Raw genomic sequence first — 144179 nt, 5'->3', positions numbered from 1 at the left:
TGGTGCTGGGTGTTGTGGGAGAGGGCAAATGGATGAGTCATCTACCACCAGTCTGGGGTCATCTGATCAGTTTGCTTCAAGGCCTGGCACAGGGCCGGACACTCGCTTTACTGCAGGTCTCTTTGTATGACCACTCTTTGGATAAGTAGCAATGTTGCTAATTTAGCTACAGACAAGTAAATTATCATTTCTGCATATCTTCAGGGTAATGATAAACATCTGATGGAGATTACGGTTCTTGCCCTCTCTGGGGCCTCTGTCCCTCCTCTCGGAGCCCTGGCGGCCCCCAGACCTGAAGATGTTGAGATGATGGAGAAGCAGAGATGTAGACTTCAGAAAAGATGGAGTCTTCTGCGCTGTACAGGTACTTATATCACCAGTAGAATATCACCAGAAATGTGTATTTTAAGATACAGTACTGTGCAAAAGTCTTGGTTACGATTAGATTTGAGATTTTGATGATAAGCAATGGTATAGTAATCATATATTTCTCTCTTTATTTGAATACAACCAGAAAATTTGTATGCAGAGTCGAGAATTTAGTGTGAGCTCATCTTACAAGCAGGAACCTGCAATCTTTCTTAAACCTAAATAAAATGAAATCTTAATCTCTTATTCGAATCTAATGACTTCAGTATCTTAAAAGAGTTCAACATTTGTTTAATGCAGACATAGAAAGGTCAATACTGACTTTTACCTGAAGAAGACATTTTCTTCTGAAATTTGTGGGACCACTCTACTTTTTTTGAAAATAGGCTCATTTTCCAGCTCCCCTAGAGTTAAACAGTTGATTTTTAGCATTTTGGAATCCATTCAGGCGTATTCAAAGTCTGGCAATACCATTTTTAGCATAGCTTAGCATAATCCATTGAATCTGATTAGACCATTAGCATCGCGCTTAAGAATGACCAAAATGTTTTAATATTTTTCCTTTTTAAAACGTGACACTTCTGTAGTTACATCATGTACTGAGACAGACGGAAAATTAAAAGTTGTGATTTTCCAGGCCGATATGGCTAGGAACTATACTCTCTATACTCCCCTGCCATTGAAAGTTACCAAAGGGACTACTTTCAGGCGCTGCGTGATATCATTGCACCTGCTGAACTCATGGTATGGCAGCAAAGTCCTTGATTATTACGCCGGAATGAGAGAATAGTTCCTAGTTTTAAATAGGAAAAATATTGGAACTCTTTTGTCATTTTTGAGCGCGATGCTAATGGTCTAATCAGATTCAATGGATTATGCTAAGCTATGCTAAACGTGATACCGCCAGACCCAGAGATCGGCTGAATGGATTCTAAAACGGAAAAAATCAAGTGTTTAACTCTAGGGGAGCTGGAAAATGAGCATATTTTTAAATAAAACGGAGTGTTCCTTTAATAGAAATAAAAATAACTATGCTAAAACAACATTTGCTGGTGGTGGCCCAAGACTTAAGCACAATGTTGTAAACTGTGTATATACTAGGGTTGTGACGAGACACTTACTCACCGAGACGAGACTTTTACACTTTTTAAGAAATCCTTGATAAAATTTATGAATTGGAATGTTTTAAGTAATCTAGGACTATTTTGGTAATTAATATTGAAGGAATTTAATAATTTTTGGTACCAAAAATGAACGTAAGTTAGCAAGAAACTTTTAAATAATGATGAAGATGCAATAATAATTGGTTCAAATAATGTATAAAATTATGTAAATACATGGTTTTATTAAACAAAACGTTTATATACAATCATGAAAAAAGTGGTAACTTTTAGTTTTTCTACTATTTATAGGTATATGTTCAAGTAAAATGAGTATTTTTGTTTCATTCTGTCAACGTCCAACAATATTTCTGCCAAATTCTTAATAAAAATAATGTTTTTATTTGCATTTATTTACTAAATATTGAAATGGGGAAACATGGTCAAAATAACAAAAAAATAATATAAAGTCTTGTGTGTTTGTTTGTGCAGTTTCAGAAAGCTGATGGAAACCTCTGGGAACTCTCTTTCTTATGGCATCTCTCTGTTTTAATGTTGTTGGAAATTATGTATTTTATATACATTTTCACTTTTGGTATTAAAGCTTAATCTAACATTGCTGGGTGTTTGTTTTTTATTGTGTGTTGGTTGTTGGGTGGTGGTCATGTCTGTGCATTTCTTTTCTAGAAGTATAAGGGTGTGTCTCAAGATACGACTGTCCAGTATATTTAGAAAAGAGTCATACTTCCTTTTATTTTTACAGCTGTATGACACTATGTAATTGCCTGCTTTCTTACCACCACACCCTACAGAAGGTTGAATGGTCAGTTTTGTATTTATTAATTTTTTATGGATTGTTGTTATTATATTACTGTACGACAAATATTTTTTATAAAATAATTGTAATGAATGCATTAAAATGACATATTTAGCATTTCTCTTTTCAAAATATGTTTGTATTTAAAAAAAAGTTTGTATTTAATACCTACTCTTGAATAGGGTGTGTGTGTGATTTTAATTTATTTGGTGAATGTGTGGGGATGTGGTAGGTTTGGTCATGTTTATCTGGTGTAAACTCAAATAGCAGATGCTTGCTCTCTCATAGATGTCTGTGACAGTCATAGTTTTGTCTGCCAGGGGGCGCGTGACGGCTCACAAATACAAATAATCCATTAGGTTTCATTCATTACCTTTACCTACGGGTTTTCTATATTGGCTACATTAAAAATACGTGTCGCTAAAATATTTGATGTCATAATTATTTTGACATGATAAACTAATTGAAAACCGCGTCAGCAATCTGTTTAGCCAGTCATAATGATTGTAATTTTTTCATTTCAACAGTCATGTATTTAACCTGAGGCAAATAATCTGAGACACAGTTAAAACGAGACAATGAATAAAATAATAAATAATTAAAAATATGAAATAGCACACTATTTTGTAAGTTAATGTCGACTTCCGCATTTTAAGCCACGCCCACTTTAGAACGCTCCATTCATACTGACGGTGATTCTATGTAATTCTTCCATTTCTGTGAGTGAAGCCGCAGCACGATGGCCACGAATCCAACAAGAGCATCAGGACAACCGGGCAAAATAAAGAAAGACGAGTCGCTACTTGGAAAACTTGGAGGAACGTTAGTTCGGAAAAAGAAGATCAAAGAAGGTAATTTCTCCTGATATAGAAAATAATATAAAAGACGACCGTATGACATCATGTCATGTTTGATTATTTTTATATCGCTGTCCATGGTGCTGCACTGGATCAATATATAATAGATTTATTGAAAGTCCGTCTTATATGTGAGATATCGAAAACATTTATAACATTTATGTAAATATAAATACACATCTATAAAGTGAGCTTCATAACGGTCGTGACTACCTAGCATCATATAGTATAACTTAATGAGCTGACGGGACAGAAATAGACACGTGAGGCACTCGAGGAATTTATTCAGATAAGACTAAAACAGATTTTCCATTCTGTGTGGTAGCTGTTTGTCCCTTAGCAAAGTTTTAAGGGTCTGTACTTGTTATCCTGTGCTATTTTAGATGAAACTCACCCCTTCTCCAGTCTTCATCTGTGTAAACAGCTGTTCATTTACAAGTGTGTGGTGTGTGTGTGTGTGTGTCATTCCATTCTTTTGTGTCTGTTAGAGGAACAGAGACATGGGCTTGGTTTTAGTTGTTCTGTACTGTTATAAACTTTAGACGGTGACACCGGAGTGGCTTTTGTTGACCCTGTTGTTTTCAAGCAAACTCCTATTTAAGTTTTTACATTACTTGGTGCTGCAGAATTTTTTTTTCTCTCTCTTTGACACCTGAAGAAATAAGACACTTTCAGACAATTATAATTAAAAGCACATACAGTTATATTAAGCCCCCAGTCTTGTTATTATTTAACCCTAACCAGTGACAGAACTGGATTTTTTATGGGGTGGCCAATAATCCATAATAGAAAACAATGTGTACTACCATGTAACAAAAAAGCATGAATCTCATTGATGGCTGATTAGGCCTACTTCACATTATCACACATTAGATAAATATTCCTAACTGCATGCATTACTACACTCTAAAATAAATGGTGCTAATAGCACTAAAAGCTTGTAATCATAGGGGAACCATTTTTAGTGCTATACAGCACCTGTATAGCACCTATGAATAACCATAGGGGGTGATATAGCACCACTTATGGTTCTACAGAGACCTACACTTCTACACAGGTGCTATATGGTAGTTAAAATGGTTCCCTATATGATTAGGAGCCAGTGAACTCCTTTTAGTGCTATTTAGCACCATTTGTCTTTAGAGTGTAGATATAAACATAATGTAAGGGTGAATTTTAAATCTTTCCTCTGATTTAATGTCTGTAGATGAAGCAAAATATCTAATGTTGTTGTATATTTATGCATTTGCATTACCATTTACATAACTGCAGTAACTTTTGTAAAAATTGTTCAGAAAATCTAATCACAATGGACCATGATAAACCTTACCCTGCTGCTGAAAATATAAAACAATATAAACCATTGAAGAAATTCTAATGGTTTCCATTAAAATACCATAAGGAAGCATTAACTTTTACCATTTAAACCACTACAAAATGTATTGTGTAGTGTGTTTTGGGACATATTCCAGTAGGATTTAATGGTCCCACCAACACAACCCAACACATACCAGTAGAGACGCACAGAGGCCATTATATTTTCCATTACAACCAATTCCCATTAAAACCATTTAATCCAATAGAATTTCTCTGATGGTTTCTATTGTTTTTTTAGCAGGGTAAGCTTACTTCAAATAGCAGAGCTCAACACAAATGTTTGTTTGTTTTTTGGCAAAAAGTTATTCAAGTAAATATGGATTTACATTTTTTACGAAGTTACAGAAGTTAGTCAGTCAGGAGCAGTGAGTGATTTTCTTTTCTTTTGTTTTTTAATTAAGACAGAGACTTCAAGATGATAGGCGTATGATAGGCTTTGTTTGTTTAATACATACAGTAACCAATTGTTTGCTATGGTGAACACTTAGCACATTTGTCCGTAAATAGATGCCAACATTAACTCATTTAAGCTCTTGTACGCTCGCTATCGGTGGAATGCTCATTCCGGAATGCTCAGGAGTCCGGTCCAACTTAGCGGCGTTCATACATTAGCCTAAAGATCACTTAAAGACGCCGTTGGGTTCGTTTTAAAAACCAGTGCAAGCAGAAAAAGAACAGGCTAATCTTAGACTCAGTCCACAGAAAGACATTTAGCCTACTATAGCAGACACTTACAGCCTACGCTGAAATCATGTAGTATTAGCAATGTACGTTGGTATTCTCTTAATATTTGTTTTGAACAATGTGATGCGCTGCCGCCCGTAGAAATAAACGGGGATTAACGGGAAATTAATTAATGGAGGAAGTGAAAGTAAGGCATTAAGTTTGGGGTGTCCCGATATATGTCAGGTGGGTCAAATGCCACCACGGAAATCCCTCTGTCTCCGCAATTGACCCTAACCCTAATGCAGGGCTATTCAAATTTTACCCTGGAGGGCCGGAGGCACTGCATAGTTTAGCTCCAACCCTGATCAAACACACCTGAGCAAGCTAATCAAGGTCTTCATGATCACTAGAAAATCACAGGTGGTTCAGTTTGATTAGGGTTTGAGCTAAACTATGCAGTGCTCCGGCCCTACAGGGTAAGATTTGAATAGCCCTGCCTTAATGTATCTACAGTACAGTACATACTCAGAAATAAAGTTTGTAATCGTATTGGGAGGTAGCCTGTGATGACACTGTTTTCAAAAACACCAAAGCTCAAAATTTATCACATGACTAGACAGAGCAGACATTCTCATTTACAAAGATACATGGATTGTAAAAATCCATTGAGGATTTAATTATGATATTTTTAATAATAGAAATCAGAGCGAAAAGTTAAATGTCAATGGAAGGTGTGTGACCGAAAATGCTGCTTATTCACATGTTTTTGCTTATAACTTTCTCATTTTATCAAATATTTGCATGAAATTTTAACAGAAGGTAGAATTTGTTAGTTCTTTCAAATTAAATCATGAACATTCACTCTTTTAGTCGGAATGGGCATCGGACCCATGGTAACCATGGTGTTTAGAACGATGCCTGCAGTGGACGTTCTGACAGGACGTTCACTGTAGTCTATTACCAGAAACGTAATATTCAGATTTCCGCTATTTATTTAAATACATTCTTCTCCATAGATGTAAATTACCATGTTTCAGTACAAAGATAAAATATATATATTTTTGTCCACCTACCCTAGTGTCCAGAGTTTAGTTGAAGCACACCGACCGGTTGAAAGATACACACATTTTTAAACAGTTGCTGTGAACTAAAAACACCTCCGGGTTGAAAGCATAGACTGTAAAAAAAAATGGACGACACAACGTCGCCTGCCACCATTGTAATGATTTGAAGCCAAAAATGTCCGACTATGGTCGCCGCCATGTTACGTATTAAAACGTCAGTTTGGAGCCAAGGCATGCGCAGAAGGAATCGTCCGTGGAGCCAGAGGCAGAGCCGCGGTATCAAACTTCTGCCCAAACGCCCGCGCGACCAATTCAACCACGCCAATCATAACGTCACGACCCGTTTCTATTGCATCAAATTACAAGCTAAAATGAAACTTACCACAGTAATGAACATTGGAACATATATCAGCGTGATAACAACTACTTGAAAGGACCAAAACCATCTTTCGGAAACTTTTATTGGAACTGTAAATAATTTTTTCATTCGTTTGAATGGAGAGGGGGGGTTTTATGACTTGTACTGCAGCCGGCCATCAGGGGGCGATCAAAGAGCCAGAGGCTTCACTTTTCAAGGCTTATGAAGCACACCCCGGTTGAAAGCTCAAAATATCAAACGCTTCCGGTGGTCAGACTTGACGTATTTATTGTCGTATTTAGTGAAAACATACTACAACCATGCGACGAGGACTGGTTATTGCATGAGACCCATTGTAAAAGTCCTGCGGGGCGGAAACAGATTTTATGTCTAGTGCTACGTACACACCAAATGTGGGGCATCGCGTTACTCGCTCTAGATTACTTGCGGGATTTAACTTTGTGCAAATTTTTCACTTGAGTTGAATATTTTCTACTTGGGAGAAGGCGCGTTTAAGGCTAATAGCGCGTGTTTTCGTTGCAAACACACCGCTCATATCGCGTCATTTGCATCGCCCCACACGAGGACACGTCTGATCACGTCTTTGCGTTGACTTTGTATGTAATCTGGGGTGGTGATGGCGCAGTGAATAAGACACTCGCCTTTGGTGTGAGAGACCCGGGTTCGAATCCACTGTGACACACCATGTGTCCCTGAGCAAGACACTTAACCCCTAGTTGCTCCAGAGGCGTGCAACCTCTGACATATATAGCAATTGTAAGTCGCTTTGGATAAAAGCGTCAGCTAAATGAATAAGTAAGAATAAGTAAGTAATCTACTCGCGCAAAACGTTGAACTCGCATCTGGTGTGAACCCACAGTAAGAATTTTGACGCGCGTGCCTGCGATGTCCGATCAGAATCCGAAAAGTATGCATGTAAATGCGTTAACCGTAGTATTTTCTCAATTGGATGCAAAAGTTCCACGCACATGCGTGGAATAACTGCTTAAGTTTTCATCTTATATTTACCACTTATTTACGTATCACATGATTGTCATTGTCACAGAAATATGCGATAGCAAGCCAATGGCAACACGCATTGTTAAGGTAATGGGGTCACTGTAAATTCTGTGGCGTTCATGTGTAGGTCTACTTAAGTAACATTAGGTAAAGCAATACAATAGCGTCATGTCTTTCAAAAAGTGTTTTTTTCTTTGACTAAATCTAAAAACGTCTTAAGAACAACTTTCTCCAACTCAACTTTGACTTTGTACATTTATCCAGAGATAAAGCGTGAACACGACGAGATATGCTGTGCGCCGCGTTGCCAAGTCCTCTGCTTTTTTGCAAACTTCAGATTTGGACTACTGTTTAAACTGTTTCAGCAAGTTGATTTTTTTCTGCGGGATAAAGATGAAAGGGTTCCATTCATTAATTATTGGTATTTGGGCTGTAAATAGTCATTGGGATGCTTAAGGGCTCGTTTTGAATGTCTTTTTTAATATGCAAGTCTGGCAACCCTGTGCGTTTGTGCAGACGTTTGGTTCGGATTATATCGAGAAAAAAAATGACATTTTTTAATCAGATTGCAATGTTGCAAAACATGTAAACTGTATTGTCATAACATGCAAACGGATTAAATTCAGTAGGACTGACAACATTTTGTGCATGTAAACACAGCTGTATCAGACACTTGTAGTTTAGGAATAAACAAATCATGTATGAATATGATATTTTGACAATGACATTACTAATGGTAAACAGTTTTCTGTGTCCAGAGTAAATCATCATACAGTAAAAAGATGAATGCACATTTAAAATGTACCCTGAAATTGACATATGGGCTAGTTTATATATATATATATATATATATATATATATATATATATATATATATATATATATATATATATATATATATATATATATATATATATATATATATATCCAGATTTAGAAGGTGTCCATCATCAGAATTTTTATATATATATATATATATATATATATATATATATATATATATATATATTGGCTTCAAGGGCTTTTTAAAAATTCTGATGATGGACACCTTCTAAATCTGGATTTTGTGAGAATCACCCATATGTTTTGGGTGAATTGGTCCATGTAGCTTTGGTCTGTTTTATTAGTGAAGAATGAGGTCAGTCAGAGGACATTTATTGGCTCTGTATAAAGAGCAGTTTATTTTCTGCCGGAGCCTGCGACAGTTATCATTACTGACAGCTCAACCACAACTTTATCATTCATGTTCTGCAAAAGCCATATCAGAAAATACCCAGAAATATTAAAAGGAAGTGTGTGTGTGCGTGTGTGTCAGGATGTTGGGCCGGCACATGTTGATGTCTGTGTGTGAGATACTGAATAATTACTTATTGCTTACTTAAACTTGTTGAGTGTCGCACGTTCACCAAGACTTAAACTTCTCAAGAGAACCGACTCAAGTAAGTCTGACATTTGTTTTTGAAGTTAAGCATCAATGTTGTGCGCTGTGTTGTGTCAGTGTGCATTGAAATAGTTTTGACTACATGTCATATCAGAAAGCATTTATTTATTATCTAGAACGTGCAACAATATGCCAGTACACTGGACATTATTCACAAATATTTTTCCATAAATATTTCAAATATGTGACCCTGTCTGTGAAATCAGGCTAAAGTCTGATAATCTAATGATGAGATTAGCAGCATAATTTTTTTATTTCACAATCTTTAGTAAGATGATTGTAGAAAACAGTAAAGTTCAATGACTTTAGTAACTTTAGTAATCGTATTTAATAGATTAATTTGACTCCATAATGTATTGCTCTTATGAAACAAGACAACCGTAAAATGATTAAAGAGGCCAATTTTTAATAAGTAGTCATAATTTATTACGAATAATAATCTAAATAAACAATCAGTCCAGTTGTTTGACTTTTTCTGTAACAAAACTGAGAATAAACCGAATCAAATGTTAAATGGGATCAGTGGGAGACCGTGTTTAACTTCCTATAATGTGACATCTAAACTAAGTGTTACTCATCCCGCGTCTCTCATTTCTCACTCCAGTATCTCAGAGCTCCCAGAAATAAACGTGGTTATATATAAGATCAGTCTCATTCTCTCTGACCGGACCGAGTCTGTATTTTTATCTGCTTTGTAATAAATAACTTTCCCCAGGCGCACTGCAGTACACCCACTGTTGAGCTCACACCAAACACAGCACAACCGTATTGATTTCTGGTGAAGGGTTTTGTCTGATGTCATGTTGCGGTTGTGCTTTTTTATTTTAAACCTCAGTGCCTGACTGGCAGCTTTTTACTCGTTTCTGAGAATAAGCCATGCAAAGCTTTTATATTTTCACGAGAAAGACAAATGAACTGCATAAATCACACAAAACTGTTTTAAAGGGACATTACACTTTTTTTGAAAATATGCTCATTTCCCATATGCTCCTCTAGAGTTAAGCATTTGATTTTTACCATTTTGAAATCCATTCAGCTGATCTCCGGGTCTGGTTACTTTTAAAAGCAGGGGACTATTTTCGGGCAGTGCGTAATATCACTACGCCTGCTGCAGCCATGTTAAATCAGCAAAGTCTTTGATTATTACGCCAGAATGAGAGTATAGTTCCTAACCATATCTGCCTAAAAAAATCACAACTTTTAATTTTCTGTGGGTCTTAGACTTAGTACACGATGTACTACAGAAGAGTCAAGTTTTAAATAGGAAAAATATTGAAACTTTTTGGTTATTTTTTTGCGCAATGCTAATGGTCTAATCAGATTCAATGGATTGTGCTAAGCTATGGTAAAAGTGCTAGCGCCAGAACCGGAGATCAGCTGAATGGATTCCAAAATGGTAAAAATAAAAAGTTTAACTTTAGGAGAGCTGGAAAATGAGAATATTTCGAAACAAAGTGGAATGTCCCTTAAAAAAACATTTATATTGTATACATTTATTTAGATTTAATGTAAATATGTATATATTTATAGATGTATGTGTGTATTAATGTATACATTATAATTACACACACAAATATATTATGCAAACACAAACTTTTATTTTGTATGCGATTTATCTTTTGACAGCCCTACCATAGCACAAAGAAATATATAAAAAAATATTCACATATATAGTATTATTTTATTCCTAACATGCAAGTGAATGGTGCCCCTGATCTGCATTGTTACAAACATTCTTCAAAATATCTGTCGAACAGATGTAAGATTTGTGCATATAAAGAAAATTAATATAAAGATTTCTTATGTTAATGAAAATGTGCATATCAAATCCATCATGGCAGAAGCTTAATATTTAAAATAACATGATTTAAAACTTACTGTAGGCTGGCAGTTGTCTTAAGTCTTTGGACTTTTTTAGTCTCGGGGGTGTTTTGTTCACTTTAAATAGAATGTAAAATATGTAATTTAAGTGTAGGAGTAGCATATTTTGAGTCTTGCCGTTTAGGCTATTTTTGTGCTGATTTTGTTACGCAGACCTGGAAACCTGGTTAAATTGGATGTTGTTATTGTCCAGTCGTACCTGTTGTCTCTGATCAAGTAGATCAGTAGTGTCACGGAGCCGGATCTTGATCCTCTGGTCTCAGTGAAACAGGAGCAGTGAGGGTGGGGGGTTTAAAAGAGACAGAAATAACACGTGATGACGCCTAGGGGTCGATGCTGTAGCCGCACTGGCGGCCCCTCATAAACACACACACACGACTGTAAGACTCAACGCAGATACGATACTGGGATCCAGTACTGTTTGACTGGACATGGCTGGACTGCTGTGTGGAACGAAGAAACGAAAACAAGGTAGAGTTTATAGCAGCACACATACAGCACATGTTTTATATGGTTTCTGTTCATTTTTATTGCATTTCTTTTTTAGCAAATACATATGTAGTATTTAAATCATAAGAATTGATGTACAATTGTACAAAGTATATGTAATATATATTAAAGTTTTTATGGTGTAGCTCTTTATAGTGTAGGTTTCCTATAGACTTGGTCTGTACTTTTTACATGGACTCAACTGTAATTGTGAGATACACGAGTCCCTAAGGAGAAGTGCCAATTATGATAAACAGCAGGGCTGTTATCGCACAGGAAATGCAGATTGAGCGCCAGATGCCTGCAGACGCATACTGTAATACTGCGCAGATCTGCAGGGTGGATGAAAAACTGTGAATGTTAAAGTGTCCCTCTGGACCAGAAATGTTTGTCTCAGCTAAATAAGGACTGATTATGGTTGTGCTAAGCATGGAGTGACTGAGCTGATTTCTCTTAGTCCCCTTTTTCAGGGTTTGAAGACTTTAAACTCAAATGAGAGATATAAAAATGTTTTATTCTACATGAGCCAATTGTGATGGCTGTCATATTGGATCACATGACCAGCCGAAAAACTATCGCTAAAACACTTGCTTGTGCAAGTGGTATTTATTTCTACAAACTTGAAATGTGTCGCATTGCGTGCATTTGGCAAATGCTTTCATCCAAAGTGACTTACAGTGCATTCAAGATATACATTTTATATGTGTATATTCCCTTGCAATCAAACCCATGGCTTTTGCGTTGCTAACGCAATGCTCTACCTATTGAGCTACGATCCAGGTTTGGATTAAACCACTACTCACAACTCTCATCTTTACTGATGAGAATAACTGATCATGTGTGACTGTTCTAAGATCAGCATGTTTCACACCAGGTTTCAATATATACAGAGTAAAACATCAAGTCATTTTGCATTAATGTATGAATGCAATCTATTTTTATATTTGCATATATGTCTGTTAGTTTGGGTGTGGTAAAGTGAGAACTTTATCTGATGTAATCAGTTCTGCTTAGATGTGAACCCTGGTGTCTGTGTTTCTGTTTGGAAGGAAGTGAAATTTCAGATCATCAGATCATTGGTCTAATTATAAATTAACTTATTATGGTGGAGAGAGAGAAAGAGAGAGAGAGAGAGAGAGAGAGAGAGACCAGACATGATGGTATTGATTTAGCAATAACACAGAGTCATGTGAAATTAGCTGTTCTGTCAATTACAAATCTTTAATTATTTTGATCAGGTTGAGGATGTAGTGGGGAAAATAAGTATTTGATACATCAGCATTTTATCAGTAAGGGGATTTCTAAGTGGGCTATTGACACAAAATGTCCACCAGATGTAGACATCAAGCCAAATATTGAATTCATACATCAGAACATTTAAGTATACAAGTTGGGTCATAATAAATAAAGTGAAATGACACAGGGAATAAGTATTGAACACATGAAGAGAATAAGGTGCAAAATGGCATAGAAGGCCAGGAGATCACCTGAAATCTGTCAGTATTGAGAGAGAAACCCTGCGCCTATCAGTACTAATTGATATCAGCTGTTTTAGTCCTAATTGATGGCATATAAGGCTTCTAATTACCCAGGATGCTACTTTGTAGGTTTGAGCAAAAATGTGCCATTTTTGGGTGTGTCCTTTAAAATGCAAATGAGCTGATGAAATGCAAACACTGATCACCATAATGGTATTTGTTGAAATTAAAACTCAGTTGTGCTGTCAATTATTTTTTCTCTCTCTGTACTAAATGGCAGTGCCGTGGTTGGATAGCGTTGATTAAGGGGCGGTATTATTATAGTAGGATCCTTTTCTGACATCACAAGGGGAGCCAAATTTCAGTGACCTATTTTTCCACATACTTGCAGATAATGGTTAAAGTTACTGGGTTGATCTTTTTCACATTTTCTAGGTTGATAAAAGCACTGGGGACACAATTATAGAACTTAAACATGGAAAAAGTCAGATTTGCATGATATGTCTCCTTTAAAGCTTTAATGTCTCTTTTAGAGGGCAGTTGCTAGCAAGTTGCCATGGGACTTCAGACTTTTCTGTTGACTTTAAAGCAACACTATGTAGTTTTTTTTTTACCTTTAAGTAATGTCTTTAAAATTATTTCAGTGATAGAACAACTTTTAACTGGACAAATTGTACTGTTGCTGCAACCTGAGCAGCCTCCTAGCTGCTACAAGCACACTCTGAAAGTTGCGGTGGAGGGTAGGAAACACAGCTCCGCCCCTCCCCCTGCCTGCAGAAGAGTGTCTGATACCAGGCACTGTTGCACTTTTCAACCACATGGGGGAGCTGCAAGTAAATTTTACATGGAAACTACATAGTGTTGCTTTAAAGGGATAGTGCACCCAAAAATGAAAATTCCGTCATCATTTACCTAATCTCGTGTTGTTACAAACCTGTATGAGTTTTTTATGTTTTTTTTATAGAAAAAACAAAAGCAGATATTTTGATAAATGATGGAAAGCACACAGCTGCCGTAACCATTGACTTCCATAGTAGGAAAACAAATTTTATGGAAGTATTGTGATAATGTAGATATTATATTTATCAAAATATCTTATTTTTTGTTCATCAGAAAAATTAAATTCAAACAGCTTTAAAACAACATGATGACAGAATTTTTATTAAACGGCATCATGCATAAAGATCTTAAAAACAATGCAGCATGGGCACAATTCCCAACAAAGATACATCCACAGAGTATGTCCTTATCAGGGAACTTGTTTTTAAATGTGTTTGATAAAGTTGAAAGAGCTTTCGGAAGCTTGGTAATGACGTTGATGTCAAGAGACCCTGGTGTAGTTTGCTTGTAGCTAAGATTAGCTTTAAAAACGCATTTAGACTTCAAAATTCATAAAAGTTGTATTTATCTGTGAATATTATCTTGTTGGACAAAACATGTAAGTGTCTTAAACTTTTGTTAAACACAGAGCTTATTTTTTGCTATAATCCAAAAGTCTATGGGAAAATGAATAGGCTTTTAGGTGAAGGAACCAGTGTCCTACTATCTTCCGTGTAGGCTTACAAAAATGCATCATCTCTGCGTGCACTATATGGGGTGGTTTCCCAGACAGGGTTTATCCTAGTCCCAGACTAAAATGCGTGTTTGAGCTGCCTTAATTTAAAAACAACTTGCACTGAGATATCTTAACATGTATCAGTGCCATTGTTTAGTCACCAGAATTGTTTTTTGTAAGGTTTGTTTGTAAAAAACTACTTAAATGTCCTAATATATCTAAGGCCTAGTCCTGGATTAATCTAAACCTTGTCCAGGAAACCGCCCCTATAGGTTTTGTAGTAAAATCAGTTTTGCTATAATATTGTTTCTGTTGTTTGTCTCTTTAGTGAGTGATCTTCAGGAAGAGGGCAAGAATGCTATCAATGCTCCTCTCCTTCATGCCGGTTATGAGATTCTCCCAGAGGACACACTGCTTGGTAACATATCGATTCCTCTCAAATCATCCATTAAAAATCTAATTTATGATCTTTATCCTCCTTACCACTAGATGTCAGCGCTCAGGTCTTGTTCATTTTTCAGTTATTTGTCTTAAGGGCCGGTCACATTAAACTTTTCATTACATTGACTTCCATTCATACGCATGGAAATTAGTCAGCTAAAAAAATGCAAGCTTGTGCGATGATAGGTTTGTTTGAGATGCGTCTTGTCTCACCTGAAATTTATATGAGAGCAGGCGGCTGCAGTGAGGGGAGGAGCGAAAATCCAGAAAGTCCAGTCGACCACAACGTAGAAAAGGCTAATTAGTAAATGGTGCGATGTATACATTTTACTGTGCGTTCACACCAGACGCAGAAGAGGTGGCAAAAATGTGCTATTCGCTTGTAGTTAGACCCTTGAACATTTAGAATTTACTCGCTTCATTCGTGCCTGAAAGTCACGTGTGAAATTCTAGTAATTCGAGACATTCACGGGTAAATTCACCTCATGGGAAGGGCTTCTGCCAGGCCGGCAGATCCAACCTTACACCCACTATTTTCTAAGCAAATGTTCAAATAGGCACTATGTTTACTAATCGACTGCAGATTTTAATATTTCCATATATTCTCGCCTAAACTAATCTTAAACTTTGTGTCCTGATAATACTGAGAAACGGCTATTCTGTCGATTTACTTATTAGGACATTGCGTACATATATAGCTCAAATTGAGTAAACTTACCAGATTGTTCAACCTCCTCAGCGTGTCTTTTCCCATCATGCTTTTCATCAATGCAGTCTGAGGACAGCAACTAGTCCCGACTGCGGTTTTGACAAGCCCACCTACCTGTCGCAAGTTTTTGGGCACACGTTAGCATAACATCAGAGAATGTATGACGTATCTCGGACACTTTTCTAGCCAGCCTGCATGGCCCTGTCCCAAGTGGCGCACTTCATACTTATGGACATACTCAGAGTCCACACTTTGATGACATCATGTAGTACAGACCTTAGGGACCCTTGACGTGAGTCCACTAGTGCGCATCAGAGTTCGAGCATCATGCTGGAAATAGGAAAAGAAGTGGCCCATCAGTGTGAAATCCTCCCTTCCGTTGCCTGATTCGTCTGATTGCTCTTCCGCAAGGAAGGTTTGGTAAAGTGCGTGAAATTTGCTACAGTGCAGGCTTTGCCAAAGACCACATCAAGGGTTCAAAGGGGGCGCTGATGAGCACACTTCATTGCGTAAAAATGACAGATGGGAAACCTTATGGACTCATAGACTAATGCTGAGTTCAGACTGCATGAACTAGTCGGGTCACAGATCTTTTCACACTGCGTGACTATCTGGGGTAGTGTTCAGGTGCTGCCGTTTTCAGACTGGATGATGGATTGGCGACGGGGTTTCACACTGCATGACTTTACCATAGGAAGAATCACCGACAACTTTGTCCCGGTCCGCAAACTACGTCTCAAAACCAAACGCATGCAAGAAGTGACATGAAGGAAACTACACGAGGTCACGCGTGCGAGACCGGAGTTCTCACATGACACTGGGATTAATAATTAAAAATGGTAGCAAGCAAGAAGCTTGCCATACATATCGCATGTGCGCTCAATTGCAGCAGAAAGAAGAAAAAGAAATAAAGATTATGAAGGAGGAAATGGTTGGGGAGACTCCTCCCCGAACTTCCAGCTGCCCTATATGTTGCTCTCTCATTGGCTGTAGGTCATTGCCGATTTTTTTTTTAGTCAAAACACATTTCACACGGCATGATTTGGAATCGCCGACAAGTTCAGATATCTAGCATGCCAGATATCTCACGGGTGTCGGCCACTCGTCGGCGATTCTCTCAGATTGCGTCCTTGATAATTCACACTGTGTGATTGTTAATCGCATATGCAAGCAGCGATTTGCCTGTGATTTTGCCCATTTGTCGGCGATTTCTCAAAACCCTTCGGCGTGTCAAAATCAGGGCTAAAATTGTGCAGTCTGAACTCGGCATAAACGAGCACATGCAATTTAAGGCCATGAGACAGAAAGTCCACATGAAGTGCCCCATTGGGACAGGGCCCATCTTGCAGCGATCACCTGTGATCGATTCTGCACAGAATAAGTTCATCTCAACCGATCCTGATATTTCGCAGGTCGCTGCGTAATAAAGTTCAAGTCTGGTGAACTGCGAATTCGTATTACATGGAGCGTACAAAATGACCAGTAAAAAAACGGTATGTCACTGCGTGACCTTTCTCTCTACTTAAAAGCACAAATGGATCAAGCCAAAGATCTGCTTTCAGGTAAAGGGGCATTTACTACAAAAGGCCGTAGTTCACTGAAATATATGAATGCAATATTTCCCAGCTTGTGAGTGAACTATGGCTTTGTGTAGTAAATTCTGCTCCATCTGAAAGCAGGTGATGGTGATTTACTACTAATCACAGAACTGGCTTTACTGAAGAGATGTGCTTCACAATCCCATGCGATTCATTGTGCAGCCCTACATCAAACCCACACATATCATTGCCAACGTTTCTCAATATGTGCTCATATTCACAAAAAGACCAAAGTATGCAATCAAATGTCAATATTATATTAATTCAAACATTTCTGGTTAAGTTTTTATAAGACAAAATGATTGTCTGCATCAACTTTATACAGTACCACTGCCTGTTATCGGTTGTTTCTCTTGTGTCTACTAAAATAATTTAAGGGATTAAACATCTGAGACAAGTGAGACGAGATTAGTACAACTGAGAATAGCATTGAGTCTGAGCTATTTTTTGCAAGCAAACATTGTTTCTCCAGGGAGTCTCAGAGTAAATCTTTGGTTGTGTGTCTTGTGTTGGGTTACTTCTCATTTCCTTACGTCTCTTACTAACTTGGTCTCTGAGTCAGAACTGAACAAATTTATCAACACCCTAGAGGGTGACAGAGAATAATCCAACATGATCATCATTAAACAAAGTCTGTATGTATGGACATATATTGTTTCTGTGTTTAAGAATAATTTTTCCTTATCTTCTCTATTTGTAAAGAGGAAAATGCAGAGAGAATAATTTTGGATCCCAATTCCAAAGAGGACATCAACTTTAAAGATCTGCAGAAGGTAATAAACTAATCAGATTTCTTTTGATTGTAAATCTGAGGATTATTTTGGCACATACTAACATCTCACAATAAGGAGCAGATTGTAAGTGATTAATAAAGACTGCTACAGTAAATTTTGTCAGTGTTTGGTGCCCTCTATAGCTCGGTCTGTGCTATTACTGCAGGTAAATGGAGTTTAAAGGGATAGTTTACCCAAAATTATGTAATCGTTTACTCACTCTCATGTTGTTACAAACCCATATACAGTTTTTCGTTCTGATGAACACGAAGGAAGATATTTTGAGGAATGTTTGTAAACAAACCATTTGTGGACCCCATTGACTTCCATAGTAGGAAAAAAGAATACTATTTTTATTGGTAGACTGAGTAATTTAAAGCTAAAGTAGCTTTAATTCACTTAAACCATATTAAAAACCATGAAGCAGTACTCTCTCTCTAATCTCAAAGCATGCAGTACCCTTGTTTGCCACTAGGTGTCCCCAAGCACAATGGCGAAGCTCCTATGATACTCAAGTACATTTTTTTTAAGTATCTATAAGTGTTTTTCTTTGAGAAAATTTTACTTCACTACATTAAAAAGAATAGTATCATACTTTTTATTCCACTACATTTCATTACATTTAATTTACTGTAATACCTAATTACATAAAAAAGTCTAGTGTTTTTTTTTTTTACTTTTACTTAAAGGGGTCATATAATGTTGCTAGAAATTACACATTTTTGTGTATTTGGAGTAATTCAATGTGTTTATACGTTCCGAAAAGGCCAGCTATCCAGTGTGTTGTGATTGGCCAAAGACCTCAAGCCCCTTACCATATTTAAAATATTAGCTCCCAAAGTACAGCGTCTCCACAACATGGTGGCAGTGGCAACAGCGAGAATAAAACAATCCATCCAGAAAAGCGTGATGTTTTTTGTGATTGTTGCGTGCAAAAGTCCTTGATCTTGCTGCACATTTTCTTAATAAATTTGATGTAATATGCGGGATATTTATGCAATTTTATGCGATGAAATTGCGGGAACTTGCAAAAACTGTGAACTTGCAAAAACTGTTTGCAGCTTTTGATTGATGTTTACGTTGCGTAATTACGTCACTTCCTAACATTTCCATGGCAACAGGGGACATGGCTGCACATGTTTTAAGTAAATGCAAAATTTTTCAACTTTCTGCTAAGATATGACTTTTTGCTAGCCTGGCTCCGCCCTCCTACGTGCTTCCGCTTAATTTTTATTTCGCTTCAGTACTGCGTCTGGGAGTGCTCTGTAGAGTTTCATTTTCTCCTGCAAAAATCTGAAGGTCCAATCAGCGAACAGAGGGGGGTGGTTAAGAACGATGACGTTGACGTCGTGCGTCAGTTTGAGTTGTAGTTCAGTAATGGTAGCGGAAAAAGACGTGAGAAAAGCTATTCGGGCCGTTGTTGCAAAACTGGCGAATATACAGAAGTTAAAGCCGGAGCAAGAACCAGGTTTGCTAAGTTTTGTCGTTCTGATTATTCTGACTTTTTGTTTCCGGTTTCAGTGCATGATATACGTCACGACCACATGTTAGCGATCGCCTATGGCAGATCCTGAGTGACTCTGGGCAGATCCAATAGTTTTAAACTTCAACAGAGAACCCTCCTTAACGGAAGTAACGCTTTGCAATGGAGCGTGGCCAGACTCTCTGTACAAACAAAATGAATGTACGAGAGTCTGGTTGGACCAGGCTAACTTTTTGCTTTAAAACTATGCATCCCCACTTATTTTGCTAGCAGAAATCTGCAATTTATTCGGCGAAAGTGCGGCGTATTTAAAAAATGTGGCCCGCATAAATATGCAGAGTTTGGCTGATTATGCATTGAATCATGCGATCGCATAATCAAGTTTTTCTGGAGGGATTGATAAAATGTACTCTTTTCTTTGCGTATACATGGGTGGTGTTGTGCAAATGTAGGGTTGTGTTTGAAGGAGGCATTTTAATATTTATTATTTTGTTTTGGGGTTTGAGACTTTAATCTTTGCGACTTTACGGATCTTCTATATGCACAAACAGCTTTTAACATCCCAAAGACAAAAGAAAACATGAAATTGCGCCATACTGTATGATAATTGCATCAATTACATTTTTAAAGGTGCAGTGTGTAACTTTTAGAAGAATCTCTTGACAGAAATGCAATATAATATATTATCAGTGGTGTATAAAGACCTTACATAATAAACTGTATTTTATTACCTTAGAATGAGCCGTTTTTATCCACATACTCCTTACATGGAAGTCGCCATTTTGCACCGCTATTTTTCTACAGTAGCCCTAAACGGACAAACCTTTTTACAGAGCACATTTCATCACCATGTTCTCTCATATGACAACATGTTTGTCTTGTGTCAGGCATTGTAGCTTCTCTCTGTGTTTCAAAAGGGAGGATGAGCCTAGGTTGCAATGCGCAATTTCCTCCGCTAAATGCTGCTAAAATCTACACACTGCACCTTTAAGTAAAAGTTAGAAAGTACAAGATTTTTATGTTCTCAAGTATTAAATGTAAAACAAACTTGTATTTATGAAGTAAGTAGTATAATATTATTCTTTGAAAAAAATACTTCATTACTGTCGACCTCTGCTAATAAATACCTTAATTATGACTAATCGTATTAATAACAAACCTCATATTCTGTGATAAATCTTCCTCTCAGGTTCTCATTGATTGGATCAACAGTGAATTAGAGGAAGAAAGGATCATTGTGAAGGATCTTGAGGAAGATCTGTATGATGGACAGGTGTTACAAAAACTATTTGGTAAGACAAGAAACTTTTCATTTAGATAAACGAAAGGTTTTTAGTGTGACCCTATGCGTGTGTATTTGTATGTGTGTGTGCGTGATCCTATTAAGCCTTTTGTGTTCTCCTCTAGAGAAGCTGTCGGGTAATAAACTAAACGTTGCTGAAGTGACTCAGTCCGAGATCGGACAGAAGCAGAAACTTCAGACGGTTCTTGAAGCTGTAAATGGAGTTCTCAGACCGCTGGAGTGGAACACGGAGTGGAGCGTCGACTGTGAGCATCAAACACCTTTCAGATCTCTTTTATCAACAATACCATCAACCCAGACTGTGTGCTTCGGTAGAAACCCATCAAGGAATAAGGAAACATGTCTTGTTATATTTCTTCAGCCATTCATTCTAAGAATCTGGTGTCCATCATGTATCTGCTGCTGGCACTGGCCATCTACTACACAGCTCCCATCCGCATACCTGAGCATGTGTCCGTCCAGGTGATTGTGGTGAAGGTAAGAGTGCTTTATTAAACCGAAATTAGATGTTGAATGTTACATATAAATGTTTACAGATTCATGTTATGTCTTTTTGTAGAAAAAAGAGGGAATCCTGCAGACGTCTCATGTCACCAAACAACTCACAACGTCCAGTACAGAGTAAGTCCTGTTAATAGTACAGACCACTCCACTAGATGGCGACATTGACTAGTGGAATTAAAAATGGTTAGGAACTGCACTAAATTATTTTGGCTGCATCAGATGACACTGAATCTTTGTCTTCTCTGTTTTGACAGAATGATGGTCGGAAGGACAGGTATGATTTATTTTTTACACCTGCAGTGACTCCATATATCTTGTCAATAAATAATGTTAAAAACCACTTAACTGGGTTTGCAGTCTTTTAGTTTATGTAATGTAAATGTCTCTAAATTAAAACTACTTTTTATTGTTGTTGATTTGCAGAGCGGGATGCATTTGACACGTTACTGGATCATGCACCTGACAAACTGAATGTAGTAAAAACGGTAAGATGTGATTCCAGATTCACAACTAAGATTAAAGGGGTGAATTATATTGAATGTTCTGCGGTTTATTCCTGCAGTCACTGATCACATTTGTGAATAAACATTTGAACAAACTCAATCTGGAGGTGACTGAACTGGAATCACAGGTATGAACAACACCTGTACAGTGCGCCATATGAGATCTGTACAGTGCGCCATATCACTACTTTACAGTATTCTAATCAGCATCATGAGCACAGTGTTGTTATTTCTTAACTGTGTGTGTTTGTGTACAGTTTGCAGATGGAGTTTATCTGGTGTTGTTAATGGGATTGTTGGAGAATTACTTTGTGCCGCTGTTTAACTTCTACCTTACGCCAGAAAGCTTTGAACAAAAGGTGAGTGGCATGAGGTCTGTTGAGGTCTGATGTGTACTGATGTGATCTGATGTATACTGTTGTGATCTGATGAGGTCTGATGTATACTGTTGTGGGCTGATGTGATCAGATGAGGTCTGATGTGATCTGATGAGGTCTTGTGTGATCTGTTGTGATCTGATGAGTTCTGATGTATACTGTTGTGGTCTGATGTATACTGTTGTGGATCCAAGGAGGTCTGATGTGATCTGATGAGGTCTGATGTATACTGTTGTGATCTGATGTGATCCAATAAGGTCTGATGTGATCTGATGAGGTCTGATGTGATATATTGAGGTCTAATGTATACTGGTGTGATCTGATGAGGTCTTGTGTGATCTGATGAGGTCTGATGTATACTGTTGTAATCTGATGAGTTCTGATGTATACTGTTGTGGTCTGATGTGATTCAATGAGGTCTGATGTGATCTGATGAGGTCTTGTGTGATCTGATTAGGTCTGATGTGATCTGATGACGTCGGATGTGTATTGCTGTGATCTGATTAGGTCTGATGTGATCTGATGAGGTCTGATGTGTACTGTTGTGATCTGATGAGTTTGGGTGTATACTGTTGCGGTCTGATGTAATCCAAGGAGGTCTGATGTGATCTGATGAGGTCTTGTGTGATCTGATGTGTTCTGATGAGGTCTGATGTATACTGTTGTGTTCTAATGAGTTCTGATGTACACTGTTGTGGTCTGATGTGATCTGATGAGGTCTTGTGTGATCTGAAGAGGTCTGATGTGTATTGCTGTGGTCTGATGTGGTGTGATGAGGTCTGATGTGTACTGATGAGGTCTTATGTGTACTGTTTTGATATATTGAGGTCTGTTGTGATCTGATTAGGTCTGTTGTATACTGTTGTGGTCTGATGTGATCTGATGAGGTCGGATGTGTATTGCTGTGATCTGATTAGGTCTGATGTGATCTGATGAGGTCTGATGTGTACTGTTGTGATCTGATGAGTTTGGGTGTATACTGTTGCGGTCTGATGTAATCCAAGGAGGTCTGATGTGATCTGATGAGGTCTTGTGTGATCTGATGTGTTCTGATGAAGTCTGATGTATACTGTTGTGTTCTGATGAGTTCTGATGTATACTGTTGTGGTCTGATGTGATCTGATGAGGTCTTGTGTGATCTGAAGAGGTCTGATGTGTATTGCTGTGGTCTGATGTGGTGTGATGAGGTCTGATGTGTACTGATGAGGTCTTATGTGTACTGTTGTGATATATTGAGGTCTGTTGTGATCTGATTAGGTCTGTTGCAGTGGTGTAGTCTACGTGATACGCAGGTATACGCCGTATACCCACTAGAAATGGTCAAGGATTTCCGTATACCCACTAAAAATAGCGCGAGGATGCGTAACAGCATGGTTTTGTGTCATATTTTTAAACTTTTAGTCATAATGTAGATGTGATGCACTGATCATTAGCATGCTACACTTGCCACTTTAGCGGGTTGAAATACATATTAGGCTATATACTTCCTGCCGAACTGCGCGATCCGATCGGCGTATGAATTTCTATGAAATCAAATGACTATAGTGACGCGAAAGTGACTGGGGAGCAGACTGGTGTGACGCCACAGGGAAGTGACAGCAAAGCACCGCGAGAGAGACTCCAGTTATCACATGGAGAAATCTGCTTTGAATCGCTCTCGCGGTACTTTGACATCACCAAGAGGTCTGCTTAGCGCCAAATGAAGTCGAACCTGCAGTGTAGCTGCTCACGCGACACTGAGAAGTGAACGAGTGAAGCAGTGCTGCAACATAAAATCCATAGAGCTTAAAACGCACATGTGAGTACAACATTTAAATCATCAGTCCCGTTTATTACTTTATCTGGAGGTAAGGCTCCAAATGCAATAAAATAAGCCCGTGATAATATCCTGATGGTTTTTAGCTGCCTTCAGTTCCTCTGCATGTTTGCTTGTGCTTAACATTGTTAAACTTTCCTTCTCTGTTTTCATTTATATATCTGCGTTCAAGATGTATATGATCTTAAACTTCTGTGAGGAAATTCATGTCTGCGTTGATGTTCAGTTTAGACTTGCAAATTTTAGGCTACAGGAGGGTCTTGTAATAATAATTAAGTATAAGCCTATTTTCATTTTTAGACAATGCTTATATTATATGCAAAAAAATAAGCTTTAATATCAATGACTATGCAAATTATAGTTAATTCATGGTCATCATAAATGTGTATTAATTAAAAACATATAGTTGTAAGATAATATCTATTGAAAGAGTGAATATTTTTTTCTCCTTCAATGCATGTGTTTGCCACGGATTGAAGATTGTAAACAGTTTATTTAATTTTAATTAACAGTTAAGTAACTTTTGTTCCTGAGTTAGATGTTGATTAACTCTAAACCAGTCTAAAAATCAGTCCAGTTTCCCAAGCTGTAAACCCATTGGCTGTTAAAGTCTTTTTTTTTTCTTATAATAAACTGACATGTTGATAACACATTCAGTTTATGTGTTTATGAGTACACTTTCAGAATGCTCTTAGTTACATGAATATCTTTACTGTATGCTTCTGTGAGTGTGGTGGTGCTTATGAGGTGTCGCGCTAGGACGAGTGAGCATAAGGATGAGAGGGAAAAATCACAGTATACTCACTACAAAAATCTAGACTACACCACTGGTCTGTTGTATACTGTTGTGGTCTGATGTGTACTAATGTGATCTACAGTATTGATGTCTGCTGCGATCTGAAGAAGTCTGATGTGTACTGATGTAATCTGTTGATGTCTGTGTGGTCTTATGAGGTCTGATGTGTATTGCTGTGGTCTGATGTGTACTGATGTGGTCTGATGTAATGTGAGGGCTATTGGGTTCTGGGCTATAACATGTATAATGTGGTCAGATGATTTGTTCTGTTGTATATAAGGTGAAATAAAGTCTTATAAAGTCTTATAAGCTCCACTGAAATCTAATGTGGTCTGATGAAGTTTGATGTGCTCTGAGAAAGTCAAAAGGAGTCTTAATATGGAGTCTGAGTCTTTTGTATACCAGTAATTCCTATGGGGTTAAACTCTTGACTGTTATCACTCTTGTTTACAATTACTAGTTTTTTTTTTTTTTTTTTTTTGCTAAAAAAGTTAATTATGGATAAAACTTTAAAAATGCGAGAGAGATTCAAGGAATTCTGTGTTTCTGTTTTACAGGTCCATAACGTGACGTTTGCTTTTGAGCTCATGCAGGACGGTGGATTACAGAAACCCAAAGCAAGACCAGAAGGTACCAGACAAATCAAAAAAAGAACCTACTAGTGTTGTGCCGATAGACGATAGTATCGTGTATCGACGATCGTCCGACATATCGCCAATGGCAGGCTTTCATGGCGATAGTCATGACGATAGTTGGCGAATGGTTGTTATTATTATCATCATCATAGTTTTGCATGAGGGTTTGTGCTTCACTTTACGGTAAGAGCTTGTAGAGAGAGAGTTCCTTCTTGCACGCAGATGGACTTAATGCGCGCGTCTCGGACTCGTTCTAGCACCTAAATCCAGCGCGTGGATGAGCAGCTACGCTTCCCTCTGTCTCACATGCACGCGCTCTCGCTTCTGTCCGAAGTCTAAACATAAACTAAAGTAGTAATCCTTATGTATTTGTGCGGTTTAATGCGTTTCATGAGAGCTGAGGCAAACTATTCCTTTTGTTTAAAATATAACCTGCTGCATATTGGCGCCACTCTCGCGTACGTGCAGAGAGCTGCGCTCTGTCTGAACTTGAAGTCAGATAACGTTAGTAATCCTGTTTATGATATGCTTTTCAAGGAGTTTTAGCAATACATCCCTCGTGTTTAAAATATGATCGTGTTCCGCTGGACCAGTGTGTTTAAAAAGGCACCTCTGAGAGCACCACTGCTTGACACGTGTAACCTTCTGCAACAGCACTAAACAAATGCATTTAATATTTTTTATGTGCGCTGCGTGTGTCTGCGCAGGTGCATGTTTTTACAGTCATTAAATAATCGTGTTAAAAAATCAGGATTATGATTTTTCCCATAATTGAGCAGCTATCTCTGACATTTCCTTGCACTAGAGAGGTTGTTAGCGCGCAGAGGGTTAAAACCAGCGCGTGTCCTGTTCTCGCTCTCTGGCACGCAAAGAGCGTCTGGCTTTAATGACGCGCTCAGATTAATGCCATTAGTTTTAAGAAAGATGCATTCATGACGGTGTTGCTCTTGATCTTTTTTCCACCAATCAAGTCTTGTCATAAATGAACAAATAAATAAATGAGTAAACTACTGCCCCGCCCCCCGATACTATCGTGTATCGCCGATCTCACAGGCTGACGATAGGACGATCTCAAAATGGGGCATATCGCCCAACACTAGAACCTACACATTCTAATATTTCAACATATCATCTTATGGGGCAGTTTCCAGGACAAGGTTTATATTAATCCAGGACTAGGCCTTAGTTTTATAAGGACATGTTAGTAGTTTTTACAAACAATCCCTACAAAAAAAATACTGGTACAATATCCAAACAGTATCCTGAAACAAAACAAATGGTACTGATGTATGTTAAGATATGTCAGTACAAGGTGTTTATAAATTTTAGTCTGTGACTGGGATAAGCCCTGTCCAGGAAACCGCGGCCGCCCCCATAATCTGTCAATCTTACAACCACAGCAGAGACCTCTTGAAATTGCAACTGTACAGCATTACCCAGATTATACACTAGAGGGTGGTGCTGTATAACAGTATTTCTAATATACTGTACATTACACTTTACTGTACATCCAATCCACTATAAATCTTGTATTCCCTTAAAAATAATATTTAAAGATATGTATTTATCTGTCTATTCTAACAGTGATTGTTTGATCTTCTCTGTGTTTTGTAGATGTGGTGAACTTGAACCTAAAGTCCACACTCAGGGTTCTTTACAATCTGTTCACAAACTACAAGAACTCAGATTAACAATAATAGACTTTATATTAAGCAATCTAAGAAATCTTGTCTTTTGCCTCAGTGTCATCTGCGCTTACACACATCCCGACTGCTTTTTGTATGTAGGAATGAAATATTTTGTATAAACTGGCTTTTTATTCCCAAACTCGAATGTATTTATCTGTAACAACGTGGCTTATTTATGAATGTAATTTTTGCTTGTTTGACTTGCACAAATAAGACCTTTTGTTGCTTTAAACAATATACAGAAATAACTGTCCTGAATTATTTCAACACCTGTTGATTATGTTCAAACTGTGCGTTCACACCAGACGCGGTAGAGGCAGCAAGCGCAGGTGATTTACATGTTAAGTCAATGCAAAGACACGATTAGGCATCCTGCGGCGCGAAGATTTTTTCGCATGTTGAAAAATCTGAAGTTCGCTGGATTTCAGTGCCACGTTAACCAATCAGGACCTTGCTGTAGTAGGGACGTGATTACAAGAAGTGAACGTGAATGTCTGGAATGACTAGAATTCCAAGTGCGGCTTTTACAAGCGAATGAAGCGAGTAAACTCAAAATGTTCAAGTGTCCAACTATACGCGATTAGCGTGTTTTTGCCGCCTCTACCGCGGCTGGTGTGAATGCACCATTATAAATGCTGTAATTATTATTGCAAATAAATGTTGCACATTTGACTGAATTCTTTAAATAGTTAATCGTTTGTCTATTAAAATGACTGAATGTGGTTTTTGATCGAGCGTTGCGGCCTCACGCCTTCAGAAACAGAATTATTCATGCTGTAAAACCCCAATCCACATAAATATTTTACCCATGCCTGCTTATATTCCAGATGCTGGATTTATGAATTAATTTGTGGGTTGTTTCTTTATGATATAATCACATACTGTATATATTTAGAGGCATTTGATAAAACAAACATCAATATGTCTATTGCTTATCTTAGGTATTATTAAGCCATGTCATACTCTGTGCTACACTTTTTGGGAAAAGTGAGCTGTTACTTTTCTAATTGATCAGATTTTTATCAGACAGGTGACAAAGCCGTAAACAAAAGCTTAGATAAAAAGATCCAAATCTAAGTACCAGAACATTTTGGGCGTACCCACCAGGTGTGCCACACATCTTGTAAAGCAAAGCCAAAGCATTCACCTCTGGTGGCTGGCTGCAGGTCATCATAATCCTCCGCCCAAGCCAAAACGTCTCGATCGCCCTCCAGTGACTGGTCCCAGTATAGGTCATAAACCCAGCCTCCCCCATGGTATTCAATGGGACTTGAGAGCAACTAAACCATTTAATTAGTGATGCACCGATGTATCGGCCGCCGATATTTATCGGCCGATTTTAGATGAATTTGAAACCATCGGCATATCGGCAATAGCACGAGAAAGGCCGATACCGATTGTTTATTAATTAAATGCATAAAGAAATTCATTATATGTAAAAAAAAATTGAGTTAATGTTGTTAATAAAATTAATTCTGAATAGCAAAAACCACCTTTGAAGGTTGTCATGCTGTCTTATTATATTTGTTTTAGCTTAATTTGTGCCTCTCTTATTATGTTGGTCAGTTGAATGTTAATTAGATCCAATCCATGTTCAGTAACAATTATTTGATGCAGAAATAAACTAGCTAATAGACCAACTGTATAGTATTGTATACAAGTGTTTAATATCGGTATCGGCATCGGTATCGGCCAGAAGTTGTCTGTTTAAATCGGTATCGGCATCGGCCCAAAAAAATCCTATCGGTGCATCCCTACATTTAATCACACTTCAATTATCTTTTTCGGAAGCTGGTTTCTGTCATTTATTGTAGTTTTTATCACGCTGATGTAAATACAAATGTTTGTTTTTAAAATACGTTTGTTTTTAGTTAGTTATTTAATGTTATAAAAAGAGTGGTGTCACGTCATGATTGACAGCTGTGATATGCGCATTCTGCGAGGGCGGGGCCTTGATTTCGCAGCTTTACTTCCTGCTCACTACTGCGCAGGACTGGTCGCGAAAACACTACTGCGCAGACTCAAGACCCAACATGTCAGCGCCGTATTGGGACACTGGCGGCTTCACTTTTCACCAATGGAAGAGAGCAAACGGGCGTCATCCATCTTTTTTACAGTCTGTGCCTTTGCCCTCTCTATGTAAACGAATGAGTCAAACTTAAAAATCTAATTACACTTCAAATAAATGGTGTCGTTTATTTTAGTTATTTCTTATCCTGTTGATGTACATTTAAGTAGTAGGGCCCTATCTTGCACCCAGCGCAATTGACTTTGTCAGTGACACATGTATCATTCGTATTTTGCACCGGCACACAGCGGGTTTTTCCCTCCACAGACGCACGTCGGCAAACTAGGGAATGAACTTGCGCTCCCTGGGCGGTTCAGCGCAAAAAAGAGGCGTGTTGCGGCACAAACCATCCCTGATGCTATTTTGCCGTTTCAAAAAACAATTGCGCCTCTGACCAAAAAAAACTAGTCTAAAGTCTGTGGCGCGTTGCGCGTGGTTCATTATGCTATTTAAGGGGGCATGCTTGACCATAATGTATAGCGTGCACAACGCGCACACACTTTGCTTATCTAATCTACACAGATGCAGTTATTTTTGCAAATCATAAATTGTTACAATAAAAAATATTAACACATGAGATAAGGGAAATCATTGTGGTGAGCATTGTGGTGATAGTTTTTATTTATTTTGTGTGGCTGCGTTAAAAAATTCTCATGCAAATAACGATTAAAATATTTTCATAAGTTTGTTGTGTGGCTGTATTACGTTTATTTTATGTAAATAATAATTAAAATGTTTTCATAAGAAACCTTAATGTATATGAACTTGATTTGTAAGAGTACTTTGGGGTTGGACTGCTTGCGTTTCTTGGGTCCGATTTCAAAGCCCCCAAACCCTTTCAGCTGTGAGGGTGGACGCAGCGATGTCCTCTGCTGGCGTCAGGTCATGTGTAGAGGCAGATCCACCTCCCGTTACACGGCGTGCCCGATTTATGCTGGCAAGCTTGGGATTCCCCCGTGCGCTTTGTGCTTCGCACTTGCGTTTCAGATCGTTAAAATAGGGCCCTTAGTTTTTCTAATAAGCTTGATTTAAGTTGGTGTTTGCGAGTTTGTGGGTCTGTGATTGAGTCAAACTGGAAAATGGGCAATGCCTTTATACTGAGGCTTCACCTCACGATCATTACTGCGCATGCTCTGCTCCAAATGACATCATCGGCGCAAGATTGTACAGGTAGGGTTCTGGCTAGATGGGATAAAGCTATGGACTAAATCATGTGAAATGTTGGGTTTAGGGGTAGGATTAGGATGAAAACAGCACTCATCCTGAAAGATTACACAAGATTTTGGCTGGATCCCTTCTAGCCTCAACCAGATTTAAGGATTAGCGGCCATTTTGAAATATTTTGTATTCATTTTTTTTCAATGGAAGCCTTTGAAGACACATCGTCCATCTGTTTACAATCTATGGTAAAAACGTAGGTACCACAAAGCGAACAGTCAGAATTTTATAGAAACAGCTTAGCAACACACAATCAACAATCTAGTACACTTAAGCAAAGTCATATCTACTCCCTAGCAACCACATGTAATATCCTAGCAACCACATACCAATACTTCAGGAACCTTATTGGCGTAGTCATACCTAATACCTTGCATGGGCAAACATCACTCGTATGCGTTTACAAAATCTAAAAAGCGTAATTTTTTGGTAATGTCTGATCGCTTAGGGTGAACTAAATTTAAACAAATATAAATGGAGATGGGAGTCTAAATCAAAATAATGCCATTGATTTAAAGAACGTTCTTATCAGTTGTGCATTAAAATTTGTTATATGTTCCGTAGGGAAATCCATTGGGATGGTAACCATGGTAACCACCCAGCCCAAATTACCCCTGGTTGGTGTTCGTTTGATCATAAAAGAAGAAAGGGATGAATTCACACCCTTATAACTTATAAACCTGAATTTTTTTTAAGGCACAAAAGTTTGTTTACCAATAAGGATCTTTGTTTCATCCTTTATCCTCTTTCTTTTTATCGGACCTCTCTGTGCTCAATTAGAAGGTCTCGTATGCGTTTGATGACGTTTGTGACAGAACATACAAAACCTTATGTATACGGTATGGTAAAAGAGGAAGCGATGCGTAACCGCGCTTCTGCAACTTCCTGACTGGTTTTGACGCAGGCCTCACCCATAGCTGACTTCTTGTTTTCATTTGATACAGTTGTTCTATTCAGCTGGATAGATTGGTGACGGGACACTTTTGTCCACAGTCTACTGACACTTTACTGAGGAACAGAAGGATTTTTGCAGACATTTGGTGGAAGTCGTGGTACAACTGCGTGAGTTCACTTTTAACACACAATCATGACAGGAAACCCAGAGGAAAAGGCTCTCGCTTAGATGTGTTGCTTTAATAGTTGAGACGTCTTGGTTTTGTGTCATCCACTGACTCAATGTCTCTCCATCTGTCTGTCTCAATTTAAATGTAAGTTTGGTTTATTGTCTCTGTATGTCCGTCCATCTGTCTCTCTGTCTGTCCCAATTTTAATTTAAATGTGCTTTATTGCCTTTGCCTCTGTCTGTTTGTCTGCCTCTGTCTATCTGCGTGTATCTGTCTCTCTCTTTTTCTCTGTCTGTCTCTCTGTTTTGTTTTTGTTGTCAGTTTTGGTTGTCACCCTGTGTTATGTCACTGTGTGCTGGCGTGTGTGATGCAAGAAGGCAGAGATCTCGGCGCTCTGCGTGCTCTCAGTTTAATGTGAGATCAGTGCAGGCGTCTGCTGTGTGCTGTGGATTTTCTCTGTCCTTGTGTTTTGACGTTTGAAGTCGACTTCGCCGTGCTGCACTTCATCACAGCCATAAAAATGTCCATTTAAAAACAAGACCCCGTGATGAATCGAGTCTTTGAAATCCCCTCCGGACACAAACACTGAGAACCAAACAGCAAATGTTTTGCTGAGTAAAACGATCTTTAAAGTTCACCTTTTGACAAAAGCAATGTTTTGAAACAGTATAAAGCATGGCCGACGGTAGAGATGATCGCACTAAAACCGAGAGAGGACTGACCATACAGCCGACTTTTTTGAATGATCCCAAACTCATCAACCTTAAAGAGGTGAGATACACAACTACAGATGTTTTGGGGTGGGTAGTGTTTGATGCTGAAGAGCAAACCAGCTAACATATCAACAAAAATATCTCAGCAGCATCATTGCTGATTGGATGGCTCTGAATTTCTGTCTCACTGTGCATCAGGTTTTTGTGGAGTGGATCAATAGTACTCTTAAAGTGGAACACATTGTGGTGAGATCATTGGAGGAAGACCTGTATGATGGGCTTGTCCTTTATCACCTGTTACGTAAGAATCACCTGTCCGAACTAAAAAAAAGACAAAGAGAGTTAGATGTGTTATTGTGTGAATCTTATTTATGAGCAAAACGAATCAAGAAAATAAGTAGGGCTGGGTACCGAACGTCGATACTTTTATGGTATTGAATGAAAAACTTCGATACTTTGGGTATCGAAAAATGATTTATCTTTCGATGACAAATTTCGATTCCAAAAGCGGCTGTGTCTGTGAGCGGCTGTGTCTGTGAGCCTGTACTTGCGTGTAAGGACCTAAAGCACCGGCGATTGGCTGTCCACCACCACGTGACGGGGAGGATTTCTGAAAATACTCGCAGTCCACCTCGCAGTCACCCAACACAAGTGTAAAAAGGATACATTATGAGAAGAAAGTCTTTGTTGACAGTCTTACCAATAGAGTTAGCGCAAGCATGGACGTGTTGTCTCCGTGAAAGGCGCGTCAACCAAAACGGCGCTTCTCCTAAAGTGACGAGGGGTTTCAATTTAAAGCACGCGGACAGCCTGTGTCTCTGCTTGATTTACTCGCCCATGGTTCCGCATGGCAAGGCTTTGCGCGCGCGTCTCCCACAACAGTCTCGACAAGGTGTTTAAACTTGACCCACGCGCGCAGCTTGTGTCTCTCAATGCTTATGAAATACTCGCGCCTGTCTCTCCGCATCGCAAAGCCTTCATGCCCTCGTCTCACAAAATGGACGATGCGTTTAAACCTATTTTTTACAGTCTATGGTTTAAACTTGACGCACATGCGCAGCCCAAATCCTGGCTCGTTATTTTAAACAAACTAAAATTCCATTTAACTGGTTTGCTAATTTCACTTGAATGAAATGACATTGAACGCATTTTCTAATCATTTTAAAAATCCCAAATGTATTTAATATTTTGATAATTATGAAGTTGAGTATTGTTTACAAAAAACAAACATGCATACAAATCTTCCCAGTAAAACTCAGTCACCCATTTAAATATTTTTACTTTTTGTCAAAGTTGAAGCTATAATGAACCCACAAATACTGTTAAGTACTATTCGGACGGGATTAGTTTTACATAGGGAGGTGGGGTAAAGCAAGTTTTTATCAGAGCTTCTCAGTGATTTTAGTCCAGTCCGAATGCTCTATGTCAGTAATCATTACGGACAATGTCAGTAAAGATTACGGCGTCTTTTACCTTTTGTAAAAAGGTCCGGAGAAATTACCTCAGGTAATACTAATCCAGTGCGAATAGACCAGCTGTAAATATCCACGTAAATCGCGTCATTTCCTTTCAATTTGCGGGTTTCTTTTAAATATAGAAGCGCTTAAAGAAGCATTTACTTGCGTTCTAGATGGGAAACAAGTCAGTGGCAGGTCAGTTTCTGAATAACACGACACAAACTTTAAAAAAAAAAAGTCAAATTCACTTCTCAGATTCGCGGAACTGTTTACGAAACTGACGTTCTCCCCAAACTGAAATTAATCACAGTGTTTCGCGTTTTCCTTGTCTGTTTCATGTTGTTTGCACATCTGATATTAAGAGGCAAGGTAACGTGTACGTGAAGACGAGAGTTGACGCGCTGAGCAAACGAGTTACCCCTCCCACTTCTGAATGTTTTACTGAGAATTCTAATCCCGTCCGAATTGACCATTAATATTACCGACGTCCTGTGGTAAAATTACATTACGCCATCTACCCCTGTAAAACTAATCCCGTCCGAATAGGGCTTTAGTCCAAGCTAAATACCATTTTACATTTCATAAAATAAAGCAGTGTTAATTATATTCTTAATTTCTTTATTTTTGTTTCCTTATTTTCATAAAAACAACTGATAAGTGTGTCTGCTGGCGCACCCCTATCCAAAAAGCACAACCAGTTTTAATAATGTTACCCTGAGTGAGAAGTGTTACCAGAATTTGTTTTAATTAAGGTGAAAAATAAAAGTTGTGTGTTTAATGTATTTTTGTTAATGTTTCAATAGATTTTAAAACATGGTATCGGAAAAAGGATCGTTAGGAACCGGCATCGAAACGGAGGTATCGAAAATGGCACCGGATCGAAAGATTTTAAACAATACCCAGCCCTAAAAATAAGTCTTAATTTTTAGACCAAAAATATCAAATCTTAATTTAAGAATTTTTAGATATGTCTACTGAAAACAAGACAAAAATACTAAGAATATTTTTTCTTGAAAATATTTTTTTGCAGTGTACTTGAAATACAAAAAAATTAAACAAAAAAAAAATCTGCAAATGGGGTGAGCAAATTTCTCTTACATTTTCTTGAATTTAGTGTTTATGAAAAATGTTCAAGATTTTTTTGCTTACCCCATTGGCAGATTTTTTTTGCTTGTTTTATGCACAAAATCACTTAAATTTGATATTTTTGGTCTAAAGTCTAGACTTATTTTCTTGGGTCCTTTTGCTCATCAAGAAAATACATCTTAATTTAAGAATTTTTAGATATTTTTACTGAAAACAAAACAAAAATACTAAGAATTTTTTTTCTTGAAAATAATTTTTTTGCAGTTTACACTGTAAAAAAAAAAAAAACTTTCTTACTTATATTTTTGTCTTGTTTTCAGTAAAAATATCTAAAAATTCTTAAATTAAGATGTATTTTCCTAATAAGCAAAATTACATAGAAAAATAAGTCTAGTTTTTAGACCAAAAATATAATCTTTAAGTAAATTAGTGCTTAAAACAAGCAAAAAAAAAATAATCTGCCAATGGAATAAGAAAAAATTACTTGAAATAAGTTAACTTTTTTCATAAACACTTAATTCTCGATTTTTTCCTAATTCCATTGGCAGATTTTTTTGCTTGTTGCACAAATTTGCTTAAATTGTATATTTTTTTGTCTATAAACTAGACTTATTTTCCTAGGTCATTTTTCTCATAAAGAAAATACATCTTAATTTAAGAATTTTTTTATATTTTTACTGAAAACAAGACAAAAATACTAAGTAAGAAAGTCATTTTTTGCAGTGTATTTTACGAGGTTGCTAATTCAAATAACTTTGAATGATGTGGATGAAGCATAACATTAAATGTTATAATGAGGTCCCACACCTAAACCCAACGTCAGTGGATTGTCCAAATTCATACGAAATATCCATCTTGTAAAATGCATACAAATTACCATGAGATATGTGTCACATAGGTAGGTTTACAGACATTCAGTTACCGGTGGAGGAGATTGCGCTGACTGCCGAAGCCCAGATTCGAAAACTAGAGGCGATCCTGACGGCTCTGAATGAGGTCTTCGAGATTAACAAGGAAGCTGCCAAATGGAGCGTTAAACGTGAGCCAATCAGATCAACTTTTGCCAATTACCTACTGTATATACATATTTATGGGCATGTGCCCACCCATTCCCATCTGTCAGTCATTCACAGCAGAGACCTGTTGGCTACGTTACATCTTCTGGTTGCCATGGTGAGACGTTTTCAGCCTGACCTCGCTCTGCCAGTTGTCAGCGTTGAGGTTATCCAACGTGAGGTGATTATAAGTGCATAAATGTTCGACAAACATTATTATATATTTGTGTCTTTAGCAATTGTTAATCTATAGCGGTTGAATTTTCAAAATGCCCCATTAAAGTGACACTTTGTAGTTTTTTAACCTTCATAATATATTTTCAAGATCCTTGTGATGGTACATTGACTTAAAATAGGTTGAATGACATGTCTACCGTTGCCTGAATTGGTCTGTATCGCTTTTACTCGTACTTTTAAACTTGGGGTTTCGGGTAGTAACCGGAGCACTAAAAGAATTACAAAATTTGACTGCTTTACGGCAAACGTCACTTCCTCCACTTCCTCAAATTCGGACATGAGAGCGCAACTATTTATTTAACTGATGTTTTTGTCATGGTCGAAGCAGCAACTAAGAAAAAGAAACCTAAGGAGAGTAACTTCTATCATGTTACTCTGTGGTGCCATGGTAATGTCACGGGTCTACTACATGGGTGACCTAGGTTCAATTCCCCATTAAGGCAATTTTTATATAAACTTTAACCAAGCGACCACCCTTAAAACCGGCTTGTAAACGTGAGCTAATCAATCTTTCGGCATTTGAAAATATAAAACCCATGAAATTATATTCATATGACATGCTGGAAGGCACTTGGTGACTTTGTGACCTAAAGAGTTGTCTTCTTTTCCTTTGCGACAGTGCTGCGGCACTTGTGGCCTCTAGGGGCAAAAGTATAATGCATGCGGCAATGGGTCGCTAATATGTTTCAAGCTGCATGCACACAGCCAGGTACTAGCAACGGTTAATCATTTGTTTATAAGTGTTACTAGGACAACCAGAATTAAGAAAGCCCCCTAATGACCATATTGAAATAGGCTAGTGACATACAGAGGCTGTTTACACTTGGATCACTAGTGGATGACGTTAATGCTAGGAGTAAACGGTGTTCAAACCGTTTTGAGCTTGTCCACTTTCGACCACTTTCAACCACATTCAGAGGTAGTCAAAAACACTTTCGATCTGATTGCTTTTGTAGTATAAATGCACATGTGGTTGAATGTGTTCGAACAGCCACATGAGACCGCCTTCTCTTCGCCCATTTATCTAATCTGAGGTACTAAACACAATGTTTTACGTCTTTTCTGACTTCTGGCGTGAACACACGGTGTACAGCGCTATTTTTAACCTTTCGTTGACAAAACTAAAGTGGCTGATCTCCGTAGTTTTATTTTGCAAGCGTGTGAAAGTTGCGCAATCTTATTTCATCAGTTGCGCTGAAAATTCAAAGAAAGCATTAGCATATGCATGTACAAAACACTGTGCAGCATGTTTACTTGCTAAACAAGCAGCGGATTTCAACATAATATTAGTTTGCATCCTTATAAACTCATCATTACTCCCGCTCGCGTTTGAATGACAGCAGAGAGACTCGCCCACCATCTCACAGACCACCCCCTCACAGTATTCAGGACAGAAGCGGTCAAAAGTGGACAAAATAGACGGATTTAAACACCAGATGTAAACGTGATGTATCTCTCTCGTCCACTTGTGATCCGATCAACGAGAACACATCTTAATACCAAGTGTAAACAGCTCCACAGTAACGAAGTCGCTGGCGGTGTTCACGCACACTAAGGGTTAAAATGCTAAATACTACCTACACTGTTGTTTTAATTTGAACCTTTGGTAATTGTTGGTGAATTTAAAGCTCTTTTATTAAACAGGTTACAAAAGGTGGCTTCAAATCGGACAAGCAGATTGAACACATCACTTCTCAGAGGTCTGTAAACATTCTGATCTCCTCATGAAACATGTTTCAACCGCACTGTATGTTGATCAGCTGTTTTATGCTGTGTTTTGTCTCTATAGTGATTCCAAAGACGATCGAGGGGGATCTAACAGTGAGTCAAACACAAGTTGAACTCTTGAGTTCATTTACATATTTATAAGCATCAGTAACTTTCAGAAAGTGGGGGCGTATGAAGAAGAACCATATTATTATTAATGTCTCTTGTGTGATGTCTGTACAGAGGATTGCCCCATCGATGAGCTCTTCAAACTGGATGCGCACAAAATTGAGACAGTGAAAAAGGTTGGGAATCAAATTCTGAAGTTCTTTGAAATGTTTTTTTTGACAACTTCATTACAATTAATGCTTTTTTTCTACAGGCAATAATACATTTTGTTAATAAGAACATATCACCACTGGGATTGACTGTGACTGATCTTGAAAAACAGGTGGGTAAACCGGTCTGGATATAAATTTTGATGTGTTAATAATATTTTTGACGTTACTTAATGCATTTTTATAATTTAGTTTTCTTTGAGGTCCATTTATAAAATCAGTCAACATTTATTGGAATGCAAAATGTTTTTATTGTTTTTGATAATGCTCCTTTAAGAATTTAGTACGGTAAACTGCAAAAAATGACTTTCTTACTTAATATTTTTGTCTTGTTTTCAGTATAAATATCTAAAAATTCTTAAATCATGATGTTTTATCTTGATGAGCAAAATTACCTAAGAAAATAAGTTTTCAGACAAAAACTATACAATTAAAATATCTCCCAATATTTTTTTCTTACCCCATTGGCAGATATTTGCTTGATTTACGCACAAATTCACTTAAATTGTATATTTTTTTGTCTAAAAAATAGACTTAATTCTTAGGTCTTAATTTAAGATTTTTTTGTTATTTATACTGAAAACAAGGCAAAAATACTAAGTAAGAAAGTCATTTTTGCAGTGTAATATTATGTATATATTATAATGGCAATGCCATGACAGCTTACATAAAGTTTATATAGTTTCTGATTTTGTTAGTTTTCAGATGGAGTAATTCTACTGCTGTTGATTGGTCAGTTGGAAGGCTTCTTCATCCCGCTGTATGATTTCCACCTCAGTCCCACCAGTTCTGCAGAAATGGTGAGAACAAAAAAAAAACAAACATTTATAGACTGTCAGAAAAAAAGGTCCTTAAAGGATTAGTCCATTTTCTTAAAAAATCCAGATAATTTACTCACCACCATGTCATCCAAAATGTTGATGTCTTTATTTTGCATTCATTTAGAAGAAATTATGTTTTTTGAGGAAAGCATTCCAGGATTTTTCTCATTTTAATGGACTTTAATGGACCCCAACACTTAACAGTTTTAATGCAGTTTAAAATTGCAGTTTCAAAGGACTCTAAATTATTTCAAACTAGGCATTTTTCTAAGGGTCTTATCTAGCGAAACGATTGTCATTTTTGGCAAGAAAAATAAAAAATATGCCCTTTTAAACCACAACTTCTGGTCTTCCTCTGGTTTTGTATGATATGGTGGTGAGTAAATTATCTGGATTATTTTTTTAAGAAAATTGACTAATCCTTTAACTGTCACTGGGGTGGTCCGCTTTCAAAAAGTACACCTAGTAGTACCCTTTGAGGTACATATAGGTATATCTGTACTTATTGCAGGGCTCTCTGAAATGCAAGATTCTGATTGGCCAGTTGCAACATTCCAAGGTTCGTTATTTTCAGATAACAACCGCTCAAAACTAATTACACACGGTAATGCTGCAATTCATTTTGAAAGGTAGGCCTACACTTTAATACAAAATTAAATATAAATATGTCTTTTAATAACATATCCAGCATTACATTTACAAATGATTTAAGCAAATATTGTGTTTGTGACATATGAACGTCTTGTCTAAAACCGAAAGTAAACTTCGCGCCGGCTCCTGATCACACTTTGGGGCTTATTTCTGCAATAATAACCTGCTGCCTACATATTATCCCTTACCAACAGTAACAAGGACTACTGCCCCAGTATACTGACCATTATTTGAATTTCTTCTGACAGTGACTGTATTAAACCCATCTCTGTCTGATTTGCATTGCAACAAGACAGCCATGTTTAGTAAATCCAGGATTTGTAACTTTACAAGCACATCCAGACAATGTCTCATTATTGTATAATTGACATCAGATAACCTGAGGCTAATGACATCAGACTGTTAACACACTGAAGACAATACAAGTGACAGATATCCAATTTAATGATGTGACAGACTAATACAGTTTAATTACTAGTTTGTGTTTCGGTTTGCTCAGTGCTTTGCTTTTGTGTTTACATTTACTAAAGTAAATAAATGGTAAAAATGTTGTAATGATCAATGTTGCCTAAAGGTTCAAAACGTGACGCTTGCGTTGGATTTGCTGATTGACAGACAGATTCCTGTGGAGTCAGTTAATCCTCAGGGTATGTACAGTATAATGTTAAATTTATGGCTATATTTTAACCCTTGTGAAGTGCTAAACATAGACATAACTGTAAAGAGACCTCATACAGTACTTGACTGATTGTAAATGCCACAAATGTATTTATGTGTTGACGCTGAAACCATCTATACTGTACAGTAACCATTGTTACTGTAGCAAAACCGCTTTAGTGGTTCATTTGTGGTAATCATGTGTTTTAGTATTATTTATAGGAAATTATACATGCGTTGAATATTTTCAACTTGCGTGAAAAAGTGTTTGAGGAAAATAGTGTTGCCCAATTAGCGTCATTTGCATCATGCAAGTTCGCCGCTATTTGGTCTTTGCATTGACTTTGTATGTAATCTATTCGTGGAAATATTTCAATTTGCATTTGGTGTGTACGTCCCATTACAAGCAAATATGTCAGATGCACTTAGAGGATTTTGCACCGGAGCTCTTCATATTCAAGAGTTTGTAATTTAGCAGTGCATTCTGGGATTGAGTTTTGATCTGTTTGATTGCTCGCTGATGCCTGTTTCTTTTGTTTCCTACAGATATTGTTTCCCAAGACGTCCCAGCAACGGTGAAAGTGTTGTACTACTTATTCCGGAAACACAAAAACAAATAAAAAAATCTCCTTCTCTGTCAGTTCAATACAGTTTCCAAAGTTTCTGGTAATGGAAATAGCGTAAATCTGAGATTGACAGATCCTTTAGCTCTGAGGACATTAATGTCAAGACTCTGTTTCTCTCTAAACTCTGCTTAAATGGTTCCCAGATTACAGGCACTCGTATTATCATAAAAATTGCTTTAAAAATTTAATGTCACCTTTCCACTCATTCATTTTTTATTGGACCAATGTGCACTAGTCTAAATTTATCACTCAACAATATTTTTCGCTGACTTGCAGCTTGTTTAGAAATAAAAGTGGCACATCATATAGCTCTGGCAAATGTGCACTGAAGTCCTTTCATCAAAATTTGAACAAATGCCAGTGACAAAATTGCAAGACTCGTAAGCCGAAGACCTCTGGCTCATTTTGAAGTCAAGAGTAAAGGGCATCTTTCTCTCCGAACACATCTTCATCCACCCCTGTAATTTCATTTTCTTAATGTGTCTTCTCTCAAATTGGATACGGTGAATGGCTTTCATTTAATCCAAATGGGCAGTTTAGGTCTTTCTCTGCAACTCCGGCGGGGTTGAGGTGCGGGCGGAAAGATTTTAACAGTGAATTGCCTATGGGTATTTTTTACAATTTCTATAACACGGCGGGAAACAGACTGACATTTTCATTCTCATGCCAGTGTGTCATTCGTTTATTTCTATAACCACAATATATCAAACTTTCTTATTGGTATTACTGTCATAAAAATAAAGCAAATCTGTTTATAGAAAGGAGAAATACAGCTGACTGTAAGAGACATGTGGGTCTGGTCAGAAAGATAGACATACAGACATTTCTCACATTTAATAGCTTCAAAACATCCAGCACAATGATCCAAGTGACCCGCCTGCATCTCTGTGACAGTTTCAGATTTTTGAAGCCTGGTTAGACGGATTTGTGAGACACAAACTGTCCATCTGCTGTCCGATACGCTCTCCGTGTTGCTTTCGGTCAGTTAATGATGTGTTAGGATGGGCAGAGATGGGACGGTGGGATTGCTGATGATGGGTAATGATCTAAATGGGTACAAACCGCAACAGCGTACAGAGACTGAAAACCCCTGCTGATGTCTCATCATCACAGACCTCGGGCTGTGAAGACAGATAGCTCACAATTCCTAATCTGTCACACAGTATCCTTCATTTAAAGCGTTAATTTCATCCTCGTGTCATTGCAAACCCACACGAACATAAAAGGAGATGTTTTGATGAATTGCACTGGCCGGTTTATCCATGCAATTACAATGGAAGGGGAGCGAAGCCTTCGAGCAATAAAAAGGATGAAAAAGCAAGTGATAGTGATAGTGTGAGAAACTTTTGTATGATGTGAGTATGATGAGTAATTTCAACTTTCTTCAAAAAGTTTGACTTCCCGTGTCGTGCAAATTTGAGAAAGTTGTAAATAATGCATAATGCTTATGCCGTACATAGTGGCCAGCTATAAAATAATGAGGAGAGTTTACTCAAACTATGCTGGGTTCTTTCAGTCCAAAATGCAGTATTGTTTCAACCGTTCAACAGTTGGGATTGTCCTTTTTGACCAAGCAATGGGTTGAAAAAAGCACAGCATGTTTTAGAATGTAAGAAATGTAAAGACTTCTATTCTATGCCTACTCTATAATATTTATATTCTATGTCTATCCTATTGTATGCCTATTCTAATATATGCTTATGTCTATTCTATTCTAGGCGTATTCTATGTCTATTTTATTCTATGCATATTCTATGTCTATACTATTCTATGCCCATTCTATTATATGCTTATGTCTATTTTATGCTTATTTTTATGTCTATTCTATTCTATGTCTATTTTATTTTTGTGTCTATTCTATCTCCATTGTATTGTATTCTATTCTATGGCTGTTTCTCAATGTCAAGGATACTTCCTTGGCAGGACTGGTCTTTCCAAGTCAGTTTCTTTAGAGGCTAGGTGAGGCTCCTCTTTAGAATTTGGAGAACACGTAAATGCAACAGGCTAGCAAGGTCACGTCATTGCATCATAACGTTAGTAAAAAGTAGTGTTGTAGTCAAGACCACCTAAATCGAGACCAAGTCATGACCAAGACCAAGACAGGCCGAGACCGAGACAAGACCAAGACTTTAAAGGGTCGAGACCAAGTCAAGACCTAGACCATTGCAAGTCACTTAGTAATAAAATTAGAAAAACTGTCATAGGGAGAAACTTAAACAATGCTAAAACAATGCCAACATCATATGCCAAACCTGAATAAACTGCATAAGATTAATGATAAAAAATTTGTGATGTGCCATCAGTTGTGGTCTTGACCAGTCTTGAAATAAAATTCTGAGTCCTCTTTGTCTGAGACCGAGACGAGACCGAGTAAAAATCTGGTCGATTCCAAGACGAGACCAAGAACTTTAAAAAGTGGTCTTGAGACCAGTCTTGAGACCGAGACCGGTCTCGAAAACTACAACACTAGTAAAAAGGTGTGCTTTCGGCGCAGGTGCATATTTGTGGGTGATTTGAGAGCGCCAAGAGTGGGAAGGATACAAATATGTATCCTTTCCTGTATATGGGATATTTTTCAAACGAAGGACTTAGTCCTTCAACATTGGAACAGTCCTTCGACGGATGTCGATGACGTAGCATCCTCGAAATTCTGGCTTCCGAGGATCCTTCCTTGACATTGAGAAACAGCCTATGCCTATTCTATATCTATTCTATTCTATGTCTATCCTATTCTTTGCCTATTCTATTATACGCTTATGTCTATTTTATTCTATACCTATTCAATGTCTATTCTATGTCCATTATATGCTATCTCTATTTATTTCTATTTTATGTCTACTATATTATATGCCTATCATATTCTATGCCTATTCTATTATATGCTTATGTCTATTCTACTCTATGCCTATTCTATGTCTATTCTGTTCTATTCTATGTCTATTCTTTCTCTATTTATTCTAGTCTATCCTATTCTATTTTATGTCTATTCTATGTATATTATATTTTATTCTATTCTATGTCTATTCTATGTCTATGCCTATTTATTATATGCCTATGTCTATTCCTTTCTAATCTATGCCTATTCTATTCTATGTCTATCTATTCTATGTATGTTATATTCTATTCTAGTCTAGTCTGGTCTGGTCTAGTCTAGTTTATGCCTATTCTATTCTATGTCTATCATATTCTATTCTATGTCTATCTATTCTATGTATATTATATTATATTTTATTCTATGTCTATTCTATGTCTATGCCTATTGATTATACGCCTATGTCTGTCATATGCCTATGTCTGTTCTGTTCTATTCTATGTATATTATATTCTACTCTACTCTATGTCTATTCTATTCTATTCTATGTCTATCCTATTCTATTCTATGTACACTCTTAATTCTGCTGGGTTATTTTTAACCCAACGCTGGATAAATATTGGACAGAACACATGTTTGGTTATATGCTGGGTTGTTGTTAACCCAACCATGAGTTGAAACATCCAATCATTGCATTGAAACAACCCAGCATATGTTTATTTATTAATCCAACATGTGTTTTGTCCAATATTTACTCAGCGCTGGGTTAAAATTAACCCAGCATAATTTAGAGTGTATATTATATGTTATTCTATTCTATGTCTATTCCTATTTATTATATGCCTATGTCTATTCTATTCTAGTCTAGTCTGGTCTAGTCTAGTTTATGCCTATTCTATTCTATGTCTATCATATTCTATTCTATGTCTATCATATTCTATTCTATGTATATTCTATTATATTTTATTTTATTCTATGTCTATTCTATGTGTATGCCTATTTATTATATGCATATGTCTATTCTATGTCTATTATATTCTACTCTATGTCTATTCTATGCCTATTCTATTCTTTGCCTATTCTATTCTATTTTGACATTAGTAAAGATTCTGAGATTCTGTCATCAGCCAGTCACAATCAGCAGAGACATGAGGTCATTTCCTGCTGCTTCAGTGTAAATTGGTTACATGACATTTCAAACCTGTTTCTTGTTTTAGACCATGAAGAAAGATAGCGGCAGGTTGGATGTTTGCTTCGCTGAACCAGTTAAACAAGTGACACTGAGATTAATGGAAAAGCTAACAGACACCCTGAGAATAATGAGCATGTTTGTCTAGGAACGGCGTCCTACTTGGATAAATAGCACTAAACAAATTACAACAGATGATGAATCTGCAACATATAATTTCAATGCTCACTTTGTAACTTTTTTGATCTAAAAAACAAAAACAGATGTACGACTTTCTAATGTGAAAAAGAGTATGACATCAAACATTAGTCACATGTGTTTATTTCAGCAGTTCACTCAAAATCTAAAATGTAAATAAACTCAACCAATCAATAATAATATATAGTCCATAATAGAGCAAAAACTGCATAACAAAACCCTTATAAAACACACTCACAAACACACGCACTCACATTCAAACGGTGAAATCTCGTCTGATCTTCAGAGCAATAAATACAATAGAAAAACAAACTAATTGAGAAACGTTTGCTACTTCACTGATTCTCACAATTGAGAAAAATCCTAATCACAACAGTAGTCAAAAACAGAAACCCTTTACTCTTAATAAAGGTGCTTAATAGTTTTTCACACCGATGCCATAGAAGAACCATTTTTGGTTCCTCAAAGAACTATTCAGTCAAAGAACCATTTCTTTTAAACCTTTTTATTATATAAATAATCATTTCTTCTTCAAATGTTAAAGTTTCTTTACCGAACAGTTCAGCCATAAATTGGTTCTTCTATGACATCATGAAGCATAAGTGTACATTTAATCTCAGATATTCTGATCTGCAGTTACTGTAATATTTACCTCAAAACGGTTGGTTATTAGAGGAATAATGGGTAGTGAGAATGCTTGATAACTTCCATCCATCTCCTGATACTTCTAGAAGATCTCCTGTCTATGAATACATAAACATCACACAGCTACACTTCTATACTTTTATCCTGGCAAGCTCATGAAATGGCAGAAATCGAGTCGAGTGTCCGTGGGCGAGTTTTGTGTCGACTCAAGTTTTGGTGCCCATGAGTGTCTCACATCAACAAGAAGTCCATTCCTGGAGTTCCACATATCCATACAACTGCTGTTTAGAAGTTCCCTTCTCCTGATGGAATCCCTTTAGCTCCTTAAAGGTTCTGGGGTGGTTTTGAGTTGAGGTTCTCGATTTGTAGAGGGGTTGAAGCTTGTGCTCAGTGAGATTTGGACCACATTGAATATCTTAGGGCTAACAGACCCACACTTAAATCCATGTGGTAAGGAACATGTGCTACATTTCCAATGATGCACTTCATCACTTGGGGATTCCAACGTATTTGGTCTTTCTGTGAAATAAAGAGAAATATTGGAATAAAAATGTGATCTGTAATGATCTGCTTAAGTTGTATTATTCATTTAACAAATAAAGGTGACAGTAAGGGTTGTGCTTGGTGATGCCATAGAAGAACCATTTTTATTTGGCTCCCTAAAGAACCTTTTTGCAAACTTTTATGCAACAAAAAAGTTATGCGGGGATAAACAATTCTTTATGGAACCATACCGGCAGACAAAAATTTTTTTAGGAGTCTATGGTGTGGAAATGAGATATGTATTTTTTCAGACCGTCATGTCCATTGCACATTGGATATATCACCCCACCTGGCAGATAATAAGCTCGCCATATGGACTGTGTTTCTGAATTAATTGGACAAGGCCTAGACAAGCCACCTGCCTGGAAACTGATTTCATTATTTAACATCTTATTGCAAACACACACACACACAAGCCTTAGTGTTGCATAACTTGACTGTCGGTTTACATGCTGATTTACATCACAGCTTAAATGTGACATATCGTGGAGCCGCATTGCTTAGATGTTAAAGCTATTTTATACAAACTTTTCCGCAAAATCCATGTAGATCACATTGTATTTGTATCTGAAGGGTTGGACAAACACGTCTGTCTGGCCCAACAGCTCTTCTCTTTACATGAAAGTGACATTTTATATGTTACTCGCCGTATGAAAGAAAGAAAAGATTTGCGGACCGTCTCCAGTAATATTCTGTGTGACGCCTCTGGGATCATCTACTGAATTCAGGTCATGTCTCTTGTGTAAAATGGGCATATGTACTCCTGGCCAGACCAGACCCGAGAACATGCCGGGAGATCGGTCTCAAAACGGCAGGAGACGGAGAGGTTAGCCAATCCTAACATCCTAAGCTCAATGTTAAGCCAGAACTTCTATCTGCACTTGGTGTCAGGCATTATTTCATCCTCTGCAGAACAAACCAATTTTGTTTTGTATTTTCAGCCAGCCCACAAGCTAACCAGTTTGCATTTATTCTGATGAAATAAATTATAATGTCAAGCAACACATAAATAAAATAAATGTCAATATTTTACTAAAAAATATTTTACTAGACTCAGATGGGTCTCAAACATGTCCACACTGCAAAAAATGACTTTCTTACTTAGTATTTTTGTCTTGTTTTTAGTACAAATATCTAAAACTCTTAATTCAAGATATATTTTCTTGATGAGCAAAATGACCATAAAAAATAAGTCTAGTTTTTAGACAAAAACTATACAATTTAAGTGAATTTGTGCTTAAAACAAGCAAAATTATCTGCCAATGGGGTTAGAAAATTTTGCTTAAATGAAGTGTTTAAGAAAAAAAAAAAAATTCTCACCCCATTGGCAGATAATTTTGCTTATTTTAAGCACAAATTGACTTAAATTGTATGTTTTAGGTCTATAAACTAGACTCATTTTCTTAAATCATTTTGCTCATCAAGAAAAAGCATCTTAATTTAAGAATTTTTAGATATTTCTACTGAAAACTAGACAAAAATACTAAGTAAGAAAGTCATTTTTTTGCAGTGCATAAAGAAATAACGCTCAAAAATTTCAATAAAGTATCAATTGACTGAAATTATTCTCATGATTAAAAATCGTTCAATCTGCAGGTGTATGCTTAAATGTTTGAAATTAGTTTTGTAGATAAAAATAAAATTGTGCAAATAGTGCTGCACAATTAATCGCATCGCAATCGCAATCGCGATGTCAGCCTGTGCAATTATATGACAGCAAAATGTTGCAATTATATTAAATAAATAAATGTGTGGACTTGTTAACACAAACTTTCTGATAACAGTTTGATGATTTTCCTTGCTGTTTAAAAAAAGAAAGAAAAATGAACAAAAAAGGTAGTGCACGTGTGGCATGCACGTGTGTGGTGTGCTTCGTCACTTATACCAGAGCGAAGATGGATGCAGAGGAGGTTGACAGTGATCTGGTAGCTAAAAAAAACTCTATGTCTGTTGTATGGCGGTATTTTGGATTTAGGATTACTGACACTGAGCAGTTGCTACATCACGTGGCAATACGAAAACATTTCTACACTGTAAAAAACAATTTGTTGAGTTAACTTAAAAAACTTTGTTACCCCGCTGCCTTAAAATTCTTTGTTAAGTTAACAATATTTTTTTGTTGAAATAACTTGCCCTCATTGTGGAGTCAACCTTTAAAAATAAGTCAATTTGATGGACTTTCCCAAGTTGCCTTAAGTATTATTTTCTAGTCCAGACAACAAATGTTTTGTTGTTGTAACAAATGAAAATGTGTGCTATCTTAACTAAACAATTTGTGTTGATTAAACTAAAAAAACATTTGTAACCCCACTGCCTTACAATTTCTAGTTAAGATAAACGTTTTTGTGTTGTGTTAACTTGATTAAGATGTTTTCTGCAAATTAGCTTTTAGAAATAACAGATTACAACACATACCAAAACTAGTTTATTGTACCATTTAATATGAATTAAACAAAGTGTTTCAATATCATGAAGTGCATAAATTCATTTTTAAAGGTGCAGTGTGTAATTTTTAGAAGGATGTCTTGACAGAAATGCAATATAATATACAAAACTACATTAGTATGGGTGTATAAAGACCTTTTTATAATGAATCATTATTTTTCTATTACCTTAGAATGAGATGTTTTATCTACATGCACGAGGGTCCCCTTACATGGAAGTTGCCATTTTGTGCCACGTTTCTACAGAAGCCCTTAACGGAATTTTTTTTTTGTCTCCGATGATGATATGTTTTTCCAGTGGCGGCTACTGTAGCTTCTCTATGCGTTTCGAAAGCAAGGGGTGAGCAGTGGGCTGAGCCGTTGGTTGCAATTCGTAACCTCACCACTAGATGCCACTAAAATGTACACAGTGCACCTTTAAATATCACAACTTGACACAGAGAATTTGCACAAAAAGCAACTTGTTGCAAAAAACATAAATACTGAAAAGCTGCTTCCACCAATTTCATTAGAAGTTTTTGTAAATCCTTAAAGGTTTACTACTATTTAAAATAAACAGATTAAACTACATCCATTAGGAGTCCAAATTCCTTGGGTACATTTAACATTGTTCATATTCATGTCTGGTATTTACTGACTCAAAGTGTATGAAGTGCGTAAAGAGAATAAAATATTTTAAAGTCACAACTTGACACAAACATTACAAAATTTGCAAAAAGGCACACAACAGCCTAGAGGTACTCCAAAAAGCTACTTTTTACATAGCAAATTGTTGCGAAAACAATAAACACAAGAAGAACAGCTGCTTCCATAAGGGGTAGTCAATGTTAACAGTGTAAAGCAGACCCATTAGCAGTCCATATACCTTGGGGACATCCGTGATATCAGTAAATACAAGATGTAAAGATGAACATTAAAGGACAAGTTCGGTATTTGACACTTAAAGCCCTGTTTTCAGATTGTTTATGATGCTCACACAAAAATCGCTGCAAAAGATGCATTCCAACAGGTTTTATCTTAGTTTTTGTCCAACTCCATTGACTTGTATTAGATGTGCTGTAAGGTACAGTATTACTCCGCGCCGGGAACTTTGTTTGTATTCTTGCAATTGGCAAAGGCGGATTATCGCCACCAACTGGAGTGTCTATTATTCAAGCTCTCAACGGAAGAATATACGAGTGTGAGGCGTTTGGAAAAATAGGTCCACAAGTTTACAACGCATGCTAAAACACCTGTTGGAAAGCATCTTTTGCAGCGATTTTTGTGTGAGCATATCAGTGAAAACCCCTGACCACTCGATGAGTTTCATGTCTTTGTAAACGAAAGTTTAATGCATTTTAGGAAGGACTGTTCCTGTGCACCTATGCACCCATTGTAGAGGTGGGAGGTGAAACAACAAACACCCGAAAATTCTCGGGGCAGCCGCATATGTCGAAATTTCAGTCAAAACCGTTCTATTTCATCATAAACAATCTGAAAACAGGGCTTTAAGTGTAAAATACCGAACTTGTCCTTTAAGTGCATAAAGAGAATAAAAGGTTTCAAAATGCCAGAACTTGACACAAACATTACAAAATTAGCTAAAGGCACATAAGAGCTTAGAGGTTCTTCAAAAAAGCTACTTTTTGCATAGCAACATATTGCGAAGACCATGAACACGTGAAGAACAGCGGCTTCCACCAATGTTCATTAGAAGTTTTTGTAGGGCTTCAAAGGTGTACTTCATGTGTTTGGGGTAGTCAATGTTAACGGCGTAAAGCAAAACCATTAGCAGTCCATATGCCTTGGGGACATCCGAGATTTCAGTAACCACCAGACGTTCTTCTAAAATGAGTGATATGTCAATTATTTCCTTTGGAAGCACGTCTCCACATGGCTCCTCACTTACGATTAAAATGCCCGTATGAGTGCCTTTTAGGATGTCTTCAATTTCATCTGATGGCTGAAATTACAAAGATAAAAATAACAAATTAGTAAATTCAGTAAGGTTCCAGTATGTATTCAGAAAAACATTAAAGAATTCTATCACTGACTGCAATTCAGTTTGTAATTATTAAATACTGGTTACATTTCTCACATCGCTACAAGATGGAGTAAATACAATTTTTGAAAACACTTTCTACCCATTTGTAGTGTATTGTAAGGGCATTTGCATAATGTTGGAGTATTACCTTATAGAAAGTTTATATGTCGTTTCATTATTAATATAATGTCTAACATGATTGATGAACTACAGGGAGTGCAGAATTATTAGGCAAGTTGTATTTTTGAGGATTACTTTTGTTATTGTACAACTACAGTGCTCTTGGTCAATTCAAACAGTATGTAAGAAATGTACATCAATTAATCGTAAAATGGCCCTGATATGTCACAAGACATTAAAGCAATAGTTCACTTTGAAATTAAATTCTGATATGTGTTCGCTTACCTCAAGGGCATCCAAGATGTAGGTGTCTTGGTTTCCACGGTGGTTTCACTTTTGATGTTGTTAGGTCAAACCGTTGTTGTCTGTCAGTCATATAATGCAGGTCTATGGTCACTTACTAAACGTTACCTCAAAGAGCATGCACAAAGAAGTCCAAATTAAATAACCGTCCATCGTAAGTACACATTGATGGCCTAAGACACGAAACAAGCGGTTTGTGTGAGAAAACGAACACTATTTATATTGTTATTGCATCTTGTGCACAACTACGTCTGTGCTTAGTCTGCGCATGCGCCGGAAGTGATTGCTCGCGCATGTATGTCACTCATTGTTTACACAGAACAGAGATTGTAGGTAAGACAGCTAATAGACATTGTACTAATTTGCGCTTATCCAGGATGCAAACCGACGTAAAAGAAAACAATTCCATATGCTCACGCGAACTCATCCAGGAGATCACTTCCGGCGCATGCGGAGACTAAGCACAGACACGGTTGTGTACAAGAGGCAAAAACAATATAAATAGTGTTCGTTTTCTCACACAAACTGCTCGTTTCGTGTCTTAGGCCATCAATGTGTACTTACGATGGACAGTTGTTTAATTTTGACTTCTCTGTGCATGCTCTTTGAGGTAACGTTTAGTAAGTGACCATAGACCTGCATTATATGACTGACAGACAACAACGGTCTGACCTAAAAACATCAGAAGTGAAACTACCGCGGAAACCAAGACACCTACATTTTGAATGCCCCGGAGGTAAGCTAAAACATATCAAAATTTAATTTCAAAGTGAACTATCCTTTTAAGAAATCATTTTTATTTCAAATACTTATATCACTGACAACAGTGGTCCGGCCAGGATATTGTCATTTAAAAAGTGGAGTTGCAGCCCTCAACTAATGTTTATGTTGTCATGTTGTGTATTGGCCACCAGTTGTGTGATTGCAGTACCAGTTTTAGCCACAAGTTTTGTGATTGCAGTACCAGTTTTGGCCACAATCCTACATACTGTTCCTTTAACAAACCCTCTACCTGAACATTTAAGTAGTAAAAGTGAAATTTTGGCTTTCTTAAGAGAATATTTCTATGTACACCATTATTAGGCAACTATTAGTGTGCAGAATTATTAGGCAACTAAATGAAAAACAAAGATTTAACATCTCACTTGTTTTTTTCACCTGTTAAAGTGAGAATAATAAACAAACTCTACATTTACAAAAAAATAAAAAATAAATAAAACAATAAAAAATAAAAAAATATATAAACTCAGTGACCAATATAGCCACCCTTCCTTTCGATAACAATCACAAGCCTTCCATTCACGGATTCAGTAAGTTTCTTGATCTGGTCTGAACCCACATTTTGTGCAGCCACAACCATAGCCTCAAAGACACTGTTCAGAGAGGTGTACGGTTTACCTTTACCGTAAATGTCCTGCTTAAGAAGGGATCAAAAGGTCTCAATAGGGTTAAAGTCAGGTTAAGAAGGGGCCATGTCATTAGTTTTTCATCTCTAAGGCCTTTACTGGCCAGCCATGCAGTGGAGTACTTTGATGCATGTGATGAAGCGTTGTCTTGCATAAAAAAGTCTTCCTGAAAGATGCAGATTTTTTCCTGTACCACTGCTTGAAGAAAGTGTCTTCTAAAACTTGGCAGTAGGTCTGTCTGAGAGTTGTTTTTTATTTCCATTTTCAACCCAAAAAGGTCCAACTAGCTCATCTTTAATAATACCTGTCTGTGCTTGCCTGCCTGTAATGTAGAAGACAATTTCTTCAAGCAGTGGTACAGGAAAAAGTTTGCATCTTTCAAGAAGACTGATGATTTTGCAAGACAACACATACATCAAAGTACTCCACTCCATGACTGGCCAGTAAAGGCCTTAGGGGCTGTTTACACTTGGTATTAAGATATGTTTTCATCGATCGGATCACAAGTGGACGAGAGAGACACATTACGTTTACACCTGGTATTTAAATCCGTCTCTTTTGTCCACTTTCGACCGCTTCTGTGCTGAATACTATGTGGGGGGGGTCTGTGAGACGGTGGGCGAGTCTCTCTGCTGTCATTCAAACCCGAGCGGGAGTAATTGTACATGTGTATGTAAGAGCTTTCTTTGAATTTCAGCGCAATTGATGAAATAGGATCGCGCAACTTTCACACGCTTTCAAAACGAAACTACGGAGATCGGCCGCTTAGTTTTATCAATGAAAGGCTAAAAATAGCGCTGTTCACCGAATGTTCACGCCAGAAGTCAAAAAAGACATAAAACTTGTGTTTAATACCTCAGAGTAGATAAATGGGCGGAGAGAAGGCGTTGGCATTAACATGCGTTTTCGTCCATCAGATCACAAGTGGGCGACGTTAATGCCAGGTGTAAACAGTGTTCAAAACGTTTTGAGCTCGTCCACTTTCGACCACTTTCAACCACATCCAGAGGTAGTCGAAACCACTTTCGATCGGATCGCTTTGGAGTTGCGGAACGCATATGTGGTTGAATGCGTTCGAACAGCAACACGCGACCGCCTTCTCTCCGCCCATTTATCTAATCTGAGGTATTAAACACAATTTTTACGTCTTTTTTTTTTTACTTCTGGCGTGAACATACGGTGAACAGCGCTATTTTTAGCCTTTCATTGATAAAACTGAAGCGTCTGATCTCCGTAGTTTCGTTTTGAAAGTATGAAAGTTGCGCGATCATATTTCATCAATTGCGCTGAAAATTCAGAGAAAGCTTACACACGGCATGTATACTTGCTAAACAAGCAGCAGACTCCGACATATTAGTTTGCGTCCATATAAACTCATAATTACTCCCGCTCACGGACCGTCCCCTCACAGTATTCAAGAGAGAAGCGGTCGAAAGTGGACAAAAGAGACGGATTTAAATACCAGGTGTAAACGTAATGTGTCTCTCTCGTCCACTCGTGATCCGATCGATGAAAACACATCTTAATACCAAATGTAAACAGCCTCTGGGAGGCTATGGTTGCGTCTGCACAAAATGTGGGTTCAGATCAGATCAAGAAACTGACTGAATCCGTGAATGGAAGGCATGTGATTGTTATCGAAAAGAAGGGTGGCTATATTGTTCACTGAGTTTATATATTTTTTATTGTTTTATTATTATTATTTTTTTGTAAATGTAGAGTTTGTTTATTATTCTTCACTTTAACAGGTGAAAAAAATAACAAGTGAGATGTAATATCTTTGTTTTTTATTTAATTGCCTAATAATTCTGCACACTAATAGTTGCCTAATAACGGTGTACATAGAAATATTGTCTTAAGAAAGCCAAAATTTCACTTTTACTACTTAAATGCTCAGGTTTGAGGGTTTGTTAACATTTTGAATTGACCAAGAGCACTGTAGTTGTACAATAACAAAAGTAATCCTCAAAAATACAACTTGCCTAATAATTCTGCACTCCCTGTATGAGCACAGCTTGCATGTCCACTTCATTAAACTGTCAGAATCCTGGGAAATTAGTCATTTTTCTGTAACAAAAAACAACAACAATAAGATTATTTAAATGGTTATTTTATGCAAGTCTAAAATCTGATGCATTTGATCAGGGCCATGTACTATGGAGCGTTTCAGAATTACAGAGGTCCCACAACAAATCTGCTTAAGGATTAATACATGGCTAATAGTTAATTCATAGTTATATGAAAATAAATGAAGTAGAATCTTCATAATAAATAGAATTGGTTTAAATGACAAGTAGAATTGTCATTCTAACTGTACTCTCTTGACGCTTTATAATAAAGTTGATGTAAAAGTTTGTAAACAAACACTGTGCGTTTGTGAGAGAGAGAAAGAGAGAGAGAGAGAGAGGGAAACGCTCCCTTAAATTCTGGTCACACTTAAACTCAAGTCCCCCGAACACACTTCAATATGAAGCCCTTAAAACTCAAGAGAAGAGACCTAAAACCAGTCCCATCTGTCAACTGGCTCTAAAACTCCAGACCAGCACTAATGAACGCAAACAAACCACAATAAACCAAATCATTAAAGAAAGTCAAACTTTATATTTGGATCATTGGGATAATGAAAGTAAAAACCAAAGTAAACTAGAATGCTATCGGGCACTAAACAGAAAATACAGTCTGTCAGAATATCTCTCCACTGTTAGAGATGTAAAGCAGAGACGAGTCCTCACTAAATACAGACTCAGTGATCACAGTCTGGCAATAGAGAAAGGCCGACATAGACAAACATGGCTCCCAAAAGAAGAGCGAATCTGTGTCCATTGTGACAGTGGTGAGATCGAAACAGAGACACACTTTCTCCTTTACTGTGGTAAATATAAAGAGCTTAGAGAAAAACACTTTGACAAAATCTCAAAGCTCATACCAGAGTTTCATAACTCTTCAGACTCAGATCAAATGAAGATGTTACTGGGGGAAGACAGACACCCATCAGTTGCTGCTAAATTCATTTATCAGTTACACACCATCAGAAATAATCCACAGCCCTGATCTTGTACAGTACTTTTATTTTACCTCTCATCTGCCTCCATAAATGTACATTTGTATACTTCATATGTTTATATTTCAAAGTCTACTTTATATTGTAAATATCCTCTGATTCTATTTTATTTTGCAGTAGTACTTCATCCATCACCCAGCACCTTAGCTTAATTGCACCTTAATGTTTGTTAATATTGTGTTATTGTATGTTTCTTGTTTTATGTATAATGCTTTGGCAATATTGTAAGTGACACAATCATGCCAATAAAGTTCTTTAAATTGAAATTGAAAATTGAGAGAGAGAGAGAGAGAGAGAGAACACACGCGCGTGCATGACAGAAATATCTGCAAACATGACCGCGGAGTGCCACAACTTCCATTGGTTCGTCAACACCATTACAAACGTATTAAATGTTGCACGTCGCCTCGTTTCTGATGTGGACATTGTGTTATGGCATGGCTCTGTTGTTGTTTTATGTCTCGTCACACTGAAACCTCCATACGCGACGCGCAACATTCAAAACGTAGCATCAATTGTAACGTATTGTCGTTGAGGACAAAAACCCTAAATAACACGGAAAATATACATTTTCTTATATCTTGCGACGTCACGTCGAATCTGGTCTGGACAATTAACTTACAAAGTACATTAACGTTACATTAACCGCGTCAATAAATTCTAAATTCAAAACAGCGTTTTGTAGTTTCCATCGAGAGATAACACTGTATGTTATTTAAGATTTCTGACAACAAAAGAGTCAATTATTAAAATGTTTAACGTTAGCTACTTACATTGTGTGTTGCACTCTTTCACAAGGGAATTTACCTCAGCTTCTGTAAACCGTAACTCCCGCCTTCTTTGATATGATTGGCCAGTAACACCCGCGTTCTTTGATTCGATTGGCCACCAACACTGGCTGACCGCAACATTAAACAGGTTTTCCTTATAAATCCTTAAGTTAATTTCCTTAATATTCGGTGGTCGGCGCAGTTTTACTCGTATATAGATTCGGTTTGCGTACAAAAGCTGCAAACACTTCATTAATTTGGATATTTATTCGGCCAGATCAGTATACAGTTAAAGTTTAAACCAATATGAAACAATATAACTTAAAAAACGTACCTTACATGTCGCCTGCAGTCTGCAGAACGTCCGTCAGTTACCAAGGCGGGAAGAGATGTGGAGGAAGTCCGTGGTCGGCTTCAGTCTCGCGATTTTTTAAGTAAAGCCCGCGAAAATGTGAATCAGTTCTTTCAACAAACATTTTCTAGTTTAAATAACAATTATCCTCGTTTATTCAACTTTTACCCTAGTTTAGGACAAAAAACTAAAATTTTCTTGTTGTTTCAACAATTTATAAAAGTGTAGTTATGTCTACAAAAAAAAGTAAGTTGAAATAACTAATTCACACAATTATTTTTTACAGTGTAGTTTTACAAATACAAATTTTAGCTTAACTGTGTGTGGATTTTCTTTAAAACCCATCAAGTTGACTCATGATACCATTTAGTATAATCGCAATCGCACATCGCAATTTTAGCATCAATAACCGCAATGGGAAAAATTACCCAAATCGTGCAGCCCTATGTGCAAACATATACACGTATACACTGCAAAAAATGACTTTCTAATTTAGTATTTTTTGTCTTGTTTTTAGTAGAAATATCTAAAATTTCTTAAATGAAGATGCATTTTCTTAATGAGCAAAAGACTCAAGAAAATAAGTCTAGCTTTTAGACCAAAAATATCAAATTTAAGTGATATGGTGCATAAAACAATCAAAAAAATCTGCCAATGGGGTAAGCAAAAAAATCTTGAACATGATTCTTAAACACTAAATTCAAGAAAAATGTAAGAAAAATGTGCTTACCCCATTGGCAGATTTTTTTGCTTGTTTTATGCACAAAATCACTTAAATTGTATATTTTTGATCTAAAAACTAGACTTATTTTCTTGGGTCGTTTTGCTTATCAAGAAAAAGCATTTTAAATTTAAGAATTTTTAGATATTTTTAATGAAAACAAGAAAAAAAATTCAAGAGTTCAAAGTTTTGCAGTGTAAGAGAAATACAGGTAACTTATTTCAAATAAAGCGATCTGTGTTTTTTTCATATTGGATGTTGCTACAGATGAAAGCATCTTCCATATTCATGAATCTAAAATGTTTTATTAGGGACTTTTCCAAAAAATTACCAATAAAACAATGAAAAAGCTAAACTTGTCTTTAATGAACATTAAAATCACATCCTGTTTATATTATAAAAGTTGATTCCCATGCACAATATATCAGTCAAGCCAGCTGTTGCAGACCAAATACTGATGCCCCACTTGCCCCATAGTTCCCCTGGGCTTCAGTCTCTTACTAGATAATACTCTATAAGAATCACATGCCATTTAAAGACACTGGCAGCATTTTTTAGTCCAGCAGGAAGGAAACTGCACGTAGCTGTCAAATAAAAACAGACTAAATGGGCAGAGAATGATCTGACCCGTATAAATGCCTTCATAAAGGGACTGAAAGCACTTCTATTTTAGTAAGGGGACCCAGTTTGGTGTTTTCTTTTTCAATCTTTCAATCTTTCCTTTCTTCTTTCTTTAACAGATGTTCCCCTCTGAGCGGGGGCCAATTCTGCCATTTCCCACAATGCTCTTGGGGAAAAGAGATTTATAAATCTCCACCAGCAGACTTTGAACCCTCACACGATGGCTTATTCATGTCTGCAGCCGGTCTTAATAGCACGCTGTGCCTTTTGAATGGCGACTCTTCGCTCTAAAGAAATGTCTGCTTTAGAATAAACTGAACAAAATAATGTTTTAGGAGCAAAAATAAGGACATGTTCGATTCCTTTTGGCTTGATAAAACTATTTATTAAGTCTATTTATTAGTATTTATTATTTTATCAGCGAACCTAAAGATAATGAACCTTAATGCGTATGGATAAGCTCACCACCCGACTGGTCGGCTTTGATTATGAATTTTATGCGACAGAACTCTGATCATCCACAACAACGTTGCATGCAGGAATAAACATTTCATTCATCTTGGAGGTATTATTAAAAGCTCAGAGCTCAGGAAGATATTTTATTGTCACTAAACAATAATAGTGTTCTTTTTCCAGAGGGTTGGACCAAATGTTAATGAGGATCTTTACCTTTTCTTTGCCCCACGTTTGCCCTCATTAAGTTTGTGAATACACCGCTCATTCCTGCTGTAAAATCAGGGTTGAGTCTTGGTTTCTGGTCCAAGTGCGTTTACATAATTCGTTCTTGGTTCGCTTGTTTACTGCAGAACAAAGTTTAAGTGGCTTCATTCAGATTTACTCCAATGTATCGCACCAAATGACCAATCACACCAGAGTTCATTTAAACAAACCAAACATGTCAAGTATAAACACGCCCGAAGAGGAAAAACTAAGAGACCGACTCTGTATCTTGTGGCGCATCACTTGTTGCTGGTCGGTTAAACTTGGATTAACACGGAAGCATGGTAGCATCCAGTCCCAGTGTCAAATCTCAGCATCTGTCTCGCCGTGAGGTTGAACTCTATTCGCCTCTCGGCAGAGTTTCCGACTCCCCGAAGCTCTCCGAGAGCCCTGTGATTGTTAATGAGAGGGTTTAGCAGAGACGACAGGTTTAATTAGACGGCTTTTCACTCAATTCACAAAGCTACAGTGTCTTGTTGTGACACTATAAGAGAACAGTGTGAGTGTGTGTGTGCGCCCTTCAGTGTTGTCTTAGCTCCCGGCATCACACCCACAGATCCTCTGATGCATACTGCAGTCAAAAATGGCACGGCTGATCGAATCTAACGTTACCTTTATCACAGGTTTATATCAGTTCACCAAGAAACTTGTGTTTGCAACAGGGATTGGTTCCTGGCATTACTTGTAAAAAGGGAATAGTTCATTATTATCAAAATGGCGGCATATTGGCTACACATTGGTATGCAAGACGTTTTTCGTTTTTTGCGTGTGTCGTACATTTTGATAATAAAAGTAAATGCTATCAAAATAAGAAGCATACAGTTACAAACATCTCTTCATGTACTATTTTGCACATGATTTCAAATTACATCATACAAGCCAATTTTGTTGCTTTTTCCACATTTAAGGGGAACATTTTCATTACCGCAACGTGTCCATGACTGGATTTGGGTTCTTTGACATGGAAATATTTATAATTAAAAAAATCTAAAAAATAAAAAAGCTTCAGTGCATGTTATATTATAAACATTTACAATAAAGAAACATGTGGTATTTGGTGATCATTGGTAAATGTAGAATGGAAGCCCATTTCCGCCACCTTTGGGTAAAATGTTTAGATTTCCTAAGTCATAATAATGACATAATAACTCATTATTTCGACTTAGTATCTCATAATAATGAGAAATTTTTCTTATAATAATGACTTAGTATCTCATAATAATGAGAAACTAAGTCATTATTTCGACTTAGTATCTTATAATAATGAGAAACTAAGTCATTATTTCGACTTAGTAGTCATTATTATGAGAAAGTTTCTCATTATTATGAGATGCTAAATCGGAATTATGACTTAGTTTCTCATTATTATGAGATATTAAGTAAAAATAATGAGTTATTATGTCATTATTATGACTTAGGAAATCTAAAAATTTTACCCAAACGTGGCGGAAATGGGCTTCCATAATATTGAGATAATAATAAGGAATATAAATGTGTCCAAGACCAATTTTCTCATCCTCCGCAACAATTTTCAATTATTGTTTAAGCCCTCAAGGAACTAACATAAAAAAATTCTTGGAAGGTACATAATTGACTGTGACACTCAAGATGGCTCAGTTCTTATTTTTTCTCTCCAGACAAAAGTTGAAATTATTGTTTGTCATAGTACCTAGACAACTTTTTAGTTCTCATTACCGAAACATGAGTTTGTAAATGCATATTTTTAATGTAATATCTTGTTGCGGTAATGATCATTTTTGATAATGATAATCTAAAAAATGTAAATAATTCTATAGGAAATATTTTTTAAATCCTCTAAAAATAATGGTTTTAGTAAATTCAGACCTTAATCTTATATGTGCAAAAAAATGGCTTCAATGGCTTTTTAAAAATTCTGATGCTGGACACCTTCTAAATCTGGATTTCGTGAGAATCACCCAAACGCGCTTGTTTCCTCATTTTTTATGTAAAATCAGGCCAATCTCAACATTACACCAACTGTAATGTAAAATTGTTAAAATGCTAAAAACAAAGTTGTGACTGCTGGGTTAGTGCTACATGCTAATTAATGCTATATGCTAGCGTTTAGCTGAAGTTCTATTAGTTAACAATTAGTTACATTGTATTCTATATTTGTTGTTTCTGACATGTGGAACCTTAATAAATAGACACCTAAGATTAAAGGTGCCAAAGAATGAAAATAATCTGTTAATAATAATCTGTCCTTTGATATTTACATAGAAGGTATGTGGCTTTACTAAGTGGAAAAATTATCCAGAAACGTTTTAACATGTCCATTTACAACTCTAGGATTTGTCATTTGAATGAAATGGGCTATTTTTGCCCTACTTGGAAGGGTAATGAATAATAATGTTGAGCTCTGCTCAATATAAAAATGCTCTCCTTCTCAGTCACTTACCGGTAGCCTGCCTGCATAATCATGCAAATCGTGTCTCATTCAGGCTGAGCTTTGGCGCTTCCCACATCAGACGTTTAGCGAGTAAAGACAAAACCAATCATAAAGCGAAGTAGATAAGAGAGGTAGGACTTAAGAAAGGTAAAGCCAATCATATTAGCGATGTGAGATATGGAGGCGGGACTCATCCTAAATAATATTGGTAAGGACATATCCCTAGCGTCCCTACCCAATTTGATGCCCCTGATCGTATACATTATGGCGAAAAAGGATATTGTTTAATATAACTTTATGTGTTGGTAGCTGAAGAAACAAAGTCATATACACCTTGGATGGCAATGACATGAGGAAATTATGGGGTAATTTTCATTTTTTGGTGAACTATCTCTTTAATATTTTCAGTTTATGATGCTAAACAAACAATAAGTTCAGATGTCTGACCAACCTGCCAAATTTCTTTCTTTCTGTAGCTCAACTGGTGTAAGCAGCTTAAAGCACTGTGGCTTTAATTCCCAAAAATGCATATACTGATAAAACGTTGTTTCAGATTATTAAAGCATCTAAATGCATAAATGCATTGTAAATGTAAATCTTGTGTTTGCTTGCAGCTGTGCACATACAGATCTAGAGATTGGTCTAGAGATCAGCTAAATGTCTAAACACTATGATACATGTATATACATTATAGCACTATCACTAAACATCCCATTATCACATACAATAATACAGTAGGCTACTGTTCCTGGGTTTAGCCAACATTTTTTCCTGTCTGTGCAGGCAGCTCTAAGCCAGGATAATCTGTAACGTGGAGCCCACTTGAACTTCATTCTCTGTCTGAGAATCTGTGTGTATGTCATCTTTTGATCATATCTGCCTTCACCAGAACACCAGGGGCCGTATTCACAAAGCATTTTATCTTATCACTAAGAGTACTCCTAAATCGCACTAAAAGATTTTAGCTAGGAGTTTTCTCTTAAAAGTTATTCACAACGCCTTTCAGACCTACTTTTAGTAAGGAAAAATGATAACTCCTAAACTAAGAGTGAGTCTTCGTTGCTACGGATGACGTCAATTCTCATGCACGAGCTGCCTCGCAATGACCACGGTGATTGGTTGTTAGATGACAGGGCTGTCAGGCGTAACATAACACAGACGCACCAAATCATGGAATTAAAATATCGAAATATGTCTGTGTCCTACACAAAATAATAATAATAGTAATGCCATCGAAATGCATATATAAAAGAAAAGTCGTGAATTAAATTAAATTAAATCAAGCCTAATACAAATGAAAACCGCCAATTGCCTAATAATAAAACGACATTGCATTAACACTTGCTTGATTAATGTACATCCTATTAGCCTAAATAGACTACTTAAAGCAAGGAAATGTTGCCCATATTAAAGAAGCCTGCCTAATGTAATAAATAAATGATGGTGGAACTCGCCAAAACGAAAAAGAAAGCCCAAATGGATGCAGGATCAGTTTTGCTGCTGGCCCAGTTGGTGCTGGAAAAAAGAAACGTAATAAAAGGGAAATTCGGCACTGAGATATCAAGCAAAACTAAGCGTGAGACATGCGAGAAAGTGATGCGCGGGTCAATGTACAAAACAACTGGCACCCGACCATCGTTTTCAACTAACCCGCCCGCAACTCGGACCGCAAAAAATAAAAAATAAATAGTGTACCCGACCCGCTCCCTGGCCAGCATTTTTTTTAAGTAGTAATTGTTTAATAGTTAATTGCCATCTTTATTTCAAACGACCCAACCGAACGCGACCCGAATATCATAAAAAATATTTTTGGATGACTCGTGACCGCGGGTGACCGCATGCATCCGCTCATTTCGGATCAACCCGCGCATCACTGGGGAGAGGATTTGTTGCAGATCAATGCAGCATTCCCGCTTATGTCGCGGACCCCGGACTAATGCGAGAGGCGGTGGTATATGCATTACAATCGCAGTAGAGGGTTGAGATTGCAGCCTTTAAACAGACTAGCATGGCAACAGGTATGCCTATAATATTAAATATTTAATTTCATTATTGTTTCATGTAATTCTAAAAAACTTCCTGCTTGCCATGAATGTAATGAATTATGAAACAAATGTTATAAACAATATGCTTACATTAAAGTGTGCTTTTAAGTATGTGCAATGCTTTTGAGTTGGTGAAACTGTCCATGTTAAGGAGGATCAGCACCTAAGACATTTTAAGATCTTTTGTGAATAGGTCTTAGTGAGTTAGGAGTCCTCTCGACTTCTTTTAAGCTGTCCCAGACTTAGGTGCTACTTTTAGGGCTAAAATGCTTTGTGAATTACTCTTAGTGAAAAAAATTAGGAGTCCTAAATTTAGGAGTGACACGCCCATTATTTTTAGGAGTTGCTCCTAAATTCGCCAGTTAGGAGCTACTTTTAGCCTTAAAATTCTTTGTGAATACGGCCCCAGGTCATTATTTTACACTTCTCTCTCATTATATCTCCACACAGTGATGCTCGACTTATTCAAATGCCCTCTTACTTGTCTGACAGATTTGCAATGCGAGCCCCCTTAGCCATTTTAAAAATACTAAGCTAGCAAAGTTGCTCAGTAGGGAGCACTTAAGATCCCCGGTTCGAGCCCTGGCTTGGGTCTGGTGGCCTTTTTGTGTGGAGTTCATCGTGTGTCAGCGAGTGTTTGTCTGGGTACTCCGGTTTCCTCTCAAGGTCCAAAAAACATACAGGTTAGTTAATTGGATACGTGTGGATTAACTTGTGTATCGATTAACTGGTTCTCGTCATTAATATAGCCACAGATACTGAAATGGCATTAAGACTAAATAAATAAACAAAGAGTAAAAGAAAGGTGGTGATTTAAGGTGACATTAGAAAAACAGTTGAGCAGCGTTTAAATGTAAATGCATAACATAATAATGCGGCAACTAGCTGTGCAAGCGCAGAATTTGGTACAGAGACCCTGTGACCTCCAATGATTTAATCACTGTCAGTATTAATACTTTTGAAATGTTATATCCTGATCCTAAGAACTCCCTGTCAGTAACAATCAATCAAAACTAATGTTCTTTAACATCTTGGGTGTAAAGACAATGCACGTTTACAGATTTCTTTCCAGAATTTCATCATACCGATGCAGGATATTCTTAAAAAATGTCTTTACTATAACATTAAATTGGGACATTCATCCGTTTTACTACATTTGTCTTTTTATTTATTCTGAAATGACCTAGATATGTTATTATGTTCACTTACTTGTTTGCTTGTTTATGGTTTTAGCCCGTAGCCTACATATCAGAATCAAGGACAAAACTGTAATTATTGTCAACTATGACCCAGTTCTGCTAACAAACATATCTTGTGTATATGTGTTTGTTTTATACATGTTGGAGGATATCTGTCTCATTGCCAATTATGTATTAAAGCACCGTGGTGTTTCACCTGAGAGTTTAAACCCATGGGTATCATGAATATTCACAATGCCAAAATAAAGAACACTGATTTCTGTGTCTTATATTCAGAATGAGAGGTGAACTGCACACTACAGAGTGAGTAATATATACATGACTGTAATAAACACTGGGCTGGGATATATTGGGTTGAGATCTGGTGACTGTGGGGGCAATTTAGTACAGTGAACTCATTGTCATGTTCAAGAAACCAATTTGAAATGATTCGAGCTTTGTGACATGGTGCATTATCCTGCTGGAAGTAGCCTTGAGAGGATGGGTACATGGTCATAAAGGGATGGACATGGTCAGAAACAATGCTCAGGTAGGCCGTGGCATTTAAACAATGCCCAATTGCACTAAGGGGCCTAAAGTGTGTCAAGAAAACATCCCCCACACCTTTACACCACCACCACCAGTCTCAAGGTTGTGCGTGTTGTGGCTTCACAAATGCTTTGCTGCATACCTCGGTTTTAACAAGTGGTTATTTCAGTCAAAGTTGCTCTTCTATTAGCTTGAATCAATCGGCCCATTCTCCTCTGACCTCTAGCATCAACAAGGCATTTTTCGCCCACATGACTGCCGCATACTGGATGTTTTTCCCTTTTCACACAATTCTTTGTAAGCCCTAGAAATGGTTGTGCATGAAAATCCCTGTAACTGAGCAGATTGTGAAATACTAAGACTGACCCGTCTGGCACCAACAACCATGCCACGCTCAAAATTGCTTAAATCCCCTTTCTTTTCCATTCTGACATTCAGTTTGGAGTTCAGGAGATTGTCTTGAACAGGACCACACCCCTAAATGCATTGAAGCAACTGCCATGTGATTGGTTGATTAGATAATTGCATTAATGAGAAATTGAACAGATGTTCTTATAATCCTTTAGGTAAGTGTATATATCTTTCTTAATAAAGCTTCCAACTAATTGTGGCATCATGCATGTTCTGGTACACTTTTTTGCACACTTTAATGTGTGACAGTTTGCCTACTATACACCGTATAACACAGCTTTAAAAGTTTGCGTGTGTTTGCTCACCAGGCCGTTGCTGTGTTGCGTGTGATCTGTGTCGAGCCCTGCGTTCCCTCCGTCAGGCTGTGTCTTGTCAGGGTGTGTCCACAGCTAAACTGATGATGGGACTCCTGAGGTTCTGAAGGTGCCGCTGGTCGGGTTGCTCCCGCGTCTTGTTCCTCCTGGGCACAGGCGTGCCATTGACTTCGGGCCTTTTTCAACCAGCGTCCCCCGAGACCACACTTCTCCAGATACACCCTGCACACTTCATAGTTCATAGCAGAATAGTATAGGAAGTCCACCGCTAATAGCACCAATACGAAAAATCCATAGATCCACACGCCGATTAATGCAGAGTAATTGCTGTGATGTGAAGAGAAGATGAAAAAAATTTAGAAGCGCTTAATGTTTTATGTGCCATAAACATAAGTGTCATTCAGCTATATAGAGTATTATCAGAAACTCGTTAACTATTTCCTCGCCAGCATTTTTTTAAAAAGTTGCCAGCCAGCACCAGCATTTTTTTATGATTTTCACAAAAGTTTAATGCCTTAAAGAAAATTTTCTTCTTTAAATATATAAACATACAATATCAAATGAAAGAACAGACCCTCTGCTTTAAAAAAACTCTTTCATTCTATCTTCATTTGTTCTTTTTTATCACCTTTCAAATATGGGTAGTTTTTTTTTTCAAAAATACAAAATTTTTAGCAATAAGCTGAGATAATTGCATTTTTTTTTTTTTCAAAACATACACAGAGTTTTTACTGTTTTTGGATCAGTGGATCAAAAACACTCTGCACTAAATGGCAGTGCTGTGGTTGGATAGTGCAGATTAGGGGGCAGTTTTATCCCCTTCTGACATCACAAGGGGAGCCAAATTTTAATGGCATGTTTTTTCCCATGCTTGCAGAGAATTATTTACCAAAATTAAGTTTTTCTCATTTTCAAGGTTGATGGAAGCACTAGGGACCCAATTATAGCACATGAACATGGCAAAAGACAGATTTTCATGATATGTCCCCTTTCATGAAAACATCATAAAGATCATAAAAAAGAAACAATTTAAATAAATTTTAACTTAAAACAAGCAAAAATATCTGCCAATGGGGTGAGAAAAAAATCTAAATATAAGTTTTCTTTTTTTTTCTTAAACACTTAATTTAAGCAAAAATTGTCTCACCCCATTGGCAGATAAGTTTGCTTGTTTAAAGCACAAATTCACCTAAATTGTTAATTTTTTTTGTCTTAAAACTAGACTTATTTTCTTAGGTAATTTTGCTCATCAAGAAAATACATCTTGATTTAAGAAATTGTAGATATTTCTACTGAAAGTTAGACAAAAATACTAAGTAAGAGAGTCATTTTTTTGCAGTTTAATTGATGACATACAGTAACTCGACAATGGCAAGGAAAGAGTTAAGAAGCCAAGAAGATTTTAAAAACCTAAAGTAACTTAATAAATTCAAACACCATTAGAGTTAATAATGAGGGCATATAATGTTAAAAAAAACTTTAGCCAGTTCCTTTTGAATTTTAGGATGCAACGTATACATTAGAGGTCAGACTGAAAGTAAACAAAAGGTGAAACAAAACTTTTACATTACTTTTGTAAATTACATTTACATTAGCTGTTACTGGGGCAGTACCCTTTCAAAAAGTTAACCTTTGCAACTATGAAGAGTACATATTAGTGTTCAGATGTACATATTGGTACCAAATGTATACATATTTGTACCTATAAATGGTACACAATAGGACCTTTTCAAAGAGTACTGCCCCAGTGATTGCTTATGAGGCCATATAAAAAAAAAAATCAGACACAAGGGCAAAACTTTTTTAAATCTTTGATGCCGGTAGGTCCGAAACATAATAACATTTATAAAATGCCATGTTTTGTTTCAAGATACACACCAGTAATATTTTGCTAAGGTATGTTTGTAAAAACTACTTTAAAGCAACACTAAAGAGTTATTGCTCTTTGCTCCCCCTACAGGTTAGACGCGTAATTGTTCATTAGCACTGTCGTAAATACTGCAGCATAGCTGGCTCTGATTGGATTGTAGGTCTGCCGTAAAGCAAGTTTTTGTAGTTTTCACTCGAACTACAGGACCACTACCCGACGGTTGGAAACTTCTTTAGTGCGGTTTTGGCCGATAGAGGGCTGCAAAGCGAATGTGAAAGTGCTGTTCACCCTGTTTTGAGTGGATGAACCACTGAAACTTTTTTGGAAACGTTATTTTAAGGTAAAAAAAACTCTTTGGTGTTGCTTTAATGTGCTAGTATAACGAAGGCCTAGGCCTGGATTAATCTAAACCTTGTCCGGGAAACCTGTCCTCATAGTCTTTAAATTACAGGATGTGTAGATAAAGTAGTAAGTGTACAGTTTTTTAAGTATCTTTGTTAAGTTGCTTAGTGCTTGATATTTTGTTTAAATGCAATTTTCTCTGAGTGCATGTCTGCAAGTTAACAGATCAAAACATTTTTAACTCCCAATTGCACCAGTCTTAGTTCATTGACTTCCAGCGTGCCATTATGAACCAGCTTAATGCAAGATAAATCATATCAGCATCAGACTGAAAGCCATATAAGCAGATGTAGTAATATATGCTGTTTCATGTCCTTGACTGTTGACTGTCTTTGACTCTCTAAAAGCATTTTTTAACCTCAGGCCATTAGTGAAGATCACTGGCTACACCCGACTGACCACAGATGTGAGTTAAATGGCTAAATCTCACCGGGGTCTCTATCCTTTCGATAACTTCTTGAAACGCTTCAGAGCGCAGTGCCACACCACACCACTGTAATATTTCCACATCATTAACTGGCATGAGACAATCTTACAAAGATGTCATGATCTAAGACCAGTTCATATTTGACAAACAGCGTGAGATGTTTGTGAATAGTTAACACAGAACAGATGTGTGTGAATCTCTGTTCCCTAAAGTGCTGTCATTAAATTTCGATAGTCCAGATTGTGTGGATACCAAGTGTACTTTGTGGTGTATTACTGTGATCTGTAATACATTAAAAGTTACGCACTACAAATATAATAATTAATTAATATTAAAATGCAGTTCAATACTAGTACACCTAGATGTTATTTTAAATATCTTAAGAAGTAGCCTAAAGAAAATAGTAAATTTACTATACAATAAGTAATGACATGGTGGTAATGACCACATTTACTTTACTATTATATGAGTGGACTGTTCTGACTAAAATAAAATAGTTGAAGTTTTTATGCAAAAGTAAACAATTTTCTTAATGTTGTTCTTTTATGATTAACAAGAATCAACAGTACAATAAGATGTCAGAGAACTCACTTGTGTGCGTAACCATCCGGAGAGGTTGTCAGATTGACACCCATGACCGTCTGAAACTCGGTTTCGTTGCAGCAATATTTAAAGTCTGTATTGTTATGGTGACAGCAGAACATGTAGGTCTTATTATCTGAGAGACGGGGACAGTGGAATCCAAAGTGATAGCCTTTGTGGTCGGAGTACGGTTCACACACCCGAAAGTGTGCAGAGAAAGCTGCAGGGATGAGAAAAAACGCACAACATCATGACTTGAACATTAGCTTGCACTTAAGACAGGAAATACATCTAAAATGTCTTCTCGTAATATATTTTTAAAGGAATATGGTGGCACATTGATAACTTTGAATCTGATTTATCCTTGTGTCTTGTGACCAATTGTCATTAATTATAATATACTGTGAGAAACGCATGGACCAATGAGATTCAAAGTTATTGATGTTTTGGCATGCTTAAGTTTACCTTGATGATCTGTGTTGACCATTTTACACTGCAAAAACATATTTTCAAGTATTTTTGTCTTGTTTTCAGTAAAAATATCTAATATATCTAGTTTTTAAACCAAAAATGTCAAAATTTAAGTGATTTTGTGCATAAAACAAGCAAAAAAATCTGCCAATGGGGTAAGCAAATTTTTCTTGAATTTTTTCTTGAATTTAGTGTTTAAGAAAAATGTTCAAGATTTTTTGCTTACTCCATTGGCAGATTTAAAAACTAGACTTATTTTATTGGGTCGTTTTGCTCATCAAGAAAAAGCATCTTAATGTAAGAATTTTTAGATATATTTACTGAAAACTGTCTTGTTTTCAGTAAAAATATCTAAATTAAGATGCTTTTTCTTGATGAGCAAAACGACCCAAGAAAATAAGTCTAGTTTTTAAACCAAAATTTTGAAATGTAAGTGATTTTGTGCATAAAAAAAGCAAAAAAATCTGCCAATGGGGTAAACAAATTTGTCTTGAATTTAGTGTTTAAGCAAAATGTTCAAGATTTTTTTCTCACCCCATTGGCATCTTTTTTTGCTTGTTTTATGCACAAAATCACTTAAATTTAATAGTTTCATAGACTTATTTTCTTGGGAAATCAAGAAAAAGCATCTTAATTTAAGAATAAAATTTTAGATATTTTTACTGAAAACAAGACAAAAATACTAAGACAATTTTTTCTTGAAAATATTTTTTTGCAGTGCAAAAAATGACTTTCTTACTTAGTATTTTTGTCTTGTTTTCAGTACAAAAATCTAAACATTTAGAAATTTTGCTTCAATTATGCGTAAAAAAAGAAAACCTATTTTAGATTTTTTTTGTCACCCCATTGGCAGATAATTTTGCTTGTTTTAAGCACAAATTCACTTAAACTGTATATTTTTGTCAATAAACTACTTATTTTCTTAGGTAATTTTGCTCATCAAGAAAAAGCAAAAAAATCAAGAATTTTTTTTAATATTTCTAGAGAAAACAAGACAAAACACCAAGTTAGAAAGTAATTTTTGCAGTGTAAAATCATCTTACATAATGTAAAGAATATGAAAATATAACCATGGTAACTTTGCCAGTGATCTTTCTTACTCCGTCAATATCAAAGTTTGAAACTGAAAACCTATGACTGAAATCAAAGACAAGCATGTCACAAATTTTAGTATATCACAGAATATTAGTCATAATTTATCCTCTTTATTTTTTTTATTTTTTTGATGCTCACCTTAAGGAATGGAAAGAAAGCTTAAGATTAATTGGCTACACAGCAAAATCACCAGTGTTAAATGTACACTCCTGGTGTATATATGGGTACCACCAGTGGTACCCATATAAACACCAACAGTGAAGATTTAACACTGGTGATTTTGCTGTGTAGTGCTGCTAAAACATGAAACTAGAAAAAAAATTGTGTTATTTTTATACAGTATGACAGGCAGAATTCTGGTTTATTTGTCATCTTAGCCTGAAAACAGACAGGGACAGTTCGGTCTGAGTTGCAAACCCATGTGGACACAGTTTACCCCAAACGGAACAGCATGACATCAATGTGCAGCTCAGGGAAACATCAAAATCACACTTTTCTTTCCTGATACGCTTGTCTTAAATTTCAGTCGCTGTAAGAGTTTTAGTACAATTACTTCACAATCAAAGTCCGTAAAGATAATGAGAGAAACAGTCATTTCTTCTCAGATGAAAGATGTTTATGATAAATCCTTGCTGCTTGACAAGACTCAGGTAGATCAATTGAGTTTGAGTTTCTATTTTTGTTAGACTTCGCCAGGATTGTTTAATTTGACAAATGTGCAGGGAAAAAATAATGCTTTTATAAAAAAGCGTGCACATATAACTTTGATTTAGTACCCTGTTAAAACAATAGTAACCATCACAGAAATTCTATAGGTTTAATGGTCTGAATGAGAATTTTATTGGCTATAATGGAAAATATAATGGTCTCTGTGGGTTTTTACCGGTATTTGTTGGGTTCTATTGGTGGGATCATTAAATCCCACTGGAATATGTCCCAAAACACACTACAAAAAGAAATTTTGAAGCTAATGGTTTCTCTAATGCTATTTTAATGGAAACTATTACAATTTCCATGATGGTGTCTATTGTTATTTTCAGCAGAGTAGATAGCTCAGTGGTAGAGCATTGTGTTACCAGTGTAAAAGGTTGTGGGCTCGAACCAAGGGGGTACACGTGAGAAAATGCATACTTTAATGCAATGGAAATCACTTTCGATTAAAGGGTCTAGCAAATGCATACTGTAAATGTAAAAAAGTCCCCAAATTAAGGCTTAATACCTCCTCGGTCAAAGCCAACATTATGGTCTAAAATAAGTACCTAACAATATATAAATGTTAAAAAAACATTTCGGTATTTAAAAAAAAAAGTTGACACCAAACAAACCAAAGAAAGAAAACACAAGAGCTGTGTCTGAAACCGTTCCCTCGTTCACTCATTCACTATTCCCTATATGGGAAATGACAATTGAGTCCACTATATGGGGAAGAAGCAAATGAAAATGAGTGAGCGATTTCGGACACTGACGTAAATATCATGCGTCAGAGAGCTGTCGCAGAGATTCATCATAAACACCTGTGTGGCTTTATTGATTGTGCTGTGAAATGGTAAAGTTTACTTTCTTACTGTTTTTCACATTAGTCATGTTTATTCTATTAGTTGATAATAAAGAGAGCAAAACAACTTAAAATATTTATCTACTGCTGTTTATTTATTGTTTAATAAAAATGTGTATTCGATTTTAAATAAAAGATAACGCAATTATTTTTCATTTGTTTATTTTCAAAAAGTAGAAAATAACTGACAACAAGAAGTAACAAAAGTGTATAAACCTAAATGTTTGGTGTTTACTGTCAGTATCCTTCAGCTGATTCAAGTTACGCGTTCGTGTCCCGTTGCATCATGGGAAATATGAGTGAACGAGTGTACATCGAATGTACCCTCAAAATCAGAGTGCATTGTGGGTAAAAAGTAGTGAATGAATGTAGGGAATGAAGTCGTTCACTCAGGTTTCGGACACCACTACAAAATGGCCGACACCCGATATAGTGCACTATATAGTGGATAGGGAGCGGTTTCAGACACAGCTAAGATGTTCACCTGAATAGGTAACCATAGCAACGGTATGTCTTTCCAGTATATTACACTTCAGTACAGATATATTTATCACAACATTTAAATTCATACTCATAATAAGAAGCCACCTGCAACAGAAAACAGCAATTCATGATAAAGCAATATGCACTGTAAAAAATAAATTGTTGGCTCAATGAATAATTTTTTAGTAACTAGTTCCACAGAAATTTTACGTTCACTCAATTTCTGTCTCCAAAGTGTTACCTGGATTGATGTTTTTTAGTTGGCCCAAACTTGACTCAAATATAAAAAAGTATGTTTGCTCAATTAGTTTTATAGTTCATTCAACTAAAATGTTTTAATCAGTTGAATCTTACAGCAAATACTCTGTCAATTAAAATTTAAGTATTCACTCAATGTTTTATGTGTTACTTCAATTAATATTTATTATTTGGGATTTTTTATAACATTTTAAAATTATTTATCAAATAATTTATGCTGGTGTTGTTAACAAAATAAATAACTTCAGTCACATGAAAACAAAAGCTTTTTATTCACTTATCATACAGACTGAACATACAAGTCTTCTCTAAATAGAGGGCATTAAACAGTCCAAAAAGCACTCCAAAGTCAGTCCGAACATCTCCAGGGCCATTTAGGAGACTTTCTTCAGCCCTCTGGTTTTTCCTCTCCGCATCATCACAGCTCTGGTTTGATAAACAGAGGAATATAAACACACACACATACATAAATAACATGTTTAATATAATAAAGCTTGATTGTGAAATACTTTGTTCCCTAAAATAACGTTAACGTTAGGCCAAATTTCCCTCAGACATCACACATAATTAAACACTATTGGGCGGTTTTCTCGGACAGGGCTTATCGCTGACTAAAATAACTGACATCACTTAACATATGAGTAACGTACTATTGTTTTGTCTTAAAATACACGCCAGTATTGTATTTTATAAGGTTTGTTTGTAAAAATGCCGATTAATATATTCTAAAATTAACATTTTTAATTACAAACACTTACCTGACGTGAACTTGAGGAAACGGCTGATGTCCTGTGAATCAGTAAGTGATTCCAGCTGTTGCGTGCGGATTGATCTCAGATGAAATGACCTGTGATCCAGATCCTTCCGAGTTAAGACATTTTAAATAAAAAAAACTCACGCACATACTGTACATACACAAACGCGCGCGAGCGGGTCGCGCGCACGCAGGCGCGCACACGGGTACACACACGGGTATATTTAGAAGTTTTATCTAAGATTGTTATGATATTGGGACTATTTCTCCATCCGCTCCTTCAGCTCTGAAGTTCAAATTCGCATGCTGTCCGGTTATAACAAATGTAAAAGATATGAAACATCACTCAACAGCTATATCAATTAAGTGCAATCCTAAAATATGATTTAAAACATAACCCTTTCATTGTTAAGTATGAGAAATTAAAATGAATTAAATCACGTTTAAATGCCACAGAGATATCAGAGCCAGCAGTCGATTTCTGATGCGCTTGCCGAGGCGAGGCTGGGCTGGGCGGGGTGTGAGCGCTTAAGTGTCTGTGATTTTCTGGAGCTTATATGGAGCTCATATGGAGCTAATCTCCGTCCGAAAGTGTCCGAGCACACTTTTAAATAGACGCTATCTTTATTAACCGACCGCATATTTAAACTTTAAGCACATACATTCACGCCTGAACAACTCTTACAATTACATTTTATGACCAAATAACAGTAATATTTTGAGCATTTTGTTGTCAGGAAAAATAGCTGTCATAAGTCCACATATTAACCTGATTTGTCTTAATTAGTTCAGTCAACACTAGCCATTCTGAATGTTGACTGGATTTGAAAATAACCATTCATTTAATGTTTTAAACACAGATTTATCTAGACTTAAAATAATATGTCTTCTCAACTAGCTCAAACAAAAAAATTGGTTTAACTTATATATTTTTGCCCGTCCAACATTTCATTAATTGGATTTTTTACAGTGTGTTACAAAATCATATTGGCTATTAAAAAACAATAACAAATGTGAAAGATGTGACTAAATAAACTATAACAAAATAACAACAAAAACTGCACCTTTCAAGAAAATTTAAATGGTCCTTTAAAGGGTACCTGGACTATAAACACATGTATGGCTTAATAGATTAACTGTGGGATAGGCTATGTCAATGTAAAGTTAAAAACAGCACAAATGTCATAGTTTTAATTAAAAAAATTCACTTGTACTGTAGGCCGCCATCTTGTTGATATCACAAGACATGATGTCAAAACGTTGCAATCAAAACGTGTTTTATTAACACTACAGCAAGGTAAACGTGGTAAACAAGTCTTCAATCAGTAGTTTGTAAAATGATGTGAAACAGAAAATGAGAGTTAAAAATGCACACAAACAGTAGATGGCGGTATGTGGTCTTGACATCTGCATGCCATTAAAAACACAAGAACATCAACGCCTTCTGTTCAGCCCTTGTAATATGAAACAAACAGTAACAAATGAAAAAACATACAAATGAAAGATGATCAAAATAAAGACAATCTGAGGTGGGAGTGGAGAGTAAAACATTCTCACATATAAAACAGTATTTACTTTAGGAAACTGTGGTAATATTTTGCGACAACCTTCAAACATCGACCCAGAATGCACTGTGTTCGAAACAAAATGGCGGCCTCCATAGGTTAAATCAGTTTTTTAAAGTAATTACATTATTTTGCTTGTTTCTATCAATGGATGTTAGGTAGTAGCCTAACATAGGGCGACCATACGTGCCATTCTTCCCGGACGCATCCCGTCCAGGATTTTGGGTTCGTCTTCCGGAAGTCGTAATTGTCGACCACATACGTCATAGAAGATTATTATTATTATTACAGAAAAGCAACCGTTACATTTTAAGGTAAGAATGAAACTACGATTGTATATCTTATGTTTTTAACTGAATGGCGTATGCGGTCAACAAATACGACTTCCGAAAGACGCACCGAAATCCTGGACGGGATGCGTCTGGGAAGAAAGGCACGTATGGTCACCCTACCTAACAGGCCTTAATAAAGGCTAAGCTAAAGCCAGGACTAGGCCTTAGGTGGTGTGCAAACCAAAGCTTTTATGCCGGCGTATGTTTTTAATCATTTCCAATGGAAGCGCAACGTTTTTCAAAAAAGCCAGCAGCTGGCGTATTTTTTTCGGAATGAAAGCTGAGAGTTGAAAACTTTTGAAAAGTTTTGAAAGTTGAAAAACTCAACTTTGGGTGAAAAGCTTGTCAATGTCAGTTCTCACACGGCCGTCCAATCACAGTATATGAGGGGTGGGACAAATATCAGAAATATCACAACAACCGACCGGCGCATCGTACAACGACTGATAAACAAAGCAGAAGTATCACAACAACCAAAGGGCTCCGCTGAAGAAAGCTGGCAGTCGGCTAAAAAAAAGCTGTCAGTCGGCATCCGCCGGGCGTTTTCAGATGCATTTAATAGCTTTGGTGTGCCCGCCTCCTTAGTTAATGCATGTTTAAAGCATCTTTTATACAAACATGCCTTAGATAAAGATGTTACTGGTGTGTATCTTGAGACAAATCAATGGCACTTGAATATTTTAAGATCTGTCAGTGCAAGTTATTTTCAGGTGAGACATCTCGAACATGTGTTTTATTCTAGCCTAAAGCCTTGTCTGTGAAACTGTGGGATAAAGTATTAAAGCTTACAAGTCTTCAAACAAGTCTAGGTACCCTTTAAAAAAAGCAGACCCCCATACAGTATGTAATTTTATAGTTCACACATTGCATGATTCTCCCATTTAACAAAAGTTACAGTAAAAGCGTAACTACAGTATATTACTGTAAAATAAAAGAATTAGTCACAGACATCACACAAAGACTCCTGACATCATCCTTTTGTTTTTTATTTTTTGTTCCAGTGCTGTTTGAACTCTACAGCAGACAGAATGACTCACATTTGTCTTTAATAATTCAACATTTCTTGCTGTGATCCGGCTTTATGACCTTTAATCTCACTCAATCCTGCCACCCGATCAATGTTATGGAATCTTTAGTCTCCGGCAGGAGTGAGATCTCACAGTTTGACGCCATCTAAAGCTCTTTGAGACACATGTGGTCAATACAGGAGATGGACAGGATAGCTTTGGGAATTCTGGGATATGAATAGCCATATGGGAATCATTTCTGATAAGTGGGAGCTTTGTAAAGTATTGGAGGTAAGTTTATTAAAGGAATCGTTTTTATTAAAATGTCATCTTTTTATTTTTATATGCAAGTCGCATTAAATTGGTTTTGTGATCTTTCTTTGAGCTGCTTTTCCCTACTTTTTTGCAACTTTAAATTGTACAACCATAGAACCGCAGAGACAAATTACATTACATTTGGCAGATGCTTTTAACCATTTAAAGACTGCATTTTTTAACTTCTGGTACTTAAAAATCTGTGTTAAAAGTCCTTACTTTACCCTGATTTGCAAGGGTGAGAGAGAGAAAGTTATGGATTGCAGCTTTAAAATGTATTGAGTAAATATATCTCAGTTTTATTACCGACAAGTAAAAACACAGATGTGGTGTCTTTTTGGTGTCAAAAATTGTATATTTCTCATCTGCTCGTATGAGACAGTAGATGCACAATTAAATCGGTTACACCGGTAAGTACAACCAGAACATCTGCCCACTTCTTACCTGCAGTGGACAGGAGGAGGATGATCAGGATGTTGAAGGAGTGATGGTTGGTGACACTCATCTTCTTGTCCTCCCTTAGGGGAGGATGGAGACATGAAGCCTGACAGCTTCAGCTGGTTCCAGATGTCATGTTTTACCTCCAGCGTCTGTCCATGGCTCTGACAGTCGGACTGTGCACCTGTAGTTGAAGAAGGCAGGTGTTATGATCATGGCGAATCTGGTAAACCTGGTCTGATCTATTATTAATGCTCATATATGAATATATTGTAAGCTCAACCAAAATCAATGTATTCATTGTGGTTAATTTAACACACTAGAAATAGATACTATACTGTAAAGTATGCACCTTTTACAATGTTCATTACTGTATAGCACAAACATTACTGTACTACTGAACATAGCCTGGTTAACATAAAAAACAATTGATTTACTTCTGAATTGTCATCAATGGAATAGAATACATTATATATATTTGTATTTTATTTTTTTATTTACAGTAAGTATTATTACATACATTTTTTTTTATTTGTGTCCATGGCACGAAATACAGTTTTTCTTTGTGTCTTGAGCACAAATATATTTTCGTGCCATTCAGCACAAATTTCTAAAAATAGTTTTTCGTGTCCATGGCACGACTTTCTTTTTCTGGTCATATTGTTTTCTCATTTTTTTCTTATTTTTAAATCATTGTCGCTTGGTGTTGATTTATAAGCTTGTTTCCTCATGGGGACCTCAAAATGTCTCCACAAGGTCAAAAAAATACTGGTCCTATATTTGTGGAGACAATTGGTCCCCACAACGTGATGATTACCAGGCACACACACACACACACACACACACACGCACGCACGCACGCACGCACGCACGCACGCACGCACGCATGCACGCACGCACACACACACACCCCACCTGGACCAGTATGCAGCTATCACCAAAGCACCCAGGAAAGGAAGCAATATACAACCAATATCATATCACAAAATTCTGACAAGTCAGTTTGATACACTTTCTTAACATAGCCAGTACAAACTGCATTTGAAATCTGAATGCAGTAATATGTAAACAAAATGCAAAGTGACTATTGCCTGCTAGAGAGCGAGAGCGAGCGAGAGCGAGAGAGCGAGCGAGAGCGAGCGAGAGCGAGAGAGCGAAAGAGAACGAGAGCAAGCGAGAGCGAGCGAGCGAGAGCGAGAGAGAGCGAGAGAGATACAGTATTGCTTATATTTTTAAAGGGTAACTAAACCCCTGGTCAGAGCGTGACTCCACCCACTGGCAATATTTGAAAAATGCAAGAAAAGTGGGCAGACTCGTACCAAGTGTGTGGTGAGATCGTAACAAGGGCATGGTGAGCTTGAATCTGCTTACGTCACAAGTAATTTTTTGGACCCAACATCCAATAGGAAAATTCAACTGCGGTACCCACCGTTCAACCTAAAGAGGGCAGCACTCAGACGTTTTTACACCATATATTGTAGTATTGAAACACTTTGTGAGGGACCTGAGCGGTCAGGAAAGAAAACCACCAAGTCTTTTTGGCAAAATAAATGGGTCTTTATTTGAACCCAACTGAAGTCAACCAAAACAGCATACAAAATCAAAACTTGTTGCAACAAAGAACTAAGGACAAACAAAAAGGAAACTAATCAGCTAAACCAGACCCACCAAATGGGGGAAACGAATACACATTACACTTAACATATAACATTAACCAAAGTCCAAATATAATCAAGCAAATACAATTTGAATTAAAGATCAAAAAATACAAATGTAACTGAATCATAAACACACAACTAAAGAAATTAATTAAAAGACTCCCATAATTACAAGCCCTCCCCCATGCATCCTTAACACATGGTACATCCAGTAGGAACCATCCCTTTAAATCTCGGTTTCCAACAGGACTCCAATCTTTGACACTCCCAGGAGATCCCAGGACTCATTACGGTAAACTTAAACTCAAATAGAAACAAGTATAAAAAACAGATACAACATAACTAATTTGTGTGCACTCCAAATCAGAAATGATGTAAATGAACATGTAACATTAACCAAAGAAATAAAGAATAAATGACTTAGCTGTTGTGTGTGATTATTGTACATATTCAGAAATAAACTGTTTTAATGATTAAATCAAAATAAACATGTGTATGCAAAGGTGTGGTGTGGTCCACATTACCACTAATGTGTGGCCACTTCTTGGGCCCTCACATCTCCCCCCTCTACCAGAATCTCGCTGGTACAGCGAGACAGATAGTCAGCTGTAACATTAACTTGACCGGGTACATGTTGAATCTTGAATCTAAAGGGTTGCATAGCAAGGTACCATCTTGTAATCCTTCCATTAGAGTCCTTCATTTTCTGCAACCACTGCAATGCCTTATGATCGGTCTCCAAAGTAAATTCACGGCCTAGCAGGTAATACCTTAAGGAGTCCAGGGCCCACTTTACGGCCAAGCATTCTTTTTCCACAGTTGAGTACTGCACCTCTCTTGGGAACAATTTGCAACTAATAAAAGCCACTGGCCGTCGACTCTGTGGTGGTCCCTGCAACAGGACTGCTCCTATACCCCTCTCAGAAGCATCTGTCTGGACAATGAAAGACTGACTAAAGTCAGGATTATAGAGAACAGTATCAGTTGTCAATGCTTGCTGAATGTCCCGAAAGGCTTTTAACCTCTCCTCAGTCCAATTCAGTTGGTTTGGGCAACGTGCCCCTACCATATCCGTAAGTGGAGCGGCTATACTGGAAAAATTTGGAATAAAGCGATGATAAAATCCTGCCATACCTAGGAAGGACCGCAAGTCCTTGCGTGTCTGAGGCACATGGCATTTCTCCAAGGCCTGAATTTTTCCCACCTGTGGTCGCACAACACCTTGGCCAATGACATATCCTAGATATTCGGTCTCCTGCTTAGCAAAAGCACACTTGTTACGGTTGACAGTTAAGCCGGCTCGCTCTAGACGCTGCAAAACTACTCCAAGATGCTGCACATGCTCCTCCCAGGTATTACTGTAAACAACAATATCGTCAAGATATGCAGAAGCAAAAGTTAGTCCACGCAACACCTGATCAATTAACCTCTGAAAGGTTGCCACAGCCCCATGTAGGCCAAAGGGTAAGACTTTAAAATGGAAAAGGCCACCTGGTGTCCTAAAAGCAGTTAGTGGTCGAGATGATGGAGTTAGTGGAATCTGCCAATACCCCTTAGACAAATCCATTGTCGTTAAATACTTGGACTGCCCCAAACAGTCAATTAGATCGCTGATACGTGGCGTAGGGTAAGAATCAAACTTAGACACTGAATTCAAGTATCGAAAGTCAATACAGAATCGCATACTCCCATCTTTCTTTGGTACAAGGACTATTGGATGGCACCACTCACTGTTTGATGGTTCAATGATCCCTAGGCGAAGCATTAGGTCTACTTCCTCCTTTAAGGTCTCCTATAGTCGCTCGGGTATCCTATAACTCTGACGTTTCACAACTGCATCAGGTTTAAGTACCACATCATGTTCAAGCAACGTAGTAAAGCCAGGGTATTCAGAAAATACTGTTGAAGTAAAAAGAGCTCGTTCCTGCAATTGCTGGGAGTCTGTTAGATGGTCTAGGCTGATAGAACCAGAAACTGGCTGAGGCAGGTACTGATCATCTGACTCTTCCTCTTCAACACAACGAATCATTAAAGACTGTGCTGTCTCAGGTCGGGGAACCCACTCCTTTAACAGATTAACATGCAACACTCGGCTGGAACGCTCTTGACCGGGCATACTGATCTCATAAGTGGTAGGACCCAGTTGCTTCTTGACATCATAAGGACCCTGCCATTTTGCTAGGAGCTTACTTTCTCGACTAGGCAGCATAACAAGTACCTTTTGACCTACTTCCAGATTCCTCTGTCGAGCTTGTGGATCATACCAGGTCTTTTGCTGCTGTCTGGCTTCCCCCAAGTGCTCCCGTGCCAAAGAGGTCATTTCCTGCAGACGTTCCCTCATTTGCAAAACATAGGAGACAACATTCGTGGGCTCTGACACTCCATTACTTCCTTCCCACATTCCTTGCAACAGGGCCAGTGGCCCCTTGACCTTATACCCATATAACAGCTCAAAGGGTGAAAACCCGTAGAGGCCTGAGGAACTTCCCTATAGGCGAAGAGAAGATATGGCAGCCATTGGTCCCAATCACGACCGGACTCACTGACAAACTTACGGAGCATTTGCTTTAAAGTCTGGTTGAATCGCTCAGTTAGCCCATCTGTTTGAGGACGGTAAGGAGTAGTACGAATGCTCTTAATTCCCAAGAGCCTGTAGACCTGTTTTAACAGAGTAGACATAAAATTCGTGCCCTGATCGGTTAAGATCTCTGCAGGGAACCCAACTCTTGAAAACAGTTGAACTGAAGCAGCAGCTATCGGTTTAGCCTTCACAGATCGTAATGGAAATACCTCTGGATACCTTTTAGCGTAGTCAGTTATCACCAGCATGAATCTATTTCCTGATCGACTTCGCTCCACCGGACCAACGACATCCATCCCAAGCCTCTCAAATGGAGTGCCAATCACCGGGAGGGGTTGTAGTGGGGCTCGACGTGGACGTTTGAGAGAAACCTTTTGACAAACATGACAGCTCTTACAGAATTGTGTCACAACTGCTTTCAAACCGGGCCAATAAAAATATTTCTTGATCCTTGCAGTGGTCTTATTTTTCCCAAGGTGGCCAGCCCAAGGAATTGAGTGGCTCAGATGTAAAACCACTTCTCGAACACACTGTGGAACCACCAGCTGTTTCAATGGCCCAATCTGACGGTAGAGTATTCCCTCAACTACTACAAAGGTTATGATCTTGCCATGTATAAGCTCCTCTCTTACCTCTTCAGCTTTGGTAAAGCACTCCTTGAGACTGGTATCTTTCTGTTGCATCTGAATGATGTTTGTAGGCAACTGAAAGTTTACAGGCAAATTGCAGTTAGTGACTTCTGACATTTTAGAAGCAGCATATTTTACCTTCTCCTGTCTCTTTTCCCATCGAGTCTTTTTCCTCTTTGGCATCCCAGGCTCAATTTCTGCATTAAAGAAAGGTAGAGTACTCAGTGTGGGTCCAGACTTTTCTGACTGGCTTGATTTCGCTCTAGTTACCACCATATGACATGTCTGCACTGGGTACAACAACTCCAACAGCACAGGTACATCTCGAACCAAGATCACAGGAAAGGACAAATTATCAGACACTCCCACTTCCAACAGGTGAGTTTGATCCTTTATCTTAACATAAACATTGGCAGTAGGCAACAGTCTCTCATCAACATGTACACAACAAATAGGCAGTCGGTTTGCTGAACTGATCAAAGATGGTGAAACAAATTTCCTATTTACAAGGGTCTGATCACTGCCAGTGTCAATTAAAGCCATCAATTTCTCACCGTTAATCTCTACATTTGTAGTCTTGGAGGAAACAGAATTTTTGGTTGTCTCATGTCTTGGTACAAAACATAGATGTGCAAGGTTAGCAGAGTTCTTCGGACAATTTGGTTTAGTATGCCCTTCTTGACCACATAAATAACATATGAGAGGTCGTTTAGGTGGAAAACTTAATTTGGCTGAAGTAGGTTTCCCCATAAGAGGCTTACCGGACAGTTCTACTTTCCTTTGTTGGAATTGTGGCACTTCTGGGGACCGACGGTCATTACTAGATCTCCAGGCCCAGGACTTATTCTTTCCTCTGGCCGCCACAAAAACATCTGACAAAGCTGCTGCTTCTGCTGCTGTTCTGGGATCTCGCTCTCGAATCCAAACCTGAAGTTCAGGAGACAGCATTCTGAGATATTGTTCCAAAATAATAGTCTCACTCACCTCCTCCACGGTTTTTCCTTTAGGCTGGATCCATTTTCCAAATAATTCCTTAAGTCGATTGTAAAGCTCTTTTGGATTCTCAGAGGGGTCTACTGACAGGGAGCGGAACTTTTGACTATAAGTCTCAGCATTAACATCATATTTTCTCAAAATAGCAGACTTCACTTTGTCGTAATCTGTAGACTCACTCACATCCATATTGACATAAGCTGCTCGTGCCTTACCAGTCAATAAAGGGATCAAATGCCAAACCCAGTCAGTTCTGGTCCATCTACAAGCAGCCGCAATTCTCTCAAAAGCAACTAGGAAGTGCTCCACATCATCCGTATCACACAGCTTCTCTAATCGAGGTATTTGAGACAGTGGTGGGCCTCCAACGTCCTCTTCCTGAACTGAGGTTAAAGATCCTAAAGGGTTCATATCAGGCCTTTCTGGACCAGTATCAGAAACATGTAGAATAGGGAAGGTACGTGCTTGGACTTCCACTTGCAGTAAATTAAATTGGTGTTGGAGGGCCTTAAAACATCGCTCCTGGTCTGCATGTTCTTGATGCCTTACAGATTCTCGGCCTTCTACCCTGGCCATATGGACTCGAAGCAAATTTGCCAACTATGTCACTGAAACATCTCTATCTTCTGTTGCCTCCCCTCCTTCAGCTCCTTCCAAACCAGCCTGCTCCTCAAATCCTTCTTCTGGCTGCCGGGTAGGTCTTTTAGACATCTTTTTCTTACGACTCATAATACTGGAAAAAGTAAATAAAATCTACCACGAGGGGCAAAAAAAACGAAGACTTGGTGAACTTTAACCGACCAGACATCCCACCGCTGCCACCATATGTGAGGGACCTGAGCGGTCAGGAAAGAAAACCACCAAGTCTTTTTGGCAAAATAAATGGGTCTTTATTTGAACCCAACTGAAGTCAACCAAAACAGCATACAAAATCAAAACTTGTTGCAACAAAGAACAAAGGAAAACCAAAAAGGAAACTAATCAGCTAAACCAGACCCACCAAATGAACAAAGCAAATGACTTATAAAGGGAAAGATGGGCCCATTACAATACAAAAGGGGAAACAAATACACATTACACTTAACATATAACATTAACCAAAGTCCAAATATAATCAAGCAAATACAATTTGAATAAAAGATGTAAAAAATACAAATGTAACTGAATCATAAACACACAACTAAAGAAATTAATTAAAAGACTTCCATAATCACAAGCCCTCCCCCATGCATTCTTAACACATGGTACATCCAGTAGGAACCATCCCTTTAAATCTCGGTTTCCAACAGGACTCCAATCTTTGACACTCCCAGGACATAACAGCTGAAGGCTGAATCCCAAACCGCCTACTTCCATACTATATAGTATGTAAAAAGCGCTACTTTGCGTACTATATAGTATGGAAGTAGGCGGTTTGGGATTCAGCCGAAGGCTTCGGTAGTGATGGGAGAAACGAAGCTTTTCGAAGCTTCGAATCAATTGAACCAATTGCTTCGAAAATTGATTCAGTTTTTCAAAGCAGTTCGAAACCCTATAGTGTATAAGCAGATGTGTCCAAACATTTTACACTTTTTTTTACAAAATAATAACAAGATTTTTATTGGAATATGTTAAAACAAATTATTTAACTTAATTAAGACATAGTTAAAAGTGTATTATGTGTTTTTAGTTTTATTTAGGGCAAACAAATGAATAAAACTAACTACCCTTTCAATTATGCACATTTTTGTCATTAAATCTGTCTATAAACAAAAAGTAGACAACATGGCAGTGTTATTAGTCAGAAGGATGAATGTTTTATGAACTTTCATAATAAAACTGACCCGAGTTCACCTAAACTTATTAGACACTGGTCATGTGATCAACTCCCCCTAGTGGTGAACCATCGGATTTTCGAAACGTTTCGAAACAGTTATGACGTAATGAAGCCTCGTTTGCTAAAATCACGTGACTTGGGCCAGTTTGAAACAAGCTCCGAACCACTGATTCGAAACAAAAGATTCGTAAATGTTTCGAAGCCTCATGAAGCAGTGCTTCGAAAACGACCATCACTAGGCTTCGGTAGACCAACACCACTCATTACGGTAAACTTAAACTCAAATAGAAACAAGTATAAATAACAGATCCAACATAACTAATTTGTGTGCACTCCAAATCAGAAATGATGTAAATGAACATGTAACATTAACCAAAGAAATAAAGAATAAATGACTTAGCTGTTGTGTGTGATTATTGTACATATTCAGAAATAAACTGTTTTAATTAAATCAAAATAAACATGTGTATGCAAAGGTGTGGTGTGGTCTACATTACCACTAATGTGTGGCCACTTCTTGGGCCCTCACACACTTTATACCCAAATGTCACAAAAACTTACTAAAATCAATGAACAGCACTAATAAAGCATCATTCTTACAGATCATTAACTAAAAAAAGTTGGTTAAGGGTTTAGTTACTCTTTAAGTGACATAAATGGAGGAATAAGTAAAACATTACATAAAGATTGTTTGTCTGCAGTTAATGTGATGGATTCTTGACATTTTCTTAAGTAAATGCATTGTTTATTGAATTTCAGTGTTTTTATTTTTATTTGAAATGAAATGTTGACATTTATTGTTATGAATTGTTATTTGAAATAAAGAGACTAGGTGTTCTTGAGGTCAGAAAGGTAATAAAATGTGTGCTGAATGTTGTGTGTGGTATACCTTGAAAGTGATTAATGTTTTCACAGGTCTAGTTGTTTGAAAGAAGAATCCTGTGCTTGCCAATTTCAGTAATTTTTTGGTTTTATATAAATCCCTGCAATTTTTTATTTGAATAAAGATGCTAAAAAAAATCAAGTATTTGCCACAGAAATCATAAAAAAGCAAAATCCTTTGGGGACTGAAATGTGGTAAAGGGGCAGTGGACCAAACCACTGTGAGGCAAGCGAGGGGGGACTTTTAAAACTTAATACAAATGCAAACAGGGCAGAAAAATAGGTTTTGTTTTACTACTTACAATAATTTAAAATACATACAGTACCTTATGTTATTTATAATGGGGGGGGGGGTGTCCCCCAATCTCCCCAGGATGTTATGTGAAACCACTAGATTTTTTTTTATTCATCATGCAAGTTCACAAACATCCAGCATGAACAATGAAAATCTTTATTACAATAAAAATGCTGTAAATTGGCACAAATTAATTGTATGTTAAATCCTATGCCTTAATAAAAAGACGTTTGAAGAAAATCTAAGTAAAAAAAAAAAATGCTGTAAAAAAGCATAATGCATTAACTAATATTAACAACTGAAGTTTGTTAATGTTTCATATACCGTATGAGCAGTCGACTGACATCAAGAGGATTTTGTCTAAGGGATCGTGTCTAATTTTATGGCACAATGCTGCAGGGATTCGTTTATCATAGTTTGTCTTTGATGTGAACTGAGAGTGTTGACTGTTTGTGGAAATGTTTGCACTAAATTACTCGCTCGCAATTGTTTCGCAGCAGATCTTAAACGAGTCCTTAATGAAATCCTCGTGCTAAATCTTCATGCTGTGATTGGTTATTTCGAGCTGGTGATGAACACAATGTTTTGTTGTTGAAAGTGTTTGATAATTTCATCTCATTTAGATTCAGACAAAGAAATTAAGGCTGAAGATGAATTCCAGACACATTTGTTTATTCTGTCAGCGTGAAAGGATCACGCTCATTGTTGTCTTTCAGTGTGTTTATTATTATTTTTTTGTTGTTGATGATGGCGGATCTATAAAAATCTGGTTGCAAGACAAGGTGTTGTTAAATATGGTTATTAAAACACTATACAGCTGCTTGTGTTATTGTTACGGTCAGAGAAAGGTACTTTGAGTAGAGGCCTGCATGATTTCTTTGATTTGAAGTGCATTCCCCTACAGCTTGACAATATGAGTTTTACAGTACATGCTGGGCTTTAGTTTGCATTACAAGTCTAATGCGCCAAATGAAATTGACGTCAAATTCAACATGAAACCCTGTTTAGTTTCTGTGATCTAATGCATTTCCATGTGAAATAGGATATTCATGAATATGGAGTTTTTAGGTATCCTTTAAGATTTTTAATGAGACCGGTTCCAAATTGACAGTTTAAAAAAGTCTCCAGTGCCTAAATCCATACTTTATACAAGAGCAACAAAACCATGAATTAAATAAAAGAACAGCTTTTATATTGAAAAAAATATGTTTCTGAATTTTCTGACACCACGTTGAATTCAGAGCACCTATTTCATTGCTAAAAAAACAAAGTTATTTTGTGTATTTGGTACAATACAATGTGTTCGCATGGTTTAAAAAACACATTATTCTCCACATACCGTACATTTTTGTGGCTCCAGATCGCACTCTCTTCCTGAAACGCACAGATTTGAAAAGCTCTGTGTCTCTGATTGGCCAGCTAATCTGTACGTTGTGATTGGTCTGAACACCTCTGACATCAGCCGGAAATGTGACACTCGTTACCGTGTTTGAAAGATTCGCTCTGACGGGAGGGGTTCTGGTGGACCAATCACAGTGCTTGCGTTCCACATAGAACTGATGCGCTGTTAAAAATTTTGTGAGGTGTACGTCAGGCTACGCAGAGCTACACGCAGGCTACGGATAACCTACGTCAAAGCTACACTGTAAAAAAATCCGTAGAAATTACAATGTTATTGCAGCTGGGTTGCCGGTAATTTACCGTAGATTTACATTTATGTTATTTACTGGCAAGAGTTTGTTCAAAGTTAAATAAATTTTTAATATTAACAAGTCTTTATCTTTACAGAATAAAACTATACAATAACAGCCTCATGCAAAGCATTCTGGGAATCAGAAATCATCATCAACCTTTTTTTGTTTTTTGCTTCAGATTTTGTTTCCCAGAGTGTTTTGCTTGATGCTGTTTTTTTAGTTTTACTCTGTAAAGACAAAGACTTGCAAATGTTAAATGTTCATTTAATTTTGAACAAAATGTTGCCAGTAAATAACATAAATTTAAATCTACGGTAAATTACCGGCAACCCAGCTGCAATTTCTACGGATTTTTTTACAGTGTATGGCACAGATCTTACGCACGACTATAAATTGGGATTAACACACCAGAGCAAATGTAAAAATGTGAATCGGACAATAGGTGCTCTTTAACTAACAATCATTCATTTCGGGTGCTGTGATGATGATGCTTTTTACATATGTTTGAAGCAACAGAGGTGAGGCACTAAAATCTGCATTCTGATTCGGTCCCTACATACCAGTTATTTAGGTATGGCACCGGGTTCTGATACACAAACATAGTTTTATTGTTTGAAATGTGATCATTAAATTCTAGAACACAGATTGATGGATTCAAGTAAGGGGTCAAAAAGTCGTTTCAGATGTTTGTGAGGCAAACGTCTCAAAGCTGAGATTTACGAAAATACATCACAGTATACAGAAATATCGTTATGTTTAAAATGAACTTTAATGTCAACGAATTCTTGAGAATTCATCTTTAATTTAGCCAGAAATAAGTATAAAATTCTTGAAAGAACATTCTAATCATCTCTTGAATAGTTAAAGGAATAGTCCATTTTCTTAAAAGAAAAATCCAGATAATTTACTCACCACAATGTCATCCAAATTGTTGATGTCTTTCTTTGTTCAGTCCAGAAGAAATTATGTTTTTTGAGGAAAACGTTGCAGGATTTCTCATTTTAATGGACTTTAATAGAGCCCAACATTTAATACTTAACTCAACACTTAACAGTTTTTTTCAACTGAGTTTCAAAGGACTATAAACGATCCCAAACGAGGCATAAGGGTCTTATGTAGCGAAACGATTGTCATTTTTGACAAGAAAAATAAAAAATATGCACTTTTAAAACACAACTTCTCGTCTAGATCCGGTCGTGATGCGCCTTCGTGACCCCACGCAATACGTCATGACGTCACAGAGGACGAACGCAAAACTACGCCCCAGTGTTTACAAGTGTTGAGAAAGAGGACCGTTCCGATGTTGTTGTATGTCGAATGATACTAATTAATGTATTTGTGACAGTTTATTGTTTACAATGGTCCGCAAATGTGTGTTTCATATATGTAACACATGACCTCTCTATGTCACTACGCATTTACGTTAGGTCACGCATGAAAGAACCTAGACAAGATGTTGTGTTTTAAAAGTGCATATTTTTTATTTTTCTTGTCAAAAATGACAATCGTTTCGCTAGATAAGACCTTTATGCCTCGTTTGGGATCGTTTATAGTCCTTTGAAACTCCGTTGAAAAAAACTGTTAAGTGTTGAGTTAAGTATTAAATGTTGGGCTCTATTATAGTCCATTAAAATGAAAAAAATCCTGCAATGTTTTCCTCAAAAAACATAATTTCTTCTCAACTGAACAAAGAAAGACATCAACATTTTGGATGACATGTTGGCCAGTAAATTATCTGGAGTTTTTTTTAAGAAAATTGACTATTCCTTTAAAGCAACACTATGTAGTTTTTTTACCTTTAAATAATGTCTCTAAAATTATTTCAGTGATAGAACAACTTTTAACTGGACAAATTGTACTGTTGCTGCAACCTGAGCAGCCTCCTAGCTGCTACAAGCACACTCTGAAAGTGGCGGTGGAGGGTAGGAAACACAGCCCCGCCCCTCCCCCTGCCTGCATAAGAGTGTCTGATACCAGGCACTGTTGCGCTTTTCAACCACATGGGGGAGCTGCAAGTCATTTTTACATGGAAACTACATAGTGTTGCTTTAATAAAGAATCTATTAAAAACAGCGACTAATAATATGCTTATTTTGCAAGCTTTAATCTCAGTGGCAGAGTTTAAATGTTAACATGAAATATTAGACTTTGGTTGTCAGTGCGTCCACTGTCTCCATGAGAACATTTGTGCAGAGAGGCTCACAGCATCTTTCCGATGATTATGAACAGAGCAAGAACAAGACAAGAACGTCATGTAATATTTTTAGCATTTTAATTTGGTGTCGAGTGTCAGAAAGTGGCATTTCTCTTTTGTACAGAATTCATAACTAGATTTCTGTTCCTCTTCTTTTGGCTGTGATTTTTTGTTTTACACATTACTGTAAATGTTTATCATATGCATCCATAGTTCAATACAAGTGTGAGAATATGGTTATTTTGTTACCACATGTACCATAGTACATTATTGTTTTTCCTAAAATGTCAAAAGTGATGGGTACAAATAAATGTTACTCTTGACAGAGGAAAACTGTTTTGGCTATTTTATGATGGTTTGCAAGTTTGTCTCCCAGCCTATAAAGCTTGAACCAGCCTTAAGTGGTTAGCTGGTCTTTCAAGCTGGTTTATTTTATGCATTTCCAGCATTGTTGTAACAACTGCAAGATACTGTAGTATTTTGTGGAAGGTAAAAAATATTCTTCGCTTTTTCATTGTTTTGCAGTGAGCAAATGAGCCCCCCACATCAATTTTGTCTCTTTTCCGGTTCTAAAATTGGTCGGTTCCACCCCCTTCCTCCACTATTACAGCTTCTCTGTGCCTTCTAAATATACAATAATTACATCTCAGTATAAATTGATTGACTTCAGTCTAATGTAACACATGAGCGACAGCCACACGTCACAAACGCAATGTCACAATGATACAAGACACAACGTCCCTGTTGACTAACCATCACGCTTTACTAACTCCAGAATAAACTTGTAGAAGTAAGCGAGACACCCACCCACTCACGCAAGACTCTGTAACCTCATGTTTGTTTTTTATTGGCGATTTATAAACCGCTGACATACAGCGATGTGCTTAATCACACATTCTTAAGTTGGTGTCACGGGTCGGTTTTGTAGATGTGCCCTCTATTTGTCAGCAACCCAGGCGCGGAGCTTCCCGATTAGCATTCGGTGTATGTATTATCATAAATTGTCTCTATTATACACTAGTTCATGTGCTTGTTTTCTTGTTTTCCTGCATAGACAGAGCCAAGGAGGTAATCACAGCTTAGCATTGGTTTGTGTCAATGTCTGGGCAATAATTTTCATTAAATTGAAGATAGATGGTACTTTATGCAACCCTGTTGTTATGTAACATTATTATACTCATTAAAATTAATTTCAAGAAAGGTTCTTCAACAATTGACAGTCACATTTTTTAATTGCTTATGACACTTACTTTTGCTTTAAAACAATTCATAATGCATACTTAAAATGGTAGAGGCCCTTCAGTAATTTTTGTATGTGGGCTGAAGTACTGCAAGACTACGGGTTGTCTGGCTGTGTGAAATGCCGACGTGTTCAATGAGAGTAATTTTTAACATTACCTTGTTATTTTCTGTCTTTATCAGTGGTGTCAGGCAGGTCCCTCTCATTATTGAGCTCAAAGCAACGCCAGAGTCGACTGCTTCTTATCTGGGCTGTGTGTTGTACACGCGGTTGCAGGCTTGATTTGGTCCGTAGCCAGCACAGGACGGTCGGCCGTATCCTGATTAATGACCGTCTGGCTCATCAGGTTATTTAAATATTTAGGCCGTGCTCATTCAGGGTTGACTGTTAGCCTGTTCTTTTCATAGCAAAAGTCGTGACTGTGAGAACCTTAAGTGTTCTTAATTGAGGCATGTCAAGCTACTTAAACAATGTATAGCGCTTACAGGTTACAAAGAAACACCCACGCAACAATTTAACAAGTCAGAAAGTCTTGCCTGAGGCCAAGCATACTTGCTGTAAAAATTTGGATAAAGTCCAACCACTTGAAATACTGGATATGTATACATCTACCGTGCATGTTAGCCAGACCCACCCTTTTGAGATATCTGTATACAATTTAAACACAAGACACAAGTGGTGATTGGCATGTGTCCTGTTTTTTCCAGCTTACATTCTTACTTGTGCTACTTTGTTATACTTTTATCAAAAGAAAGTTACTGGAGAGAGCTGCCACGCGTGAAGATAGTGGTTGTTAGCGTGAAATGTCGTCTTCTGTAGTTAGTGTTTTAATTTAGGTCAACTTGTGAAAGTATAAAGAGAATCTATTCAGGTTAGATCTTTTATTTAAAATCATCATTCATGAATAAGACACGGCACACATGTGAATCTCACAGACAGATGTGTATTAGATGTTTGAAGTAGCTGACACGAATGGACCATTTTACCATGATTGTATGCGCATTTTGAAGTATTGCATCAAAAACGAGTGATTTAAACGTGAAATTTCACATTTTTATTCGCAAAAAAAGTTTTTTACGCTCGGAGAGACGCTGGAGATGAAAGCGCATTTGCCGAATTAATTCTGACGTAGCGAAAACATTAAACCCACGGGACTGACCGTTTATCTGTTTCCGGTGTCGTTACCATATATGGGGCTCGACGTCGTCTTAATCATAGATATGTATATAAAGGCTAGATGGCTCAAGGCGGAGTCAGCTGTGTCGTCACTTGGCGGCCATCTTAGGTCAGTGCTGCCATAGTGCTGCTCCCTGCTGCTGTGGACGGAAGGTGAGTGACATACGCCAACTAAAATGCTCGTAACTTGCTGAATTCTTGACGGATTTACAAACGGTTTGGTTTTTTACAAACGTTATTAACGTGGCTATAATTCTGGATGCTTTAACATGTTTCATGAATTTTTTATTGATTTTTAGTATACGTATTCAGTGTCATAGGTACATCTTTGACGTTTATAACAAACCAATCCGTTTGAAAATCAGTAAAAAATTAAGCAAGTTATGGTCATTTAAAAGTACCTGCATCATTAAAACTCAATGCTACGAGTGAGCGAGCGCTCTGTCCTAAGATGGCCGCCAAAATGCGGACGTTCCACTCAATTGGCCATCAGCGCGGACGAGCCATCTACCCTTTATATACATATCTATGGTCTTAATGTCCATGCTGCTCGTGCCTTCATCAAAAATGCTGCATTCCTTCTTCTGTGCACATCATTCAATTTGGCAATTACAAGCTGCACTGCTAATAAATTAATAACTTGCCCCATTGTGACTACATGCACTCCTGTCAGAGCCATATTTTAAGCGCGCCTTGTTTACTTTTGGTTACTAGGTTACCAATATCAGCGTCATTCGCTCAAACTACTTGATGGAAACGCACCTAATTCGCATTTGTTTGTTTTTATTTTTTGCGAATTTTGAAAAGATTTGCTTCACGTTTGGATGGAATCCCAAGTGTTATGAAGAGCACATGTTTGGTCTAAACCCTCAACCTCAGGTAACCAACATTTAAAAACACTTCCAGGTCATACTTTTTCCATCATATTTGCATTCATATAGCGTCTGAATGTTAAAAATAGTATGAATAAATTCACAGCGGAGTTGAGGAAAAAATGAATACAACTCTGAGCGTATTTGATAGCTTTCCTAAGATTCAGCAAGATGTTTTTGCCAAACAAAACTAAATCTCCAAAGTTTTGAGGAATTATAGGGGCTTATTTTAATTTACTTTGCAAATTGGAACCTGTACAACTCGTTTTTGCATCATTTAATTCCTATACAGTTTTAAATAGCAACAGAGACAGTCAACAAGCTGATTTTAAGGTTTGGTTTTCAGCACCATTAAACTATTTACTGCTTTCGTTCTTCTATTCTCTGGAGCCTGAGGCAGTTCACAACATTTCTAATTATTTCAGAGAGAAAATGCTGATCTGGAATCAGGAATGTTTCTTCTCCAGTAGAGTTAGTCTGATATCAGTGTTTGGAGATTAAAATATTCAGTGCATTATTACCCAATGTTTTATTGGTTCTCTCTAAAGAATATTTTGGGTTACTTTAAACTTTGTGTATTGGCATATTTGTTTATGTAGTTTTTTTGCATTTTTTTTTTGTAAACTTTCAATGTTGTTGTGTAATATTGTTTTACATACGTTTTTTTTTCATATTGTATGTAGGGATGCACCGAAATGTTCGTCCGAAAATGGCATTAATTGTTATGGTGAAGCGCCACTGCCTGTGATCTCGCTGTAATGTGTCTCAAGTGTTAAAGCTCACGTAACACACGCTGTTTCTGCATTTCTGATATTAATCTGGAGTACCTATGGAGTAGTATGACATCCTTTATATCTCTGAAGAGTCTTTAGTTTAATCAGATTTATAAAAGAAAGATTAGCTTTACCGAATCTTTCCGATAACGTACGAAAAAATGAAGAAGGAGGAGTTATAACACGGGAGGAGCGAGTACGAGTCATGCAACACTATACAACACTGTTTTAACTTATGATTCACTACATGTTCGTGTCATTTATATAATATACACGCGCCTATTTCCAACATAATACAGAAGTCTTACTTACCGCGTGTAACTCGTCATGAAAATCCACCGCATCAAACACACACACGCAAAACTCCGCTGCTAATCCGGATAATAAACTATATCCATTGTTTCCATAAGGCTGGATGTCTTCTCCTTACATCCAAAAACACACTTCTTGTTGTGCCATTGTTGACTTTTGAAATTAAACAAAGCTGAGTGGCGTGATAAGCTGTTAGCAAGCTCTAGCGTCTCCCGCTGACTGACGGCTGGGCGGGGTTTTCCAGGGGAAGTTTTCCGGCGGAAGCCCATATAAAGAAGTGATACGTATCGAAAACCCCTGAAACGTCAGTTAGAACCGTAATCGAAAAAAATTAGCCGAAACTTGTACGAACCCTGGCGAAGTGCATTCGGCACAGAAATACTCTGAAACACGCCCAACTGCATTTTTGACACTTTGCCTACATTTAGCATGAGGAAACAACTCTATAACTGTGTTAATAAGTCAGAATGCTTGAAATACCATTAAACCCCCCCTTTAAGACAAATCGATTTGCATTCATGAACATTTATGAGGAAAACAATGTTATAGGTGTGACATTTGTGAAATTTGACTTAAAGGGACACTTCACCCATTTGCATTAAGCTTTGTATCATTAGAACCCCAGTCATGTTTTTGATTGGTCGTGCATCATTTACTCAGTTCATTTACTAAGCATCATTGAAAGTAGGAAGTCCAATATCTTTGTTGAGGGGGTGAGACTACAAACACCCCTTTTCTCGGTCAAATAGGCACTAAATTCGAAATGTATGTTACATTTCGACTCCAAATATGACGCACTTTCAATAAAGATTAATGTTTCTATGGGTGAAATGCTCCTTTAACTATTAAAAATTATATGTAAAAAAAAAATGCTTTAAAGAGTAGGGGAGAGTGGGGTAAAGTGAGACATCGGGTAAAGTGAGACACCCCCTGTATCTAGGCAACGGAACACATTTGTGGTCCTATGACCATTATGTTTTTAAGCCCCTCAAATTTCCCCTTGGCCATGAGGGACAGGACCTCATGCTGCTGTGGTTAACATGTTTTTTTCACAAAAATATATTTTTTGCTTGTAAAAGTAAATTTTCTTGCTGTCAACTTAATCAACTGTTGTGCCAAAGCAAATTGATTCAGGTAGAAAAACTTATATCACACATGTTTATGAACTACCAACATATAAAACCTTGTGTTGATGCTAGCTGAAGATTAGCCTGAATTTCCAAGAGAGAGAGTTTTTTTCCAAAATGTGGTGGTGGGGTAAAGGGAGACAAATGATGTGGGGTAAAGTGAGACACGAGGCACAAGTTCAGTTTAGTCTAAAACATATTTTCATGTAATATTACATTACATATGTTTTATTTTTAATGTTATAAACATTGCAGAAAAACCATTATGCCTAGTCAATACACCAGGAAGACAGCCTGGGGAACCCCTTGAGGAGATGGAGAGTGCAGCTGCTTAGGTCAAGGAAGGAAAGAATTCTCTAATGCTATGTACACAACAAACGCGAGGCATCATGGTACTGTGGGTTCACACCAGACACAAGTTCAACAATTTGCGCAAGTAGATTACATACAAAGTCAATGCAAAGACGCAATCAGACACGTCCTCACATGTGGCGATGTGAATGACGTGATATGGGTGGCGCGTTTTCCACGAAAACACGCGCTATTCGCCGCAAACATGTCTTCGCCCAATTTGAAAATATTCAACTTGAGCGAAAAATTCCATTACACAATGTTAAATCCTGCGAGTAATCTAGATCAAGTAACGCACTGCCCCGCATTTGGTGTGTACGTAGCATTATTCACTCTAGATTACTCACGGGATTTAACATTGTGTCATGCAAATTTTTCGTTTGAGATAAATATTTTCAACTTGGGCGAAGACATGTTTGAGGTGAATAGTGCGTGTTTTCGCGGCAAATGCTCCGCTCATATGGCGTCATTCGCATCGCCCCAGGCGAGGATGCGTCTGATCGTGTCTTTGCATTAACTTTGAATGTAATCTACTTGCACAAATCGTTGAACTCACGTCTGGTGTGAACCCACAGTAAGAGCAGCTGCAAGGGATAGAAATATTGATAGAGGGTTCTGATTGTCTTTTGCGCTGACCCGCAGACACTAGCTGGCTCTAAGGGTCCTTTGTTCTGACCCCCAGACTGCGTTCTAATCTAACTGGTTCTATATGTCATTTGAATGTTAATTAAAAAAATTTGAATTGTCGGAGCCAATGGTCTACAGTGGGCAGCGCTCCGACATGTGGTGCTTTCACACTTTCTGGGAGTTCGATTCCCGGTTCGTGGTCATTTGCCTATCCAATACCCTTCTCTCCTCCCTGTACTTTCCTGTCCTCTCCAAAACTCACTGTTAAATAAAGGCAAAAACTGGCCAAAAAATATAACTTTTGAGTTATGTTATGTTGTATTTGATTTTGGTTCAGAGTTACTGTACTTTCAAGTGTTTAGAAAAATAATGTTCTTAATTGACCAATCCCCTTGATTCTGTTACTAGTCCAACATTAGTTCTGGAATGTGTGGTTGTCAAGCTAGCCGTCAGGATTTTATCTGTTACAATATGTGCTGTTATAGTAGTTTCAGAGTGTAAAAAGTAAGTGGATCAGTTTCCCCCGAGCTGGTTCACTTTACCCCCTTGATTTTTCTGGTCTGTCTCAGTTTACCCCTAAGCTGGGGTAAAGTGAGACACAAGACCACTTTTTTTAAAACAATCATATTTTCACTGCTCTTCGTCCTGAATACATTCTGGTAATTTCCATAGCTAGGAAACATCCTGAATTAATGGGAAATGTGTAAATTTGACTGATATATCATTTAAGCTCGCTTAGAGGGGAGCAAATGTAAAAAATGTCTCACTTTACCCCACTCTCCCCTATCTATTTCATTGCTAAAAAACTTTATTTTGTGTATTTGGTATAATACAATGTGTTTGTGTGGTTTATGGTTAAAAAACACATTATTTTCTACATACCATAAATGTTTAGGTCCAGATTTCACTCTCTTCCTGAAACGCATGAATTCGAAAAACTTTGTGTCCCTGATTGGTGAGCTAATCTGTACGTTGTGATTGGCCTGAATACCTCTGACAGCAGCTGAAAAGGTGACGCCCCTTGACATGTTTGATAGATTCGGTCACAATGCAATAGGAGTTAACTTACAGGCTGGGAGTCAGAAGCAGGAGGAATTATGGTAATGTCAGTCTTGTGTACATCACCAATCCCAGTAAGTATCGATTAGTCTTGCCTTGGCCTTAGGCAAGACAAATCGATAAATGAGAAAACAAAAACTATAAGAATTTTTAATGTATTTTGTTTTGGTTTTTTCAGTGCATTACGGGTTGTACGCATTGTTCAGTCTGCATGCAGTTAGCAGTAGGCTACATTATCTTTTAGACAGATCCAGTGCTTTACAGATGGTTACATCATATCCCTTCCTGTTTTGTTATTTGTAAAAATGTCCTGTGAAAGTTAATGGCGTGTTCAGTTTCAGCTGATCGTGACATGAGTTTTGCACAGACATTGTTAGTCCCAATCTATCATGTGTTGTGGTTATACAGTACAGTGTTGTTTCGAAACACTAGTTTAAAGGTTTTCTTGTGTTGTTAGCCACATTTTGATAACTAGGGGATGAGTTTGCATCGTTTCTATGTTATTAATTTAAATAACTCAGAATATTATGGAAAAACTGTATGGTTGAGTATGGAACTTTTTTGGTTAAAAGTCAACAATAATCCTTTTTTGCGCAAATACATAAAAACAAAACAGTTCAAAACTGTATTTTACCTAATTATTATTTACAATGGTAAGCTTATAATGAGGATTTAAAAATTAGCAATTTCATGCAAATGTCAACCTTATCATTAGAAGTAAAGTTTTTAACCATACTTATATCTCAGATGTCAATATTTGGTGGTTTAAATTCCCATGGAAAGTCTCTTTTAAAGTTTTTAAAGAGCACCTATTGTCCGTTTCACATTTTTACATTTACCTTGTAAGTGTGTATCATTACATGTTAACGATATGCTAAAGGTACAAACGATATCGTCTCCAATGTAAATCTTTTTTCTTGGACTACAACAAACACTTGGAAGCAAAAGTTTATGTCCTGGGATTGGTGATGTAGTAAAGACCGACATTATCGAAATTCATCCCGCTTCAGACTCACAACCCACAAGTTAACTCATGTTAGCATTGCATTGTGACCAAATCTTTCAAACATGGTAAGGAGCGTCACATTTCGGCTGACGTCAGAGGAATTCAGGCCATTCACAATATACAGATTAGCTGGCCAATCAGAGACACAGCGCTTTTCAAATCCGTGCGTTTCAGAAAGAGAGTGAAATCTGGAGCAACAAAAATGTACGGTATGTGGAAAATTAAACCATAAACCACGCAAACGCATTGTATTATACCAAATACACAAAATAATGTTGTTTTTAGCAATGAAATGTCTCATCTATGTTTCTTCATAAATGCAAATCCAAAAAAATAAAATTAAAATAAATAAATTAATTAATAAAACAATCTTGTAGGTAAAGCATAGGGCAACACTGGTAGGCTCCTGTCCATAAACTAGCATACACCAAATAGAAGGCAAGTTTCTTCTCTTGGATACTAAATTTAGGTTTAACAAGTCCCTTGTGATAGTGGACGTGCTTTACTCAGGAGGACGTTTGAACAAGTTCAGAGTTTATCAACCAGTCACCACACATACAAACTGAGCATGACAGTGAAGGTTAATGTGATCACAGACGATAAACCTACACCCCATATCTCAAACTGTTGTTTGCTCTAGTCTCTGGGTTTCGTCTGGTTCTGTTTGTTTAGTTGGTTTAGTTGAAGTATTTCTTGACTGCAGTTTTTATCGCTGACACAGTGACACACCGTCTACGCAGGTTGTCGTCTACACAGCTATATTTTATCTGAAAATTTCCTTTTAATGTTATCAAAAAAGAAACCAAAGGGAAAAACAGTGATTATAAGTAAACAAATGTCGATGACTCATAAACAGAGCTGTGATTAATATTCAAAAACAAATCCAGACAGACATACAGGGGGATGTTCTGAACAGTAGTCTTCTGTTTACATAATTCACAGCCATTACAGGCTACGCATTAAAAACACATTATTTACTCTGTGTTAACAAGCCTTGTAATAGTCTGGATAACCCTCATTACCCAAAACCCCTCGTTCCCCCACCCGATCCCTCTGTTTAATTCAGTTCAATGTCTCGGGATATCAACCCATCAAGCTGTCGAGAGCGAGATCTTTGTGGTGAGGGTTCGAAATAGAAACGTGAGAGTCAAGTAATTAAGCTCGCGTTCATAATGAACACGGATTAGATTGGATTAACGGCGTGTGACTCAAAGTGGTTTAAATTTAATTTGCATGTCTTTTACTGAATCTGCGTCATTCTCAACAACTACATACACAGGGGCTGTTTACTTTTAGTGACGAGTTGCTATTTATTTAGGTATATACAGTAGATGCACGTTTCCTTCTGTGGCTATAGTTAATTTAATGAGGGTACAATTGGTGCTCTGTGAATATTTTAATTACCTTTAAGTGTTCTTAAAGTAACAGTTAAATGTACAATAACGTCAGTCTTGATTTGACACAACATAAGGGTGAGTAAATGATTACAGAATTTAATTATCAGTTGAACTGTTTCTTTATTACTACTGTAAATGCTTTGTTAAAGGGAAATATGTAGATTATTCCATTACTCACCCTCATACAGTACATCCATCATTTATCCAAATGACTACATTGGGTTAATATACCGGTATACAATGAGTCTTAAAGGAGTAGTTCACAGAAAAAATGAAAATTAGCAGTATTGTACTCACCCTCTAGCCATCATAGGTGTATACAGTATGACTTTCTTATTTTAGCTAGACTTAGATGGAGTTATGTTAAATAATATCCTGGCTCTTTTCAGTTTTATAATGGCATCAGATAGTGCCCCATTTTTAAAGCCCCAAATCAGTGGATCCATCCATCATAAACTATTCCATAATGTTAGGTCTTCCGAGGTGAAGCGATGGATTTTTTTGTATTAAAAAAAAATAACTTTATTATGGAGCCCCTAAGGGGACAAAGAGCAAAAATTAAATAAAGTTTGGTTTCGCGTGCTCAAGTGGAACTATTGCGTGCGGACGTGAAGCTTTGTGCGAGGACATGAAACTAACGCGTCCGGATGTGAAACTTTTGCGTGCGGACTTGAAACTTTTGCGTGTGGACGTGAAACTATCGCGTGCGGACATGAAACTATCGCGTGCGGACGTGAAACTATCGCGTGCGGACGTGAAACTATCGCGTGCGGACGTGAAACTATCGCTTGCGGACGTGAAACTATCGCGTGCGGACGTGAAACTATCGCGTGCGGACGTGAAACTATCGCGTGCGGACGTGAAACTAAACTTTAAAAAAAATATGCACATGAAGGTTTCGCGTGAGCACATAAAAAGTTTCACTTTTTTACTCCAATGTCACCTTAGGGGCTCCGTACTCTATAAACTAAAGTCTAGCCATCATGGGTGTAAATTATTTTCTTATTTTAGCTAGACTTAGATGGAGTTATGTTAAATAATATCCTGGCTCTTTTCAGTTTTATAATGGCATCGGATAGTGCCCCATTTTTAAAGCCCCAAATCAGTGGATCCATCCATCATAAACTATTCCATAATGTTAGGTCTTCCGAGGTGAAGCGATGGATTTTTTTGTATAAAAATAACTTTATTATGGAGCCCCTAAGGGGACAAAGAGCAAAAATTAAATAAAGTTTGGTTTCGCGTGCTCAAGTGGAACTATTGCGTGCGGACGTGAAACTTTGTGCGAGGACATGAAACTAACGCGTCCGGATGTGAAACTTTTGCGTGCGGACTTGAAACTTTTGCGTGTGGACGTGAAACTATCGCGTGCGGACGTGAAACTATCGCGTGCGGACGTGAAACTAAACTTTAAAAAAATATGCACATGAAGGTTTCGCGTGAGCACATAAAAAGTTTCACTTTTTTACTCCAATGTCACCTTAGGGGCTCCGTACTCTATAAACTAAAGTCTAGCCATCGTAGGTGTAAATGACTTTCTTATTTTAGCTAGACTTAGATGGAGTTATGTTAAATAATATCCTGGCTCTTTTCAGTTTTATAATGGCATCGGATAGTGCCCCATTTTTAAAGCCCCAAATCAGTGGATCCATCCATCATAAACTATTCCATAATGTTAGGTCTTCCGAGGTGAAGCGATGGATTTTTTTGTAAAAAAGTCCACTTTATTATGGAGCCCCTAAGGGGACAAAGAGCAAAAATTTAATAAAGTTTGGTTTCGCATGCTCAAGTGAAACTATCGCATGCGGACGTGAAACTTTGTGTGCGGACGTGAAACATTTGCGTGCGGACGTGAAACTTTTGTGTCGGACGTGAAACTTTTTTGAACCTTAGGGGCTCGGTACTTTATAAACTAATGCCGTATGCGTGTTCATGAGACAGTGGAGGTCAGGAGGAAGGCTGGGGCACTATTAAATGCCATTATAAAGCTGAAAAGACTTATTTGATATAACTGTTTGGCTGATAAAATTAAAGTCATATACACCTCCAATGGCTTGAAGGTAAGTAAAATATGATTATGATATAATACAGTAATAGTCTATAATAGTCTGTCTGTTTAAAGCAATATTCTGTGATATTTACAGCTTAAAGCTATCGTCTACGATTTCAAAGATTGTTCATTATTAATAACCTCGTTTATATGCTGGTTATGGTTCTACAGTAACATCCTAACAATATAAAGAGAAAAAAGAATTTAAAAAATCCATTCAGTCTATTGGGTGTATGGTAGCAGATAAGTTGACCAATGTAAACTGTCCGGCCGGACAGCTTACATTGGTTAACTGCTCTCATCCAATCCCTGCTACATTTGAAAATCCACCTCGTGCTCACGTCTCCACCCCATCGCACACCACCCCGCCCCTCTCCTGCCTGCGACATGAAATTTGTGTCAGTGTATGGTAGCTAGCGAAGCAGCAACATAGATTAGATAGATTAGATTCACCTTTATTGTCACTGCACATGTAGGTACAAGGCAACGAAATGCAGTTAGCATCTAACCAGAAGTGCAATAAGCAGTAAGTACAGAATAAAGGTCTATAATATGTAAGTCTCTTACTGTGGGTGATGCGGAGTCGTAACTCATCCATTTTGTTCACCAGTGACCGCACATTAGCGAGGAAAATGCTGGGTAAAGAGAGCCGGAGCGGTGTTAGCTTTAGCTTGGCTCTTAGACCTCCGCGCTTCCCCCGCCTTTGTTTACGATCTCGACGCCGCCTGCGAGCACTTCCACCCGGCCGGGTAGAGTGCGAAGCCTCGGTTGTTCTAGCGTTCTAGAGTCGAAGATTGGTGATAAAACTGCTGGTAAAGTCCTCACCGATACCCAAAAGCTCCTGTCGGGTGTATGATGTTAAAGCAAAGCTGTTCAGTACGAACAGACCCGAGATGAGCAGGAATAATACTGCAAAATTGCAAAAACTGGAGAGACGCTCCGCCATTGACTGTTGGAGGAAGCTTCTGGGAGATTTGGGGCTGAAAACCGACGCCGACACGGCAGACTTTTGTTGAACAGGTACGCATTTATTTATACTTTGTATTGTGTGAGTCTGACAACATGCTGTCGGTCGGCATCGGAATGTTAGCCGTTTAGCATCGCGTATCACGGGTCAAAATAATTATATTTATAAAGTCATTTCTTGAAGCTCAGGAGGGGAAACGTATGCCAAACGTTGTTGTGAAAGTAAATAACGTCAATTACAATCATAATTGTAATTGTACATTCCTTCAAGGCTTTATGTGTTTACTGCTCGGTAAATCTCTGTTCTGATGTTTACTACCAGTGATCACAGCTTGAATGAGTGACTTTGTTCAGGTGGTTTCCCGGGGGGAGGGATCAGGTAGCACAGAGGGGCGGGATGAGTTTTTTAAAACGTACTAACCGTCTCAGGCTTTCTCTACCGATTTTCAACATCGTACACTACAGCTTTAAGCTCTCAACAGCATCTGTGGTCTACTGTCTGTTACCACAACAATTGCAAATCATCATTATCCATTTAATGGAAGCTGGTTTTTGTGAAGCTATCCATAGACACAAACAGCTCAACATTGCTAGTTTGGTGTGGGTGGTTGCCAGCTAGCGTAGGCTATCTATAATGTATGTGTTTGCTAGGACATGGCTAAGTGGCGTTCTGTGTGATTGTGGCCCAAGTCAGAACGATATGATGGTATGACTTAAATTGCTTTTTCAGTAAGGCTAAGAATTTCTCAGAAGGGTAATAGCATGTTTCTGAGGTCGATGTATCGCCCATCCCCGTTCATTAGATAGGAAACAGTTAGCCGCAACGTCACAATTAGGGCCATGCGAAGGAAGAATTTGTATTACTAAAACATTTCCCATAATGCATTAGCAATGCTTTTAGTAAGACGGATAAGTGGTTGATTGACGCCGGGTGTGCACTGCCGGGAAGTCATGTAGACCTTTAATAGCTATTAGAAGATATCAATGTCATAAGGCAACCATTAAAGGAACAGTTCCCCTTAAAATTAGAATGCGGTCAACTTTACCTCCAATTCTCTTTTTGTGTTTCACAGCATTTGTCTTTTAAAAGGTACGGCTAATGATATTCACAAGATCAAGCTGAAATGTAAGTGCAGGTCAATATCCTGTTTGCGCTGTGTTAGCCGAAAACATGTGGTTCTTTTGCCAGTAATGAAGTTAATGTGACAGACAGCTGGAGCCAAGATATCTCAGCATTTGCTGTGGGATACTACATAATGGATTCTGAAGGTTTCCGAGCCCTTCCTCTATGACAGGTGCGACCGTGATGATTTAAACAGCTTTTAATGGTTTTCTAATGCATATTCGGTATACTTTAGTACCATTGCAAAATAAAAAGAATTGATCAGTTGGAATAAGGAAATGTATAAGAACCATGACAGTTTGGGAAATCATACTTTCATTTTGAGAACACTCTCAGCAAGTATACCGCTGAAAAATATTTGTTTTAAATATTTCACAGCTTCAGTAGGCAAGAATTATGTTGAGTGAATGTTTTGATTGGCTGGAGTGTTGAATGCTGTCCGCCTCCAGACTCATCTATTGTTCATCTCGCAGATGGGTGGCAGGTCATAAGAGATTGACTCATGGCCTTCTGTAATTCCCATACATGCTGTGTGTGAGGGTGCTTATTATTTATTGTTTTTGGAGGTAAGAGCTAAAGCTGTGGGTTCTAAATGGATCAGGACTTTTTGTGAGGTCGTCATTGGTTTGATGTTTTGTCTTGGAGCTGAAGATTGCCCCTGTAAAAGTCCATCTGTAGCTTATAGGTAGAAAATCAAACTGTAGTTACTACACTGTTAAAAATATCTGTAGAAATTACAGTAGTACTTGCAGCTGTTTGCCAGTAACTTACTGTAAAATTAAATTTATGTTATTTATTGACAACAGTTTGTTTAAAGTTAAATGAACTTTAAATATTAAGCAAGTCTTTATCTGTACAGAATAAAACTAAAACTACATTTACATTTAAATCTACAGTAAGTTACTAGCAAACAGCTGCAAAACTACAGCAAAAAGTTCAACCTGATCTCACAAATTTCCATTAAACAATGTTGTTAACGTAAACGATGCGATAACGGAATGATTTAGTTGACACACCTTTTTTATATGACGATAACGCGACAATGACTAGCTAAAAATGGTTCTAAGGTGACGAAAACATGACGAGATGCTTTCAAGTTTACGTTGACGAGACAGAACGAACATAATTATAAGTCTGGCATTCACAATGAATGTCATTTCTACCTACTGTATTTTGCGAGTTCGAAGGACCGTGGCGGTGACGCCAATAAACAGAAACGACTAAATGATTTATGGACATACTTTCAGTATAATCCATCAGAAAGAAAAACAGCATGCATATTGGGAAATGACGGTAATGTGGCCACAAACTAGGTGGGAAGAATATCACCAACCTTAAGCGGCACCTGAAGGCTCATCACGCTAATATTTTTTTAAAAGTAACTAACAAGTCATGCTGTTAACATATCATATACATTCAATTTTACTCGACAATTGGCTTGTGACACATTTTATGGTAAGCTTAAGGTTTTACATGTATCTACTTTTCAAACCTAAGCCCATTTCCAATACTTTTTAACCTAGATTAATTTATTAAAGACTACTTTTTTTACAAAAATTGACTTAAACTTGACCTTTTAGCATTTTCATTGACTAAAACTTGACTAAAACTATATACAAAAGTTTATAAGTGACTAAAATGTGACTAAGAGTAAAAAGCATGTTCGTCAAAAAGAGTAAGACTAAAACTAAAAGGGCTGCCAAAAACAACACTGCCGTGAAATAGTCACTCATTATTTTGCTCAGTTTTGCGTGACATTGTCACGTATTTCCACCATTTTACGTGCCCCTGCCACAACTTTCTTTTCCGTGACAGTTTCACGTATTGGTTAATCAACTGTTTTTCCTATTTTTAAACAATTGTCGCTTCGGTTTGGGGTTAGATTTGCTGTTTGCGTTATGATGTCACTTGAAGTATTAGTTTGTACCATTTTCTCGTATGCTTTCTAAACCATTGTCACCTGACGTTGGGGTTAGAGTTGGTTGAGTTTTGGTAAGGATGTCATTTTATGTAACAAAAAGTTGTTCTAACCCCAAACCGAAGTGACAATTGTAAGAAAATAGGAAAAACAATGAGTTACCAATACGTGAAACGTGAAAAGTCGTGGCAGGGGCACGTAAAATGGTGGAAATACGTGACAATGTCACGCAAAACTGAGCAAAATAACGCGTGACTATTTTACGTATTTTGTGAGATCTGGCTGAAAAAGTTTGTAGGGTCTATTGTAGGTTCTGTTAAAAAGTAAACTATCTGTGCTTGAACCCAGACGGGGGTGTATTCGACCTCCGATGTGCAGGCTGATCACTAAGGTCCTTAGCTACTATTTTTGGTCATCTAATGTTACCCTGCCAAAACATGTGAGTCCTAATGTTCTTGCTCATATCACACTTGTCACTTCAAGTAGGATAAAAGACTTTCCTCTAGGGTCCATTGTGGGTGGGAGACCGCCAAAGATGTGTGACCCCGGTTACTTTTTTTAACCATGTGTTATGGCTACTTTTAATCCTGTATAAAGTTTTGAAAGAGGTTGACTTAACCATGGCTCCAAAATGATATAAACATGGTCAAAAATGGTCCAGTAAGAAGTTCATAAAGCTTTATTAAGTAACAATATATCTTTTTTTAGATCTCCATAGACCGTTGGATAAGCAAAATGTCTTTTGATGAACTTTCTGCTGTACTAACCATTATAGAACCGGTGTTTTGAAGAGTGTTTGGTATCAGTTGGAAGTGAGAGACACGAATTGACACACTCTCTCACCCCTGAGCCCTAGGGAAAGCTGTTAACCCCGGGACATCTCCATTGGGACTGTCCATGCACTTCATGTTCTATCAGTCAGATGATTAAAGCATCTGCTAAATGGACAAGAACTGATCTTAAAAGATAATGGCTCCCTTTCTCCCAGAACACACTGACATTTAAAAGGCTTGTGAAGGGCAAAACAAAAGCACATACATTTTTTATTAGCTTATGTTATTATTAAATAATGTATATATAAGTACCGTAATGACACCCAACCTGATCTCACGAATTTCCGTGGCATAGTCACGGAATTTTTTGCTCATTTTTCTTTTCCGTGGCATTCTCACGGATTGGTAACTCAACTGTTTTGTCCTATTTTCTTACCATTGTCGCTTCGGTTTAGGGTTAGATTTACATAAAATGACATCCCTACCCAAACCCAACTCTAACCCCAACGCCAGGCAACAATTGATTAAAGTTTAGAAAATATAAAAGAATACATCAGAAAAAATAGTATAAACCAATACTTAAAGTGACAAACTAATGCAAACACCAAATCTAACCCTAAACCGAAGCGACAATGGTTTGAAAATAGGAAAAAGCAGTTGAGTAACCAATCCGTGAGAATGCCACGGAAAAGAAAGTCCGTGGCAGGGCCACGGAAATATGCGGAGATCCGTGAGAATGCCACGGAAAAATGAGCAAAAAATTCCGTGACTATCCCACGGAACTTTGTGAGATCATGTTGCGACACCATAAACACTACAATAAGGTTGTTTTTGTTGCAATAGATCCATTTTGACTAATTTGACTAAAACATTTTTTCTATACTGAGAGTGTGACAAGATAAAACCACTATTTTCTGTTATAATCTTTCACATAGCATCTTTAGGTTATAAAAACATTACAAATTCTAATCCGTAATTTGATTTTCAAAGATTTATTATAAAAATAGATTTTTTTTTCTGCAAAATGCTATAAATCTATTGAATCAATATATAAATGTGCATTCATCTTTGCCATGTCATAGTCGTTTAGTTGACTAGTGGTATACACTGATTAAAAAATAAACATTAATGGCATAAATCAAAACACTTACTTTGTCGTATTAATAACAATGTAATTGCTGCTGTCATCCATGGGACGTCGTCACTGAACTTTTTTGACAGCGATCAGCATTCAAATGTTTTGGTCCTGCTTGATTTTCGTTGACTTTGAGTAAAATAATGGAAAGTTTTTCATAAGATTCCCTGGGGTCAATGTGTTAGCATGATAGAAGCATGACAGCAATTTTCCTTCGTCCGAGTGCCTCTCGTGTAAATTATTCAATTTTGATGGCTTACGTTTCTTCCCCACCACATAAATCCACAACAGGTTTATCAATGCCATCAAAATTACTATTTTGTTTGTTTGTTGATCACGAAGTACAAAGTAGATGAGGAAAACTAGGATTATGTGTGTATTTAAAGCGCTGCCATTATTGTTTAAAATGCGTGGAATAGTGCGCTGTGATTTGTTGAGCGGATTTATTGCATTCTGCAAAGAAGGAGGACTGCCGTTTGTTGTGGTTGTAAAAAAGGGAGAAAAAATGACATGGCGGATATCAGATTTTGTGAAAAATGAAGAATTTACTGACCAGATACAATACTGATTTTGGCGGTAACTATTATTTTTAAATGGTGTTTATTGCATTTTGGAACCAAACTCTTTATTTGTTAATGCATTGGCTAACATGAACTAACAATGAGCAATATGGTTTTGGCATTTAAAGGGATAGTTTGACAAAAATATTTTAAATTTTGTCAGCATTTAATCACTATCATGTTGTTCGCCGACACGAAATCAACGTCACCAAAGAAGTGTGTTGTTGTTTCTGAGAGAAATTTAAGCTTGTCCATCCCAGCGAAGTTGTTCAAATGTTTGTTTAATGCTGGATTTCGTTAAAATGGGGCGGTCCTAGTGATAAAACATATCATACTTAGGTTAAACTGCATCATGCACATGTGTGTGTTTTGTTGGCGTAAGTGCATATAATGTAAACAACACAAACAATGGGGTAATGTTTTGTGTGTTTGCTTGTTCGTGACTCGCTCCCCCGCAGTACCTTCAGGAGCTCCTTCATAATTATTCTGGAAAGTAGCGGGACAGCTGATGTGAAACTAAAGACTATACAGAGATATGAAAGATGCAATACTACTTTATAGGTACTCAAGATTAAGATACGATTAGCATCGTGGGTCTGAGCATATTTTAGTTTGGTTAGTTTCTTGCACAAAGTTTTCATAGTTTTGAGTTACACAGAATAAAGACAGGCGGTTTATTTTTCGATTCCTATCAGGATATCTTGTTTATAACATTTTGAGCAAGAACTGTCTTTCTGCACCAATATTTTATCCCTTTCTGTATATTCACACTTGATGTCTGTTGTGTTTACATTCACCTGTGTATTTATTATATATTTTTTTTCACCTGTGTATATATGATGGCAATGTGATCTCTATACAATAATCTCTCTCTCTCTCTCTCTGTGTGTATGTGTGTGTTTGTGTGTTTTGGGACGCCCACTGTTTTGTTTTGTGATTAATTCAAAGAAAATAAATCTTCATCCATCAGCACACGAGCTCATGCTGAGAAGTTAATGAAAACTTCAACACTAAAGTTTGTCTGAGAAAATGACGCTAATTTCAGATTGACATTCCCAAACACACACCCACACACATCATTAAAGCACTATTGGCAAGTTTACAACACTTAGCTTAACCATTAAAACAATAATACGATAAAGTTATTGACTTATGTTGGTCATAGCAGACGCTTGATCTCGCTCGCATCATTACCTTCATTCTTGTGCGGTGCGCTTTTATAGACGTATGGTATATCAGCATGCCGTGATGACCCATCATTCCCAGCCGTGCTGCTTTACAACGCGTGTGATGTCGATTTAACCCCGTTAATTGTAGTTTGAAGTGTAATCTGTCTGTTTGTTTACATCCAGTTTTCGTAGTTTCACTGAGGTAAACACTTTAATGTGCGATTAATAATTCATCCAGCCGTTTCTCTCTAAATGAGTTGGAATAAGTAAGCAGAGGGCTTTGATGAATAATAAAAACAATCCTCTCGTGGACCGATCGCTTCGTTCTGCTCAGGAACACAATTTATTCGACTAATACAACGTGTTCCTTTGTTTTTTCATGCACATTTGCACATGATGCAAGCGCACACACAAACAACCCTATCATTACCGCTCTCTTTCACACACACACCGGTATGGTGGAATGCACAGATATTTTTCTCTTTATTTCCTCGGAAGACAACTGCCGCCCCCCTCATCCCCCATGTGCACAAGTGTGTGTTTGTGTGTGTGTGTGCGCGCGTGTCACTGAGCGCTCAAACATGCCTGTTTCTAAGTTACCAGCTTGGCTCAGCTGTCGGTGTGATTTTGAGGCACCTACCCTTACACAAATGTTATTGTTATTATTGCCACGCTTTAGTGATGGTATAAGGTGGCAATACCATTTTGATAAATACTACTTAAGTCTACTTAAATCCATTCAATTGCATTTAAATTATACTGTAAGTTTTGTCAAAGAAAATTGTAAGAATATAACTGTACAATATACCATTGTACTGAACTGTACCATACTTAATATTCAATGTGGAACTACTTTGATGTTAACCATTGTACTGTAATTTCAAAAACATGGTATCATCTTCAAACACTTTATTTATTGTAATTATTTACATTTTCACAAAACTCTATAAACTGCAATGACTATAGTACCATTTAAAAAAATCTAAAATTACCAGATAAATAAATTTCTTATGAAAGAAAGACTGATGCAAAACGGTACAAGTGACCCCTCAGGTCTCTCATCTAAAGTTTATGGAGATGACCGCCACATGAAACCTCACAACAAACAATCCAATCGCGAACAAAGTCTCTTTTCATCTCTGTTTGATATCAACCGTCTTTGGGTGGAAAATCTGGTTTCTTCCACATGAGGGAAATACTGGTTGTGATTTTTATTAAGTCAAAAACTGCAATCAGCACTCACCTCCGTTTCCTTGGGTTGGGAAATCCCTCCGAAAGAAATCCCTTCTCCACTCGCTCTCTCTCTTTCTGTGTCTATGTGTCTCTCGCTCAATATCACTTTGTCTTCTGTTACTCCAGGAACACTTTTACTGCACACTGGGTGGCCGATAACAGTGAGTTCCTTCTGATATGTTTAGTCCCTTGATGTGTCGGTCAAATATCAGAGGAGAACCAGAGCTGAAGATCTTACCGATGAATCCAAGAGCTCCAAATGGAGAGAAAGAAAGAGAGAGAGAGAGAGTACAATGTGAGAAAAGGAGGGAGGGGGAAGGTAAAGCCAACAAGACGAGAGAGAGAGAGAGAGAGAGAGAGAGAGAGAGAGAGAGAGAGAGAGAGAGAGAGAGAGAGAGAGAGAGAGAGAGAGAGTTTTCAGAATTGGTGGAATGGATAGAAAAGAAAATACTGTGGAAGTGAATGGTGCCTCCTCAAATTTGTTTGGATATTAAATTTTTTAAAAAAAATCTTCCATCTGTTCTCAGCTGTATACAAGTTTGGAACAAGTGAAGGGTACATACATGTTGACAGAATTACTATCCCTTTAATTTACCAGCAAAATAATATTCAATACACAAATTATTGACATGATAAATGAAATAAGTCAAGGGGAAACTTCTTCTAGAGAAAAAAGCAGTACTGGTACAAATGCAGTACCGTACATTAATTCAGTTCTGACCCGCTGAAAGAGACAGACCAGACCGTAAATCACAGATGTAATATGACAGCAGGAAGATGTTTACAAAGTGAAGTTCTCTCTAGTCGCTGAAACATTTGTTCCCGAGTGAGAAAGCTGAAATAAGCTGTCGAAGCAGAACGCAGTCGACCAAATACTGTTGTGCAGGTTACGCCTGTCAACCAAAATAATGAAATTTAGGTCACTGTGAGTGTTTGGTTTTGAACGTGTAAAATACTGAAGATTCAGACTTTGTGAAAGAACTGTATGAAGAGTTGATGTTTGCTAAAAGGAAATGAAAAACTAAATTACTCTTGCCATGAAAAGTGCTGCATGGCAAATCGCTTGTTAAATGTCTGTATTTAAGTTTTTAGTATAATAATGTTTGAAAGCTGTTCATATTGAATGTTTATTTCGAAGTATAAACCAGATTAATGGTCTTTAAAAGGTTTTTGATTACATGGGAAAATCTTCTGTAGTGCACATGGTTCCATAGGGAAATGTTTTAATCTTTGTTATTTCAGTATGGTGTCTGCTTTAAAAGCCTTAGGGTGCTTCCTAAATTGCAAACTGTGATAGGTATTTAATTAAATGTACCTACGCTGTAAAAAAATATATGCTATATCTACTCAATAACATTGTGGTTAAGCAATATCAGTAATTAAATTCAACAAATAAAAATTTAGTTAGACTTACTCAATAAGCTCCTTAAAGGATTAGGCAATTTTCTTTAAAAAAATCTGGATAATTTACTCAACACCATGTCATCCAAAATGTTGATGTCTTTCTTTGTTCAGTCGAGAAGAAAATATGTTTTTTGAGGAAAACATTCCAGGTATTTCTCATTTTAATGGATCCCAACACTTAACGCTTAACTCAACACAATATTTTTTTAAACAGAGTTTTAAAAGAATTAAATGTTGATCCCAAACGAGGCATAAGGGTCTTATCTAGCAAAACGATTGTCATTTTTGACAAGAAAAATAAAAAATATGCACTTTTAAACCACAAATTCTCGTCTATCTCCGATCCTGTGATGCACCAGCGCAACCACACGCAATACGTCATCACATCAAGAGGTCACGGATGACGAATGCGAAACTACGCCCCAGTGTTTACAAGTGTGGAGAAGGAGGACCATTCTGACGTTGTTTTATGTGGATTGATACTAATTAATGTTGTTTGTGTCAGTTTATTGTTTAAAATGGTCCGCAAATGTGCGTTTCATATACGTAACACGTGACCTTTCTACATCACTACGCAATTACGTGAGGTCGCGCTGGCGCTTCACAGGACCGGAGATAGATAAGAAGTTGTGGTTTAAAAGTGCATATTTTTTATTTTTCTTGACAAAAATGACAATCGTTTCCCTAGATAAGACCCTTATGCCTCGTTTGGGATCGTTTAGAGTCCTTTGAAACTCCATTGAAAAAAACTGTTAAGTGTTGGGTTTCATTAAAGTCCATTTAAATGAGATGATCCTTAATGTTTTCCTCAAAAAACATAATTTCTTCTCGACTAAACAAAGAAAGACATCAACATATTGGATTTATTTTAAATCTAACATCAGCATTTAAAAATTAGTTATTAATATTATCTAGTGTTTCATTTTATATTATTAGGTATTGTTAATTTCATCTGATTTCAGAATGCCAGACAAAGATGAATCAATTATTGCAGTCAAAAGAGCAGGAAAGCTTTTCATTTTAATGTCTATTTGTAACATTGTAAACTTTTAAAATTACTTTACAGTCTGTAGAGAAAAGCATCCACATTTTCTGAAAAAAAAAAAAGGTATCATGTTTGTGTTCTGCAAAAATGATTCACACTCAAAACATCTCATTTTAAGACAGCAGTTTAGACTTGAAATATACTCTATTTAAAAAGCTTTGAAGCATTCAGCTCCAAGAAAAGTTTCTGAAACTTTAGATGCCTTGGATACTGGAGATTCAGTTCAATCCAAGGAGGATATAACATGCCCTGGGAACACTTTTCAGGCCTGACAGAACCTTTACTCCATCCATTACAATTTCAGCATCCTTTGAGCTCTCACTTACAGCGCTTTTCCATTGCATAGTACCTCACGGTTTGGGTCGGGTCAGCTTACTTTTGTGAGCTTTTCCACTGGGTGCTTTACGTAGTTCCCAATACTTTTTTAGTACCACCTTGGTCAGGGTTCCAAGCGAGGGTTGGATTCCAATCCAGTTGGGTTCCAATTCTTCTTCTGTGGTACAAATGGCGTTTCTACACGAGAGCACCTTCTGGCTTTTGGATGTGGGATGCTGATGCCATTTCTTCTTCTTCTTTATTTATTCTTTACGCCATTCCAGCATCCATTGCTATATTCATGGCGAAAACCGGTTAATCCGTACACAAGTTGATCCACACAAATTAATCCACATAAAAGTTAATCCATACACAGGTTGGTGGAGGCGCAATTTGGTATCTCCAATTCACCTAACTTGCATGCTTCTGGCCTATGAGAGGAAACAGAGTACCCAGCGTAAACCCACGCTGACACAAGGAGAGCTGATGTCATTTAAAACGTTTCCTGTTTTTGGTTGTGTAAATGGCTCTTTAGTTATTGGTTTTTTGTGAAAATTATCTTTACTGCGATTTTTGCTGTGCTGTAGATACATTCTGTTATCTTTTTATATATTCTGCTCTTAATAAAGATAGTTATGTGTCTTGAAAAATATAGCAAATTTAAAAAGCTTCAGTTTTATTTGCCTAATAAGTAGCATTTTGCTGACGCTGTTCTGCTCTCTCTCTCTCTCTCTCTCTCTCTCTGTGTCTCTCTCTCCTCTCTCTTTCTCTCGCAATTCATTACACAGACGATAGTTATCCACTGGCTGTATCTCCCAGAAGGTAAAGTTACCTCTCTAATTTAACTTTCAGAAAGATAAATTAAAGAGTCTGTACAAGACAAATTAGCTTACATCTGAACCTCAGGCTAGATTACATTAAATCCATCCAAAATAAATGTAGAAAACACATTCTCGTGACACTGGGGAAAACCTGTGTGCTCATGGACTGTAATATAGTTTGTGTCACGTCACTGCCCGGATCATTTTTACTCTCTGCCCAAGCAATTATGGATTTTTCTCTTGTGCTGAAAACTCAGAGCAATAAACACATCAGTACCGGCAGGCTGAGACCTGGTGGTCTGTGAGAGAGAAGTGCCATTATTGAATAAGTTATTATTGGAGATGGAGTCTTCTGATCGGATCATTGCGTACTCGCGTGCGCACACACACGGAAGGGTTAAAGTTTAAGTCTTACTGGCAGAGACCCTGAGAAGTTTTTAGTGTCAGCTGTAATTTGGAAACGTCATTCATGGTTGGCTGACTGCATAGAGCGTCCTGTAGATCAATTTGAAAAAGTGGGGTCCAAAGTTATGAAGTAAAATAAAGATTTTTAACAGTAGTAGGTCATTAATCAGATGTAAGAAATTAACTTGTTCATTTGAAGCACACAAAATGTTCTTTGGTACATTTTCAAGCAGTGGTAATATGGATTATTTATTTTTTTACATTTATAAAATAAAAAAGGCCATTTGGCCTCACAAATTTGGACATTTCTGTACATTGCACAATAACTTAGACAAAATGTTCAAATAGAAAGGTCATTATTTAAAAAAAACTTTATATTATATTGCAGATTGTATAGGCACGAAAACAAGATCCTGTAAAGGAGATCTGCTCTGTTGTGTCTGGTGTCCATAAATTCAATCCACCTGGTAGATCAACTGTGCTTTTCTTGGCCAGATCTATCCCCTGATTCATAATATGCCTCTTTAAGTCAGTTCTTGTCAAATGTGATGAAATATATTACCAATACTGGGACATGACACTTGACTTTAAATCATCTTGTTTTGGCCAATTTCACCAGTGCCCATTTGATCACATTGTTGGAGAGTTTAGTTGCTTGGAATCACTCCACATAAGGAAGTGAAAAAAGCCAGTTTCAAACAACCCCGGCAGTATTAATCTCTGTTAGTTGATGAAGTATTTATGATCTGCCGCAGCAGTCGTTTCCTGAAATGGATCATTTGGAATACTGTGAAAGCAAATAATATCAGCTGTGAAACTCCAAAACCTGACACGACTAATTACAATCTGAAGACTAAGTATGTTTTTCCCAGACATATTTTATAGACGTTCATCTGTTCCAGCAATTTCATACAGAATCTGCTCGAGTTTTCTGAAGGATTTGAATGGATTTCATTTGCGTTTACAGTGTTTGGTTTAGTAAATATTTGATGTGCATGTAAAATGTTTAGCAAATATTTTAGCTCTGTATGAAGTTCAAATAAAAAACATTTTTCTCTTAAAATGTATAAAAACAATCTGCAGATTTTGTACAGGCATAGTAATTATTCAACTGATAATTCATTAACATTTTTAACTCGTTTGAAGGCTGTCGGGCGAATTAGATAATAATGTATCTGACAGATGCTTCGTGACATTAGGAGGGTGAATTGTTGACAGTAATCTTTAAAGCTGTATAATATCATCACATACAGAGCATTGGATGGTTTAATTTGGATTTAATTTGGATCTCTGTGGGGAAGCCTCCAGCAGGATCTCTGTTAGCAACACATGCCAGATATTCAGGACTGTTTTGTGAGGTTCTACCTGTCAATCACACCAAAAAGAGCAGAGGAATCACATGAAATATCAGCTTCCTAATTGTGTGTGTTTGCTTTGTAGATGTTCTGTATAGCAGGTTATCTGTTTCTGCCTGGAGCTAGTTACATGAGTTTTATAGATTTACATGAGTTTAATAGATAGTTTAGCAACAGATTTTACAGTCACACAGGAGCTTAACGACAGATTTTACAGTGACCTAGGAATTTAACAACAGATTTTATAGTGACATATGAGTTTAACGCTAGATTTTACAGTAAGCAGGAGTTTAACGCCAGATTTTACAGTTACACCGGAGTTCAACGCCAGATTTTACAATGACCCAGGAATTTAACGACAGATTTTACAGTGACACAGGAGTTAAACAACAGATTTTACAGTCACATTGGAGTTTATCTATAGATTTTATAGTAAGCAGGAGTTTATTGACAGATTTTACAGTCACACAGGAGTTTATCAATAGATTTTATAGTAAGCAGGAGTTTATCGACAGATTTTACAGTCACACAGGAGTTTAACAACACATTTTACAGTCACACAGGAGTTTATTGACAGATTTTATGAAAGCATGGTCTTAACGACAGATTTTACCGTGACACATGAGTTTAATTCTACATTTTACAGTAAGCAGGAGTTTCAAGACAGATTTTACAGTCACACTGGAGTTTAATGACAGATTTTACAATGACCCAGGAATTTAACGGCAGATTATATAGTGACACAGGAGTTTAACGACAGATTTTACAGTGACACAGGAGTTTAACGCCAGGTTTTACAGTCACACCGTAGTTCAACGCCAGATTTTACAGTCACACCGGAGTTTAACGGCAGATTTTACAGTCACACAGGAGTTTATTGACAGATTGTATAGTAAGCAGTAGTTTAACGACATATTTTACAGTGACACATGAGTTTAACGACAGATTTTACAGTCACACAGGACTTTATCAATAGATTTTATAGTGACACAGTAGTTTAACAATAGATTTTACAGTAAGCAGGAGTTTAACGCCAGGTTTTACAGTCACACTGGAGTTTAACGCCAGATTTTACAGTGACACAGGAGTTTAATAACAGATTTTACAGCCACACATGAGTTTAACGCCAGGTTTTACAGTCACACCGGAGTTCAACACCAGATTTTACAGTCACACCGGAGTTTAACGCCAGATTTTACAGTGACAAAGGAGTTTAACGACAGATTTTACAGTGACACAGGAGTTTAACAACAGATTTTACAGCCACACAAGAGTTTAACGACAGATTTTACAGTCACACAGGAGTTTATCGACAGATTTTACAGTCACACAGGAATTTTTGACAGATTTTACAGTAAGCATGATCTTAACGACAGATTTTACAGTGACACAGGAGTTTAACAACAGATTTTACAGCCACACATGAGTTTAACGACAGATTTTACAGTCACACAGGAGTTTATTGACAGATTTTACAGTCACACAGGAATTTATTGAGAGATTTTACAGTAAGCATGATCTTAACGACAGATTTTACAGTGACACATGAGCTTAACGACAGATTTTACAGTCACACAGGAGTTTATTGACAGATTTTATAGTAAGCAGTAGTTTAACTACAGATTTTACCGTGACACATGAGTTTAATTCTACATTTTACAGTAAGCAGGAGTTTCAAGACAGATTTTAAAGTCACACTGGAGTTTAATGACAGATTTTACAATGACCCAGGAATTTAACGGCAGATTATATAGTGACACAGGAGTTTAACGACAGATTTTACAGTGACACAGGAGTTTAACGCCAGGTTTTACAGTCACACCGTAGTTCAACGCCAGATTTTACAGTCACACCGGAGTTTAACGGCAGATTTTACTGTGACACAGGAGTTTAACGACAGATTTTACAGTCACACAGGAGTTTATTGACAGATTGTATAGTAAGCAGTAGTTTAACGACAGATTTTACAGTCACACAGGACTTTATCAATAGATTTTATAGTGACACAGTAGTTTAACAATAGATTTTACAGTAAGCAGGAGTTTAACGCCAGATTTTACAGTGACACAGGAGTTTAACGACAGATTTTACAGTGACACAGGAGTTTAACAACAGATTTTACAGCCACACATGAGTTTAACGACAGATTTTACAGTCACACAGGAGTTTATCGACAGATTTTACAGTCACACAGGAATTTTTTGACAGATTTTACAGTAAGCATGATCTTAACAACAGATTTTACAGCCACACATGAGTTTTACAACAGATTTTACAGTCACACAGGCGTTTATTGACAGATTTTACAGTCACACAGGAATTTATTGAGAGATTTTACAGTAAGCATGATCTTAACGACAGATTTTAGAGTGACACATGAGCTTAACAACAGATTTTACAGTCACACAGGAGTTTATTGACAGATTTTATAGTAAGCAGTAGTTTAACGACAGATTTTACAGTGACACAGGACTTTATCGATAGATTTTATAGTCACACAGTAGTTTAGCAATAGATTTTACAGTAAGCAGGAGTTTAACGCCAGGTTTTACAGTCACACTGGAGTTTAACGCCAGATTTTACAGTGACACAGGAGTTTAATGCCAGGTTTTACAGTCACACCGGAGTTCAACGCCAGATTTTACAGTCACACTGGAGTTTAACGCCAGATTTTACAGTGACACAGGAGTGTAGCCTCTTATGGAACGGCTGAAATTCCACAAGGGGGCGCATTTGTTCCTCAGACGTTGCACAATAAACATGACATCCGAATATATTCATTATAAATCGTGAATGAAAAGTGAGATTCGAACGAATGTCTGTTAGTGAACTTATTGTATACACTATTTATATCGTAATTCGGTCAGAAATGTCAAGATTGTGAGATGAACAAATCGTTTTGGATTAAAAGGCTTGGATATTCCATTTCCTTGGACTTTTGGGGATTTATGAACAATTTGTTTTGGACAATTTCACCGAAGCGGATAAAGGAAAGATTTTGAAGGTAAGTAAATATCCTAAATCGGCGCCGCCCGGTTCAGGTAACTAACAACTAGATTACAGTTTTATGACTGCTAAAAATCATATTATGCTTTCTGTGTGCGCTTAATGGAATCCCGAAAGTCTAAGCTTTACAACGATGTGCCGCATGACCGTATATTTTGAAGATTTAATGCTTCAAAGTTACAATGACGTAATGCAGCCTCACGTGCAAGGGAGGGGGTGTGCCGTGTACGGCACAGTGTTCCTTATCAGGTTAACGACAGATTTTACAGTGACACAGGAGTTTAACAACAGATTTTACAGCCACACATGAGTTTAACGACAGATTTTACAGTCACACAGGAGTTTATCGACAGATTTTACAGTCACTGACCTGTTATTGGCAACCACAACATAAAAATCCCACATCACACAGGAATTTTTTGACAGATTTTACAGTAAGCATGATCTTAACGACAGATTTTACAGTGACACAGGAGTTTAACAACAGATTTTAGAGCCACACATGAGTTTTACGACAGATTTTACAGTCACACAGGAGTTTATTGACAGATTTTACAGTCACACAGGAATTTATTGAGAGATTTTACAGTAAGCATGATCTTAACGACAGATTTTACAGTGACACATGAGCTTAACAACAGATTTTACAGTCACACAGGAGTTTATTGACAGATTTTATAGTAAGCAGTAGTTTAACGACAGATTTTACAGTGACACAGGACTTTATCGATAGATTTTATAGTCACACAGTAGTTTAGCAATAGATTTTACAGTAAGCAGGAGTTTAACGGTAGGTTTTACAGTCACACCGGAGTTCAACGCCAGATTTTACACTCACAACGGAGTTAAATGCCAGATTTTAAAGCCACACATGAGTTTAACGACAGATTTTACAGTCACACAGGAGTTTATTGACAGATTTTATAGTAAGCATGATCTTAACGACAGATTTTGCATTGACACATGAGCTTAACGATAGATTTTACAGTCACACAGGAGTTTATTGACAGATTTTATAGTAAGCAGTCGTTTAACGACAGATTTTACAGTGACACATGAGTTTAATTACAGATTTTACAGTCACACAGGACTTTATCAATAGATTTTATAGTAAGCAGGAGTTTGTCGACAGATTTTTCAGTAAGCATGAGCTTAACATCAAATTTTACAGTCATACAAGAGTTTATTGACAGATTTTACAGTAAGCATGATCTTAACGACAGATTTTACAGTCACACAGGAGTTTATTGACAGATTTTACAGTGACAGAAGTTTAACGACATATTTTGCAGTATCGTTTTCAGGAGTTTAATGGGTTAATATAGTTACTGTTATGTCCTGCTAAACTTTAGTGCACAGGGTTTGAATTTGCAAGAAACCAGGTTACAATACATGCAGACAGATGCAGATCAGATCAAGCATCCAATCTGAATGCTGGTATGTTTTCTAAAGAGGGTGAAAAGATCCTAAAGAATATTGCAGCTATGATTTTCATTTGATATTTATTCCATCTATATCACAGTGGTCAGTTTTGTTATTTTACACATTTATTTCTTGTGCGTGTCAGCTGGATGCTCAATATACAGAAAATCGATGTAAAAGATTTATTGAAAACCTTTCTCTCACGATGCATAACAGACATGACCCCAATTTGGACAGCTGGGTGGAGATTCACTGAGCATGTCAGCTTTACACAACTCCAAAGAATGGTATTGCTCAGAGACCTACTTTATATTTGTCATATGATATTTAAAGAGAAACATCTGAGACGGACATAAACAAGACCAAATTTGAAAGTAAGAAGACCAGAAGGTAAATCTTTTGTGAGGTTTCCGTGTCAATGCTTATGTATATTTAGAGACATCTCATTTGAGTTTTTCTCACTGATCTAAATAAATGACTGGATTGCGCATAGAACGCTTGACGTAACTGCGTGACGTGAAGCCAGCGCAGAGTTTGAGCCGCCATCTTGGTATACCCAACCGGCAGAGAGCGCCATTGACTTCCATTCAAAATCATGATTAAAATTTACCCCCTTTACAGCGTATCAGTTACACAAGGTTATTTTTTAGGATATGTGTACGTTAATTATTTGTTAATTCTGGTGTTATTTGCAATGTTTATGTTTTAATCGGGCAGGATAATGGATTTATAAAAAACCGTTAAGGTGAGTGTGTCTGTTGCATTTGTTAATGACACGGGTATAAATAAAGTTTTTTTGACATTCAGCTACACTGTGACGGTCAGCGTTATTTCTTTAAATAAGTTTAGATAACATAATTACAAAACTAGCAAATTATTGCATGAACACACGGTACAAAGCATGATTATTTATATAGATTTCAGAATGAGCTCGTTTATTGTCATTAATACTAAATGCTGCGGTCTGTCTGCTGATCTGATACTGTAATAAAGATGAATTTATAATAACTGATTAAAACGCAAAATGTACAACTTTCAGTAAATAACTATTTACATGCTTTGGACGTTTGTGTTGTAATAATGTACAGGGTAAGTTCACATATAAAAACGAAGACGATTAAAGTGATGTTTTATCATTAAAATCTGATAACGTCCATTGATGTAATAGAACGTTTGGGTATACCAACATGGCGGCGCGGTGGCTTCACAAGTGTGACGTCATGCGCAATCCAGTCATTTATATAGATCAGTGGTTTTTCTCTATTTTTAAAGGAATATATGAAATTCCATTCTGTAAAACATGAAGTTCTTCTAACTTCCGATAGCAGGTCAGCTGTCAGTCCTTAATTTTTTGCTATGATTACTGAAGGTTCTGAAAATTGTGTTAAAGCTGTCTCTGGCTACTCACATGCATGTCATATCTCTCTGCCTGTCTGCCTGTTATGCCCTGGAAGAGAGCGAGTGTGTGTTTGTGTGTATGTTTGTGTGTTGTCCAGGTGCACACTGATAGACTGAGGAGAACCTCTGGCAAGCAATGCACTGAATTAGATTGGATTTGTCATTCATACCCAGAGGAAACTCACACACACACACACATGCTTATCTTCATCCATCACACAAGAGACAAAATTACATGCATTCTGCTCTCCAGTAGATATAAACTTTTCTTGCAGAGGTGTCAATATGATCTATAGTTCAGCATAAGTGCTGTGTATGATTGTAAGAGGACCCAGAGGACATTTTATTGAAGTTTCTTTGGAGAGATCAAATACAAATAACGACCCATGTGTTTAAGCACAGTAAATATATACAGTACAGTTAATGTGAACAATAATTCATGCTTAAATCGCTAATGTTTGATTGCAGACCTTGCTATCGTGAAGATCTGTAAGAGGCACTTAGAGGGTTTTGCATCTTAGCTCTTCATATATAAACAGTATGCGGATTTCCCTTGTCTATATTCATACTTGATCCCGCACCTGTTGAAGGTTGTTTAAATGTGTGTATCTTTTATTGAGATTTGCTATTTTGGCGAATACAGTTTAATAAATTGTTGAGATCTCTCCTTTAGAGACGCATAGGGGTCTTCTGAGAAAAACAGAGTTTCAAGTATTCTTCACTTTTGGCTTACACATTTCTGTTTCCTGTTGTGCGTTTGAATGTCCACCATTTATTAAAATGACCCGTGCACCGTGCTACACGCCAAACCGTAGCTCCTGGTGCTCACAGATGAGCTGTGCAGAAATCAGAAAATAATTCTGGTAGACGAGAATGGAAGCTTTGATCTTAATAAAAGCAATGTTTGATGTCTGTGGGCAGGTTCATCAGAGCGGGCGAGTTGCCATGGCTAGCCTGACGTCAGACGGGCCAGAATACGGTCTCTCTCGCTCGCTGTTATTTTGAGCTCATTGTTCTCCTCGGTGGGTAATTGGGTAGCTAAGCCTCTGCTCACAGCCGTACTGGACCACAAGGCACTGCTGGAGGTGTCGGTGGTGGGGTGAATAGATAGAGAACTGATGGAGGGAAATGGAGATGACAGCAGGTCAAGAGAGTAGCCTTGTTGGACTCCATCTGATCTGGGCTGAATCGCCAGTCCTGACAGCTGGTCATGTCCCTGATCCAAATCCAGTGATGAGAAGCTCATTACTGTACAGCGAAATATTGAATCGGTGTCAGGTTGTTTTTTATAAAATGACTGGTGAATCAGTTTTGTAGAGATGTCAACAGCTTGAATTTAGTTTATGTGACGTTGACATAGACCATTTATACGTATACGCGGTGCATTTAAGCAACACTTTTCTTATCGGTACTGTATGTGTGTCTACTGAAAATCAAACCCATGACCTTTGAGCTGCTATCTATCACAATGCCCTAAATGAGCTACAGGAACAGTGGTTCACAAACTTATTACAGGGATATGCGATAGAGTAACCTGAGGTTAAGTGCTGTGCTCAGTTTTTCAGTACAACACCATTGCAACAGCTCCATTATTTTGAAAAATCTTAGTCTTATTATCAATAATGCAATCTGCAGTCTCATTGTCCCGGGAGAGGATTTGAGATCAGTGAACCATGTAAACCATCAGGTCTCTAAATAGATGTTGAGACCATGCAGGTAGGCTGGCTGCTTAGATGATGGCGAGGAAAGAAATCCAGTCTTAACCTGCATGTTCCACCTGTTTCATGAGTCATTTTGCCTTGATGGGTTATTCCCGGAGTGATGTAGACCAGAGATGGTACGATGACGTACCGCGGTCCTCTTGTAAAGCTGTCAGAGGTACAGGAGTGGATAGGAACAGGACATCTATTCTGGTGCTTTCATGCAATGGAGCCTCAGGCATCAATTAATCTTGAAATAACATGAACCGCTGGGCTTGGGCAGCACGGATGACGTTTAGAAGCAACACCTGTTTTCTCGCAGTTGGCACACAGCCACGCCAATAAAGATCTGGCGAAGATGCCACATTCTTGGTATCTGACTGAACTTTTTCTTTAAATGAATACAAATAAATCATTGTGATACAAGGGTTTAGAGAGCTAAACCTCTTTTTATTGCTTATAAACTTACACAAACATTATTTACAATACCAATTTATCACCTAATGGGTGTGGCCAGTTTAATTCAATTTAATTTGGCAGACACTTATATCTCACGCAACTTGCATGACAATGTATACATTTTTATCATTATGTGTGTTCACTGGGGTCAAACTCATGACCTTTTGCGCTGCTACCGCAATGCTCTACCACTGAGCTATACGGGAACTACTGTGGATGTACACACTCTACAAAAATTGGTGCTTAATAGCACTAAAAGCTCGTAATCATAGGGAAACCATTTTTAGTGCTATATAGCACCTATGAAGAACCATCCAGGGGTGATATAGCACCACTATAGCACCAGATATGGTTCTATATAGCACAATATGGTTCTACACAGGTGCTACATAGTTGCTATATGGCACTTAAAATGGTTCCTCTATGATTACGAGCCAGTGAACCACTTTTAGTGTTATTTAGCACCGTTTAGAGTGCAGGACGTTCAATCCAAATTACAATTTAACAGCATGTGGGCGTAGCCAGAACAATTGAAATTTCAATTCAACATCTGGTGGGCGTGGTCAGTTCAAAACAAATTCCATTTTATGGAACAGTATGCAAGAAATTTATATCATTTAATCATAAAATGGCCCTGATATGTCACTAGACATTAAGAAATCATTTTCATTTCACATACTTACATCACTGACAACAGTGGTCTGGCCAGGATATTGTCATTTAAAAAGTGGAGTTGCAGCCCTCAACTGATGTTTATGTTGTCATGTTGTGTATTGGCCACCAGTTGTGATATTGCAGTACCAGTTTTAGCCACAAGTTTTTTGTGATTGCAGTACCAGTTTTGGCCACAATCCTACATACTGTTCCTTTAAGCATAATTTTTCCATGGCCAGTTTAACCTCCTAAGACATGAGCTTTGGATTGTCTTTTTTCAGATTTCTTCCAGCTATTTGGGGTTAGGAAGCAGTGTAATTGTCCACTTTTGTGTGCAACACAGAATTAAGTATTATGGTGCAAAAAAAAAATTGATTTAGGTCTAAGAAGGTTAGTTTAAATGCTATTTTAAAGGGCGTGTTGCAGGTTAACCACCACTGTCGATTAATTGTTACATAAATCACTCAAGATATGTATATCAGTTTTTAAAATGTCTCAAAAATGGTCTTAAAGGCCATTTTTTTACGTTTTTTTTCACGCAATTCGGCGCCCATACGGAAATGTAATATATGACATATATGTCCCTATATCAAAACCGATCTTGGCATATATGTTACATATATATGCAATATATTAATATCACATATATAGATCCTCTGGATATATGAATATATAGGTTTAAAACATATATGAAATACTCATATTAAAATGTATATAAATACATATATTAATATCACATATATAGATACTCTTGATATATGAAGATATATGTTTTAAACCTATATGAAATACTCATATTAAAATGTATATAAATACATATATGAATATCACATATATAAATAATCTTGATATATGAGATATATTTTTTAAACCTATATGAAATACTCATATTAAAATGTATATAAATACATATATTAATATCACATATATAGATACTCTTGATATATGAAGATATATGTTTTAAACCTATATGAAATACTCATATTAAAATGTATATAAATACATATATTAATATCACATATATAGATACTCTTGATATATGAAGATATATGTTTTAAACCTATATGGAATACTCATATTAAAATGTATTTAAATACATATATTTAAAATATGTATATGTATGAATTCTTATATGGGTTTGTATTTTACAACCATATAAGATGGATTTTTACATGATACTGTATGCTCCAACCATATGATATCAATATGTTTTATGTCTAGATTTCTAAAACAACATAGCCTATATAGGTCTGTAAATATATTGTTTAAAAATTATTAGGGTCATAACATTATAACCCTGCCTAGTTTCAAACTGCATGCATTTGGCACAATACTATACTTTTATTATGGAGTTATACTCCATGGGGGCGGTTTCCCGGACAGATAGACTAGTCCTAAACTAAAACATTTTTAAGAGCTGTCCAAACTGAAAACAACTTGCACTGACATATCTTAAAATACATCAGGGCCCTTTGTTTTGCCTCAAAATGCATACAGGTAATGTTTTTAGTAAGGCATGTTTGTTAAAACTAGTTATATTTCCTAATTAAACTAAGGCCTAGTCCTGGATTAAGATAATCCCTGTCCGGGAAACCGCCCCCATATTACTCAATGTACAAGCTAGAAATTAAGCTCTGCACAGCACAGGTCTACTAAAGGGTTAATGGTGCCACATGGTGATCAACAGTAAAAATGACAAATTTGACCTCTTTGCAAAAGGAAAAACCACCAACATTCAAAAATGCATGATAACAAGGTGTCATTGCTCTGCAATCAAAAAATGTGGTTATAATGGAAGTCAATGGGGCAAAAACAGCCACTAACAATAAATGAGGAAGAAAACAATAATCAAAAGCCAATGTTTTTACTTTATATTTGACATGCCCAAGACTGCGAAAAAGGTTAAAAAAATCCAGTCTACAATCACTTTTTCTATTGAAAATTTGTCATTTAGATTTTCCCCAAATCCACTTATGAACTTGGCAATTAAAGAGTTAAAATCATGGAATTTTTGTAAAAATTTGGTAGTTTTGATCAGAACTGACTAACAAATTTATGCAAAAAAAGTGAAAAAATATTCTGATACATTTTTACAGATGTTTAATTTAGTGGATGTATTAAATTTGAACAACGCACAAGGGTTAAATTTGCACTGTGTACCCCTGCATAAAATAAAAACAGGAGGAATAATAAAACGAACACTGTAAAATACAAGCTAAACAGCGCCTACTTCAGTAACACACAAATGGCTTAAGTTGTTAGCCCCTCCCATCCATCTGCTGGGTGGATCAGTGGATAGCGCGGACGACTTTCAACGTGAGGACCCGGGTTCGAGGCCCGACTGGACTCATCAGGTACATTACAAATAATAAATTGTGTTTGTGTGTTAAGTTGTGTGAATGGGTTGTACATCCTACCTGTGGTCTGAAACATGCGAAAAATAGATAAAAACCACGGTTCAAATTTAATTATTTTATGATATATGATAAGTATATGTATGCAACATATATTAGACATATATGTGAAGTCATGTATGTCACATATATAAATAATTATATAGATGACATATATGTCTATGTATGTTTTTTGCACACATAGACATATATTTGTATGGGATAGACATATATGTCAATATATGAAATTGTTCCATTTTCGAATAGGTGTCATATATGGTTGTACATATATGTACATATATGTTTCTACTTTATATTACCATATATTTCATATAGGAATATTTCATATATTCACATATATTACATTTCCGTATGGGCGATGACGTCACGTTGGGGAGAAGTGAATGAAAGGTAGCCTCAGCGTAGTATAAGAACTATGGCGACTGACTGGGATGAGGAAGAGGTTGCAAGAGCCATTATGTATGATGGCAGGGGCAGAAAAATCTACCTGGAAATTTCGTAGACCATGGTGGTGTAAAAATAAATAAAAAATAGGGTTGAACGTGCTCATAAACAGGAAGTAATAAATGGAATAATGTGTGCATCTTTAAATAACTGTAATGCTGTTTACACCAACTGCGTTTCAGGCATCAAAATCGCATCAACTGCGCCTAGTTTTGCTACTTGAACAGTTTGAATGCATTCCCACGCGTCAGAGGCATAATCCGCATCTTGTGGGAGGGGCAAGTGCTATGCGGTTGTGTGTTTGCAAGATGATTGATGTTGATTATGCATTTATCGAGAGAGTTACCGGTTTGTATTCGGTAACCTTACTATAGGGGGAAAATAAACAGCGCGGGTCAATAAACGTCATGTGACTCAAAAGTGAAATGTGTATTACAACTTACCAGGTTGCCCAATGTCCTCACTGACACTCTTCCAAGCGAGGTCCTTTTTATTCCCGTCTCCTCTATAGAAATAAGAACTTGTGTCATATAGCTCCGGGTGACTGCTTACGGACAATATCAAGCGTTGGTTGAATGAGTGACTCCGGGCGGGGCTGCCACCACAGCAGCAAGCAGGCCCCTGATTGGTTAATGCGGGGAAAATTCCGCGTCAGCCGCAAATTTGCGTGAACCGCAAAATGCACAAAAAGCACCATTCGCGCATACCGCGCACAATGCTCAATTCACGCCTTTCGTGTGAACGCGTTTTCCACACCGCGCCAAACACCACATCCGCGCCGCGGGACCTTCAAACGCGCGTCAACGCGTCTTCACACTGACTTAACATTGAAATCACTCACGCTTCACACCGCGGTTGGTGTAATGCAGCATAAGAATATTTTCTTTAAATATAATTTGTCATATAAAGTCATGAGAGATAATAATGTTTTTTTTCTACTGTTATTGCTTATTTAGACTTGTTAGTGCAGTTAAAAGCATGTTTGGCACATTCATCTCAGAGTTTATTTCAGTAATTTTCCCATAGCTGCATGGAGTTCATTATTTCAGCAGCAACTTCTAAATGAACCACTTATATAAAAACAGGAAACGGAGATCATGTAGTACTTCTCTACCCTGATTCATTATTACTGTATGCTCAAATTACCGGGAATACAGAGGGGAGGTGTGTGAGAGTGAGTGAGTTCAAAGCACATGCAAATCTAAACCAGCTGTACGTCTCATTCTCTAGGACGTAAAAAGCATTTTTTTTTTTTCATTCTTAATAACTGGGCTTCGTGCCTCGCTGTAATTTGCACACATGCTGTGGATATTATCAGCAACAAACATTCAAGTACGTAAAAAGAGAAAAACAGGCAACTGAAACATTTGTGATGTGTGTTTTACGGGGTTCATTGAGAAAATCCACCAAAACCTCACCATTTTACAAATGAGTTCCACTTAAATTGACTTTGTGAACTGGAAGGAAATTTGGGAAAATTCCAGTCAGATTTTATTCCAAAAAGATGAGATGAAAATATATCATAAAACCAGTAAAGACTGAGGGGCAGTTTCCCAGACAGGGTTTAGATTAATCCAGGACTTATAGAAATATATATTACTACTTAATATACTATGCACAATATACTTAAGTATTTTTGCATTTGATGATTGGTTATTCCTATTTTCTATGCAACGTTTTGTTTTTCTTTCAGTTTTGGGCGGAATGTCATTACCATAGTTTCAGTATTGTGTTCCCTAGGATCAAACACATGACTTTTGCTTGTGAATGCAATGCTTTATCAGTTGAGGTACAGGCACTCTGGTTCTGTATTTGTAGTGAATCAGAAAAGCATGATAGTTTATATTAAAAGATATTTGGGCTTCTCAGTCCTACTTTGTGATAAAATGTGTCCCCTCCTCCAAGATAAGTCCTGGCTGTTTCCATAGCAACCCCACTGCCATCGACTGGCAGACTCCCAGAGTAAAGCAACGCAGTAAGTTTGGGGAGTTCTCCGTTCACGAGCTACTTGCTTCTCATAAACACTAACCTGAAATGATGGCTTTTATGGTTTGAAGTTGAAGAATAGAGAAAACACTTTTGGCAGGATAACACAGAATTTGTGCCGCGCTCAACCCGTTGGCCGAACTAACTGGTGTCTGACAGAGATCGATGCATGTCCATCCGTGCCAGCCGGTGCCCAAATCAGACATAAGGGGATATTTTATTTGAGAAAATGGCTGTCAAAGCACCAGCATCAGCCAAACTCATGCACTAAGTGCAGAGAGACATTTTGGAGTTGGCAAGCGGTCACATTAGTCATTTTACAGTTACACTGTAAAATAATTTATTTATTTTTTTGTTAGGCTTATGGTTCCATAAAGGACCGGTATCGTCCACAAAATCTTTGTATAACCAATAAGAATTTGAAGACTATAGGGACGATTCTTTTAAGGGTCTTTTCCCCTGGTAGGTTCTTTGGGGAACAAAAAAATGTTGCACCTTTATTTCTAAGAGTAAAAAGTGATGTATTTGAGCTGGTTGGTACTCATCAGTCTGAATGTTCTTGTCATCTGGCTTCTGTGCTCCGTTGTCTCAGCGTGCAGCGATGTCCTGGGGGAGTCACTTAGATGTAGGTCAGATTTGGATGACAAATCTTTGCCCTACATGTTTTTTGATCATACAGAGTAGTGAATAAGCCGTGTTTATGTGCAAGTGGGACTCTCTGGGGAGTTTGGGAATTGAGGATTGATGTGCAGTTACTGTGATCGGACAATAAACTCGTGATGGACTCCTAAGCAACGACCTGCTTTCAATTGCTTAATAACGAACATAAAGTTAGTGGGCTTAGTTGTCCGGCTAGTAGAACTATCCGCTCATGTTTAATTGGCACTAAAGCAGCTTTCCTCTCAGCTAGTGACACACCCATGCCAAATCCCGAAACATTGTTCTGCTGGGGGGTGGGGACCTGTATAACTCAAGAGGTTCTCTGTCATGATCTTCACCTGCTATCTGAAGGGTTTCCATAGCAACAAGTGTGTAGCAGAAGCTGATGGATTTGTTGGCAGACGGCTCACATGAAGCAGTGAGAAGTCCCGTATTGTCTTTTTTCTAATGGTTGCACAATATAAAAGTGCTTGAAGATTCTCTATGAGTTGAGCTCATAAATGTATTATATAAGGCTCTATGCCTTTTCTACTGGTCCAGTCTTACTTGCCCTGCCACAATTTCCATTGACCCTACAACAAAAAGCACTAAAATAAAATAGGACTTATATTTGTTTTTGGCATTTTCCCCCATGTAACCTTAATAAAAAAAAGGTTATGACACTATGTGACACTAAATGATGAGTTATATCACAAATAAATACAACAGAACAAACATACAAATGAAATTAACAGGCTTGTCTAACTGTAGAGGAGAGCGGGGCACAACCTAACGCTTTTTGGTTTTGGCTCAATCATTAAAAAAATATTTGAGTTTGATTAATTATATTTTTACACAAGCAACACACACATCTCTGCTACAAGTTAACATTTGAAGTTTGTTTCTATTGCTTACCAGTCTTGGACAGTTACACCAAACGTGACAGAAGTGCAAGCGTTACAACTTACCCCATAGGTGCAACAGGCAGGGGGTTAGTTGTAACACTCGCTAAAAATTAAGTTTGCAGACAAATATTTCAATACTATTAAGTCTATATACTTGAAGCGGATATTGTTTATCTGTCTATAATAGACAGGTATTTACACTATTCATCCCTCATCTAACCATAGTTCAGTTATAAATTTTATTTAAAGTTATAAAAATTATTTTACAAAAAATATATATGTGACCCAGTCTGTAAAAACTAAAGTCTCAAAATCAAATTCTAAGATAATGAGCATCAAAGTCTGATTAAAGCCATTAATTTTATTATGATTTTAATCTTTGACATGACCTTATTCAATCAATATTGAAGATATGAACAAAAATACATTTTGAAACACAATTTTTGATAAGACAGGCACATTTATTTTGTTGGCAGCCAGCAATCATTCATGTGTAGCCTATTTAAAGCAACGGCAAGAATTACGCTAACGTTAGCGGTTTTCATATTGTAAGTGCTGACACAGCGTTACAATTAACCCCGCTGGGTAAAAATATTTTCAAGCCTACCAAAAAAGTTGCTAAGAGCTGCAGACATATTTCAAAATGATGCTGTGTTTTAGTCAACAAGACACTGATAAATATGACATAGCATTGGATTTGGTATCTTACACACCCAAATCAGAAACTGAAAAAAAAACATCAATGCCACCAAAACACTCTTTCATCAACAACTCTATGATAAAAACATTATATATTCCCATAAATTTGCGGGAGGCTGTCTTTTGGGAGCGTGAAAAAATGACCAGAAAAACAAATGGTTCAACCCTTTGCAACAATGTAAACGGTCCGTGTTACAACTAACCCCGAGTTTTTTTAACCCCTACTTTTCAGGTACAAAAATGTAATACATTTGTGAAGTAACATGGCATAGTCTTCAACAATGTAAACGGTCCGTGTTATAACTAACCCTGCGTTTTTAAACCCCTACTTTTCAGGTACAAAAATGTAATACATTTGTGAAGTAACACGGCATTGTCTTCATTGTCCTTAAATGCGTAGCTTACCTGTTACATTGATGCGTAACCCTACATTCACATTATTAGCGACTTTGTCGCTGTGTTTCGCTTGTCTCTTTCAATTAGGTTATTAGGAGGCGTTTCTAAATCTGGTTGTCATAAACAAATGAGTACAGTCCATTCAGGTAACTATCGAGAGACGGATGACGTGAACTCCACTGCTTCACTCTCATTGCTAGTCGCCCCCCAAAATCACTCATCATTTGTAAAAAGTTAAACTTTTCTCAAATTTGTTGCGCGACTGAACACGCCCCATCCCGTCGCCAACGGTCACTGTCCCTCGTGACACCGGAAATTGTCAACCTTCTATAAATGAGATCGCAGCGCTTTGCTACTGCTAGTCGCTGCTAGTCCGAATGCAACATAAGGTTGAGTACTGTGGCTTTCTGTCTGTGATCAATGATCAGGTGAGATTATATCTTGGCAAACAAAAGTTCTTGTCATCTGATGCCTATCTTTAATTTTTTCTAAACTTTTCTGCTACCTGTCATGTTTTTTATGGCATTTATAATGTTTGCTCTTAAGTGTTTTGTTTTGGGACAGGACTGTAGTCATTTTTAAATGTAGAGAGCTTATAGGCATATAATTAAGATAAGATTTTAATCATGGAAGATTAAAGATGCGCTAAGCGTACTTCATTGGCTGTTTACAGTGAAATGCTTTCAAGATGGGCAGAAGGCAGAGAACAACAGTGACAGACGGGATATGTTATTCCTTACAGATTTACCAAAAATCACAAGGACATCAGGCATGTCTGTTTATCTGACTAACTGTCCGTATTTACTGTAGATATGAGACTTGTTTTGTTGAAGAGATACATATGTACTAAACTGTGTCCTGAAATGAATATATTTGTATTTATATATGAAGTTCTGTAAAATAGCAAATTCCCACAATAATTTCTTTCTTGCATAGAGCACAAATAGAGATTTTGGGCAGAATGTGATTGACAGCCGCTAAAAAAAGAAAAAAAAGGACGCATCGACATTCAGAAAAAGAAGCGTGATAAAGAAAATAATCATGCATTTAGCCATTTACAAAATTGATGCTGAAGACGGAAATGTTTTGCATAATGGGACTGACCTTTATACACAGCATTAGGAATTGAAATATCTGTTTATTTTTGCATCCTTTAGCATACATGAACAAAGGCCGACCTGTTTGAGATTCCTGTCAAACAGGAGACTCGTGCTGAGCTCGACCTCCGAGGAAACAGTCTTAAAGGGCAGCCGGTGAGGAAAGTCGCTAGTCATAAAAATGCATAATGATTTTTCAAACCCGGCACCTCTTAGTAAAGAATGAAGACAGGGTGCTGAACCCAAGGTCTCCTCAGAAAAGGTGATTAAAAGAAGTCAAAGAGCATTTTAATGGTTGATGATACATGTCACTACCTGTCAGTGGATAATTTTTTATTTCGCCTCTATGTCACGAAAACTGCCTCCTTTTCTCTATTTTTGTACAGTTATGGGCTCAGCATGACCTGTGATCAATAAATGGCAGTGGATTTTGTGTCCGTTTATTTATGGCTTTACAAAGTGCACGTCTTTATTGTATTGCAAAGGTCTGAGTGTTTGGTCAGAGAGCCAGACTCAGCTTCCTCTGGTTCCCATTTTGCGGGTGATCTACTAATGCATGATGCACGTTGGTTCAGCACCACGGACATCCCAGCTAATGAAGCCATAGGATGTTGAAAATAATTGCATGACAGAGAATGAAGGTTTACAAAAAGTTTTGAAATGTCTGGTATTGTGTGACTTCTCCTAGTGACTCCTCTTATATTTCCTCCAGACAATAAAAAATAACATGGCTTGGCAAACAATATGTTTTAATAATGGGTGATTCTCACGAAATCCAGATTTAGAAAGTGTCCAGCATCAGATTTTTTAAAAAGCCCTTGAAGCCAATTTTTTTTGCACATATAAGGTCTGAACTTACTATAATCATTATTTTTAGAGGATTTAAAAAATATTTCATATACAATTATTTACATTTTTTAGATTATCATTATCAAAAATGATCATTACCGCAACATGATATTACATTAAATATATACATTTACGAACCCATGTTTCGGTAATGAGAACTAAAAAGTTGTCTAGGTACAATGACAAACAAAATTTCAACTTTTATCTGGAGAGAAACAAATAAAAACTGCTTACCTGGTAGCCATCTTGAGTGTCACAGTCAATTATGTCTCTTACAACAATTTTTTTTTTGAAAATGTTAGTTCCTTGAGGGTTTAAACAATGATTGAAAATTGTTGCGGAGGATGAGAAAATTGGTCTTGGACACATTTATATTCCTTATTATTGTCTCTACATTTACCAATGATCACCAAATACCACATGTTTCTTTACTGTAAATGTTTATAGTATAACATGCACTGAAACTTTTTATTTTTTAGATTTTTTAATTATAAATATTTCCAAAAAGAACCCAAATCAAATAACCCAAATCCAGTCATGGACACGTTGCGGTAATGAAAATTTTCCCCTTGAATGTGGAAAAACAAACAAAATTGATTATTATGATGTTATTTGAAATCTTGTGCAAAATAGTACATGAAGAGATGTTTGTAACTGTATGCTTCTTATTTTGATACTCTTACTTTGCTTTTACTTTTTTATTAAAATGTTTCATGACACCTCATGTGTCTAATTTTGCGAGAAATGTTAAAGTTACATGTGAACAAATATCCTCTGCTGGCTTTCTCTGATGATTTTTACCAAAGTTTAATGCCTTCCAGAAAATGTTCTTCTTATATATAAACATACAATATACCAAATGAAAGAACAGACCCTCTGCGTTCAAAAAAAAAAAAAAAAACGTTTCATCCTACCTTCAGTGGTTCTTTTGTAATCAGCTTTTGAATATGGGTAGGTTTCTGCAAAAACACCACATTTTGAGCAAAAAGCAAATATAATTCCATTTTTGTGACGGACTTTTCATAGAGATCCCATTCAGAGCGATCTTTAAAACAGACACGGACATGCAGCCGCTTGCCATATGGCAATACTTCCGGGTTTAAAAAGTTGTGGAAGGGCGCCACCTGGTGGATAATAGCAGGATTGTGGAAAGACTAAAAATCTCGTCATTGGCAGGGAAGCGTTTTCTCTTAATTGACGAGATATCTCGTCAATGGCTGCGAAAGAGTTAATATACAAACAATTCTTTTTTTTGTACTTCTTAAGAAAATCTTGAGAACATCCAAGTGTATCTATCTGTGCTATTTTGCGACACCATGAATATAAACCTTGTTTATACTCGAAGCGTCCGCATGAGTGTGTTGGTGCATGCGACAAAAATGACATCAACACTCATTGGGTGTACGAGAGATGTGCATAGCAATTCTATTCCAGCAGGCAAGCCTTTGACATATCTCTTTGATCAATTCATGCAAAACAATGCATATACTATTTATTTGACACACTAGAAACTTTGCCATTTAAAACACATTTTTTTTTTACATACGATTTAGATTTTTTTTAATTCTTTTACATTTTTGCGAATACATAGCATTTTTTCTCTTTGTTTTTTAATTAGTTTATTGTAAAGCACATTGGTCAACTTGTTGTTTTGTGCTATATTAATAAAATTGCCATTGCCATTATTAGCTAGATTTGTATTTAATGTACCACTGGATGAGGAATAAAATACAAACCTTGAGATTTCTGTATTGTTTATTTAGTAAAAACGTTAATAAAATGCTTATGTTTAATAAAGACATATTTAAGAGATTGTTGTTTTATTCATGTTCTCATATTAATATATAAATCTCTGATGTTACAAGCACCAGGGTTGTTCCAGAGAAAGACAACTTCTATCCTTTACTTTGTGTTGGTTTGGGACCCGATTAGTGCTGCAACGACGCGTCGACGTCATCGATTACGTAGACTATGAAAATACGTCGACAAGCGTAAAATGCGTCGACGCGTCGCGGCTTCTGTTCCTGGCAGTGTTATCCATACATTGATTTGTTTGTGTGCGCCACAAAATCAACAATGGCCGCAACATTTAACGTTACATTTTTATTTTCATTTAAAACGGCTTCATTTATTGTTGTGCGCGCTCGGTGGTGCCTCTTGTGCACGCGCGCTCTCTCTCTTTCTCTGCGTGAAGCCCCTAGACAGCGCCTCTCATACATGACACTGAATTAAAGAATTAAAAGTTGGCTGTCTTTTGTACTTGCATTTTCACGTAAACGTCAGATGTTACTGGCAGAGAAGACGACTGATTCGAGTTTATCATGAAAGCTTAGCAGTGTTTTCCCCACATAAAACAGGTTATGGGCTTGTGCGCGAGCTCTCTCTCCTATGCCCGCGCATGCCTTCTGTAGTAACTCTGTGTAATGGCAATTTTTTAATTTGCGCCGAATTGTGAGTTGTCATGCCACCGGGTTGAAGATTGCTGCTGCCAGCACTTATTCAGCCCCACTCGCGTAATTTGCCGGCTTTAAAAATGTTAGCGCAAGACGCACGGGTTGCTTTTCAAAGCGCTCGCCTGTGAACACGAGTTTAGATTCAGATGCGTCTGTATTTGAGGGCGTTTGCCGCGCGTCTAGATGCGCGACCTGATACGAACGGCCACTTAAATGAAAATGAGACAAATAATGAATGATCTATGAATAGTTATATTATTCATCGTCTTTTGATAACAAAAACTTATTTGATGCAAAACGCATCAGTTTATTTAAAACGTTTCATATGAATATAATGTTTTCTTAACTAAAACAAGTCCATTCAATATTTGTTCTTTTATGACACAAGGTATTTGGCAATGTACATGATCCAAGTAGGCCTACTAAAAATTAAGATAAGGATTTTTTATTTTTCCTCCTGTTCCTCTGCATACTTGATAAATCTTGCTTGTGTATTGTATATCAGGAGTTTCTAAACTTTTTCAACCCAACAGGTAATCTCAAGACCCACCATTTTTTAAAAATAGAAATATAGGGGAAAACACAAACACATTTGTTCCCTTTTAGTAGCTTTTGAATATGTTTAATTGAATAATATAAAAATACCTTATCTTAGGGCTGCAAGATTAGAGCAAAAATCATAATTGTTTACTGTATTTGCATTGATATGGAAATTATCTATTTAAAAAAATACAATGAATTGCAAGGATGCAGAAAACAGTTCACTATTGCACACTTATGTATAGGCTACTGAGGATTTAACTGTATTATTTTAATATAGTCAGTCATGAACTAAAGTGGGCCGGTCTAAGTCATGAAACTCCAGGGCTGAAAATGAGTCCCACTCCGGCCCTGGGTGGTTTCCATTAGCTTAAGCCAGAACTAGGCCTTAGTTTAATTAGGAAATATAATTAGTTTAAACAAACATGCCTTACTAAAAACATTACTTGTGTGCATTTTGAGGCCAAACTAAGGGCACTGGTGTATTTTAAGATATGTCAGTGCAAGATGTTTTCAGTTTGGACAGCTCTTATATTTATTTTAGTCTAGGACTAGTCTAATCCCTGTCTGGGAAACTGCCCCTATATATCTGACAACAGAACAGATAATGTGAAAATAGCATTCAGTTGTGTTAAAATACAATAAAACAAACAATAACTGTCAGATCAGACAGAGAGTAGAAAACAGATTATCCAACAGATTAAATAGCTAATCAAAAAAAGAACACTGTATTAATAATAAAAAATAGTCGTTAGACTAGTCGACTAATCGGAAAAATAATCGCTAGATTAGTCGACAGAAGAAATAGTCGTTAGTTGCAGCTCTAGACCCGATTGCTCGAGTGGCCCCCTGCCGTTTAAAATAATAGTGCAATGTCAAATATAAATGCCTCGTCCGTCAATCTTAAGAACATCTTAAGCTTTGTTTATTCTCGTGCATTGCTCCGCACAGTGAGCATCTGCTGAACGCATGTGCGATCATGCGCGTCCGTTTGTTATGCGATCAGCAGATGCTCACGATGCGGAGAAATTACAAAGCTTTAGAGTATAAACAAAGCTTTAGATGTTCTTAAGAAGCACTACAGACAAATTTTAAGTATATTATGTAAAAAAAAAATGTATGTGAAAATAAAGCACTTTATGTACATTATTGAAGTGTACTTTTTTCACCTGGTAAAGGAGATGGTTCCACACATTGAGGTTGGAATTGTGTTGAAGTGAAAAAAGTCAGATTCCTTCAATATTCCACAGCTCATTTCTTTAAATAAGCGAGCAGTTGCAGTGTCATTACATCCACCATGAAAACTAAAGGCTAATAGGAGATTATGTGCCATCATTGACATTCGTGCAAAGATTTCTATAAAGCGCTGCTCATTATTGCTAAAATTATACCTGTTTTAGCATCTAATCATCTGGCCGTGGAATTAGAGACGATAGCAAATAAAGCAAATTTTATGCTTCAGGTTTAACATGAGCACAAAAATCCACAGGAAGGTTTAGGCATCATGCTATCAAAAAAGAAAAGAAAAAAACACAATCGGAAAATGATTGCACTGTATATGTGCAGTTACACTCCAAAAAGCAATAATCTGTCCTTTAGAAAATAAATGGAACGATTTGAGTATGCATTAAGAAACTAAATGAAAGGACACGAGTTATTACGCTATGCTTCCAAAAGGAAGGCTTGTGATTTGTGAAATGCAATTGAGACCCGACTTGGCCCGCTGACATTTGGTTGGTAGATGAAAGGCGTTTTGCAGGCAGACAGTCACTGGTGTGACCTTTTGAGTGGGGACATGAATTATCTTCCACACATCTAATCATACAATCGCTTGGGTGTTATGAATAGGCTTATAGCTGCCAGGGTCCGTCTCCACTATGATGGTTAAAGGAGCACCTGACCTTCACATGTATAGAATCTGCTGGGGAGTCTGGTACAAGTGTTGGTACTTCTAAACCACACCATCTGTGTGACATCTACGGGTGTCACGATTCTCCAAATCCTCTTTTCGATTACATTTTCGATTCTAAGGCCACGGTTCGGTTCTCAGTTTTTACTAATTTTTTGTTTATTTACAGAACAGGTTGCTATGCCATTTTTAGACTAGACTTTTATGACATATAATATTTGACCTTGAACCCGGAGATGCCCTGCCATGTTAGCCTTGCTAAATATGGTACACGCACATACCTGATAAAACTAAACTTCCTGTCAGATGAACATTCCTGTCAGTACACTGTTAGATGTCGCTGTAGATTTAGCAGCACTGTACTGTAAAAATCCACAGTACTATACTGTATGTGTACATTACAGTACAGTACTGCAGTTCATAATGCATTCTGGGTAAATTTGTTTGAGCGGGAAAATTTTACAGTATATTTTGGTCTTGATGTAACCTTGCTGTAGCCATTGCTGTAATGTGCCAGGTGTACTTGCAATAATCAGTGAAAGTGCGCCAACGTCAAATCACACAGACAGAGGGAGAGCACAACTCTTGGCTGCAGCTGAAGGAGGACGATTGATTTCTGGCAGTTCGGTAAGTTTGAAATATTTCTGTTTCATGAAAACTTAATTTTTAGTTTAAGAATGTTGTCAATAGTTTGTCACAATATTGTTTTAAACGTGCAATGAGAGAGAAAAACGGTCGCCAACAAAGTTTCAATCTCCCTCAGAAAGTAAGCTAACGTAAACGTTACACACAGATGTCTACCGCTGCTTTAACTCGCTTTACACCTTTTTAAATGAATATAGGGTTGTTTTAACTAAATTATGACGGTTTGGTGAGTTTATATTGTGTTGAAAGTGTGGTGACAATGAAACTATTTTTTAACGAAATGGACAAAGACAACCCGCCAGCGCGGTCTTGCAGTCCCAGCATAATGGTCGTTTATCTCGGCGTTTCATCCGTTCAGTTAGCGTCAGAGAAAAGTATGAAGTTCGACTGTTTGGTAAGGCTGACTCGTGGTTGTAAACAGATAGGACTTGACACGCCGTACACAGCATACTGTAGTACCGAACTCCTCCACAGAAGTGAAAACAAGAAACCTCATATTTAACTGGATACATGCATCGAACTCATCGCAGCTTTAACTTCGACCAAATATCATTCAGACCTGGGCTCATCTTAATATCAGATGAACGAAAGGGATTGCCGCGCTTATTGTTGTTGTTGTTATCATATTACGGTATATCCGCAAAAGCAGAGAATATCTTCTCTTAAAGTCGCAATGAAATTGAAATGAAAAACTATATATATGTATTTAATATTGTGGTATTATTAACAAATGACTTATCTGTGAGCTTCATTATTTTTTAAAAATTAGTGTGTGCTCATAATCTTTAATCAAAAATGCAAATCTCCTCCTCTCCTCAAAACGATCTCTCTTCACTTCCGGACAAAAGTATGGCAGGTGGGCGGGGTCCGGGAGAAGATCGCAGCGATTAGCAATTAGCAACACGACCCAACTTCAAACGATCCAATCAGATCTTGATGGAGAAATTCAAATCCAGCCCTGCCTTATTTCATCTCAAAAGCCGTTTTATTCGGATATACGTCACCACGGGGAAAATAAGGCAATCGCTACTTCCGTTTCATGGCGACTTTAAGCGTTTTACACGCCCAGTAAGTTGTCCAATACATTTTTATGGCATATTGTTTCCACCACTTCAGATGCATTACACGCTGTATATATAAGTTTCCAAAACACATCAAATCAATGCACGAAAAGAGAATGGGCTCCGCATTTACGTACCTTTGTCTTCTCGTCTCTGTCATCTGATCCTTCATCTCTGGATGTAAAATAATCCATTATAACATCGTGTAGGAAACTGGCATCACCAGGATTGCTCAGATTTAGGCGATCATGTTTATCTTTAAAGTGAGCAGCTAGCTACTAACTTGTTAAAAAACTTTGCGTGAAATAGTGTTACACCGCAGCCGTCCGGGTAAAACATTAAAGGGACAGTCTTTTTACCTTGTCACTATAAATCGCTATTTTCTGCAGTAAACGAGACATTTTCAGAGATTTTCTGTAGACAAGATGTTATAGAATAATAATAATTTAAAAAAGACTTATTTAGATATTTATATATAATATATAATATAACAACTAATATATATATATATATATATATATATATATATATATATATATATATATATATATATATATATATATATATATATATATATATATATATTTGTTTTACAACTGACTTAACACTTACAGTAATGTTTTATTTGTTAGCATAGCATGATATTAGATTTAAACACTTAATACATTTTTAAATCAATCACTTTGTCTCTGCACAATGAACATTATCAAATATTATTAATGTTGTAAAATATATTGTTCATTGTTAGTTCATATTAGCTAAGGCATTACCAAATGTTAAGGAATAAACTCTTATAGTAAAGTGTTACTAAATTTTCTTTTACCATTTCCTTCACAATGTCTACTTATTTCTATGGCTAACAGATTTTGTAACATTTGTATTTTTTACAGTCTTACCATTGCTTGTAAGCTGGATTGGGTAAGATGGATCATCTTTAAAGGCACCAGGCAAGTACATGATGTACAGTTACAAGTCATGTATTTTTTCGACTGCAATATTAAATGCTTTCACGTCACATGTAAAAGTACACAGGAATGTGCTGATCACTTTTTATTTGTAGTTTACATGAGTGTCCTTGCACTTTTCAGGAGTTAAGGCAGATGTGGAGGCACACGGGTGACACCAGACACACACCAAGCACATTGTTCGGTAAGTTTGCACTTTACCACTACAGTTTCTTTAAATACCCATGTATACACTCATTCACAATTCCCACACACAACACTGTAACACGACCATACACAACATGTACACAATTGTCTTAGTTTGCCATGTAGAAATATACAAACAGAAATATTCAGACTTTGGTTATAAGAAATTTAATTTAATAATTGTATTTATTTAGCAGAGGTGTCCCTGGACTTTATTGACAAAAGATTTTGTTTTCAGAATAAAAAGTTGTGTCCAAATCAGTAACAATTGTACTTTCTGTTCAGGACATTCAATCATGACATGATCCATGTGGATGCTGTCCATTGAGGAAAGAGTTTGTTCCGAGGTAAGTGAATCTTCTGTATTTTAATGTAATTAGGCGTGGAACAGTAGAATAAGAGCAAAAGGTTTCAGAATAGGAGTAAATTCAAGGCTGAGTTTAGTTTTTTTAAGAATCTTTTTCTATCTTATATTTGTTGACTTAATGTTTATGATATTTCTAACAGGTTTCTGGATAGAATTAATTCCAAAGATGGGAAAAAGTGCACATCCAGACAAGGAGCAAGCAAAAAGACAAGGAACTTGGTGCAGAGAAAAGCTGTGGCCATTAACCCCCATGTGAACAGCTTCATGCAGTCCCTGATAGAGTTTGAATGGGCGACTTCAAACTAAAGGCCACTGTGGTCTGTCTGCCACAGTTTAATTTTTAATTTATTTTTAGTGTTCAATGAAATTCAAGTAGAATATTTAAAACTATGGGCCAGTGTTCTTTTTACCACAGTGAAATGTTACCTTTTAGTCGATGATGGACTTTAAACTGAAAACTTCAAACTATGGAACAGTGTTCTATTTGCCAGAGTTAAATATGTTACAGCAGGGGTCTCCAAACTTGTTTATACTTGTTGATTTTATTTTATGTTACTTGATTATATGTTTATTATTGTTTAAAATCTTGTTTTAAATGTTTTGTTTCAATTAAATGTTTTTTTAAATAAAATTTTGATACAAACATTGCTTGGATTGCCTTTTAATTCATTATGTCATGTCAAGGATAGCATTTTTACCATATTAATAACTATAGATTTAAACCTAAATCTCTATCTATTTTATATAATATTATTGTATTAACTGTAATAAGTAATAAATAGTATTTATGGGTCAATATAGACATTACAGTAAATTACTGTAAAAATAGACTACTGTAATAAAATATTGTAAAATTACAGTACAGTACTGCTTTGTAACTATACAGTACTAGTTTGTGTACTGTAAAATGGTATTACAGTACAGTACTGTAAACCCAAAATACAGTAACTTACTGGCAACCGTGCTGCCAGTACCGTACTGTAAAAATACAGGGAAATCGTTAACAGTGTACCTTACCTTAAAAACGCACTTTTCTTACCATCCGACGAGATTGTAAGACTATACCAATAAGTCATGTTTAAATTCTGTTTCATAACTCTTAAGTGACTGAAATAAGTTGTTGTGAAACTTAAACAGATGTCGGTTCAGAGAAACGACTAGTCCTGTCACAGACGCCGTTCTGCTGTGCACGCATGCTTTGATTGAGTTCAGCTGAAGGCAGGAGGCGCTTGCTGTTTCTTTGTTTCCCATGTAAAGAGCAGCTCGCGTGGTGTCTCCTGTATCTGCCATGCTATCTTTTAACTGGCTGTAGCTAGCTTAGTTAGAGGAGGTTGACTCGCAGCACTCAACACATGTTTTTTTTTCCGCTTGGCAAGCCGACCGGATGTGACATGGGGGCATAGCAGCATCGCACTCACATTATCCAATCCAAACCAAACCATGCCCCAGCGCGATTGTCACCCCTCCCTACTCCCCCAGATGCACGCACTCACACTGTACTTTTTATCTATCCGAGTCCGGGCGCGCTTTCGTCATTAAGATGCGATTGTTTTGAAAAAAGCAGGAAGTAAAGCTCTCTCTTAACACTGGAACCCACTGAATGATAAGTCTGTGTATTTTATTCGGAGTTGTTTGGTGCGCGATTACAGACAGCCCTCTCGCATGTCATCATATTGCTTAGTTGATCTGTCACGTGTGCAGCTCGGACATTCACGTAACCCCGCTGCGCGCATCAAAAGGTTTTTACGGAGGCAGATGAATGTGAGTGGTCGCGCAACTGACGTCTTCACCTTTTGAATCGCACTCAGGCGCGATTGCGCTCACACCACAGCCCAAGTGAACCGCG

At 37.1% G+C, this 144179-nt stretch overlaps 4 protein-coding genes and 1 long non-coding RNA gene across 6 annotated transcripts in view; 4 read left to right on the top strand and 1 right to left on the bottom strand.

Moving 5' to 3' along the window:
- Nucleotides 1-2085, top strand: part of hdac10 (histone deacetylase 10) — a 12251-nt gene extending 10166 nt beyond the window's left edge. The window contains exons 18-20 of the mRNA XM_065292323.2: nucleotides 1-116; nucleotides 205-364; nucleotides 1962-2085. The exon at nucleotides 1-116 is cut by the window's left edge and continues 79 nt beyond it. Coding sequence (XP_065148395.1) covers nucleotides 1-116; nucleotides 205-364; nucleotides 1962-1975 — 290 coding nt within the window. The 3' untranslated portion in view covers nucleotides 1976-2085. The remainder of the gene's footprint in view (nucleotides 117-204; nucleotides 365-1961) is intronic.
- A 13-nt stretch (nucleotides 2086-2098) lies between these two features.
- parvb (parvin, beta) lies at nucleotides 2099-27775 on the top strand. 2 transcript variants are annotated; one of them, XM_073813300.1, is made up of 14 exons: nucleotides 2099-2292; nucleotides 3016-3137; nucleotides 14801-14890; nucleotides 17923-17993; nucleotides 20666-20768; nucleotides 20884-21024; nucleotides 21141-21256; nucleotides 21339-21400; nucleotides 21538-21557; nucleotides 21707-21768; nucleotides 21846-21914; nucleotides 22044-22145; nucleotides 25333-25405; nucleotides 27025-27775. In XM_073813300.1, the coding sequence occupies exons 1-14, from the start codon at nucleotides 2237-2239 to the stop codon at nucleotides 27099-27101; spliced, it is 1164 nt and encodes a 387-aa protein (XP_073669401.1). In that variant the 5' UTR covers nucleotides 2099-2236; the 3' UTR covers nucleotides 27102-27775. The 2 variants fall into 2 exon arrangements, with proteins under 2 accessions (XP_073669401.1, XP_073669402.1); XM_073813301.1 differs by lacking the exons at nucleotides 2099-2292; nucleotides 3016-3137 and adding an exon at nucleotides 11265-11421.
- Nucleotides 27776-31248: 3473 nt separating this feature from the next.
- parvg (parvin, gamma) lies at nucleotides 31249-40810 on the top strand. Its single transcript, XM_065297787.2, has 12 exons — nucleotides 31249-31446; nucleotides 32116-32219; nucleotides 32360-32462; nucleotides 35603-35743; nucleotides 35828-35940; nucleotides 37641-37696; nucleotides 37786-37817; nucleotides 37947-38008; nucleotides 38086-38154; nucleotides 38740-38841; nucleotides 40088-40160; nucleotides 40717-40810. The coding sequence occupies exons 2-12, from the start codon at nucleotides 32124-32126 to the stop codon at nucleotides 40788-40790; spliced, it is 921 nt and encodes a 306-aa protein (XP_065153859.2). The 5' UTR covers nucleotides 31249-31446; nucleotides 32116-32123; the 3' UTR covers nucleotides 40791-40810.
- Nucleotides 40811-45101: 4291 nt separating this feature from the next.
- On the bottom strand, nucleotides 45102-111043 carry shisal1b (shisa like 1b). Its single transcript, XM_065291405.2, has 5 exons — nucleotides 110805-111043; nucleotides 77192-77369; nucleotides 68922-69132; nucleotides 65623-65958; nucleotides 45102-46159 (listed from the first exon to the last, which is right to left on the bottom strand). Coding segments are annotated over exons 2-5 (609 nt in total). The 5' UTR covers nucleotides 77253-77369; nucleotides 110805-111043; the 3' UTR covers nucleotides 45102-46158.
- A 28401-nt stretch (nucleotides 111044-139444) lies between these two features.
- LOC135781751 (uncharacterized) lies at nucleotides 139445-143338 on the top strand. The gene is made up of 3 exons (XR_012335847.1): nucleotides 139445-139736; nucleotides 141706-142313; nucleotides 142474-143338. It is a non-coding gene; the product is annotated as an uncharacterized lncRNA (long non-coding RNA).
- Nucleotides 143339-144179: the final 841 nt, after the last annotated feature.

The sequence above is a fragment of the Paramisgurnus dabryanus genome, chromosome 23 (assembly GCF_030506205.2).
Source record: "Paramisgurnus dabryanus chromosome 23, PD_genome_1.1, whole genome shotgun sequence".
NCBI classification, from domain to species: Eukaryota; Metazoa; Chordata; class Actinopteri; order Cypriniformes; family Cobitidae; genus Paramisgurnus; species Paramisgurnus dabryanus.
The sequence above is the reverse complement of the archived record's forward strand: the minus strand, read 5'-3'. Positions and strand labels throughout refer to the sequence as shown.

Bases quoted from the DNA above. Each gene is read 5' to 3' on its own strand.
- parvb (XM_073813300.1), top strand. From the start codon at position 2,237: ATGACACTATGTAATTGCCTGCTTTCTTACCACCACACCCTACAGAAG. The intron at 2,293-3,015 runs GTCAGTTTTGTA...CTGTGAGTGAAG, and splicing joins ACCCTACAGAAGGTTGAATG to CCGCAGCACGATGGCCACGA. The intron at 21,025-21,140 runs GTGAGCATCAAA...ATATTTCTTCAG, and splicing joins CACGGAGTGGAGCGTCGACT to CCATTCATTCTAAGAATCTG.
- shisal1b (XM_065291405.2), bottom strand. From the start codon at position 77,252: ATGAGTGTCACCAACCATCACTCCTTCAACATCCTGATCATCCTCCTC. The intron at 69,133-77,191 runs GTAAGAAGTGGG...TCATCCCTGCAG, and splicing joins CCTCCTCCTGTCCACTGCAG to CTTTCTCTGCACACTTTCGG. The intron at 65,959-68,921 runs GTGAGTTCTCTG...TTCACATCACAG, and splicing joins CCGGATGGTTACGCACACAA to CAATTACTCTGCATTAATCG.
- parvg (XM_065297787.2), top strand. From the start codon at position 32,124: ATGGCCGACGGTAGAGATGATCGCACTAAAACCGAGAGAGGACTGACC. The intron at 32,220-32,359 runs GTGAGATACACA...ACTGTGCATCAG, and splicing joins AACTCATCAACCTTAAAGAG to GTTTTTGTGGAGTGGATCAA. The intron at 37,818-37,946 runs GTGAGTCAAACA...ATGTCTGTACAG, and splicing joins CGATCGAGGGGGATCTAACA to AGGATTGCCCCATCGATGAG.